This window comes from Xyrauchen texanus, chromosome 26 (genome assembly GCF_025860055.1).
Source record: "Xyrauchen texanus isolate HMW12.3.18 chromosome 26, RBS_HiC_50CHRs, whole genome shotgun sequence".
In the NCBI taxonomy this organism is placed as follows: Eukaryota; Metazoa; Chordata; class Actinopteri; order Cypriniformes; family Catostomidae; genus Xyrauchen; species Xyrauchen texanus.
Genome location: NC_068301.1, coordinates 11,027,478 through 11,171,656, shown reverse-complemented (window position 1 = coordinate 11,171,656; position 144,179 = coordinate 11,027,478). Strand labels below are relative to the sequence as shown.

The following is a 144,179-nucleotide window of genomic DNA, read 5'->3' as shown; positions in this document are numbered from 1 at the left end:
TTGAGTGTCTTAAAGGTGAAGAGGGAAATTTAGCGCCACTAGAGTCAGCAAAAAGAACTGTAAAAATAATGACAAAAAGTTTAGAATGGCACACTACCATACTACTCTTTCTGTTTCTGACATATCTCTATACTTCAAAAAAGAATAGGATGTTAATATGCTATTTCAAACAAACAGTATAGGCTGTAGCCAGTGTTGGGGAGTAACGAAATACATATAACGGGATTACATATTTAAAATACAAAATATAAGTAACTGTATCAGAATACAGTTACATTCAAAAAGTATTTTGATTACTGAAGAGATTACTTTGCAAATTATTGTCATTTGTTTAATTTAATATTTAGTCCTTTCAGATGGAAAACATTAATACATATAAATGATGCGATCCAAAGTGCATTTGAACAAAGGTGAAAGACTTTCTTATGATGTGTTCATACGAGCAGACAGAGAAGTTCGAAGTATGTTTGGAGCAGAAGAAATATAAATAAACCTTGTGTAAATTGTCAGCTTTACTCTAAGCTAAAATGCTATTTCTAGCCTTTTGCATGCACATGTTACCTGGTACGATCATATTTCATAATCAAGAAAATTCGCCCCAAACTCATGTCATTGGTTGAGCCAATATGGCTGCATTAGGCTTTTTGGGATACTCAAACAAACAAAGAAATGTTTTGAAAGTATCGCAGAGCCACATTGTTTACACTTTTTGGGGAAACTAACCTATGAATGCCTTATTGTTAAGTTGTCTTTGCATATTAAGATGAGCTAGGTGAATGTACAATATTTCAACATATTCAATATTACTGTCACGATTCCCTTGTTGTCTGCCCCGTGTTTTCTGTTTCACTCGTCACTGATCACATTCCATGTCACGTTTTCCTTGTTGTCTGCCCCGTGTTTCACTTGTCTGTCAAAAAATTACACTTCCCACAATTCCCTGATCTCATCACTGCCTCTCAAGTCTCTCGAGCCTCCCAGGGCTCTGCCTCTCGAGCCTCCCAGGGCTCTGCCTCCCGAGCCTCCCAGGGCTCTGCCTCCCGAGCCTCCCAGGGCTCCGCCTCTCAAGTCTCTCGAGCCTCCCAGGGCTCCACCTCTCGAGCCTCTCGAGCTTCTCAGGGCTCCTCCTCTCGAGCCTCCCCGGGCTCCACCTCTCCAGCCTCTCGAGCCTCCCAGGGCTCCTCCTCTCGAGCCTCCCAGAGCTCCACCTCTCAAGTCTCTCGAGCCTCCCAGGGCTCCGCCTCCGAGTCTTCCAGGGCTCCATCTCTCAAGTCTCTCGAGCCTCCCAGGGCTCCGCCTCTCGAGCCTCCTACGGCTCCGCCTCGAGAGCCTCCTACGGCTCCGCCTCCAGAGCCTTCCAGGTCTTCACTTCTAGAGCCTCCTATGGCACCATCTCCCTTGGCTCCACCTCCAGAGCCTCCTACGGCTCCACCTCCCTCGGCTCCACCTCCAGAACCTTCCAGGTCTCCGCCTCCTGAGCCTCCCATGGCTCCGCCTCCTGAGCCTCCCATGGCTCCACCCCATGAGCCTTCCAGGGATCCACCTCTAAAGCCTCCTACGGTGCCGCCTTTCTCGGCTCCGCCTCCAGAGCCTTCCAGGTCTCCGCCTCCTGAGCCTCCCTCTGCTCTGCCTCCTGAGCCTCCCATGGCTCCGCCCCCTGAGCCTTCCAGGGCTCCGCCTCTAAAGCCTCCTACGGTGCCGCCTTCCTCGGCTCCGCCTCCTGAGCCCTCCTCGGCCCAGCCTCCAGAGCCTCCCACGGCTCCACCTCCTGAGCCCCCAGGGCTTTCCATGGCTCCGCCTCCCATGGCTCTGCCTCCCACGGCTCCGCCTCCAGAACCTTCCTCAGTGCGGCCTCCTGAGCCTCCAGAGCCTCCCACAGCTCCACCTCCTGAGCCTCCCTCAGCTCCGCCTCCAGTGGCTCCCTCAACTCTGCCTTCTGAGCCTTCCAAGTCATCGCCTCCCTCAGCTCCGCTTCCGGAGCCTTCTACGACGTGGTCTCCAGAGCAGTCCATGGCTCCGCCTACCTCGGCTCCGCCCTCGGAGTTCCCCATGGCTGCAGTCCTGAGGCCGCCTCCCAGGCCTCCTGAACCTATCTTTGCTCTGTGGCCAGCTCCCAGGCCACCTGATCCAGTCCTCTTGTGGCCACCTTGGACTGCCTGTCTGCCCCCTGTGCCTCCTTGGACTGCCTGTCTGCCCCCTGTGCCCCCTTGGACTGCCTGTCTGCCCCCTGTGCCCCCTTGGACTGCCTGTCTGCCCCCTGTGCCTCCTTGGACTGCCTGTCTGCCCCCTGTTTCCCCTTGGACCGCCTTCTTGCCCCTGTGCCTCCTTGGACTGCCTGTCTGCCTCCCGTGCCTCCTTGGACTGCCTGTCTGCTCTCTGTGCCCCTTTGGACTGTCTGTTTGCCCCTTGTGCTCCCTTGGTCTGTCTGTTTGCCCCTTGTGCTCCCTTGGTCTGTCTGTTTGCTCCCCCCCACCCCCCTCACTCCTTGGACGATTTTTTTTTTTTTTTTTTGAGTATTCCCTTTTTCTTTTTGTCTCTGAGGAGCGTCTGGAAGCCGCTCCTTTGACGGGGGGGTTATGTCACGATTCCCTTGTTGTCTGCCCCGTGTTTTCTGTTTCACTCATCACTGATCACATTCCATGTCACGTTTTCCTTGTTGTCTGCCCCGTGTTTCACTTGTCTGTCAAAAACCTACACTTCCCACAATTCCCTGATCTCATCACTGCCATCATTGCATCATTGTTCTCACCTGTGTCTCGTTTGGTCATCATCATGTCTCCTGTGTATTTAAACCCTGCTGTTTCTTCATTCCCCTGTTGATTGTTGATGTTTGTGGACGCCTGTTTTCCGTGCTCGTTGTATGTTTATCCTGCTTGTTATACCTTTGAATGTTTTCCGTGTTTTTGTTTTATTTTCCCCATTGCGGGTATTTCCTTTGTTCCTGTTTTGTCTGTTTTCACGTTTCTTCAATAAACCTGTAAATAGATCCTTACTCCACGTCTGCCTGTCATCTACACTCATAACAATTACATCACCATTTTTGATGTTGCTCCTGCAATGGACATAGTGGGGGAAAAAGACAAGACAAGATAAAAAGAACGATTTTCTGTACGATGAGTACTTTCATACACTGTCAGATAGACTGAGCTCTTCATGTCTTTGTTATAATCCATCATACAGGACTATCAAGTGATATATGACTTCCATTTAATTCAAAACATAAGTGCTGTTGGTCACACAAGGTTCATATCCCATCATCAGCGTTACTTTTAATTATCGAAACCTCTCCTGATCCCGCTGTTCACAACTCCCTAAATATTGATTTGTCTGTGGAGCACATCTAAATCAGCCAGCACATTCAAAGCATTGATTGTGGGTGCTAAAAAATGGGACCAAAAAGAAAAGGAAAACATTTTTTTAAGATTTGTTTCCATCATCATACTTCCCTCCTCAGGTCAAGTTTGGATAAGGGTTCGAACAACTCATGGGGAACAGGTTGATTTAGCATCAAACATCATTCAAACATTCACAGCGCAGGTTGGAATAAGTATGTGAACCCTTAGGCTAATTATACCAACAAAGGCTAATTAGAGTCAGGAGTTGACAAATCTGGCATCCAATTATAGAAAACAAGATTAAAGGTGTAGTTTTGAGCTACTTAGACTTATAAAAAGCACTTAAACATTTTGAGTGTGCTATATAACAAGCATTTGCTGATTTGGGCTATGCCTTGCAAAAAAGAGATCTCAGAAGACCTACTATCAATAATTGTTGCTTTGTATAAAGCTGGAGAAGGTTACTAATTATCTCAAAGAGCTTAGATATGCATCTGTCCAAAGTAAGGCAAATTGTCTATAAATGAAGATGAATTAGTACTGTGGCTACTCTCTCTAGAAGTGGCCGTCCAGGCAAAATGACTTAAAAAGTACACGAAGAATGCTCAATGAGGTAAAAAAGAACCTTAGAGTGACAGCTAAAGACTCGAAGGAATCATTAGAACTGATTAACATCTCTGTTCATGAGTCTACTATGAGGAAACGTTAAACATGCATTGTGTCCATGGCAGGACACCACGAAGGAAGCTGCTGCTTTCCAACAGAAACATTGCTGCATGCCTGAAGTTTGCCAACTTCAAAAAAAAGCTTAAATTGTTTGGGAAGAACATGCAGCACTACGTATTGTGTAAAAAGTGCACCTCAGGCCAACATGAAAATATCATCCCAACGGTACGATGGAGGGAGCACCATGATTTGGGGCTGCTTCGGTGCCTGGACTGCTTGCCATCATCGAGGAAATAATTCAATGAATTGTATCAAGAATAATGTCAAGATACTGATCTTTATTTTTGATACATGTTTAAATAATTATATGTTTATACATTTTTCAAAATGTTTAAATATTAGGCTAAAGTTTAGTCTGTTACACAGTTTGATAAGTTTATGAATTTTATTGGCAGCTAAAAAAAATTAATTTTGTGGGCTTAATATTATATGCCATTGTAGTCAGTGTAAAATTGACTCAAATTAATGAATCTGACATGATGAAATACTGACTAAAATAAAGACAAAATTATGACATTTTTTTATTAAAAGTGACCCTGCATTGTGACATGCTCCATCTACAACTATATTAAACAGCAAAGTGCGTTTATTAAAGTGAATTTCAAATTGCAAAAGGGTGCTTAAAATTGTGAATTTTAATTGACGCATTCTAAAAAACTTTCCTGGTCTTGTTCTCAATGTATTAATGCATTTTATTAGTTAAAAAATCTAATATTAATAAAACAAAATGTTCATAACCTTTCATTGAAATGCTCCATTTCTTTACCTCTGAAACAACTTTAATTTTCGGCTGACATCATCTAGACTGCAACTACTATATTTAGTCATGGTTTTGGGCCTGGGTAAGTACTGCAGCCCAAAGTCTAGCCAATTGTTAATGTAGTAAATTAATGTGTGTTAATAATGGTTATGACAAGAATAGTAAAAAATGATAGAAAAAGCATTACCACTGGAATAAGTTGAGATGCTCTTGAGGATGAACTTGACCTCCAGCCTACACATCCTAGTCAAAAGGCCTCCTCATGAGTGGGTGCCATAGGTCCTCTGCTGCAACTGACTACAAACTTACATTCAGGTCTTGCTCCGTTGTGGTACAAAACTCCCACTTCCAACGATGAAGTCAATTCCTGGTGAATTAAATCAAGTCCTGTCCTATATTTTTGGTTGAATACCCTGTTTTACTCACGTTACGGAAATAAAATGGGTTGCGAATGCCTTTTTTATGTTGACAAAGGAATGGTGACCAGTTTCAGCATCGAAAACTATACTCTTTTATTTATACATTAATATAAAAGTCCTTATGTTGAGTTCATGTTCATGTTTTTTGTCAACTATCTATTACATTCAGTGCTTCAAGGCTTTTACTATTATCAAATAATTATTTTAAAGTCTTCTTCTCTGCGTTTATTTCATTGTGTAAAACATTTTTTATTTTTTTATTTTTATTTTTATTTTTTTTAATTTTTTTATTTTTTTTGTAAATAAAAAGCATTTTGGACTTAAATAGCAAGAGTTCACAGCCAGTATGTAGCTGATTTTATTAAACCCTTAATATGGTGACTCTAGACCATTGATACCTCAGCATTGCTAGCGTCTGTCTGAGTGCTGTCATGGCAACCAGGGCCAGGGAATACCTCTGACTGCTCCTGACTGCCACCTGATGGCTGGGCCAGACACCTTAACACTCATTTAGTAAATTAATCCTTCTGTATTTAACAAAGGAAACACAGTTCAGTAGTGTTACTGCTGTGAAGCAACTGTAGTTCAAGAGCAAGACAGGTCCACAAAGAGGCCCTTTGTTAGAGAGCCTGTTGGTTTGGTTTGTTGGTTCAAGCATCCAAAAAAAAGAACAGATTGACTAAACTCTTTGAGCCTTGGGCAATGAACACGTCCCATTAAGCTTTGTCCCTCTATCATACACAGACAAAAAAACATTGCAGCTGCTCTACACTCCAGGACTCTATGTCATATCATATTCTCTCTCTCTCTCTCTCTCTCTCTCTCTCTCTCTCTCTCTCTCTCTCTCTCTCTCTCTCTCTTTATGCCTTCTAGATGTAACTCTCTCACTATCTCTCTCCACAGAGTGCCTGGCAGGAGAATCTTTCATGTGGTCCTTGATGGCTGTACACTAATTGCTGACCCTAACAGGTCCAATTAGAAGCTACATGCGCCCTGTGCGGGCCCACGGGACTACACATCCCAGCATGCCAAGCACTGACACACTCAGAATGACATGAATGAGACAGGGACCAGACGTGGCCTCTTTCTTCTTTCTACCCTCAATGCTTTTCTCTCTTTTATTGGATACAGGCTATTTTGCGAGGCCTGATCGGCACATACATCTGATTTCATGGCCTTGTTGGTTTGTGTTGCCCACAGATGTTGCATTAGGGACACAGCTGAGTTTTTGGCCCTCTAGTAATTAAGCTGAAGTGTGTAATTTCTGCACCACTAGCGTCACCAAATGGAATAGCAAAAAAAGGGACTGTTTCCAAGCAGGTTTCTTGAACACTCCCCCATCTGTCACTGATCAGCAAAGCAGAAAATAATTTCAACTGAAATCGCAGTTTGTATTTTACATTGTGTATTTTAATATTCATGGACTGGCCCCATTCACTTCTATTGTAAGAAATATAATTTTTTATATAAACAAGGTACAAGTCTTAATTATTTTTTGTGTTAATTGACATTATGCCACAAATGCTGTCGTTTGGTTGGTGCTGTGGATGCATGACCTTGTTAAAAGAATAGATTACCCAAAAGGAACATTTGAATTATGAATATATCACTTAAGAAGACTTCAATGTATGTTTCTATGTGTGAGTGCAAATCATTGTTCAATCTAGATTCGCACTCCAAACATTTGAACCCACTTAAAATTATTATCTAAAAAAGCAACACAGTATCATTGAAATGTAGGAGGTTACAGCATTTCACCAGAATTTGTAATGATGAACATTGTATAACTATAAAATACAGATACTGCAATGTTCCATCACAATAAATGCTCCAGATCAAGGGGAAGTATATACGACAGAAATATATTACTAACGTATAAAATAATCCTCAAAATAATAATAAAAAAGTATCATATTATAATAATATGATTGATTAAACAATAATAAATAATATTCATCTTGGTTCCAAAAGACAAGTTAGTGAAAAAAAATGTCACACTCTTATTCATTTACGAAAAAATAATAATAATCTATGTAGTTAAGTAATGCTTGTTTATTATCACATTCTGGTATGATACAGTATATGGGCTGCATCTTTCCATCAATGTAAGTTTATGAGATTTCTTTCTTTATTTTGCCTGTTTTATTGTCCTCCAATGTGAATATCTCTCTAACAGGCCTTGTGATTTGAGTTATCATTAATAGGGTGCAGGACAAGTTACACGCTAAAGTTTAATACTTGGATTAGGGATTTTACCAAACCCCTAAACCTTAGCATGCTCCTCTAAATAGTTATATTGGAATAATTCTGGAACTATTCAGTTTGTGGTTGCACCTTTGCCTTGAACAACAATGCTAGCTTTATGAACAAGCTTGCTTCTGTTTGATTTTCACATGTTAATGCATCAAAACATAAACTTTCTTTTGTCCCGTCTGTCTGTGGCGCTGATCTAGCGAGCTCTAGCAGCCCCATATGGATCCCATTACATCTCAGGTCGGCATTACAGTGCATCAGGCATGAGGACATGATGACCGTATCAAAACATTGTCATGTTCTCTCTACAGAGCTCTGATGTGGTACGCACACATGTTCAGATGTTGCCCCAGATTGCAGCATGGTTGCTGTCCACACGATTCACAAGCAAATCAATAGCAATATGTCTCATGGCCCTTACAATCTTTACATCACAGACAAGTCCCCAAGGTCTGGAAATAAACAACAGTTGTTCTGTAGAAAAAGCGGGCTAAAATGTTGAAAGAAAATGATTTTAGAATATAGACCAAGTATTATGTGTACTTAATACATTGGCGGCCAAAAGTTTGGAATAATGTACAGCTTTTGCACTTATGGAAAGAAATTGATACATTTATTCACCAAAGTGGCATTCAACTGATCACAATGTATAGTCAGGACCATAATAACGTGAAAAATTATTATTACAATCTAAAAAGAAATTGTTTTTAATTCAGAACTTCTTAAACTACTTCACACCTGAGTCTTCTCTTTACTGTTGTACATGAAACTGGTGTTGAGCAGGTAGAATTCAATGAAGCTGTCAGCTGAGGACATGCGAGGCATCTATTTCTCAAACTAGAGACTCTAATGTACTTATCCTCTTGTTTAGTTGTACATCTGGCCTTCCACGTCTCTTGCTGTCCTTTTTAGAGCCTGTTGTCCTTTGTCCATCCGGACCAACACATGCTTGCCCTGGATAGTTGGCAAAAGCCTCTGCAGGGCAAGTATACCACCAGCAACTCGAGGCAGTTGATGTGCCAATGCAGGCGCGGGCCAGTCCATGGACCAGCGGTTGCATCCCCATTGCACACGGTGCCCCAGCCGCGCTTGGAGGCGTTCGTCGAAACCACGACATGCCTGGAGACCTGGCTTAGGGGAACTTCTGCCAGCAGGAATGCTAGGTCAGTAAAAGGGCTGAAAAGATGGCAACAAGCCTGCATGACGAGCATGCGCTTTGTGCCGTGGTGCCATGCCCATCTCGTTACTTGGACCCGAAGCCAGAGATGAAATGCATGCTATAATTAGCCAGTCGTCAAGGTAATTGAGTATGTGAATGCCCACTTCCCTTAATGGGGCAAGGGCTGCCTCTGCGACCTTCGTGAAGTCGCGAGGGGACAGGGACAAGCCGAAGGGGAGGATATTGTACTGATACGCATGACCGTCGAACGCGAACTGTAGGAAGAGTCTATGTCGAGGTTAAATCGAGACATGAAAGTACGCATCATTCAGGTCTACTGCCGGGAACAGATCTTGATGCTGAGCGCTCACTAAAATGCACCTTTGCGTCAGCATATTGAATGGAAGTCTGTGCAAAGCCCGCTTCAGAACTCGCAGGTGCAAGATTGGCCGCAACCCGCTGCCTTTTTTGGGTACGATGACGTAGGGGCTGTAAACCCTATTCTTCATCTCAGCTGGAGGGGTTGGTAGAAGCTTGGTGATCTCCTTACGCAAGGCAGTGGCGTTCTCACCCTTTACCGCCATGAAGTGAATGCCGTTGAACCTGGGCGGGTGCCTGGTGAACTGAATCGCATTGCCTAGTCGGACAGTCCTGATCAACCATCGGGATGGGTTGGAGAGCGCAAGTCATGTCTCCAAGTTCCACGCGAGAGGAACCAAGAGAATAATCGTGTCAGACATACTGTTGGGCGTGGCCTTGCGATGGGACGGAGCCTGAGGTGCCACTTGTGGTTGTGCTGAGTCCAGGGACATCGAAGCACTTACCTGGCTCCTTGTGACCACTCCCGGAACAGCCTGGGATGGGAGAGGAAGATTCTCGTGCTCTTCCCCCTGTGGAGCCAACTACATCAGGGATGGATTTGTGCTACAGCTGGGTGCGTGGGGGCAGCAGGGGATCCATGCACGGGCAACAAACCCACCAAAAAGAAACAGTGCCCGGCTGTCGTGATAACAACTGCCGTGCGCACCGAGTGTAGTGCTCAGAAAGTGCGGAAACTGCTCTTTTATTAAGAAGGTGGGTACCGCAGCCCATCGGGCATGCAGCAAAACCTTCCACAGGTTGAGATGGGTTGTGGTGGAGCCGGTATAGTCTCCGCAGGAAGACACCCTTGGCGACAAGCAGATGGGGTGTGGGATCTAGAGCCGCACCGGGGCAGGATGTGTTGTGTAGCCTCCGTCTGCTTCCTCAACATTGAAAACTGCTGGGCTTATCTGGGAGATGGGGGTGTCAAGGAAACAAACCTTGTCAGCCACTCTCGACTCAACCAGGTTCCCGAACCACCAAGGTGGACATCGCCTGGCCAAGAGAACGCGCCATGACCTTCATCACCCGGAGGGCGAGATCGGTCACAGAGCGCAGATCCTGCATCAATCCCGTGTCAGGACTACCCTCATGCAGCTCTTTAAGTGCCTTGGCCTTGTGCACTTGCAGGAGTCCCATGGCATGCAGGGCAGAGGCAGCCCGTCCAGCAGCAACATAGTCCTTATCTACCAGTGACGACGTAAGCCTACAGGCCCTGGACGGAAGTGTTGGACGGTTCCACCTGGTGGCAGCGCTCTGCGGGCACAAGTGCACCGTGACCGCCTGATCCACCTGAGGAATCGCCACATACCCCATTGCCGCCCCACCGTCGAGGGTAGTGAGTGCGGAGGAGTTTGCGAATCGGGTCCTCTGCATCAGACATGACGAGCCTGCTCTCCAATGCAGCAATCGATAGTTCATCATCTTCACAAGCTCCGAAGGCCATGAGACGAGCCTGCAACTTCATCCTAGAATTCGGGCAGGGCTTTCAAGTGTACTGGGTAATGGGAGGTCCATGGGGGGTTTCCCGATGGAGAAGTTCCCATTGAAGTCCTCAGATCGGCCCTAGTGCTAACCGATTCCGGCTCTGACCCATAGGTAGAGCCACTGGGGTGACATTCCCTCTTACGAAGGAAAGTCAAGACCGCAATGTAGCCTTACATTCTCGCAATGAGAACCATCCATGAACGCATTCTCTGTGTGGCTATCAGAAGCGGATAGATAACGACCGCAACCAGGAATAACACACAAACTAAAAGGCATCTTGAAAAAGACACTTTCGTGAGTGCCACTCTTTTAGTAAGGAAATATGCTCTTTTAGGAGAATAAGCAGGAAAATCAGCTCTTTTACTGTTGAAGTGCCCAGCGGCAGGGCCGGGATGTCATGTCCAAGTCAGCCAAAACCCAAAAGGGGGGTTGGAGGTGAAGATGATAACAATAAAACAAGATCACAGCAAAAATATGCAATATATGCAATTACTTTAAAATTATTTAAGCTCTCCATGTCATTATACGATATGAGATTTTCACTTTGTCATAAGACTTCATTGTATGTGTTTTAAAAATAAGTGAATGTTAAAGGGATATTTGATCATTTCCTCACCCTCATGCCATCCCAGATGTGTATGACTTTCTTCTGCAGAACATGAATGAAGATGTTTAGAAGAATATCTCAGCTCTGTTGGTCCATTCAATGCAAGTAAATTAGAAGCGGTGAGAAACAGATCAATAATTAAGTAATTAACTATAAGTATCTACTTTCACTTTCATAAGTGCTCTTCTCTCTTTATAGATGATCTTCTGTTTTTGGTGATTTACATAAGCATATCACCCCCTACTGGGCAAGGAGGAGAATTCATAGTAAAAAAAAAAATCAATATTATCTGTTTTTCACCCACACCTATCATATAGGTGTGGGTGAGGTATACAAACCTCTGGATTGTAGTGATGTATGGATTATTTTAATGCTGCATTTTTGTGATTTTTATACCTTCTGAGTTCTGATCACCATTCACTTGCATTGAAAGGAGAACTGATAAATTATTTCAAAAAAGCTTAATTTATGTTCAGCAGAAGAAAGAAAGGCATACACATTTGAGGTGGTATGAGAGTGAGTAATTTATGTGACAAATTTCATTTTTGGGTAAACTGTTTATTTTAAAGACGATCTAGGCACATAATAACACTGCACAACTGTAAATGTATAAAATTATTTCAAAATGTACAGGCTTACACTTTAAATTGTAAATTGTATTTTTTTTTTACATACCATTTTATAGTGATAAGACATTTGTACTTTTCTTTTACTTGGAATGTAAATGTTTAGGTCAAAGGCAAACTGTTTACCGCCACATCGACACAATGTCCAGTGAGTGACAGAAGTGGAACTAAAATAATAGGATAATCATATTTTGCTGTAGCACTTGCATTAACAAGCAAACACACTAAAACCACACTAGGATACAATCTTTGCAAAGTTTGCTATACAATGAAGGTACATCTTAACCAAAATGCTTAATGTGTTCTAAGGACAAGGATATTTTTTCATAAATGTCATTTCAGGGCAATTTGTCACATGTGTTTTGTTAAGTTTTTGAAAAATGTTGTTTAAATGTTGTTAAGTTGCATTGTTACTATAACTCTTTTATATTCGGCCTTTTAAATTTGTCTGTCGCTCACACTTTCTCTCCCGCTCTTGAGTCCCATATGCCAAGACTCTTAAAAATTAATTTAATGGACATTATTTGTTGATTGATTCTGAATCTAGAATGTTAATCCAAAATCATATAGATATTTTATTAGATGTGAGCACTAAGTATTTAATAGTTTAATCTTGAAATAACATAACAGATTGGGCCATTGAAGCTCATGGTATTACATTATGGATAGATGATAAATCACAGCGGCTGTATATTTCCTCAGCAGAAAGAGACACGGAGAGAGAGAGAGAGAAGACAGCGATGTTAGCACACAAAAGTGGTAGAGTTGAGAGATCAACCCCATTTTCTGCCATTTACAAAAACCTTGTTTAGTTTCCCGTGTTTACCAAACGTTCTGTACGTTGATTGTCCTGACATTGACACATCGCCCTGGAAAAAAGCGGAATAGATAAATAACACAACAGCGACAGTGCTCCATAATCCCTTTTGTTTCACTGGATTTGTTCTTCTCATACGCTAAAGCAAACCCCCCTTTACGCTCATGTGTGAGAGAAAAAGATATTTAGCGACTTTGATATGTAAAGCTACAAAATCTTACCTAAGGCTATACAATCATCTCTCTTCCACAATCCAGTCAAATCAGGAGGGAGAGAGAGACAGAGAGAGAGAGAGAACAAAAGGGATAGGATAGGACACCGAAGAGCAATTCAAATCTCGTTTTTGAGGAGAACAACAAAGAGGGGGGAAAGGGAGTGAAAGGATGGATGAGGAGATTAAAAGAAAGACAAAACCCACATTTGGCTGGCAAAAAGCAGGCGCCGTATCATGATTCAAAAAACTGCTCTCTCTCTCTCTCTCTCGCTCTCTCTCTCTCTCTCTCTCTCTCTCTCTCTCTCTCTCTCTCTCTCTCTCTCTCTCTCTCTCTCTCTCTCGCTCAGCTCAGTCTTCCTGTTATACTGTACCTTATTTACTCTGTAACTTTTAAAGATGTTTATGCATGTGTGTAATTTAAGGAAGAGTTTTTATAAAATGGTATACCTAATTTAAGCTTGGTCACTTAAACTTTATTATTTATAATTTGATTATTTACATATTGGCAAGAAAATTATCTGGATAACAGGATGGAACTTAACAGTAAAATAAAGAGTTAAAGTTTGCTTAGTGAGGGATTTACAGATAACTTACAGAAGGACGTCAACTTTAAGTTTATTTGAATATTTTTTATCAATCTTTTGAAATTATTATAGCATCATACTGATTTATCATTTTATTTAACATGATGGAAGCTTTTAAAGTGAAACTAATACCACCATTCATGAAATCCATTGCTACTTTGTGCTGTTGTTTTTCCACCAAAAAAATATATCTATTCCTGGATGATGATGTAATAAAGGACTTTTAAAGGAATATTCCAAGTTCAATTACCTCAATCGCCATTTGTGGCATAATAATTTTAATTACCACAAACACAAAATTGACACGTTCCTCCTTTTCTTTAAAGAAAGCAAACAATCTGGGTTACAGTGAGGCACTTACAATGGAAGTGAATAGGGCCAATTATTGGAGGGTTTAAAGGCAGAAATATGAATGGTATAATGTTATAAAAGCACTTACATTAATTTCTTTTTTCTTTCTTTTTTCTCCTCTTTTCTTCCAATTTGGAATGCCCAATTCCCACTGCTTAGGTCTTCATGGTGGCGCGGTTACTCACCTCAATCTGGGTGGCGGAGGACAAGCCTCAGTTGCCTCCACTTCTGAGACCGTCAATCCGCTTATCTTATCACGTGGCTCGTTGTGCATGACACCACGGAGACTCCACATGTGAAGGCTTATGCTACTCACTGCAATCCATGCACAACTTACCACGTGCCCCATTTAGAGCAAGAACCACTTATCGTGTCCAAGAGGCAGTTACCCCATGTGACTCCACCATGTGACAGCAACTGGGCCAATTTGGTTGCTTAGGAGACTTGGCTGGAGTCACTCAGAACACCCTGGATTTGAACTTGTGACTCCAGGTGTGGTAGTCAGTGTCAATACTCACTGAGCTACCCAGGCCCCCACTTACATGAATTCTTACATAAAAAATTTTTGTGTATTATTTGAGTTATTACATTTTGTGTATTATATGTGTTACGTCGCTATGACAATAAAGTTGAAAAACTGGATTTAACTTTACACAGAAAGGCTAGAAAGTGATTTTATCACACTAAAATCATGTTAACACACGTATTGTTAACTCCTTGCTGCTAAAGTTTTGAAATAGTGAATATGTTAACGTTTTCGGATTGGCCCCATTCAGTTCCATTGTAAGTGCCTCACTGTAACCCAGATTTTTTGCTTTCTTTAAAGAAAAGGAGGAACGGGCCGACATTTTTGTGGTAATTAAAATTATAATGCCACAAATCCTGTCAACTAAATTTATTGAACCTGGAATATTCCTTTAAGGTCTTGTGTTAGTCAAAGGGATTTTTAAGAAGACCAACAGGATAGAAGTGATACTGAGGACACAAGAAACAACATTACAATGTTATACAATGATTACAACAGTATTCCCAAGAAAACATACAAAGTAAAAAATGAATAAACAACTGTAATATTTCTCAATACGTTTTTCATGTAAGAAGTGTTTAGCACCAGGGGACAAACCACTCCATATTCATTTAATTGTGATCTTATGATAAAAGTAAACTAATGTGACTTCCATCAAAATTGTGAGTTTTTTATTTGTTCCAATGTGTTAAGACTTGTAAGACGGGAGAATGACCCAGAGCGTCATTCATAAATGTAGATTTCCATTAGGCTGGCGTTATTTACAGCAAAGGGTTAAATGTGAGAGCTGCGAGGTGAAAGTGGACAATAGACTAAATGCTACAAGCGCTCACGGCAACACATCAGACTAATTTAACAGAGCATGCCTCTATGATGTAGAGGTCAGATCCAGAGAGTTCTGCTTCTTGAAGCCCACAATGCTTTTTAATGAAACAGACAAAGGAAAGAATGCCCGGCAATTTAAAACACCTGACCCCAGACTTTAACACACCACTTGTAAATTAGCCACAGAGACAGCCTTAGCCGAAAGGTCACAAGCGTGTTTTTCTACAGATCTTCCTTTACCATAATCTAAAACGGAGGGTCTAAAATTAGCTTTAACCTCCCAAATGACACGTTTATTTACATAAGAGCTATGGACAGAGAGAGCAGATCTACACAAGATCAAAATCAACACATTGTTTTGCCACGTCGCGAGCAGTCGCCCAGTGACCATCTCCAACTAGCCTGGGGATATTTGTTGTCAAAACGGGAGCTCTGCAAAGGGCCTCAAATAATCTAATCTGGTCCATCTCAGTGTGTTCTGTACTAACGCGCTTCTGACCCCATTCTGTTCTTGCGGATCCTGGTGGTGGTGGTAGGGGTGGGGGGTGGGCTTTATGTGTCGGTTGGCTCATATGTGCAAATCTTAATCCACCAAGTCAATAGCGGCAGTGAGTGCTCGTGAATAAACTGGTGCTGTGGTGGTGTGCCAGTGTCTCCTCAGGGGAAGGACTTTATTTCAGCGTCATTAAGGGAGGCTTCGGAAAAACATTAGCATCAAACCATATGAGCTGTTATAGAATAGCACCGAGGAAGAGTGCGAGGAGAAAACCTGTCACAGCAAGTTGTGCTCTCTGTGATCGCATGAGGGTGACCTGTGGTTTTAACTCTGTCACGGCAAGAGTCTTGAGGTTTTCCACATCTTTCAGCCTTTTGATAGAGCATTTGAAATGCAAGAATAAATGCTTCAGCTTGGCACACGATGCGTGTCCACTGGCCCTTTATCTCGCCCTGTGCAAGATGCCCTTTGGCTGGTGTCCATCTGATTCAGTTTATAAGCATTATATACATTATGATGATGCATATTAGCATATGTGCACAGTGGTTTGACTGTTATTATTTGGTTCCTTGGGGATGTCAAAGACCTTTTTGTTGGGCAGTGGCATCATGCACCTATTTTTTTAAGGCATTCCTGGCTCTCTTAAAAGTGCATAAGTGTAAGACCCATTAGTCTTGTGGTACAGTTATGGAACTTATTTCACCCAAATTAATGTTGTTCCAAACCACCACCACAGTCACCATTTACTTTCATTTTATAATTTTTTCATACAAAGAAAGTAATGGTTACTGAGTCTTACATCTCCTTTTGTGTTAAACAGAGATAAGGATGTCATACAGGTTTGGAAGAAAATGAGGGCGAGTAAATGATAATGTAATTTTTATTTTCGGATGAACTGTGCCTTTATTTCTCCCAAATATACTTTTGGAAGATACATTCAAAATCCACTTGGCTCAAAAATCTGAGATAGCATGGACGTATCGCTACTATTGGTGGGTATTACTTTTGCAATTGTGTGTGTGCAGCCATGTGCACATTTTCTTGCACATGCATGTAAAATCCTTGCATGTTGTATGTTTGAATGATTGATCAGATGAGTGAGTAATGTGTGTGTGAGTGTGTTTAACAGTTTACACAACAGGGAGTGGACAGGCCAAGTGTGACAAGTGGACAAGCATGATAAGGAGAGAGCCGAGCATCCCAGCTCTCAGCAGAAGCAGAGCCCAGGAGAATATCCAGCCGAGAGCAGCTAATAGTTGATACTCATCAGAGAGATACAGCCACTGAAGACTTCCTGTCTCTGTGGAATAATGCATTCAGCTTCAGCCCAAATTCTCCTCCCTAAAAATTTATTTTTACAATAGTTACAAGACATTGTTAATCGCATTTTAAATAAAGGACAATTAATGTACAACAGTGACTGCAAGAGCGTACGCAGTTCAGTATAGCTCAAGCTTGTGATTTGTGCATTGTATTTAAGGGTAGTTGAGGCTAAAGCAAACAAACCCCCTTAAAATGCATTTCTATATATATCAAGAGGCTAAAATTTAAATAAATATTTAAGGGAAAGTGAATAATTTAGGTGCTGTGACAATTTATTTAGTTTTTCACAATTTTTTACTTTTTGCCTTCACAAATCATAAAAGGTCAAAAAATCTGCATGCATAAATATTCAATATAAATAATATTTAATGTACTGTATATAAGTATAATATACGATAGATAGATAGACAGACAGATGAAGATAGATAGACCAGACAGACAGACAGATAAAGATAGACAGACAGACAGACAGACAGACATAGATAGATAGATAGATAGATAGATAGATAGATAGATAGATAGATAGATAGATAGATAGATAGATAGATAGATAGATAGATAGATACACAGCAGTACAATGCATAAAATCATGCAGATACAGGTCAGGAGATTCAGTTAATGTTCACATCAACCATCTGAATGGGGAAATTTTTTTATCTCAGTGACTTCGACCGTGGCATGATTTTTGATGGCAGATGGGCTGGTTTGAGAATTTCTGAAACAGCTTTGTACTCTGCAAGACCCCTGAAGGTGTCCTGTGTTATCTGGCACCAAGACATTAGCAGCAGGTCCTTCAAGTCCTGTAAGCTACGAGGTTGATCCGCTGACATTTCACCCCACACTTCTTGTAGCACTTGCCATAGATGTGGCTGCCTTGTCTTGTTGGGCACTTCTCATACACCTTCTAGTCTAGCTGATTCCACAACATCTCAATGGGGTTAAGATCCATAACACTCTTTTCCAATTATCTGTTGTCCAATGTCTGTGTTTTTTTTGCCCACTCTAACCTTTTGGCTTTTTCTTTGCAATTCTTCCAACAAGACCTGCACCCCTGAGTTTTCTCTTTACTTTTGTACATGAAACTGGTGTTGAGCGGGTAAAATTCAATGAAGCTGTCAGATGAGGACATCTGAGGCATCTATTTCTCACACTAAAAACTCTGATGTACTTATCCTCTTGTTTAGCTGTTGTGGCAGGGCGGAGGGCTTTGTGATTATACACACCCGGTCCCTTATCAGGCTAATTAAGCCTCCAAGAGGGATGGAGGCTTAATTGGCAGACAGTGGTGCGAGGAGAGAGAGACAGTTTACACACATGTCCGTCGTGTGTGTATGTGGTTGTCTTTTGTTTCAGTTTTATATTAAACTATTATTTATATTATCAAGCCGGTTCTCACCTCCTCCTCTCGTTTAAATTACGTTACATTGATGCCGAAGCCCAGGAAGGAGGAGGGATGCCCATCGCGGAGTCCTCGACACTGCCATCCACCCAGGGGAGCACTGCTGCCATCCACCGAGTGGGAGTAGACCGACCGCCGAGTGGGAGTAGACCGACCGGAACGGGGCAGTGAACGGCCGCTGTCCGCGAGGCGAGTGGGGACTGGACTCCCCTACCACCTGGAGTGATGGAGCCGCTGCCAGGGGCGGAAGAGACCCCTGCCATCCCCCAGAAACACGGAGGGGTCGAAGGAAGACCGCCATCCGCGAGGGGAGGAGGGAAGTGTCTCCCCGAACGCCTGGAGCAATAGGGCCGCTGCCAGGGGTGGAGGAGTGTCCCCACGATTTGCCGAGAACGCGGAGGGGTGTTCTGACCACCGGGGGTCGTGAGTCTGACTCCGGTCCGCCCGGGGAGAAGCGGCTGTCGTCCGCCTGAATGGGTGGAGAAGTGATCGAGGACCATGCGAAGGTGTATCAGAGAACCGGCGAGTAGGTTTTTTTTTCATCTCTCTCTCCTCTCTCTCTCTCACTGCCGCTCTGCGTTGGCCTTTTCCCTCTCGTTTAAATTTTACAGTGATGTTTGGGGGGTACAACACTGTTAGAGGAAGTACCCCCCCATTTTTATTATTTCTGTTTCCCTCCACTTGTCCCCTCCCTCATCCAGGTAGATGGGGCAGACCGCGCTTAAAGCACGCCCTCCCCCAGGGAAAGGGGGGGGCTCCCCAGCCTGTGAGAACGAGGGAGGAATGTGGCAGGGTGGAGGGCGGAGTCGGGTTGTGATTATACACACCCGGGCCTCCGAGAGGGATAAAGGTTGATGGCAGATGGTGGTGCGAGGAGAGAGAGATCGTTTACGGACATGTCCGTCATGTGTGTGTGGTTGTCTTTTGTTTCAGTTTTATATTAAACTATTATTTATATTATCTAGCCGGTTTTCGCCTCCTCCTCTCGTTTAAATTATGTTACAGCTGTACATCTGTCCTTTTTAGAGCCAGATGTCCTTTGTCTTTGAAGACTGTAGTGTACACCTTTGTATGAAATCTTCAGTTTTTTTTTGGAAGTTTCAAGCATTGTATAGCCTTCATTCCAGAAAACAATGATTGACTGATGAGTTTCTAGAGAAAGCTGTTTCTTTTTTGCCATTTTTGACCTAATATTGACCTTAAGACATGCCAGTCTATTGCATACAGTGGCAACTCAAAAACAAACACAAAGACAATGTTAAGCTTCATTTAACGAACCAAATAGCTTTCAACTCTGTTTGATATAATGGCAAATGATTGTCTAGTATCAAATTAGCAATTTAGCATGATTACTCACGGATAAGGTGTTGGAGTGATGGCTGCTGGAAATGGTGTCTGTCTAGATTTGATCAAAAATAACTTTTTTCAAATAGTGATGGTGCTGTTTTTTTTACATCAGTAATGTCCTGACTATACTTATGATCAGTTGAATTCCACTTTGGTGAATAAAAGTACCAATTTCCTTCTGAAAAAACTAAATCTGTACGTTATTCCAAACTTTTGCCATATATACTGTATATTACCCAAATGTTGTTTGAAATTGTTACGTTGGAGCATATCATGTCATGCCGCAGGAAGTTATTTCAGGTAATTACAGTCAACTATGCTGACTAAATCCTGTGATCCAGGTTAAATATATATATTTTTTATTCACATATATGAGCTTGTATGTTTGTAAATGTGGATAGGAAAGACAAATCACTTTAATGTCTAAAATCTGAAAAAACAACACAGTAATCTCACGTGTCTCTTCTCCAAAGTCTGCAACCAAAAGGTAAGTTCCTCATCAATTTCGTCAAAGACTAACTCATCTGAGCTTTTTCATTAATTTTATAGCTCTATACTCTGTGTGTAAACACATTACTGTGACTATTTTACACAGCATATTATTTTAGCCAAATTTACGTTGCATTCAAGTTATGTATTTTTCAGAATGTATATTTCCTGGGAATTAAACTTTTGGCCTTGGTATTTCCAGATGAGCTAGAAACTATTTATTTCACTTTTAGTTTCTAGCTAAGATTTCCATTACATCTTCTGAGCTGTAGGAGCAACCTCTGAGCAATAACATTTTCCACTGAGTGAGACAGACAAATGTAACTATGAGAATTTCAGGTGTGGAAAGACAACACTGTTGAGTTTCTTGTCAACTATTTTGATTGATATGTAGTATTTACTTCCATGATCAAACGGACTGAATGAAGGATCAAATCCGAGTTAGTTTGTGTCAAGCTGCAGGATGTTTGTGGTAAAGTATAATTTGAGTGATTTATCACAAATGTGGCAAACAGTGAGTCAGTCAGCAGTGTGGGTGGCAATGTGTCACCAACAAACAGCGCCATCTGCTAGGAGTTTGTTCAACAAAGATCGATTGTGCTTTGAGACACTCCCTCTCTCTCTCTCTCTTCTCTCTCGTTTTCTCTCCTATGTTCGTTCTCTCACCTCCTCTCTTTCCTCTACTCCTCACAGAGGATGTGCGATGCCAAAATAAGAATGAGATTGGAAGGCACAGAAGAGGAAAAATGATACGTTTGTCCTGTTGTTGGGAGCTATCCAAGTCTAAAAAGTTTGTCCAGTTTTTTTTTTCTTCAGTTGACGTAACATCACATTTTCACTTTCTCTTCATAAAAAGAATAATGTGTTTGTTTTGAATAATTATATTCCACATCTATGGCTTTCTCAATATATCTCATTTTCAGTTTTAAGTGGAATTTTGAAATATAGCCATCCATATTACTGTAGTATGTCCCCTGTGCTGAATAGCAAAAATGTAATAATTATGAATTACTGTGGTCTTCTGATGTTGTAGCACATCCACCTCAAGGTTCAACACGTTGTGCATTCTGAGATGCTATTCTGCTCGCTACAATTGTACAGAGTGATTATCTGAGTTACCGTAGCCTTTGTGTCAGCTGCAACCAGTCTAGCTATTCTCCGTTGACCTCTCTCATCAACAAGGTGTTTCCATCCACAGAACTGCTGCTCACTGGTGGTGTTTTGTTTTTGGCATCATTTTGAATAAATTCTAGAGACTATTTTGTGTGAAAATCCCAGGAGATCAGCAGTTGCAGAAATACTCAAACCAGCCTGTCTGGCACTAACAATCATGCCATGGTCAAATCACTGAGATCACATTTTTCCCATTCTGATGGTTGATGTGAACATTAACTGAATCTCCTGACCCATATCTGCATGATTTTATGCATTGCGCTGATGCCACATGATTGGCTGATTAGATAATAAAAGTAGGTGTACAGGTGAGTGTGATTCATGGTAAAAAAATTGTAATATATATATAGTAATTGTTTCCAGTTTTCTTGAGTAAAATGTCTGCAAAAATGGATTTGTAGACTGGCAATTTTTGGGCACACCAACTGAATTTGACTTTGCGCCTTATTCATGATGTCCAGGACAATCTTAAGATAAAATGTCTTTAAGATGTTATGTTTTTGCCTCTTATACCGTTTTATAAAAATAATAGTTTTAACTTGAAAATTATTTTGTTGATTCAAACTTGTTTGCATTATTTTTATTTGTGTTTTGTATTTATGTAGTAAACACAAATTACATGAAGGGACTTGAAGGCCAAGTGCTAATTGTTGACTTTAAAGCTATAAAATGCCTGCTCAGTTAAAACAATTCTGTGGTTTTACATGCTAAAATCCATCTAAAACTACTTTAAACAGAATTTTCAAAAGTGTATTATAACTATTGAGCATTTTAATTACCTTGTATTAATTGAAGGACTACCTGGAAATTTTGTACTTTTAATAATTAATTTGAAGAGCCCAATGATTTCCGCAATGCAGAAAACAGGAAATTAATCACAGAGTCATGATTACAGAATTATATATAAAATGCAGAATGTCACGGAATTTGACATATTTGGGATAAAATTAATGCAGAATTATTCAAGCTAAAATCAGATTTGTCCTAGTTTGATGTTTAAAACACAAAAGGCTGAGATTTAATAAAATAAAATACACAGTCTGCCTGTGCTGCATGATTCAAAATGAATGTGAGAAGCCAGCTGCTCATACACTGAACACACCTCATTATTAGCATAATGCTAAACTGTTCATTTTACTCAAACACACAATTGTAAATAGTAAATCCAGATATACTGATAAGTTTGCAGTGGTCTCTTAATTACAGAGTGCTCATTAACCTTAAAGCGTGCAGCACATGCAGACTTTATATACTGTATGTATATAGTTAAATTGCAGGCTTATGCAGTTTAAAAAGCACATCAAGCCATATAGCAAACTGCTTATGCAGAGAATAGAAGCTAAAACATACGTCAAAAACATACAAAAAGTGCTTCACTTGGTTGTTTGGCAAAATCAAAAGCTGTACTTAACTTGCCATTGAAGAAATTGCGACAAAAATATGTCACTCACTACCATATAGTAAAATGTAATATTCAATGTAGTAATAAATTATAATAAGAATTAAATAATAAAACTGTGATGATCTGCTGCGCAGCACTGTATTTGACAAAGATAATTCTTTGGATTGTGCTGTAAGGATCTGTATTGAAGCACTTAATTTGATAAAAATAATCCAATGGTATGTTGAAAAGTAATTGTTCTGATTAAAGTTCAATCAATTGAATTTATGATAACACAATTCAGAAATTAATAAAACAGAAAACACAGAAAAACATTTTTTTCACGGAAACCACGGAATTTGGGAACAAAGTAAAACAGATTTATAGGGCCCTACATTAGTCAAATTTTTTAATTAACTAATGAAATCAAAAGGTTCAATAAAAGTGGTGAAAAAAGAGATTATTACCAGTTACAGCATGTAAAACATACTCTCCCTTTTTTTAAAAAAACCTAATATCTTGATGTAAATAGTTGATGTCCGTGTCCATTTGTCAACTACACAAATGCAGTTATAACACCTGTTCACAGTTGTCCCCGGGGCCATTGAGGTCAGTGAAGGCAAATGTCAATGTGTGACTTTCAAAAAGTATGAGCACTCTTTAACATTCAATAATACATCACGCCACCCATAAAAGGGTCAAGTACAAATGGTTGAATCTCAAGAGACTAAGCTTAGCTCATAAGGTACTCTAAATGCTTCCTATAGAAATCAAGATCTACAATACGTGTCCTCCATTATGTGAGATCTACGAGGTAAAATTGCTAATGTAAAATTGGTAATGTGATTAGAACGGTCCCTGGCAGGCGAGACCAGGGCAGTGGTAAACAAGCCACCACTCCTTATGTGTAAGTGAAGATGGTGGATGAGACACAGGCTCGACATGAATAACTTCAACCCGGCCTGTTTGCCCTGAAGCTAGAGGTCAGGATCCGTTTGGGAACAGCATGTTACGCCATTTGGACAGACTCGTGTGGTCGCCGAACCAGTCTTCTGTGCACCCTGTTCTGGTGTTTTATGCCCTTTAGCTTCTAACATGCCAGTTAAAGTCACCAAGGACAGCAGCCCACATCTCCTATAGTGTAGAGACGGGGAATCCGTTTGCTGACAGAGGCGTCCATACAGAAGATACGCCAGATTGGAATTGGTGGCCTTTGTAAAGGCAAGGGTCCTACCCCCATCAGAATCACAGTATTGACCCTTGTTTTGGTGTTTACGCTCAGGCAGGTGGGCCGTAATTGTGGGGTGCATGAACTGGCATCCATCAGGGCATCCATTCCCCTAGCGTGAATGTAAAAGAGCCAACAGTCTGTGGGTGAGGCCCTTGTCTGTACACCTGCCAAAGCAGGGCAGAGAGGGGGCTATAGGCACAGACGGCCTCTCTGGCCCTGGTGTTCCTGATGGCTCCCAGGGTCAATGTCCTTAAAAGGACCGTTTGGATGTTTTCTTATGTGTACACTTGTTTTTTTAATTATTATTACATCAATAATAGGCATTTAGTTGTAAACTTACAATAAAATTAAAAAAGGGATAGTTCACCTACAATGTAATTCTATCATTATTTACTCATTCTCATGACATTCCAAACCTTCCATACCAAATAACTTTACCATCCCTGAAACACAAAAGGAGATGTTGTCAGAATTTTAGGGATTGACAGCCTCAGTTACCATTCAGTTTCATGTTTTCCACGGATGAAAGAAAGTCATACTGGTTTGGAACAATTTTTTTTTAAAATTTGGGTGAACTATCTCTTTAACCATTATGTTATATTCTGGTCATTTTGATGCGGACAACTTTTTTTTATGAATTTGTTTTTTACACATTTTCCAATTGAAAATTATTTTTTTTTAAATGGGACTATGTTGAAGTGGTTAAAAAATGACTGGTTATTGTAAATGAATGGATTAGATAAAAAAATACAGAAATATGTTGTTCAGGAGCATACGAATCCTTGAGCACATACATGGGTGTGTGTTTGCACACACAAAGTCTTCAGACATGTGCACACACACACACACACACACACACACACACACGTGTGTTAGGCGCCCTTTTGAGCATCGTCTTTCCATATACACTTTTTGAGGACTATTTCAAGATCTACTTATCATATTATGTTATGTTTAGGCTCATTTAAATCTGGATAGTCTGTTGTGCGTTACGGTATGTCATTGTCTATGTTATATGTAAGTTTCAGGATGTAATAAGGAAAAATGTGACAAAATGACACTACTGATTATTACATGTATGTGTGTCAGTGGGAATTTCATACACTAACACTCACTGCAGTTTTGCCTCTGAGTGAAACAAACTTTAAAATGACACCTATTTTGTTTAGATCAAGCAAGTGTTTATTGATTTATTACATAGTAAGAAAACTAAATTCCCTGCAGTTTCCCCAGCGCTACATGAGTGATAGTTGATGTATAGGTTAGCGTGTTTGATTACTGCTTCGGCTGTCACATAGTATTGTGTTTGCGATGCAATGTGACAAATGCAGCATTTTGTGATGCTACAGCGCCACTCATTGGAAAATGTAGCTCATTACTGGAAAAGCTCCACTTTTGTGAAAATGGAAAACTACTATTATGCTAAGTTAGCAATATCACTACATTTAGTGAAATACTCCCAAACCAGTCTCAAAGCTATGCACAGACTAATTGCCTTATAGAAAAGCCTTCACAAACAGTGAAGGGACTCAGTGCTGTTTTATAAAATATCATCACTTTTGGAAAGCCTCTCGTCCAATCAGATTAGAGGAATGTAACTGCTGTATAAAGTGTAATATCCTGCATATTGTAGTCATTTGAGCTGTTTTTTTCTGGTTATTTCCTCAGGGAGAGAATAGCAAGATACAGAGAAAACAAGAATAATACATGCAAATGATGAATCTGTTACCAAACACCATAAGAGCATCTCTCTCTTTTTTTTAACACTCAAAACCTCACCACTTCCTGCCTGTCCTTGGGGAAATGGCCACACTTCTCCAGTCCGACTATGAACAAACATCTGCCGTGAAACACGGAAGAGTTCCCCTGACAATTCTTTTCCAACAGATTCCTTATTCCTCGGTGCTGTTTAATCACGTGTTAAAACGGGTGACAATAGAGCAAGTCCCAGCAATCTGATGAACAGACAAAAAGTACAAAAACAAATTTACAGATTTTTAATGAACTTTGTGGGTTTTTTCCCCTCTTTCATGCTGATGCATCTCTCATTCTCCCCTGATATGCTCTCAGCAGCTTGTGGTTCCTCCTCCGTTAATTCAGTTCCTAAACACCTGCTTTTGTACCTTTGATAATTATGGCTGGAACGTTTGTTAATCCGCTCTAATAGTGCTCAAGCTGAGGCCGTTTGCAGCTAATAATTACGGCAGTCGGCATGGGGCTTGGCTCGTCTCTGGTGGAGCCTGTGTGATACAATACTGATCACAGCTCGACTAAGCTAACATTTCGACTGGGAGAACTCAACATCACGTCCCTGCTTCTCAAAGCTTCCTCCTACAGCTGTCTCTTAAAACTCAGTGCTTTATGAATGCAATATTCATCCCTTTTGGGACATTTATTTTGGAGATATTAGTGGAAACTTGACCTTAAAAAGAGATGAATTATTAGGATGGAAGTATATCAGGAAAAATTCTCGAAGCCCTGAAGGAAGAGCAAACAAACTATTGGCACAGATCTCACCTTTGGGAGTTGTCATACTTTGCCCCCTGTTGGTTTTAAACTCCAGAGGGTTTGCCCCGAGGCATTAAAAACATAGGGGTGTCAATCTGTGCATGTCAGAAGCACTCTCGCAGGCTGCTAGATAAAAAAAATGGCTATAATTTAAATGGTAAATAGTCTAAATGTTTGCCGTTTGAAGAGTGAAGGAATGCTGATACAGGCACTGCATGGTTCACAGGGAGGAAAACGAGGGGAGAAGAGGCTTCTGACTATTGTTTCGTACACTATGGCTAATCGTGCTTGTATGAGTGTCTTCATTAGTGATGAATTAAAAGGAGAGTTCTATGGTAGGCTTTTCAGTCTTAGATCTTTCGGTATTGACACTTTCAAGCAGTACATACATTAGAAGGCAGTCTAGTCTACGGTGAAGAGGAGATTCTCTAGTTTGACTCATATACAAAAAGCTTTAATATCTGAAAAAGATGGTGCAGTAAGTGAATTAAGAATATTCTTTTAAACGTATTTAGTTTAAAACACCGAAAGACTGAGAAAAGTGATATGACAAACGTTTAGAAAGAAAGAAAATGCACAAATAAGATATCTTAAATATCTTGATTATTTCTCCGAGATAGTAATCCGATTGAAAAAAAATTTTGATTTTTGCTGGAATATCTAGAAAAAAGATACCATTAACAGCAAGTGTCTCCTCTAGAAATTCAGAAGAGATCTCAATAGTGACTCACACTGTTCAGATTTGCCAAGATACAAAAGGCTGCAGTTAAAATTGAGGGATTTCAATATTAACTCTGATGTTCCTTCTTCAGCCAAACCGAAGTCAAGATTTTCAGAAGCACATTTCAGCTCTTTTTGTCCATACAATGCAAGTAAACAGGTGCCATCAGGCTGCTGGCTATTTGATGGTCCAAAAGGCATATTTAGTCAGCATAAAATTAATCCACACGACAAATTCTCCAGTAGATCAAATAATGTCTTCTGAAGCAAACCGATAAGATGTAAGAAACAAATCAATATATAACACGTTTTTAACTTTAAATCGTTGATTCAAGCCAGCACTGGATGGCTGTTTGAAATAACCTAACTCCAGAGGTGGGTAGTAAAGCACTACATTTTCTCAGTTACATTTACTTGAGTAACTTTTCTGGAATTAAAATATTTTTATGAGTATATTTAAAGGTGGGTACTTTTCACTCTAACTCAGTAAATTTCTGATGAAAAAAAGTTAACTTTTACTTTGTTACAATGGGCGACCTTCCTGTCGTTACATTACAGGTAGTAATGTAATTAGTGTAAATAAATGCGGAATTTATTAAGAGATTTTTGAAAGATAATTTTACAACAGTGGAACTTTACAGCTGCGCTCTGTCACTGGACTTGAGTCCACCATTGCAGCAGCAGCAAGCGCGCCAAATAAACCCTTTCTTCGCTCCATACCATGAAAAAGAGGAGTTTTATCATTTCATGACTTCATTTTACACCATGACAAGAGGATATTTCAAGATTTCAATTTTTTAAGAATTATGATAATGTGGGCTTGTCTGTGTTCAGGTTGATTCAGTAACTATGGGCTCTTTTGACCTCAGTTTATAAGTATACATTTTAAATCAGTGCTGCAATATATCAGTTCCTAATGTAAACATCTGCGTTAAGTGTAAATGTCTTATGCTTTGCAGAGCACATGCTTGACTTCTGGAGCATGAGCTGACAGTATGTCTGCACTTGCACAGCATTTCTGCATTTGAAAAATGTGGCAAGTTTTTCTCATGGACAACAGAAAACAAGCTCTGAACTTAAATAAGCCCAACACACTTCCAAATACAGAGATAAGTTGCAGTTTAACCATAGTGTATAGAACTAATGATCTAAATTATGAACACTGAAAATACTGTAACTATACTAATCTAAGAATCCATACGGGACTTTAAAAAGCGACAGGACTTTGAAATACTGACAGTAGGCATTAATAAAGCATGATCTTGTTTCGTTTTATTCAGCATTGCATATAATTGGGCCTGTGGGACATTTTTCACTATAATTACTAGAAACTGGTTTCCAAACTTAACTTCTAATTGACAGATTCGTCCAAATCCGACAAGCGTGCTTAAAGTGATAGTTCAACCATAAATTAATGTTCTGTCATAATTTCCCACCCTCATGTTGTTCCAAACCTGTGTGACTTTGTGTATTTTATGGAACCCAAAAGGAAAAAACATGCAGTGACAGTTAATGGTGACAATAAGGCTAACATTCTGTCTGACATCTCTTTAATTGTGTTGCATTGAAGAAAGTCATATGATCTGAAACAACATGAGGTATGACAATTTCCATTTATAATAAAATTATTATTATTATTGGTATAATATATGTTAAATATGCATTATGTTATGGAATTTTGGAGAGTAATCTTCCATTAAGTTTTATGTGGAAGTAACTAGTTACTCGCTACTTGAGTATTCTTTTCTTTAGATACTGTAAGGGGTTTAGATGGGCAAGGAGGAGGCGAGAACCGCTTAACAATATAAATAATATTTAATTAAATAAAAAGACACACACAAACACACACTGGGCAGCTGCCAGTAATTTTCCTTTCTCTCGAACTGTCGTCCACAGCCGCCTTTACCCCTCGCGCACCCCCATCAGGCTGACTGGGGACCGGGCGTGCGCTGTTCCAGCCCGGCCACGGCCTCCTCCGCTCTACAGATACATTTTTACTCTTATAAGTAGTTTTTTACATTACTACTTTCAACTCTACTTGAGTAATCATTTATTTAAAGTAATTGTACTTTTACTTGAGTAAAAATTTTGGGTACTCTACCCACCCAACTCTCGCATGACGCTCATTCCTCTGTTGTATACAAAGCGTGCGCTTCCAACTTCTCGTGTGAATGCGTCATTGCGCTTACATCACGCGACAGCAACGTGATGCATCGACTGCTGTGATCTTTTTAAATTCAATAAGGTTTTAATTATTGATTTATTTTTTATACAAACCTATCGATTTGCTTCTGATGACATTAATTGACCGACTGGAGTCATGTGAATTACTTTTATGCTGCCTAAATATGCCTTTTGGACTGTCAAACAGCCAGCAGCCTGATGGCACCTATATACTTGAATTGTATGGACAAACAGAGATTAAATGTGCTTATAAAAATCTTCACTTCTGTTCTGCTGATGAAGGAAAGTCATACACATCTGGGATGGCTTAAAGGTAAGTAAATCATGCGAGGAGTTTCATTTTTGGGTTAATAAACCCTTTAAAGCTCTATAATCATACTGAATGTCAACAATTTGTTCTGTTTTTATGCTAACATTCTGCCACACATGTTCCACAGAAAGAGAGGAACACAACAACACAAGGGTGAGGAAATCATGACAGAATTTTCATTTTGGGTTTTTAGTCTCCTGAGTAGTGTTGGGTAAATTTCTCAAAAATAGTAATCCACTGCGAATTACTAGTTACTTATCTAAAAGTTGTGATCATATTACTTTACAGATTACCTCAGCAAAGAAGTAATCTAATTACTTTACTTCTAAGTTTTAAGTACATTCTAAAACAATTTTCACAGAAAAGTTAGATTATATATTACTTCATTGAAAAGTAATCACATTAGTAATTACTGTATTTTAAAGTTACTTTCTAAAGCAATTTTCACAGAAATGTATGTTTCTCCTCCCAACAAATTCTAAAGAATTTCTAAATGTCCTCCTTGATCATTTGTGTTGTCCCTTCAGCAGAAACACAAACAGCCATACATATGAACATAAATAATATTTTAAAAGTATATAATATTCTAAATAAATTATATTTTAGAAATATGTGTAACTGAAAAGTAATTAAATTAACTGAAAGTCAGTAACTGTGATCTGATTACAATAATTTAAATTGTTATTTATTACATTGTTAATTTACTTTAAAAGTAAGTAGTTTACAGTAACTAACTACTTTAAAATCAGATTACACTCAACACTGCTTCCTAGCTATGAAAAAGCAACCTCTGAGAAAATGCAACATATGCAATATACACAAATTTGTGTAAATTAAGTAAAAGAAGCATCTTTAAAAATAAAAGGCAAAAAGGACAAAAAAATGAAGAGTAATAGAAAGGTATCAACATAGCTGTCGTACGACTCAGGCCTGCTGTCCTCTCCATGTCCTTTCTCCCAGCGCCTCAGAGTCACGCATCACTCATCGTGTCACAGTGAACTCCAGATGCTCTCACCCAGGAGAACCATCCCACCCCTCTCATCCCTCTTCATTCCCTCCAACAATTTAGTAATGAAATATTGATTTTTAGTTAGATTCATATTGATGCTATTAGCTTTGCATTGATAAATCACAGCTCTGTGCCCATCGGTGGCAGAGCAAGTGTTTGCGGTGCAGTGCCGGGGAGATTACAATCAAGCCATTGATGTGTTAATTTGATGGATATCTTTGATTTCTGTTTAGTTTTTTCCCCTCGCTTTTTTTCCTACCGTGTCCTCTATTTCCACAAACTGAGTTTCATAACAATGCTTTGGCACAAATCACACATGGCCGGATTTATGAGACTTGCTGTCCATAGGAGTGCCTGCAGCCTGCTACATGCTCTCTTTCTTCCTTTCTGCTTCTTAGTGTGTTTGCATTAAGGTAATATCATGCACTTCTCCTTTCATCACCCACACAGCATTTGAGTGTCAGCCTCCACACATCCCAATTAAAACCCAGAGAGAGAGAGAGAGAGAGAGGGGTGAAGCTAAAACTCGAACCCTTTTTAGTGTCCACCCACATAGAGATTCCATAAACAAAGCTGAGCAATAGATGATCGTCAACATTTCATTTAACATGATTAAATTCACAGTATTTTAATTAAAGCCAATATCAACAGATGTTTCCTTTCTAAAACAAATAAGTACATATTTTAAGTTGACTGTTACTTAAGGGAATAGTTGACACAAAAATGGAAAATGTTGTCATTATATGCTGACCCTCATGACATTCCAAACCTGCATGCTGTTACTTTATTGTAGAACACAGTGGAAAAGGAGGCATTTTGAACAAACTTTAAAAAAAAAAAAATCTATACAAGGACATTTCATAGTGACCACATGTGTCACACTCCAAAAAGGCTGGTAATATTATATGGGTCATTGACTAATAAGATTGTCTGAGATGATACAAATTAGAAATATATTTTTAAATATAGTTTAAAACACACATTTCAATTTTGTATAAATGTAAGCTTTGTGTCCAACTTAGTTCCATAAAGTTTTGAAAATCCTTTATACCATTTTCCTGTCTTTAAAAATGCCATGTAGTGTAACCATTAAGTACAAGTTATTAAAATCCTTGATCACATGAGAGAAAAAACATAATTATTAATTAAAAAAAAGGTTTTGTTATTTTTCAAAGTAAAAATGATTTTTTACTAATATATTTTTTGAGTCGAGGATATCAAGATGTTTTCTCAGGGGTACACTATGTGGCCTGATTAAAATGTGCCTTCACATGAAAATGTCAAAATATTGGGGGGGGGGGTCACATGACAGCAAAAAGCCAATTTATCAAAAGCCAAATTACTTTGTTTTGGTAGACAAATGTTTTTATTTTTAATATTAATAATATTTTAAAATTTCACTGCTTATTTTTAAGAAATAATATTAATAGTATTATGTTATTCAGCACTACTTATGCCAAAATGTCTCTTTTTTTTTTTTTATCTTAGATTTGCATTGTATTTCAAGGCTTCTAAAGACTTTTGATACATTTATGTTAGGAACAGATACAAATGTATTTTAAGTTGTTATTCACTGATAATCGTCACTTTGATTTTTATCTTTACTTCGTTGGAGAGTACTTATAAGAAATCTATAACCCTCAAAGACCCAGTGAAGCAGAATTGCAACTTTTGTTTAAAGCAATTAAATTATACCTATTTTGTATGAACAAATAAAAATAAAAACATATATATATATATATATATATATATATATATATATATATATATATATATATATATATATATATATATACACACATAACAGTAGCTGACACTCTGAACAGTATCACAACAACAGTTTTTGTGGGGCAAAATCCCATGGAATATCACTGCTTGCTAAAGTAACATTTTAGGATTTTTATAATTGTTGGCTTCCTAAAAACACTTTCAAGGAGGAAAAAAAGAAAATACATCAGTGTCAATGCTTGGGTCTCTGAGGATAAATATTACATTCTATGAAGAGAGTAATACCAACACGAACATCCAATATCAGGTTCTACAGACCTATCTTCAAAACCTTGTGACCAGTTCTCACCAAATATCACATCAAACATTTTCCACTAGCCAATGGAGAGAAATTGCATTTCACCCATCAATGCCATAATGACATTTGCTTTGAACTAAGATTAATTGGAAATTATTATGTCTACATACAATAACAGTGCTCTATTGTAAGTTTATGTAAAATGTACTGAGGGTAAATAAATGCAGGTTCAAAAAGCTAATGCTTACTATTGCTTATATCTTCCCCTTTGACCCATAAAGGCAAGAGGAAGTTCACAGTCTCCAAGGCACCAGATTATGCGATTGATCTGAACCCAAAATGGCTCCATGTCTGGCATTTTCAGAGGCTGTTTCCAAGTCAAAGTCATTCTATTGGCCCCAAACTAAAAGAGACAAATAAGACTGGAATAAATTATCTGCCTCATTATGAGGCACCACAGCTCAGACCTTAAATGATTTAAACTAATTCAGTGACCAACAAAATGGCATTCAAGGCTTTCATTCAATAAACAGCAGCCTGTTACCTTACAAAATTGTGCTTTCTAAGTTTTGACAAATGTTAAAAGTATAGTTCACCCAAAAATTTTGAAAATTGTGTTATTGTGTTGTTCTAAACCAGGTTGACTTTCTTTCTTTTTCAGTAAATAAAAGGGAAAACATTTGAAAAATCTTCTGCTCAGCGATGTCATACAATGGCAGTGGATGGTGACGACCTCTTCAAGTTTCAAAAGGACGCAAAAGTATAACTCAGAAGTCTAATAAATTATTCAGTGTGACACATGCCTTGTACTGGAGGCATACAGTAAGGTTTGGTGAGAAACAAACTAAATCTAATTGATTATTTAGTGAAAATCTTGACAGACCGTTGCTCTCCTGTCTGTGTTCATGAGAGTGCACGAGAGCAGCAGTTCCCCCACTTAAGTGCTCGTTTTGTTTCGCTTCAACCGGACAACCACAGAGATATTAACAACAAAAAATACAGCTGCACACAAACTAATCTTACAAAAACATGTCTGAAAGTTTGAACAAAAAAATAGATGCATTTCTATGCCCAGCCTTCAAGTTGTTTTAGCTGGATAGTAAGATGCTGGCTTTAATATACTTTTATGACCAATGCCAGTTAACAGCAGACAGGGCGGCATGGCGCAACGCAGCAAATAGAAACCAAGCGTTTGTAGGAAACGGTGTTATTGTAGCTGCCTCCACCTCCTGCACTCTCTCATTTGATTTCTAAGTATTCCGGTTCATATAAATCTGGGCACAGAAATGCATCTCCTCTTCAACTTCAAACTCTTCAGACATGTTTTAAAAGTTCAGTTCTCTGGTTTGTGTGAAGCTATGTTTTTGTTGTTGTTGTTGTTAATATCTCTGTGATGGTAAAATTGTACCAAACAAGAGTTTACACTTGAACACCCCATCTTACGAGCGGGGGCTGTGTATTCTTCTGCTCTCATGCAATGGCACATGAGGCTAATGGTTGGTAAAGATTTTTACTAAATAATAAATTCGATTTCAGATTGTTTCTTACCAAACCTTATTGTAAGCCTTCAAAACAAGGCATGACTCACACTAATATTTTATTGGACTTCTAAGTTACAGTTTTGCTTAATTTTGAAGCTTGAAGAAGTGGTCACCATCCACTGACATTTTATGACATCATTGAGTAGAATATTTTTTCGAAATTTCTCCCTTTGTGTCCCAAAAAAAGAAAGAAAGTCATATTGCTTTGGAAAAACATGAGGGTGAGTAAATAACAAATTAAGTTTAATTTTTGTGTTAACTATGCCTTTAAGTAGTCTAAAACATGCAGTTGGAACCTCTTGACCATGTGAAATTCTGATACCTGTATATAATCCTTGATTCCCTCTGTTTACACTTTCAAAAAAGTACTGACTTGTGACATGGTAAAGTAAGGGTACAGAAGGTAATTCCATGGTACGTTGACAGATAGTATGGTACTTAAATACCATATGTATGCACCCAAGGTATTTAAATGATACTACAAGGTGCTTCAAAGAATACTATCTTTGCAGATGTCAAAAAAAAAAAGTATTACCATGGTACTTTTTACTGCAAAAACAAAATTACATTTTTAACAAAATGTGCAAATACTGGCCTCAAAATGCTGTTTTTTGTTGTCAGATATAGTGCTTGGGAACAAAATGCTAAATTTTAGCTTATTGATTAGCATAAGTTTGAAATGCCTAAAATGTATATTCATATGTTAGAAATGTTGTTTTAACCACAGAAAAGTACTTTAGCAGGGCAAACAGAGCACTCTCCCAGGAAAAGATGGAGTGTTTGCCTTGCTGTTGTGCTGGTATCAGACATAGGCTCTTCATCAGATGACTAATGGAGTTGTGCAGCTAACCAGGAGGCCCAAGGCTGTTTGTTAGCTCCTAACAAGGTGAACCAGCACCTACGGAACAGCACACCAGCGCTGAAGGATTTATTATAGATATGCGTGTCCGTAGGCCATTGTAGTGGGTCCACCACACTAGCAGAGGGTTTAGATCATTATTGCTCATTGTTTTTATACAATTTTGGAGAGCGAATGATGGATGGATGGATAATCGGATGAGTAAAGGATTTTCAGTGACCTACTGCTTGAGGGTAGAGGATGAACTTGTAAATGTGTTGAAAAATAAAAATGTGGAAAAGATAAAGGAACTTTAGTTTTAAAAATATATTTTGATATATTAAAAAAACTTAAAATTTTGAACAAATTTGTAAGGGTTAGATTAAATACTTTTGGGAAGTTGACTTGTCCTGCATTGAGACATGCTACACTACAGTACTATTTTAAACATAATTGTGCTGATTTATAATTAGGGCTGTCGTTTTTAAAAAACGCATCCATCTGACACATACACTGGCAGCCAAAAGTTTGAAATAAGGTACAGATTTTGCTGTTTGAGAAGGAAATTGGTACTTTAATTCACCGAAGTGGCATTCAACTTATCACAAAGTATAGTCAGGGCATTATTGATGTAAAAAACAGCAACATCACTATTTGAAAAAAGTAATTTTTGTTCAAATCTAGACAGACCCCATTTACAGCAGCCATCACTCCAACACCTTATCCTTGAGTAGTCATGCTAAATTGCTAATTTGGAACTAGAAAATCACTTTATAGTAGTCTATACTATCCATTATATCAAACACAGTTGAAAGCTATTTGGTTTGTTAAATGAAGCTTAACATTGTTTTTGTGTTTGTTTTTGAGTTGCCATAGTGTGCAATAGACTGGCATGTCTTAAGGTCAATATTAGGTCAAAAATGGCAAAAAAGAAACAGCTTTCTCTAGAAACTCATCTGTCAATCATTGTTTTGATGAATGAAGGCTATACAATTCTTGAAATTGTCAAAAAACTTAAGATTTCATACAAAGGTGTAGACTATAGTCTTCAAAGACAAAGGACATCTGGCTCTAACAATGGACAGAAAGAGATGTGGAAGAATCAGATATACAACTAAACAAGAGGATAAGTACATCAGAGTCTCTAGTTTGAGAAATAGATGCCTCACATGTCCTCAGCTGACAGCTTCATTGAATTCTACCTACTCAACACCAGTTTCATGTACAACTGTAAAGAGAAGACTCAGGGGTGCAGGCCTTATGGGAAGAATTGCAAAGAAAAAGACACTTTTGAAACAGAAAAACAAAATTAAAATGTTAGAGTGGACAAAGAAACAAAGAGACATTGAAAGATAATTGGAAGAGTGTAATGGATCTTAACCCCATTGAGCTTTCTTGGGATCAGCTAGACTGTAAGGTGCATGAGAAGTGCCCGACAAGCCAGACACATCTATGCTACAGGAAGTGTGGGGTGAAATGTCATCTGAGTATCTGGACAAACTGACAGCTAGAATGCCAAGGATCTGCAAAACTGTCATTGCTGCACGTGTAGAATTCTTTGAAGTAGTTTAAGAAGTTCTGAAAAATTGTAATAGTAATTTTTCATGTTATTAATTTCCTGACTGTATTGTATATGACACATTGTGATCAGTTGAATTCCACTTTGGAGAATAAAAGTACCAATTTCTTTCCTTAAGAGCTAAATCTGTACATTATTCCAATCTTTTAGCCACCTGTGTATGTACATAGTCCGACAATTAAAAATAGCATATATCTAAGAACACACATATATATATATATATATATATATATATATATATATATATATATATATATATATATATATATATATATATAGCATATATATAAGAACACATTTGTAATGTCTAATCAAAGTTTTAATGTATTTCAATATGAATATCTGAATTGTTATATTTCTAATTATTTGAATTGTTTTGTATCATTTTTATTGAAGTATCGTTATTTGTTGGCCTTTCTCAGTAAATATTTATTTGATTAATTAATCACCATGTCATAAAATGTAGCCCTATTTATAATTATTATGCATGCAGTTTTTATATCATCATTAATTGAGAGTCTACATTAAATATTTGCACTTTTAAAATAAATCTTCATTGTCACACCACAGGACCATTTAAAATGAACTTGCAGGCAAAAGTGAATATAACAGTGGGAAACAAAATCGTGACTAGGAACAGGACATAAAGGGACCCTTTCCCTCATACATTTATGTACATTTTAATCTAAACTGCAAAAAAAAAAAACCGAATGGATTTATTTGCTTTAGCTACCCTTGTATTTGTGGATTTGTTCATAAAATGTTTTCACATGAACATATCCAGAGACTGTATTTCTATTTATACATAAAATCACAATTTAAAAACTATGTTGCATGAAAACCAGTAAACATTTTCCCAGTGAAAACTTCCCTTCTGCCCTTTTGTCCCTCAGTCAATACAATCAGCCGGTGTCATCCAGCGGTCAGTCTCCATGCAAGGAGGGGCACCTCTGTAATAGAGGTGAAGGAGGCTTTAAGCAATGCTTATCACCGTGCTTGCTGTCAATCGCCTGCCAATATTAGCCGCTCCATCCCCATCTGTCAGAACCGTGCCTGATGGCTCCCTTGTTAGTGCCGATCACATGCCCTGAGCCAGAGCGGCTGTGCTAACATCCATCACTCACCCGCGACAATTTTTTCTGCTGCTGCTGTCTAATGGCCTTCGTTCAATTGTCTCCTTTAGCTCACACACTACAAAGTTAGTCGAGCACAGGGGCAATGGGTTAGTGGGGGAGGGATGTGGAGGGAGGGGTGCGACAGAAGCAGCTCAAACATTTCAGGCATGGTGCAGTGGTGTAATGAGCCATGGCAGCTGGATATACCTGTGCATGCTTTGATAAAGGTGAGCTGACACACCAGGGCCAGATAGGCACTTTAGTGCCACAGACATATGTCTATCTATCACCACAGAGCGCTGGAGGGGAGAGAGAAAGTGTGAGAGAGAGGGAAAAAAGCCAATAGGAAGGAAATGGTGTGAGAACAGCTGCTAGTATTTTGTAGTCATCAGTAGGTACAAGCAGTGGCCTCCAAATTGGACATTCATTGCTCGAAGGCTCCTGATCTCAGTTTCCCCTCAAACAATCCTCTGAAAGAAAGCAAGGTGATAAACTATGAAGAGCATCTCCATGCCATTCCTCTGTTATGGCCCTCTGTGTCTTTCTTTTTGACCAAAAAGGAAAGGAGGAAAGCAAACGTTTAGGGGTGCAGTGTACCATGCTGGACTGATGCAATACATTCTCTATGTGGGACTAAAGCAGTAAAGCTGCTGAACTGTGGCTGTGCTTGCCAGCCATGAGATGATTAATTTAAACTTAACACCAGACAAGACACAAATATTCATCACCCCTGCTGCATTCCTCTAGAACACCAGCCTACAGCTATCCTAATTCATCAGCACAGACTACACCCCAGCAAAGCTGGAAAACAACAATGTATGCTGATAGAAAACAATGGAGAAAAATCCAAGCTGGTGCATTTGAGTATCTTAAAGGAACAGTTCCCCCAAAATGAAAATTCTGTCATAATTGCTCACCCTCATGTCATACTAATCTTATATGACTTTTATTCTTCCCTGGAACACAAAATGGAACATTTTGAAGAATGTACTGCTCACTATTTTCCAAGTATTTACAATGAATGGCAACTGGAGCTTTCAAGTATTTAAAAGGATTCAGAAGCACCATTAAAACCTGTTTCGGGTTGAGCAAGAAACAGGCATATAGTGGGTGTGGCGTCAAGCCTTGCAGAGGTATTTATTGAAAACAATAATAAACATAAAATGTTCAAAATGGGACAAAAATAAAGTGTCCATGGGGTGAAGTGTCCAAACTAAATGGGAATCTGGCATCATCACAGTGAAACGGCTCAATGAAGGTTGCGGGACATGTCCAAGGATGGTCCAGGGCATAAGTGGGGTCTGACAGCCCACACGTGCTCCCCTCCTATTTCATGAGTTTGAGAGATGACATCTTCATTGGTTGCCTGCCTTCCCAGGCTGTAGCAGGTGTGAGCGAAAGGTGGCCCGGCCTCCTAGCCCATCGGCCACAACAAGTGCTGTTCTCCCCAGCACCAAGTGTAACTTGGGCCGGGTGTCCGGGGAGCAAGTCCGGCAATGCATCTAACTCGGACCCTCCCCGCTCTGCATCTGGGCCTAGGAGAATGCCAGTGTGTGCACACATGGAGAATAGAAGCCAACTCCTTGAGATGAGGTGCGCTCTGCATTTTTATGGCAGAGTTGATGAGGCTCCATCCAATCCATCCAATTCATCCAAACGAGGCTTATTAATAATTTTCCCCTTCTCCTGCCCAACTCCCATCATGTGCCTGGCTGAAGGATGGCTCTAAGAGGTGGGGCAACAATGATGAGATGGAGGGGTATGTCGTTCCGTCACCTGCCCCAAGATCACCCTGTCGGCACCGCTTTCCATGTTTAGAATACTCGAATCATAGTCGTAAAAGTCTTAAAATTACTTGGATGACACTTTTATGGAGCTTTTGCATCCTATATGAAGCTTGGAACAGGGCAGTCTCATGACAAACACGTCCCTGTTGTGACGTTTTGCCTGCATAATGAAAACGTCCTTGTCTTGCTGTTCCCCTCTCAGTTCGGGTGATTCCATCATAGCCTTAGCAATCTTTCGATTTGTTGTTTAACCACATGTTTAACCACAATGCTTTTCATTTTACTTATAAATATATTTGTTTAGTTACATTATGCTATCGTGTTGGGATTTTAGTTCCCATAACTTTGCACTTAAGCACTTATAAACAATATAAAACATGAATCAGGCAGGGAAATTTTGTCACAATAAATTTATTTACATTACCCTATAAAATATATATTAAATAGGTGTAACCCTATGCCTAAACCTAACTAATAATATAACAATAATATAACCATCTAACAATATCAAAGCCTTAATATGCAGATACACATGATAAGTCACAATAATGTATTACAAAAAACACTATAAAAGGTGAAATGTTCCTGTAAATTTATGTACACGTTTATGAATATAGAATTTCAGGAATGGCTGATTTCATGGTTTTGGTTGGTCCCTTTTCCTTATTTGCATAAATGACGGTGTACTGAAATGAGTGACCCTGTTCTTTTGAAATAAATCCCATTAGTCAATGCAACATCATACACTATTGTACTGCTCTTTGTTTCCCTGTCTCATTCACATGCCTCGTTAGAATCAGATGTAGATCATCTGAATTGCAATTGTTGTATGGAAGGATTGTTAGTGTGTAAATTCATCTCTTAATTTAGCACCTTTCATTGTGTAATCAAGTTCTGGCGTACGCTTGAAAGACTTTAAGGTTCTGAATCCTGCGTTGCTATAGAAATCTTTTCTCGCATTACAATCCCTCTCCTCATCAGACGCTGAAAATACCGCACTTTGTTTGTTGTGCTTTGCATTGTTGTTAGCCTTCTATTCAGACAAAGGACACATTTTATGGTGCAAATTATCTATTCAGCGTTGCCTCCTCTCATAACTCCTCGCAGAAACAGCCTTTTATGCAGGAGAAACACCCTCATATGTTAAACAGACAAAAACCAAATCCCTTTTTCCAAGAGGAAAAAAAGAAATGTGCATTTTGCCAAGAGATATTTTTCTAATTTTGTCACAGGGGACCGAGATTTAACACGTGCCTCAACATGGCGGCCTTGACCGTGTATGAAAAAGAACAAAAGTGCTGACTTCATCTCCACTTTCCTTTCCTCTCAGTAGCCAGACAATCTCATCAGCAATGTTTCTCTTCAGCATCTGTTTCAGTTATGATGGCCACCTGTCCTGTTGTCCCCTGAGACTGCGAGATAGGACAGACAATTCACACATGTAGAATTCCAAAATATAGTGTTGGTGTTCACACCAAAATGTTTCTTGTTTATTGTTCTCAAGACACGTATATTCACCTATGGTCTGTAGACAGGGTGTTTTATTGTTTGCAATGTGCCTTGCTCACTTTTCAGATTTAAGTGTTATTTGTTATATGTTATTTGGTTATTTTAAATCATGACTGAACGAGTTGTTAGTCTTTTTATTTGTCTTGCAAATTAAAAAGAAACAACCAGTGAGTCAGATCTTCAGAATTACTTTGGGGTCCAAATGTCTGAGACCATCTGGGATTCAGAATCTAATATAAACCTGGAAATAAAACTATTGTTTTAAGCAAAAATATTCAGACAAAAAAATTATTAGAAATAGATTTTTCAGATTGACATTAAATTATATTCTTGATAAAATTGTTAACTCCTGTGTATAAAAAGATTTGGACCACCCAAAGGGAGTGAGTCAGATCTTTTGATCTGAATGCTCAACATGATCACAAGAGAAGTCGGCATGTTGCTTCCATATGTTCCAATATTCTGATATCGGCCCCATTATGCCGAGATACGTACAAGTGCCATCTCCCATTAGAAATGTTTGCATCCATTCCAGTGTGTTTACCTTCTCCTGTTATGCTACTGATGCATGGGAGACCCGGGTTCTCTTCCCGCATTGAAACCAGGAAGTGATCACGTTTGAAAAAGCCATGGCAAGTGCGATTTTGAGGTTCCATTTTCCTTCTAAAATTACGTTATTACTCCACTAACTGTTAGGTTTAGGGTTGGGGTTAGGGGTAGAGTTAAAAAAATTATGCGTTCCTCACAGCATTACATAATTCAGGAGATAAACAACTACAGAGCTAAAAACAACCCACTTTACAACTCGTTTTTGGTACCCTCTGTGGGCATTTCAGAGACTGAGAAACTAGAGCTCACGCGTACCCATATATGTTAAAAATCACTTCCCGCTTCAGCCACTGGGAGCAGTGCTTTGAATTTCTGTAAGCACAGTTTGAATTTAGCTCAAGAAATGTCAACCTACTGTTTTTAATTCACTGTGGGATCAGTCTGCAATGCTACAATTGTAGATGTTAAACATGTCATTGTTGTACACATGTCATTGTTGATGAGTTTGAATGTGTCATTTCATAAGCACATTTTAGGAGTGGTTAAAAATACCTGTAAAATGTCTGAGTTAAAGTGTTCCCCTGAGCCAAAGAGGAGATCAGTTCCTGTCTGTCTGTCATATTTCTCCCTTACACCCGGTTTATTTGGTCATTTGTTTTATTGATGTCAGTCCTGAAAAGCTCAAGTAGGTGAAAAGCGCAAACGGTGATTGAAGGCAAACTGAAATATTTAAAAAAGGCCTTTATGATTTCATGTATTTTATTTATCTTAAATTAATATACTGTGTTCAATATAAGTTCAGCTCATTCCATAATATTTGAGGCATAATATTAAATAATGTTTGTGGCATAATGTTAAATGACCTAAAAATGCATTTCGACTCATCCATCCTTTTCTTTAAAAAAGAAAAAAAGAGTTACAGTGAGGCACTTACAATGGAAGTGAATGGGGCCAAGTTTTTAGGGTTTAAAGGCAGAAATGTGAACCTTATACTTTTATAAAAACAGTAACATTAATAAAAAGCTCATAAAGGAGCTGTAATGTTTAAATTGTAATTTTTTTAGAAATTATAGGGTTTGTTGACGTTACATTGACAAGGCAATGAAGGCTTTAACTTTACACAGAAAAGGTTTGTAAGGGATTTAATCAAAATTAAATCGTGCTTAGGCGCATATTGTTTATATTTTGTTTTGCGGCTATACTTTTGACAAAGTGAGTATTTTACCATTCAAAAATTGGCCACATTCACTTCCATTGTAAGTGCCTCACTGTAACCCAGATTCTTTCTTTTTTTTTTTTTAAGGAAAAAAAAAAAGAAAATTAGGGGCAAGTGAAAATAAATGTTTGTGTTAATCAATATTATGCCACAAATGCTGCCGATTGAGCTTAACTTGTATTGAACCCAGAATATTCCTTTAAGAACATTTTAAATGATTCTGCTGTTTGAGACCTATTGATTCTTTGTGGCTTCAGTAATTAAAAGATTATTGGATAATGACCCAGCAATCTTCATCTTATTTATAAATAATTCTAATAATTCTAATATAATTTCAATATGAACTATCATTAAAAAAAAATTAGCATTGTACAATAACTGACCTTCACCCTTATAAATACTTATTATGTGACTCTCTGAAATGCTTGATTCTGATTGGTCAGTCATTTTTTATATAATAACTACTAGACTGTATAAATTACCATTTCCTGCATAGCTGTGCTATTTTCATGTCTCTCATATCATTTCACAGTCTCTTTCTTCTCTCAATTCCTCTAAAATAACAGCAACTCAAAATCAATATTTCATGCCTATCTCTTTGTTAATTTGGAACTAGCCATGTAAGTGCCTATGTAGGGGTGTAACGATTCATCGATCCAATAACCAACGATCCAATGTTATTGATACAACACGTAAATATTAATATATATATTATTTTTTTCATATGTACAATTAATTCAGGCTTCCATCAATATCGTTGCACATGCGACCCATTTGAATTTGACATGATCATTTAAATATCAGAATATTGATCAGAGGGCCGTGAATCGAATCAAATCGAAACGCGGCAGACTTTGATCAGAAATTATTAGATCGCAAGCCAAGATAATCGATATAAGATCGTATTGTAATGAAACGTCTGATTTACACCACTAGTAAAAAGATGGATACTGTATACTCATGTGGTCATTATCACAAAATAAGCCTATCTGCTCCTTGACCAACTGACTGTACATTGTCCCTTACATACTGTAGATTACAACTGACCATCAAGAGTGCTACTTTGGAGCCCTAAGTTGATCACTTTGCCTTTCAAAACACAGTTTTAATACAGTAAATGAAGTAATTATCTTTTATTTCTACATTTAACTAGTTTTGTTAGTCTATCATAGCAAGTCCTCTTACACCTGCTCTTCTCCATTGCCACAGATGGTTCGTGTGCTATCATTCTGCACAATAGCTGCCTTTTAACTCACAGAAATAGCTTGGGAGTGACACATTAACACAGGTGTTCTTCTCAAAGCTAAGTGCTCCACGAGGTGAAAGGCCCTTAAGTACCTGTTGATAGGTGACAGGGAGGGACATGTTAATAAATACTGTTAGGCTGCGGAGAGAGGCCTGGTATAATCGTGTGCAGTAAGTCAGATTGCTGTCTGGCTCTCCAGCAGCAGTAAAGAGTTAATGACATGCTGCGCCAGCCGCACGCCTCCTCTGCCGCGCCTCTCTATTGTAAAGGCCCGCGCTACACAAAGCTGAGAAGAGGGATGAGCGGAGAGAGGCGGCATGCCTGCCGATGAACAGGAAATGAAACAAAGAGAGAGAGGACGGCCTGATAGCAGCGATTATTACCCGAAATATCATATAAAGATGGCAGAGAGCTCAAGGGGGAGGACTAGCGTGCCGCCCACTTAGCCTAGCATAATGAAAACGTGCAAGGTGTGAATGTAGGCCTGAAGTGTGTGTGTGTGTGTGTGTGTGTGTGTGTGTGTGTGTGTGGGCAGGTTTATGTGGTTTACGAGGAAAATGTTTTAGGTTACAAACTGGTAATTACAAGGGTATTATGCAATAAATGTGGTTTATGGGGACATTTCTAGTGTCCCCTAATTTAAATACCTTAAAAATACATATTAAACCTTTTATTGAAAATGTAAAAATGCAGAAAGTTTTTTGTGAGGGTTAGGTTTAGGGGTAGGGTTAGGGGATAGAATCTATAGTTTGTACAGAGTAAAAATCATTATGTCTATGGAAAGTCCTCATAATGATAGACCAACGTGTGTGTGTGTGTGTGTGTGTGTGTGTGTGTGTGTGTGTGTGTGTGTGTGTGTGTGTGTGTGTGTGTGTGTGTGTGTGTGTGTGTGTGTGTGTGCGCGCGTTTTTGTGATATACCAGGACAATTTTGTAAGTTATAAACTGGTAATCACAAGGTTATTATGCTATAAATGTGCTTTATGAGGACATAGACTAGTGTCCCCATATTTCAAATCACTTAAAAATCATACTAAACAATGTTTTATTGAAAATGTAAAAATGCAGAAAGTTTCCTGTGATGATTAGGGTTAGGGGTTATGTTAGGTTTAGGGGATAGAATCTATAGTTTGCACGGTATAAAAATCATTATGTCTATGGAAAGTCCTCATAAGGAGAGGAAAACAAACATGTGTGTGTGTGTGTGTGTGTGTGTGTGTGTGTGTGTGTGTGTGTGTGTGTGTGTGTGTGTGAGCGTGTATTTATCACTTTGTGGGGACCAAATGTCCCCATAAGGATAGTAAAACCCGGAATTTTTGACCTTGTGGGGACATTTTGTCGGTCCCCATGAGGAAAACAGCTTATAAATCATACTAAATTATGTTTTTTGAAAATGTAAAAATGCAGAAAGTTTTCTGTGAGGGTTAGGTTTAGGGGTAGGGTTAGGTTTAGGGGATAGAATATAAAGTTTGTACAGTATAAAAACCATTATGTCTATGGAAAGTCCCCATAAAACATGGAAACACAACATGTGTGTGTGTGTGTGTGTGTGTGTGTGTGTGTGTGTGTGCGTGAGAGAGAGAAATTTTTCAGAATTGCTACTCTGTAAATGTATTTTCAAAATCAAATCACTTCTATCAGGAAGACTTGCAGACTTGAGTGAGATTTAAGACAACATTTATTTGATGAATATAAAACAGAACATTTATGTCACTCTTTGGAGTAAGCCCCGTCTGGCGGTCCGAAGAAATTGTAATCGGAACCGTCATATCCTGCCAGAAATAGGAGGCAGGGGCGAGGAGCCTACCCCCATACAGGACAGGACTCAACTGGTGGTGGTGGGGTGGAGGAGGTTGCTGTGTTAGCACACTGCAACGGCTTACATGTGATTGGCTGGGAATTACCCAGATAATGGCGCGATGATGTACAGCTGCTAGTCTTCCCGCTAGAACTACGCTGCACTTACATTTATTGCTACATCACCATATATTGTGCATAAGTGTAGTAGCGGATGAATATGAAGATAAATCAGTAGCAAAACTCGAGAGATTGCATAATTGGATTTGAGAACTTGTACAAAAAAAATGTGTACTCGTAAGTTAAAACTTATACTCACAGCACCATTGTGAAAACTGTTAAAAATACATCAAAATCAGCAGCAAAGCTACAAATGCATCCTGTCTTAACTGAATTTGAACTCGGGCCACTGAATGTACTGCCAATAGGATTTACCACTCAACCAGCATCCCAGCTCTATTTGAATTGTCACTTTGTTGATTTTCACATTAATTAAGTCATTATTCATTATAAAGAAATAAAGGCAATTAAAAGTATATTATTGACACATATCAGCCAATATGTTGCAAATAAAACAATTCCACTTGCGATTTAATCATCAGTTCCCACTCAAACCAATGTCCTATGTTAACATAGGTAACCAATTTACTCTGTGAAACCGTTAAAATCACTCTTAAACTGTGTCAAATTCATTAGAACAGACATCAATTAAACAAAGCGGGTTTATAATAATACCAGCATTGTTTTTAAAATGTCTTTTCTTTTCTCCTTGGCTCACATTGATCTAATCTGCTGAAAAAGCAAGTGAAATTATCCAAATGCATGCGCACCTCCCCAGTTAACATGATCCACACCGGTGGCATTCATTGGCTAGGCATCAACCAATAAAATTACTTCATTGCCGGTGGTAATGTAGAGTGAAGTTGAGTGTGAGATTTTTCTTGTGGTTTATTTGTGTACTCTCTAAAAATCCAACAAAATATCAAGGTTCCAGAATTAATTACTCTTTTGGCCATTCTTGGGTATTACGCTGGAGAGATGGACTGAGGTTCCACCTTTTCAAAAGGTAGTTAATCTGGGAGTAAAACTTATACAGACTTCCTGTGCCCTTGTAATATGTTGCTCGAATGAAGGAACCGATCAGTCTGCTTTTGAATCATGGACATATTTTTCAGATTAACTCTCTGATGCCATTAATGTCCCTGGAAAAGTAGTGAAACAAGGTTACAACATGCACAGATAGGTAGCATTTCCTGTTTATGGCGATATTACCATGCATTAGTGGCCCTCGCTCTTCTAAACAAATGAAATCCACAGTAAGCTGACTTTAAATCAATAGTTTTCATTTGAAAGCCACAGAAGTTGAGGCGAGCTCAAACAACGCCCCAGTCAATGATGAGGGCGAATAAATCTTTGGATTACGAGTCGGACATGGGCGAAGCTTGTGTTGAGTTGTGACCTTACTCAAGCTGGGGTAAACACTTAGTCTGTTACAAAGTCTATTACATATTATAAAACAGATCAGACTCTATATTCTGAGTTGCATTTAAAGGGTTTGTTCACTCAGAAATGAAAACTATCTCATCATTTACTCCATCCCAGATGTGTATGACTTTCCTTTGCAAAACACAATGAAGATTTTTAGAAGAATATCTCAGCTCTGTATATCCATACAAAGCAAGTGAATGGGGATCAGACATGCAAAGCTCCAAAAAGCAGACAAAGTCAGCATAAACTAAATCCATCAGACTGCAGTGATGTAATCAAAATCTTTTAAAGCGATCTAGTTTGTGTGAGAACAAACCAAAATGTTACTCTTTTTTCACTATACATCTCCTTGGCGATCAAGATTTCAAGCTCGATTGCATTTCCTATAGCGCAATCCAGCAGTCTGTGCATGCGTCAAGCATTAGGATGGGTAATCGAGTTTGATCACGATCTTGCCGAGAGACTGCAATGGCAAGATGTACAGTGAAAAAGGAGTTATATTTTGTTCTGTTCTAACCAAGTGGATCGCTTCAGAAGACCACTGGAGTTGTATAGATTACTTTTTATGCTGACTTTATCTCCTTTTAGGAGCTTCAAATGCCTGATCACCATTCACTTGCATTGTATGGATCTACATAACTGAGATATTCTTCTAAAAATATTCATTTGTGAAGATCATACACATCTTATATGGCATTAGAGAATTTTTATTTTTGGGTGAACTATCCCTTTTAAACTGTTGTAAAATGCAGATTACATGTGACTGCACATTCTCTATTAATGCACCTTATTATGATGTTTTTTGAGTTACCTTATACAGCCTAATGTCAGGATAATGAACTATAATATTTGCTGTAAAAATGTTATTAATAAATGTAATGATTTCTATATTTCTATAAGGGCCAATACAGGCAAAACAGGACACTTTCTGATCATTTGTCATACTTGTTGTTTTAAAATAATATGCCAAATTGCTGATTTCCTCATACAATGCCATAAATAACGTAAGATATCCACAACACTATACAGAGAAAAAAGGTATGAATGTAGAGGTAAGTTTTTGTATTAAATACAAAACTTATTTTAGAACTATTTTTTTTTATCAGCCACTCAAGTCTGTGCATTACAGTGATTTCACCATGGACAGATCACTTTACATAGTGACTAATAACACTGCTTTGAGTTATTGAGAATTCAACAGATTGAAAAGAAAACACGATGATTAATTAGCACAAAATGCGATATTAGATCTCTGCATGCAGTTTGAACCCTCAATCTTGACAATTTGCACTGCTAAGAAGTTTTTGCTTGACAGTTTAGGAATGACAGGCATAAAAATTATTTCATTTCCATTTTAACCATGACATTTCTAAAACTGAAACATAAAACATCAATTTCAGTGCGAGTTTGAACTCCCTCTTTTTACCTGCCATCTGTTCCAGCAGTCTGACCTCCATGTGTAAGGTGTTCTATTATCTTTTAAAATGATGGGCAGATTCTATTTCCTGTCCATCAATCAGCCACTTAAAATGTACTATGCTTGAGATTATGACGAGCAAATTACACATACTAGAGCTCTTAGTTTCAAAATGGTTATGAGAGTCATTAAGAGTGTAATTAACCTTGTGTTAAGTGGTATTTACTAATGATTAATGTGCAGTATTATAAAGGCAGATTGTTTCCTAAAATGAATACCTCAAACACATCCAGTTTAAGGCTAATTGATCCAGACATCAATAACCCGATGCGGGATCGATTACAGTGCCTATTTTCAGAGTGACGAGAGAACAGGCAAGCTTTTAATTGACACAAATGGCTTATTAGAGATAGAAATCCATGGTTTGATATTTGCTGACAATACTTTGCTGGAAATTTAGGCTTTGTTGTCTGTTGTACGGAATGATCCTTGCATTTATTTAGTTCAATATATGTGATATTGTTTATAGGAATTTTCTGGGTTCAATACAAGTTAAGTGCAATTGACATAATTTGATGCATAATGTTGATTACCACAAAAATGAATGTCAACTCGTCCCTCTTTTCTTAAAAAAAAAAGTACAAATCTATCTTAAAGTAAGGCAATTATAATGGAAGTGAATGGGGCCGATTTTTGGAGGGTCACTCCAAAAAGTGAGGGCCTTGCTGTAACACCGTTGAAAAAAAAGAAAAGATGGATAAATCTAAATTAATTGTTGTTGTAATCAACAGTATGACACAAATGCTGTTGCTTGAGCTAAACTTTTATCAATCCCAGAATATTCCTTTAAGTTACACAGACTGTTCACTGATAATTCACTCACCTTCAGGTTGTTCCAAACACAACAGATGATGTTAGGAAGAATGTTAGGGGCTGACACACTAAGTCACTATTTAATTTCATTGTATCTTTTTCCATACAATAATAGTGAATGGTGACTGAGGCTGGCAGTGCTTAAAATCTCCTTTGTGTGTTCCACAGAAAACAAAAGGGTGTGGAACAAGTTATTTAAAAAAGTAGCACACTTCCAAGTACCATCTACACCTCCAAAATTGTAATCAGATTACTTTACTAATTAATTCATCAAAAATGTACCAAACTACTCATTACATTACATTAAAGTTACATTCTAGAAAACTTTCCACAAAAGTTTTTTATTTTCCACCCAATAAATAATGTTTTGAATGTTTCTCATTATGGGGCACACAGCCCACAGCTGTCACAGAAATGCAAACAGATGTACATATTAAAATAATTCATGTTTATCATGTATTTTACTTAAATAATATTATTTGAGAAACATGTGTAACCCAAGTAAGTAATATAGTTAAAATTAGTTAATTTTATAGACCAGAAGTAACCTTAATCTGATTACAAGAATTTTAAATCTAATGTGTTACACTACTTTTTGACTTTAAAAGTAATTCGATTACAGTAATTAATAACTTTGTAATATGATTAGACCCTACACTGGTTTGGAACACCACGAGGGGGATTAAATCATGGCAAATTTTCATTTTTGGGTGAATTGTCCGTTTAATACCAAATAGAGGAATACATAAGGAAATGTTGGTGTCTTTAAGAGCTGTCATATCCAATCTGCATAGAAAGGACCATGTGAGGACTCTCCTCTCTCTGTCTGTCTGCGTCTGTCTCTCCATTTCTTCTTTGCCTGGTCTGCTGACCCGCTGTTAGGCTCTGTATTTGTGTAGCTTCTGCTATGTGTGGGGCCTCTGCCCCTTCTGTCCCTTTCTTTCTCTCATCCTCTCTGTCTCCCCCTTTTGCTCACTCTGGGTTACATGAGTACGTGTCTGCGCGTTTGTGTGTGTGTGTGAGGCTCTGGCCCCATAGTCTGCCTTTCACAGAGGGAGACGCCTGTCTTTCTAATCACCCGGCTGCCCATCTCTTCCACTACCAGCTGGCTGAGACAACAAGAAAGAAAGAGAGCGAGAGTGACTGACTTGACTGGGCTGCCAAAGAACATATGCCCCTGTAACGGTATTTACTCCCTGAGCCCTGTAGCTGGGTGAGTGGTGGAACTCGTGCTCTGTAACTGGCAGGGCCGTCTATGATCCGTGTCTGTTAAACCCGTGTTTGACTGACGCTGCCAGTGAGCTGGGTCCTGATACATCTGATGCTCAGCTGATCTGACACGCTGGTGCTCACTCTGGATTCTTCTGTACACCGCAGTGCAGGAGCACAGTTAGAGAGGAAAAGTGGAGTGGACTTGCAGAGCAGGAAAAAGAGAGTGATATCGCAGGCAAATAGGAGGAATGAGACAGGGATGGATACCTAAAAGGATGTTAGACCAATGCATTTTCATGACTTTTACATGCCCTTTTTATAACTAGTTACAGATTTTTTTAAATAATTTTGATTCAGTGAATTTGTGAACCTGTTCATTCAAAAGAACTGACTTATATAACAATTTGCTCAAAAATTAGACATCGTGATTTGCGAACAAGTTTTATTGCACACAAGAGGAATATACACTCACTTAGCACTGTAATAGGAATATAGGGCCTAATAAAGTGGCCAATGTGGTCTTCTGCTGTTGTAGCCTACCCACCACAAGGTTCGACATGTTGTGCATTCTGAGATGCTATTCTGCTCACTACAGTTGTACAGAGTGATTATCTGAGTTACCGTAGTCTTTCTGTCAGCTCGAATCAGTCTGGCCATTCTCTGTTGACCTCTCTCATCAACAAGGCATTTCCGTCCCAGAACTGCTGCTCACTAGATGTTTTTTTGTTATTGGCACCATTCTGAGTAAACTCTAGAGACTGTTGTGAGTGAAAATACCAGGAGATGTACCTGCATCTGCCTGATTTTATGCATTGCACTTCTGCCAAATGATTGGCTGATTAGATTATTGAACGAATATGTAGTTGTAAGGTTCCTAATAAAGTGCTCAGTGTGTGTATATCCAATTAAATATTTCTGAGCAGAACATAACTCGAAACACGCATATTCACCATAGAAATTATTTAGGACTTGTCCATGACCTTTCCAGTCGTTTGTGATTAATAAATGAGGATTTTTTTTTTTTTTTTTTAATCAAATTAACTATTCAGACCAATCTGTGAACCAATTTGATTATTACTGAAAAGAACTGACTCAAAAAAAATAAAAATAAAATACATAAAATATATATATATATATATATATATATATATATATTTCACTCTCTAATCGAACATCATTATGGCTTGCGGTCAAGTTTTCCTGTACACTAGAGTAATACATAACCGATTAAATATTTACGGAACGTAACTAGAAATATTTACAGTATGGTAACACTTTAAAATAAGGTTTAATTTGTAAATATTAGTTAACAACTATAGTTAACAGGAACTTACAATGAAAAATTATTTTACAGCATTTATTAATCTTAATGTTAATTTCAACATTAAGTAACCAAGTTTTACTCTACACAAGAGCAATACTGATTATATTTTTTTTTAGCAGAATATAATTTTAAACATGTACATGAACTATGGCAATTACATTAAACACAAATGAATAACTCCTTGATATTTCCAGGTTTGTTTTATTAACCTTGGAACCCTGAATGTGAAAGAATCCTGAGTGGCCCAAAACAGACATACATGTACAAGAACACTCTTAGACCATTTGCTTGAAACATCTCAATAATCAATAGAGTCAATTTCATATCGAACTCAAATAATTGTCCAAGTGGGACTTTAGGGCAAGACACAATTAAAACCAAAAATACTCGCTGGTGCTCTTCCCAGCAAAATGCTCTGCGATTTCCTGACCTCTGAGAAAAAATTCCTGGAGGCATTGTTGTTTGAACTCACCTCCCAGCCCTCATAGAAACAAGCTGATCCAGGTCTCTCTGCTTACCATAGTGCGCCATCTCCTGGTTGCCTTGCTTACTTTAAATAAGATGACATTGGGGCTTTTGGCTCAATTTAATTGAATGCCACATTTTATGTGATATTTACAAAAAATACTGAGTGCACTAAAATATTTCAATACAGCTTGACTTGTAGATTAATTTCATCCAGTTTCTATGTCTAAAAGAATATATGTACTTCACTTAGCTGTGTTGTCACTAGTCCCTTTACAAGCACTTCAAAAGGAGCACTATTAAATGGAAAAGTTTTGCATTAAGTCTAACCCAAAGTTCCTATGACAGTTTTTCCATTTATATGTTTCATATCCCTTTACTTAAGTTAGCACCAACTGGGACAGAATATGTTTTTAAGAGGGTCTTGTTTGTTTCATAAACTTTAACTTTGTAATTTAACGTACGTCATTTAGGGAGCATTTAATCCGCAGAAGACAAGCGTGTAAAAACTCAAGTGCAATGATGGTCATTATTGCGTACGTTAAGGCCTGTGCGCAATTCACCTTCATAAAGTCACTCTTGGCTCATTAAAGGTTCTCCCATTAACAATAATCCTTCAGCATTTGGCTTAAGATATTTCGGAGAGGTAGGCAAATGCTCTGCTTTGTCAACTTTACGGCAACACTGGAATACATTAAACTCCTGCATCCTTCTCCATAGCTGTTTCCCGCTGTGAGTAATTAGCATTTCTGGGGTGAAAGATTCCAGCATGATTGTCAAGTGTATTACAAAAGACTCAAATTACTCCCCTTCTTTTTTGCGGGTATTTATCTAAGGACTGACAAAGTCTACTCCAGTTAACCTGTGAAGTGAATGAGGGTGGGAATAACTCTAGTACCTACTCATAGCCGTGTTAAGAGAATAGTTTAAACTGGGTGTTCATTTGTGTATTGCCGAGTCTACGGCATATCTCGTTGTGTAGGTGTGATGTTTAATGCACAGCCTAAATCCTTCTCCCCTTGGATGTTCTGTTGTGAATGAGCATTTCTTTCATCTTCTTTTTTGAGAGAATAGTTTCCAAATGAAAATAACTAATAGTTTTGAGGTTTAAAATGCTAAATTTAAAGGTGATGCGTGTAATTTTTTTCAAGGTCAAAAGATTTTGTCGTATCCCAGCTTAATATGTATAGTCAACTGAACACTGAAGTAAGCCATTTGTTGGTTGATTTCCTCCAAACGTTTTACCATTGTAGCTCTGTGACACTTTCAAAACCTTTCTGTTTGTTTGAGCATCCCAACTAAACCGACAATGCAATAGTGGCTTCACCGATGGTGTGTATTTGTAGCAGGGCTATCTTTTTGTCCAACCAATGACAGATGATGGGAGTGTCTGGGAAACTGTTTGAAAACAGTCATAATTTTGGCTTGACAAAGTCAACATGCTGTTATTCTAGTGACTTTTTCCAAAATCCCTAAACCAAGACCAAAATTGTCAATTGGACCTCCTTGGATTTTCAAGCTAAATCCACCAAACTTGGCAGAGAACTTAAGACTGTTCTAACTCGGGATGCACTGTTTATTCTAATTGATCAGAGTTATGGTGTTCTCATAACAAACAATCAACTATTCCCAAAATCACATAGACTTACATTGCGAAATGTTCAAACAAGCCACGACTCTTCAAATCTATCAGCGCAGAAATTAAACACTTCACCTTTAACTAAGATGATTACTAAGAACATTCCTAGTATTGCTTCAACATGATATTCATTATTTGTCTAATACACATCCAGTCAAACAAGTAGCCAATCGCAATACATCAGTACTTGTTTGTTGAGGGAGTCTTCCTTCTCTTCTCCTTCATTACAAACTCAATGCATGGGAAGATGCCTAATCACAAATTCCACTCCACTTGGTCAGGGAGAGTCGACTCTTCCTATCTCAGTTGCCAATATTGCAGGCTGTGCCTATAAAGAAGTCCCTAAAGAAAATTACACAAGAGTTTAAACCTTCAGGCTAATAGCTTTGGCACAGACACTTTGCCAATATACATTTATCACCTTCAGCTCCGACTGGGCCAAAAGTAGTGGGCCAGAGTCATGTCCTTTTTAAAGGTGTCTGGTTGGAAGATTGGACTGTCCATCATAATTGGCTCTGCCCATTTCCCATGAGTGTACAGAGGGTTGAGGAGTTGTTTGTGTTGAAGGCAAAGTGATTGAACCATTCTCCTTACACCTCTCTGACTTTGAGAACATCAGTTCTAGGGCATTGTTAGAAGAAGCCCATTGTGAAACCTGTGCCACCAGCATAAAGACTACCATTGACATGAGAGGAAAAGAGAGTTGTCACAAAAGTCATTTATAGATTATTACTCTCTGAAATATTAGGTTCTGATTGGTCAGTCGTGACATGCTATGCTCAGATATTTTGTATAATGACTGCTAAACTGTCTAACTGACCATTGTCCCAATTAATGTATCTTTTATGTATCTTTGTATCTTTTTATACCAGTTATTCTAACAAAATAAACCCCCTTCAGGGTAAAAGAAGTCCTGATCACCTTGCCAGGCTTATTTGTCGATAATTACTGGCCGACTCATTTATGTTTACTAAATAAAACAAGCAATAATACTTAATGCCTTTAATTTGACATTTCTTTGCTTTTCCAGTTAACATATTCAAGTAATTCACCAATTATCCACAGAATGGCCACAGTCACCATTCTCTTTCATTGTATGTGAAAAAAAGATGCGATAAAAGTGAATGTTGATTTCTGCCTAACATCTCCTTGTGTTTTTCACAGAGGAAAGAAGGTCATATGAGTAAATGGTAACAGAAATGTCATTTTTGGGTGAACTTCGATTGGTCAAGATGAACAAATGATACATGAGTCTGCTGGGCAGACAAGAAAAGCTGTAGAATTAGCTGTTTTGACTAATCCTTCGTTAGTCTCTTTAGTTGAACACTGTACGGTTTGTTAAGCAAGTCTGACTGATATCCGGGGCCCCGTATTACAGGATTTACTTTAAACGCTTCCTTAAAATGTTCTGTTTCTCTTTGGTATTTTTTCTTTTGTCAAAAAATAGAATATACTGGTACTCTTGCTGTATGCTACTTCTGAAGGATTTCTGCCAAAAGCAGAGCATTAGTTTAAGCTGTAGAATCCAGCTACATGCATCAACTGTTAAGTATCAGTAAAAAAAAAAAAAAAGAAAATTAATGGGAAGGGGGTTGTATGAAATGTCTTTAACTTTAATGCTAATCACTTTTTGCCTATTAAGCACAAATTAGTGAAGGCGATGTTAAATGTCACTGGATGTCCTGGGAACCATTTGCACTTTTGAGAGTGGAGACCTACTGAATAGCTTCTGATTAGCATACTTTAGATATGGTTTAATTTTCTCCTCTGCTGATATGAGTCACGAATCACTGGGAGCTATAAAGCTTTGACCATGATGCTAAAAGACAAAAGCTGCTGGCTGTCTAAAAATATACCAGACAGGTTAATATATAAGATTGGGGTTGTTCTGTAAAGTATACTGTATGTGCCTGACTCAAGTTTAAGTTTGTTAGGCAAAATAAAGTGGTTATATATGGACCACTATATATCCACTAAATCAGTTTATCCAGATTCCCAGAGGAACATTTGCACTTGTATTATTTTGATGGAAAAATTAAACATAATATTGAGGAAACATTTTGGGCTACCTTACAAAAAAGTACTATGGGATGTATCAGAGGATATATGTCCCAAAACATGGTACTTCCATGGTACAGGTCCAAAACATGTTATTTCTATGGTATCATGTCCAAATACATCATACTACCATTGGAGGCTACTTTTGTGTTTGAGCATTTTACAACTGAGGGTTATAAAACTAATTTTAAAAGTTGAACACAGCAAATTAGATTTCTTTAAGTTAAAACGTATTAGTATTGGTAATTTAACCCACTTATCTTATATTTGGAAAACTTCAATCCATCCACAACTGTATTATCGAGAGTCTTCCCAAACAAAACTTCATTTTCTTGGCATCCGGCCTCATTTGACAACGACGATGCAAGGCGAACAGAAGTCTTTGTCTGCATCCCTGATGACTGGCGTTCGCTCTCTCAGCTGTTTGGTTGTAAATAATCGTTGATATGCATAAACAGCTCTCTCCATTCATTACTGTCAGCATAGTGAGGGGCCTGCAGGCAGAGGTCGTCCGCCAGGGGTCCGCTCTCCGCACTCAACCCCGTGGTACCCGTCACTCCAACCTGCTCCGCCGGTGCCCTAAACCCTCCATTAGCAAGGCTCCGGGTCGTGACCTCGCTGTGGCATTTGCAATTCCAGATCGTTTGATTAGCAGCATATTTACATATTTCCTGCCGCAGACACTGTTGGGGTGTCGAAAACACTTGAAGTGTTGTAATTTTCCCTGGCCTTTTTGTCGCGTGGCGATCAGGGCCCGCACACACAAACATGCACACACATTTTTCTCTTCCACTCACCTCTGACGACAGTGACAGCAGCCTTCGCTTTCCTGCGACAACTCTACAGTTCTGCTCTGACCCCTCAGAGAAATGCCTAGTGAAGTGGATCACAATCCCATCTGAATGCCCCAAAGACGGGTGGTGTCCCGCCCTTTCAATGTAGTCTGATTAAAAGCACTGAGGTTTTTTTTATGCATTAATCAGACTTAACCTCTGATTGGTCTGCATTCTGAAACTTAGAGAGGACTTTAACTGTACCAGTCAAATCAATTTTATCCAGCAGCAGCAGTATAATATCTTTAGAGTAGCCTATAACTCAGGAAAAGTGATTGATTTCAAGACATCATTAAATGGTTTAACAAGCAGTTTCCTTTCCTGTGTTTGATGAAACAGAAAGTTTGGGCAGGATATACCTGGTTTAAAATAGCTAGTAGGCTTTGTGTTATATCACAGCCATGAATCATGCTTTGCTAATTGTTCTTCCAAATAAGAGAAAAGTGGTATTTGGGTGTATTTACTGTATAATGTTTAATTTCAACCGACTGCAATTTTAATAAGCTTGTTTAAAAGAATAAAGAATACACTGATGTGGGCCTGAAAGTCCAAAATTAAATCACTGAAATTATAAAAAGAAATTGAACTAGTGTCATTTCTATATATTCCCAGCACTGTACATCAACATGTTTGACAAAAATAAATGCTAAGTTATCAGATTCATTTTTTATTATAAATAAATACAAATTTCCCATACAGACCCAAGTGTTTAGTATTACATTCTCTCACTAACATAATCATTTGTGGTAAATATTTCGTTTTAACACTACTAGTGGAGTTTTCTGTGTTTCTTCTGATTTATTGTCATCCCTGTTAAGATGTGACACTATGACCATTAATTCAAGATATATGTCCTAAAAGGACATCACTAGGGTTGCCACCTGTCTAGGAATTTGCTGGATAGTCCCGTTTTTATTTTTTAATTTTGTCATTTTTTTGCCAACTGCCCAGGAAAAATTTTATTCCAGGAATTGCAATGTTTTTCCAATGTATTCACACATATGAACCCTTATTTTGAGGCACACTATACAAGGGAGAGAGTTAAACACATTCTTATATGAATTATAAGAAAGTCTGATTCATTTTAGTGAACTGGTTTGTTCAAGAGTGGCATAGTGGCTCAGTGGATTGCACTGCTGCCTCACAAGAAGGTCCCTGGATCGAGTCCTGGCTCACCCAGGGCCTTTCTGTGTGCAGATTGCATGTTCTCCCTGTGTTTGTATGGGTTTCCTCCAGGTACTCCTCACAGTCCAAAAAAAATGAACTGGAAATTCTACTATGCCCATATGTGAGATCTGAAATAGAGAGTGAAATCTGTGTGTGTTCGTCCTGTGATGTACTGGCCACCTGTCCAGGGGGGTTCCCAACCTTCTGCCTGAGACAGCTAGGATAGGCTAGGTCACTAGCTGTGACCCTGCATAGGACAAGTGGCTTTAGAAGATGGAAGGATGGTTTGTTCAAATGAATGAGATTTTTCTCTTTTGTGTGTGCAATTCTTTAAACTTCAGTCTATTTACTATAATGTTTTAATGTTCTGAAAAACATGTCCTTCCTTTTACTTTACAATCTCTTAGGTTCATAATGCTGTTCTCATTAAATTGTTAAATTGTTCAGCACTTAAGAAAAAGAAGATGAAGAGATTTCTGCATTTCAGTTTCATAACAAATTTCCATCAAATTGAATTTTGTGATCATTAAAGATTACTCAATTCAATTTGATGGAAATTTGTTATGAAATTGAAATGCATAAATCTTGAAATGCTTACTGTAAATCTTAATAATATTTTTTGAGTAAATGTTTATGTACATTAATTTGATTTACTTTGGATTAAATGTATGATTTTTTTTTTTTTACTTTATACATAACATTACATATTTACACATTTTAAAACATTTAAATGTTCAGTGTGAACCATTACACAAGAGAAGAACTGCTTAGGGACAAAATGTGTTAAACAAGTACATACAAAAAAATAAAATAATGAAAATTATATATATATATATATATATATATATACAGTATCATATTTTTTTTTACATATTTCATATTCATAACAAAGTTCCATCAAATTGAATTGACTAATCTTTTACATAATAATAATAATTATTATTATTATAATTATAATAATTATAATAAACATAATATTTTAATTTTATTATAATTTTGTTAAAAATTGCACAATTCATTTTGATGGAACTTTGTTATGAAATTTAAATAAGTATCTTAAAAATAGGCTAAAACATTTATTTTGGGTGTATTGATGTTATTGTTTGATTTAATTATATGCTATGTATGCATTCATTTCTATATCAAACATGAGGTTGCCTAAACAATCATAAATAATATGTTTTATTTCTTGTATGATGACCAGCAATATGTTTTTCAGTCATTAAACATGTGTCCAGGTCATTTTAAGGTTTATTTATGTTTTTCTTTATTTTGTGATGTTCGTAATTTGTGGTCAAGTATAACTTGCCCACTCTGTTAAGGGTAGACATAGGGGAAATTAATTTAATCTTAAAACTTCAAAATATTTACCAGAGATAAAATCATCACTGCAAGTTTCCAAATATGTTAGCTAGATATCATGGTGGTCGTCGTGTTAGGAAAACCTGATTGGGAAAATTTTCCCAAAGTAAATTATGTTTTTTTTTACCTAGAACACAACCTCCAATAAGCTTTATATTATGTCACTACTGAAGTGAAATGCCTCCATACATTTCCCTAAGCTTCACTGTGTACAAACAAGAATAACACCCCTCAGAGGTTCATTTTTGATACAAGTTCTATTGTGCAGCTAATAGATCAGACAGATTTCTGCAGTTGGTTAGCAATATAATCCCAAGTCATTTGTCACAGCACAGAACAGCAGCAGTAGCTATGCATCCACAAGAGGAGATCAATGCAATTAGCAGCCATTTTAATGCAATGGAATTCAATGCTAATGTAAGTGAACACACATGACAAAGAGAGGTCAGAAAGAATGAGGCAGAAAACGAGATATGTCTGTTAAAGTAAATACAATTTAAAGCATATTTAAATTTTGGCTAGTGTGAATAATGTGTGTGTTAGATATTAAACATCTAAAAAAAAAAATGTAAATGGCTGTTAGAAGCTTAGTTTAAATTAAATATATGGGCATGTGAGATATACGTAACATTAAGATTTTAGCTTAAAATTTACATAAACGTATATGTGGTGTGGTGTCTCTTCATTTGCAGTATCTTGAATGACGTGTGTGAACAACAGAATACACAAACATGTATATCAACATGAACACCATTCAGACCAGAGTCAGGGGTAAACTTTAATTTAGGCGCTTCAAAACTTCAACAATGGACAATGTACGTGAGATGGAGATGATGAACAATTTGACAGTTTTGAGTACATCATTTTTGAGCATTGAGCTCTGAAACAAAATATATATGTGGAGGGAAAAAACTCTTTTAACCACACAAAATAAATTCCATACATTAATTGACTAGTTCTACTCAAACCACAAAATTAATAGTGTTACATAAAGAAAAGAAAAAACAATGCAATTGCAAATTAATTCATAACACAATCTTCTTAGGTCTTCTGCTCTAGTATACTTAGGGGGTTTCATTTAGTATAAAGCTATTAGGGGAAAAAAAACTATTCACTTTTCTTGTGTCCTAGGACACATTTTTAAAGGTTTCCAAGATTCACTGTTAGTAAATTTCTATTAAGAAGTCACATTGCATTCAGCATAACTTGCAAGTCACATTGCAGGAACATTTAGTCCGTATAGAGCTACCAAGGGTTAAGTGCCTTTCGCAAGGGCAACGGTGATAGAACTGTGTATCTTCATATCTCTCAGTTCCTGCTCCCCCCTTAGAACCTGCAACATGTATCAGGTCAGTTCAATTCAGTTTGCCTGCTGTACATCAACACAGATTCACACTGGAGGTTCTTTTATATGAGAACCAATTTCATAATGTAGGATCAGATTTCTTGGCTTTGTTTCCAGCACATTGATTTAGGCAATAGAAATGCTCTAGATTAATGTTAATTTTTGACTTGAACATATATGAATGTATTTAAATGTACACAGATGTGCATAACTATATCTGTAAATAATCTTAATTACCATATACAACATCCATAGAAATATATGGCTAAGAATGTATTTGATTTACGTAATCAAGCTCTAAAAATATGGCATTCTAAAGCTTTATAAGTAACATTATAAAACACACTATCCTCCAATCTAGATTTACACAAATTACTAGTCTCTCTATGACGTAATAATTTAAACGATTATACAGACAACATGCAATTCTGCACGTTAAGATTCAAACAGATCCTTCATCAAAAACGTGAGCATTGTAACATGGCTTTAAGACCTTATGCGCCATTAAATTAACTTATTTTGGGATACAATAATTCAGAATCTACTAATTGAGGCAAACATGTTAAATCGAAAAAACAAGAAAAAAAAACGAAAACTTAAGCCACATAAAAACATTTAATGCAGAGACACATAATATTGCTGATGTTGTTGGACCAAACAGATGACCTTAATGCAAAATATAGCACGTGTCTTCACTTCAAACTGAAACAATGTCACTTATGTAACAGAACATGACGATACTCAATGCAAGTGGAAACCCACATGTAACATTACATCTGCGCTTACATAAATACTTAAAATTACAGATACAAAATGCTTGAGACATTTTTTGATAGTGCCAAGTGTTTGTCTAACCTGTGACAAAACACAGTCCTCTATATGTATTTAGCAAACTCAAATCTAAGTGCATGTCACACTGCATGTCTCATTGTGCAGTTACGCACTGGTTGGGAAAGAATGCAGGCTTTGGAATTGTTTAACTGAAGTCCTGAGAAGTAAAATGTGGAAAACAATCACACACACACACACACACACACTCACAAACTACACACACTGCACACTAAGGCTACTTCATTAAAGGAATAGCTCACCCAAAAATGAAAATTCTGTCAAAATTTACTCACCTCATGTTGTTCCAAACCCATATATCTTTCATTTTGTGGCACACAAAAGGAGGAATTTGAGGAAGATGTCCCATTTGCTGATTTCAGTACAAATGACAGCTGTAGTGACTCACTTCAAAGCTTAATAATTGGCCCAAAAGTATCATAATAGTCCACGTGTCGTGTGTCAAGGCACTAATATACATATTGTGAAAGCCAAGAAAGAACCTGTGTGACGTAAAAGTTTAGAAGTTTGTTGCGGTGGTTGAAACACCATGCCAGAGCAAACTTTCAGCTGTTAAACATATCAGCTGTTAAACACCTTCTTACTGCAATTGGTCTGCCTAATCGGTGGGTGTAAATACAATGACAGATGGTAACCATTACATATTTTGCACAAAGTAGCATGTTAGCATTAGTGCCATGAATGCAGAATGTAAACATGACAAATAACACTATATCTACAGCCCATATATACTTTTAAATCATCGTTGAGTGGTTAAATCAGTTTCTTTTACTGATATAATGTGCATTGTGTTCATTAAATGAGGCATGTTATAATTAATAACACATTAAAGTCACATTTTATGGTCACATTTGTTAATGTTTTACATGTAGTCTGTTGACAGGACAGCATGCGTGTCTTATTTAAATACTCCTTTAAACACCGGCAGCAGCGGTGTGGGTGATGTCCAAGATTTCTGAAGGCATATATTAGGTTTAGCTGAGAAACAAGCAGAAATCGAAGTTATTTTACCTTGAAAATCTTGACTTCTGCCGTAGATCAACTTTGCACACTCTGTGAGTTAAAAGTGAAAGTAATAACAGTGCTTTTACTACAGAGTTTTACTAATTTTATGAGACTTTTGTGTCAATTTCTTAGGCTTTAAATTGAGTCACTTTCAACTGACACTGTATTGAAATCAGGTACATCCTTTTGTGTTCTGCAGAAGACAGACAGGTTTGTAACAGCATATGTAAATTATGACAGAATTTTCAATATTCATTCAGGGTATTCGGAGGCAGCATTTTAAGTTTAGGGGATCAGCAGAAGACCTTGGGTTTGAGAAAGCAGGTGTCTATCAAATCAGCTCTGACCTTGTGTTGCTGAGGCTTTAGCCCTCAAGTATTTCCTAAATCCTCAATTAGGGAGGTGTAAACATGTTGCATGCATGTTTGTTGATGGAGTTTAGTCTGTTCAGCGTCATTTGTGCTCCTCTCTGAATCATCTAGAATTTCGTGTCGGATTAAAATATAAAAGGATACACAGAAATGTCCAACTAACTGAAAACACAAATGAACAAATCCAGAGCCAAAGTCTTTTAATTCCTTAGGGCATTCCTTGAAGGTCTAACCTGAACACACATGTTTCTTGGAGCACATCTGAATGTATTCAGCATCATACTGTTAGAGACATTTCTTGATGGATCTAAGGGAACCTTTGATGACCCAAACAGTAGTTTTCAACCTTTAGTTTAGCTGTTTGGGAATGATTGCTCAATGAGACGGTCCTTGGCTGGTGGGGTCCATGGGTTCATTGGCAGGGGCTTGGCGGAGTCTCCTATGATGGTACTGCGCGTTGTCAAAGGCTAGACGGTGCACAGTCTGGACATGGGTCTTCAGGTTGCCTTTCTGTGAGGCGCTGTAAGGACAATATCGGCACTGAAAGGGTCGCTCACCTGAAACCGACACAGACACAAACAACATGAGGTCAATGTCTTGGCCCAAAGGTGAGATGGGTGAGCTGAGGTTCAAACCAGAAAGGAGAAAGGTGACATGGTGGTGATGTTGGTGGGCTGACTTTGAAAATGCTGCTTTCCTTTCATAGGAAACAACAGAGGCAGGTTGGGAAGGAGGGGAGGGGCCGAGACATGATTGATGGGCTGATGACATGCCATATGGAGATAGTTGACTGTTCCCCCCGAGGGGACATCTCTTTTGTTTCGTGTTTCTGTCAGCTGTTCATACAAACATGCAAACTCACAGACACAGGGATCTCTGCCTGCCTTCCCTTGAGCAATAAGACGTCACACAGACAGTAGATGTAGAAAATCTGGGCACATCAAGTTTGCGGGGAGTGGCGAACTTGACAACCACACACAGACCTTGTGTTTCCTCCTGCCCATGTCTGTTTGGGCCTCAACAGTGGAATAATTGTCAGAGCCCCAGTTTCACTGTTTAATTAGACTGATGTACAACTTTGTCCTCGCACAATTGCATAAAAATATCCCCCGTCACCTGAGCGAAACAAATGAGTCTGCCATTCAATTTCTCCGTATTATTATTTTTGAAAAATGAATGAATTATCCACTAGGAAATAATTGTCATTCCGAGAGGCTGAAAAAGGGGTATTATCATAAATCATGCCTTGTAAAAAAACGAAGACAGACACAATTAATCAGGACTATCTGAAGCCAAGTTTCCGCCTGATAAGGTCTGCGGCACAGTAACAGCTCATATGCAATGGCACCCTGGATCCCAAGAGGAGAACAAAGTGAAACCCCAATCCAAAACAGAACCCGCCAAATTACATTAAAGGTTATTGTCAGAGCATCACAAAGACTGCAGCACAAATTTAATTTGACCTTTCCACTCTGCCTGCTTTTGCCATTTGTAATGTGCAATACATGCAAAGGGGGTAATTCATTAAGCTCGGGCCTCCCCACTGGAGCAAAGTGCATATCTGATTGTTAAGGTAGGATTCAATCCATTGATCCTAGTGTATGGAGCAAGGCGTTTCTAGAACTTTCTGTGGCGCTTACGTGGTCACGCCAATGGCAGGTAGAAACTGCACATCACAGAATGAAGAAATGTAGAAATGATGGACAGGAGAAAAAAAGTGAGAGAACAACACAATATACACAAAAAAGCAACCGAACTAAAAGTAAAACATACTTGTTTGGGGGCTTCTGCAGAGGTTGGACTCCAGTTCCCATGAGTCCATTGGACTCAAACATCACTGTGGGAGCAAGGTGGTCGGTTAAAAAGAAATCAAATTTAAAATTGAATTTTTTAAACTTGATTGTTACCCTGCAATAAAAAAAATCAAACCTAATGAAACCAAAAAAGTCCATATGAAATCAAAATGGCCCCCCATTTACTTCCTTAATATACGTTGTTGGTTTTATTGGGAATTGTTCAGTGATGAATGTTATTCTAAAGAGAAAAACTTTACTTTTGCCTAAAAAATTACTTTTCTTTTCAGCTGATGACACCAAGCCTCTTATTTTTTTAACCCCTCCACCAGCTATACAGAGACCACTTTTTACAATCTAATCTATAGAGCGCAACACTGCCCGCCCACTTTTTCAGCTGCCTTGGTTTCGGAAGCATTTTTATCATAAATTACTTACATAGGGATTTCACATACTTCATTGTAAGCCATGAACCCTACCAACCAAGTCAGGAATGACAACTTTACAAATGTTGACTTGAAGCAAAAGGGAAAATCAGGCAAAAAGACAAAGTTACAAGACAGTCTTTCATGAGGGAATGAACTACTATCCCATGAAGCACTGCGAATGACGTAATCACCAAAAAAAAAATAGAGCTGACAAAGTTAATGTGCTAACGCATGTGATTAATTAAAAATGTTTAACGTGTTCATTTTTCTCGATTGTGATTAACACATTTACCTTTAATAAAGCATAGGGCAGAACCATTGTGTTGTGATCACAAACTGAGGCACACACCACAAACACACACAAAACAGCAATTCCTTGTCAATGATCAAGTGATGGACCTCTTAATGCTATTTGTTGTACAAGACAAGCCCAGATGGGAATTGTGATAGAAATCAAGTACTTTGCAGCCTCTGTAAGGTGCAACTGAGTTACCACAGAAGCACGTCAAGTCTTAACGATCATGAAAATGAAGAATGAGACGTTGTTTACAAGTGCTTTTCATGTTGAGATCAAAGTGGCACTTGATGCTGGCATTGACACCTGATGCAAATCCTGATTGCGGCCTCACAAAGGCTGATTAATATTGTGGATGATGAGAGTTTAAGAGATTTAATGCACATTGCAATGATTATGCAACCTATGGGGAGACAAGTTCTTTCAATTAGTCAACCTCCCACTTTGTGTTTGCAAACATTTTAATGTAAATATGTTTATTATTTTAGTGCATTTCTACCTTTACTGTGGAAGGCTTTAATTGGAAAATGTTAATAAAGCATTGTTGTTACATATTGTATTGTTATCTTTCCAAAGAAGGAAATAAATGCAATTTATTATCTATTTTAGATAATAAATATAATAATAATTATAATAATTATAATTATAATAATTATAATTTATTATATATTAGAAATCACGATTTACTATGGAAAATTATGCAATTCATTGCAATAAAAAAAAATTATCAAATGACAGCACTAAAAAACATAACTAAAAATACAACTATTGATATAATATAGAAACAAAATATTCATGTGTAGTGTAGTTCTTCACAAGGAATTCTGCTATTAAATACTATTCTTATATAATTTCTAAATGAGTTTGAAATAACATAAACTGATGGCTTTAACTTAAGAATATACCAGGAATTAACAATTGTGAAGCTCAAGGTTGGTCTGTCTTTTAGGTTTATTAGTTATCATTTAAATTAATTCGTAGACGGAAAAAAAAAATATGGAAATTTTACTTCCGGAACAAAACTGTTGCACCCTATTTCCGATGGATAAAAACAAGTACCGCTCTAAATTTTTATTTCATTTTCTCAGAAATATGTCACAATACGGAAGTAAAATGGCTTGCAAGTGGTGCTTCATGTTGACTTAAATTATTTTTCTGCTTTTCCAGGTTGCCTTCATGGCAAATATTCAGCCTTCTCAAAGCAGAAATTAATTTTAAAAGTGCTAAGGTGCAGTTCAGGATCCATCCGCTCATGCAGCATTAGCTTTTAAGGCCTTGAATTAGCATCACCAGTTAGCATTGCCGTGGCAGACAGTGAACTGAAACTACCAATTTAAAGTGACACTCAGAGTTAGTGTGCATACTAATGTAGGCCGGGGGCCCCTGCCCTGCTTCATTTGGAAGCTCATGCTGAAGAGAGCAATCACTGATGACGTTGATTGTAAGTCTATGTGTAGAGAGAGAGCTCTCTCTGAGAAAAGTAGCATTTGGCCTCTGTCACTGGGGATCAGTCTGGCTAGCATACACAACCATCACACACTAGTCAAAAAAACCTCAATCCTCTTATGAACACAGAGGCTAAGTGCAAATAAGTGAAGAAAACCTTATTAATTTGGACTTTGAGAGAAGGATATGACCTCTTTATATTGCACATAACAAAACCTACAACAGTGCATTCTAAAGGCGTGCAATGATTAAAAAAGGATTTATAACTGTATTATCAATATTATCAATTTGCAGAAAAGTAAATTGATATGTACAGTATAACAGTGGCATTATGAACCATTATAAGCCCCCAGTTTCTTTGATAAATGAATGATTTTATCGTAAAAGAAAATTCAAAACAAAAAGATACTTATTCAGAAGCTTGTTCTTTTTGGTATTTTTAGAGAATTACATATCAGTCCACTGCAAAAGAATTCTGAAATATTTCAAGGAATTTAAGCTACTGTATCACCACTTTCGTCAATCATCCTGAATTTGACATATACTGTATAAAAATGTACAATGAGGGCCTGGGTAGCTCAGCGAGCACTGACGCTGACTACCGCACCTGGACTCGCGAGTTCGAATCCAGGGTGTGCTCCAGCCAGGTCTCCTAAGCAACCAAATTGGCCCGGTGGCAAGGGAGGGTCGAGTCACATGGGGTAACCTCCTCATGGTCACGATTAGTGGTACTCGCTCTCAATGGGGCACGTGCTAAGTTTTGGGTGGATCGCAGAGAGTAGCATGAGCATCCACATGCTGTGAGTCTCTGCGGTGTCATGCACAATGAGCCATGTGATAAGATGCTTGGATTGACGGAGGAAACTGAGACTTGTCCTCCGCCACCCGGATTGAGATAGGTAACTGCACCACCACAAGGACCTAATAAGTAGTGCGAATTTGGCATTCCAAATTGGGAGAAAAGGGGATTAAAATAAACAATTTTACAATGACATATAAAGAGGACAGTCGTATAGAAATGTGGATTTGGGTAATGGTGACCTGCATGTAATATAACACACCCTGAATGGTTAAAAATGTCATTTAAAGATTGGTCCATTGTCGTGGATGTCATGCATCAGAGGCTTAATATTAAAAATAATGCACACAAAAATATTGCACAAATATTTTTTTAGCATATGGAAGTTGGTTGTTGAATGTGAATGATGGATCTGTGATGATATGAAAAAGGATTTTGATTGAGGTAAGTGTGTGTGTGTGTGTGTGTGTGTGTGTGTGTGTGTGTGTGTGTGTGTGTGTGTGTGTGTGTGTGTGTGTGTGTGTGTGTGTGTGAGAAGACAAGGGCAAATTGTCATTTTCTCAGTGAGCATTTGATGCTCATCACACTGGACTGGTGACTGCTCAGCTTATTAGCATGCACAATTACAGCTCCATAAGTGACATCTGATTAATAATGTATACAATTTTCACAGGTCAGAGTCACACGCAAATATGTTTGCGGGGGAAAAAAGAAAGACTCTCTTCCAAGGACAGAGAGATCACTCGTTATACACACACACACACACACACACACACACACACACACACACACACACACACACACATATAGACGCATGCACATTAAAATATATATATATACATGTATGTGAAATATTTATGCGTATATATAAATCATTAAGCTGTGTCTTCTTTTACAACATGACTATATAAATGTTTTATTGTTATTTAAAATTACATTAAAAATAGATATGATAAATTTGAACTAGATTTGCATTTCCAGAAGGAAATACCAGAAAAAACTAATATGTTTTAGATAGGCTACAGGTTTGTTGTCTGTACATGAGAATCATCCCATTATACTTTGTCTTGTCATTGTGAAGACAGCTATAATTGGCTAAATACTGTATATGCCTATATAAAACAAGACCAGTCTCAGTTCAGTAGAAAATTAAAGGTTCTTTAAGCTATTGTTATTGTTGACCCACAGAGAATGTCCCTATTCCCTAAAAGATGTCATTGACTTAGATGTAATTTTTTCTTTATATATATATATATATATACAGTATATATACAGTATATATACAGTATATATATATTAGCTTTATAAATTGAGAAGGTCTTCTAACTGAGAAGGTCAACTTAGGACCATTGCTGTGTTCCCCATCTCCCCTTCCTTGTGTGTAGAACCCTATGTACCCTATTGTCTTGTATTTTTGTATTGCCATAAAAGTAATTGCCCTATTGATCTGTATTTGTAATTGCAGAAGTGTTATACTAAAGAGGAATACTTTTCAGGATTATATGATAATCCTAGGAGTTAATTGGGAGTAATTTACATGTAAAATGTTATACATAAAATGATGTTTATTTATGGGTTTAACAGCATTAGCATTGACCACATTATTAATTAAACACGATTTATCTATGCCTATACTGAATTATGAAACCAAAATTAAAGAGCTTATGACAAATACTATAACTGTCCATCCATACATGATGGAGGGCATTCATTTTTCGAGAAAATCAAACACAAACTGCACATTCCCACAATCACTTCTGCTGGGCACACGATATAAAATATATGAAGCAGAGTTGGGAATAAACTATACTTTGAAGAAATACACCGATCAGACACAACATTAAAACCACCTGCCAAGTATTGTGTAGATCCCCATCGTGCCACCGAAACAGCGCCAACCCGCATCTCAATGCTTCTCACCACAATTGTAAGAATGGTTATCTAACTTATCAAAGACTTTGTCTGTTTGAAGCAGTCTGGCCATTCTCTGTTGACCTCTCTCATCAACAAGGCATTTCCATCCACAGATCTGCCACTCACTGGATGTTTTTTTGTTTTTGGCACCATTCATAAATTCTAGAGACTGTTGTGTGTGAAACTCAAACCAGCCCGTCTGGCACCAACAATCATGCCACGGTCCAAATCACTGTGATCACATTTTTTCCCCATTCTGATGGTTGATGTGAACATTAACTGACTCCTAACCAATATCTGCATAATGTTATGCACTACACTGCTGCCACACAATTGGCTGATTAGATAATTGCATGGATGATTGATGGTGCCAGATTTGCTTATTTGAGTATTTCTGTAACTGTTGATCTCCTGGGATTTTCATGCACAACAGTCTCTAGAGTTTACTCAGAATGGTGCCAAAAACAAAAAACATCCAGTGAGTGGCAGTTCTGCAGATGGAAATGCCTTGTTGATGAGAGAGGTCAACAGAAAATGGCCAGACTGGTTAGAACTAATAAAGGCTACAGTAACTCAGATAACCGTTCTGTACAATTGTGGTGAGAAGAATAGCAGCTCAGAATGGCGGCATGAGGGGTATTTACACAATATTAGGCAAGTGGTTTTAATGTTGTGGCTGATCAGTGTAAATGCAAGCCTCAAGGAAGCATTTTAGATATATAGGCCTATATATGGATTGTTAGATAGATACGCATTTTCAAAAGAAAAAATTACTTCTATTTTAACTCATTTATGTTATTTATTAAGTTTAATTTCACCCATTCAATTATAGTGTGATTTTTCAATACTTATTTCATATCACTTATCAAACTGTAGTCATAGCAGGTTGCCTGAAAGAACACACAACATTTGGATGTCTTACACACAATTTACACCTGGTAGGGAGCTGGTGTAAATTTTAATCATACCAACCAATATTTTTATAATATGAAAATTTCATTCGAGTGAAACAAACGATTCAAACAAAAAAGTGTTCTGCTCGTATTTCATAAATGAGGCAAAATGAGTGTATGTATGTTTTTAAGTGTGTGTATCTCACCTGTATGTGATCTCATGTGTGTGCGGTAATGGCTAGGCTGGCTGAAGGTCTTCCTACAGACAGGACACAGAAACTCCCCTTGCTGAGACCCTGACCTCACCATCCCTACATGTCACACAAAAACACAGAAGGAGAGAAAACAAAAATCTAATTTAAAGGGATAATTCACCCCAAAATGAAAATACTGTAATTATTTACTCACCCAACCCATATGACTTACTTTTTTCCACGGAACACAAGGTAGAAAGACAGTCATACGGGTTTGGACCAATATGAGGGTCAGTAAATGACAACTGAATTTTCATTGTTCAGGTGAAATAACCCTTAAAGAGGAAAATCATGTACCACAATTCACATGTATGAGAAAAAGAAGGTACCAGATAAAGAGAGATAGAGTGAAGCAAAAAGAAGGGCAAGCATCGTTATCATGTTTTATGTGTCATTATGGAAGTCTTTCTTCAGGGCTTGGAAGGGGAGCTGTCACGCCGCATCATGCGAGCATCTCTGACAGTCTGACATGAACATAGGTCCATGTGACCACATATATTACTGTGAATTAAAAGCCTTGCCCTATGATGTGCCCTCATCTGCACTACCATGTCACATGCCAGGTGTGCTGCTTTCTCCCTTCCTCTCTCTCTCCTCTTCTAGTTGCTCTTTTCCTGCCCGTCGCTCTGGCTATGTCAGCCCTCGTCTGTACGAGGGGAATCGCTCAGACACATGTGTGTCGGAGAAGGACTCGCTGAAGGAACAGGAACGGAAGTGGAACCTGAAGCAACCAGCTTCTCGTTTCCCCCAGGACACTTTAAGAGAGAACGCACAAAGTGTGAGTTGAAATACTGTCCCCTTGGCTCCTGTCCGTCACCTGGCACCTGCTCCATCCCCACAGGATGAGCTTTGTTGTTGCAATGAGTGTGACTGAGAGTGTTGGTGGCAGCAGTATGTAAGGCTACATTTAGTAAACATGAGTCGGTGAGTTATTACCATGCAAGAGAGATGCAACGGTGGACAGCACAAACAAGAGGAGAGCCTAATATTGGAAAGGTCACTTTATTGTTTGTGACTCAAAGGGCTAGAGAGAGCACTGATGATATCAGGCCAGACAGCTGACAGAGAATTCTACTGTCTTTTTCATAGAATTACACTGAAGCCAGCCAAGTGGGCCACCGCCTTGCAAAATGTCCTCAAATGAAGTGGAACAGGGGAAAAAGTGAATATTTTTAATTCCTCACGGTTTTGCAAACCAGCTGGTGGCTTAAAGGGATAGTCCTCTCAAATTGAAAATTCTGTCATCATCTATCACTCTCGTGTTGTTCCAGTCTAAACCGTAAGACTATTTTCTTTTTCAGTGTAACACAAAAGAGGTGTAGGACAGAATGAAAGCCTCAGTTACCATTCACTTTCATGACAGTGAAAACATCTCCACAGTGTTGGGGGAGCTATTTTGAAACTGCACCTTCCCAAGCTACAAGTTATTCATAGCTTTAAGCTACTCGTTAGGAAAAAGTAGATAGCTACACTACAAGCTACAAACCCCAAAAATAGCTTCAAGTTCTATAAGGATGAAAATTAACAATCAATAAACGATCAATAAATTCTATAAAGTTATATAGTTTAGTTCAAATAAATATTCAAAAAAGAAAATCAGGTCAGTTAGGATCACTACTTTAAGTGAATGTGAAATGTCAGAATAATAGTAGAGAGAATTATTTATTTCAGCTTTTATTCCTTTCATCACATTTCCAGGGGGTCAGAAGTTTACATACACTTTGTTAGTATTTGGTAGCATAGCCTTTAAATTGATTAATTGGGTCAAACATTTTGGCCCATTCTTCCAGACAGAACTGGTGTAATGGAGTCAGGTTTGTTGGCCTCGTTGCTTGCACACCCTTTTTCATCCAAACATAACAATGGTCGTTATGGCCAAACAGTAACATTTTTGTTTCACTAGACCAGAGGACATTTCTCCAAAAAGTAAGATATTTGTCCCCATGTGCTCTTGCAAGCTGTAGTCTGGCTCTTTTTTATAGAAGTTTTGGAGCAGTGGCTTCTTCCTTGCTGAGCAGCCTTTCGGGTTATGTCGCTAAAGGATTGTTTTACTGTAGATATAGATACTTGTCTACCTGTTTCCTTCACAAGGTCCTTTGCTGTTGTTCTAGGATTGATTTGCATTTTTCGCAACAAACTACATTCATCTCTAGGAGACAGAATGCATCTCCTTCCTGAGCGATGTGATGGCTGCATTGTCCCATGGTGTTTATACTTGCGTACTTGTTTGTACAGGTGAAAATGTTACCTTCAGGTGTTTGGAAATTGCTCACAAGGATGGACCAGACTTGTGGAGGTCCACAATGTTTTCTCAGGTCTTGGCTGATTTATTTTGATTTTCCCTTGATGTCAAGCAAAGAGTCACTGAGTTTGAAGGTATGACTTAAAATACATCCACAGGTACACCTCCAATTCAGTACACCTCCTATCAGAAGCTAATTGGCTAATTGTCTAAAGGCTTGACATCATTTTCTGGAAGTTTCCAAGCTGCTTAAAGGCACAGTTAACTACGTATATGTAAATTTCTGATCCACTGGAATTTTGATATAGTCAATTAAAAGTGAAACAATCTGTCAGTAAACAATTGTTGGAAAAATTACTTGTGTCATGCACATAGATTTCCTAAACAACAAAGTTATAGTTTGCTAATATTAAATATGTGGAGTGTTTTTTTGTGAGTTTTAATGACTTCAACCTCAGTGTATATATATATATATATATATATATATATATATATATATATAGTTGCAGTCACAATTATTCATTCAGCTTCTGCTCATGAGAAATGTGTAAAGTTTCTAATAGAGAGGTGTCCAAAGCCTGAAAATGCTTATCTGAAACTTTTTTGATGTTATTAAGGGTACAGGATGTTCCACAAATGATTGACTTTGGAGGTTGAATATTTTTGACATGACATTTGTGTAGAGAATGTTATTTTTCATTTTAAAATTTGGGTAAACTGAACTCTTTGTTCTCAAAATCACTCAATGTGAACTTTGACTGTTTACTGAGTTTTTAGTTGATGTGTTTTAATTCACATCACCAGAACATATTAATGGACAGGGGGGTTGAATATGTTTGATTGTAACGTATATATAGTTCAGATTATATTATCATCTTAAACGTTGTTGTATTTTCTATATTTAAAAGATAATTATTGCTTTTGTGCCACAAAAATACAGTATTATGTTGCACTAAAACAAGTATATCTCATTTAGGGTGAAAACATTAAACTGAACATAAACATTTATACTAAATACAACAAATTAAACTAAGAAACTGCACTATTTTATATAACTAGTTTGAAAACATAATGATAACATTTATCTTAAAATTTCGATCTTTCAATCCAGTCTACCATGTTTGGATGCATTTGAATGGGAGAAAATGGAGTGTGTAGTGTAGTGTGACTACCCCATTATCACTGCGTTTTGTGACACTACACCACTTCTCATTTAAAAATGGAGCTTGTTACATTTTAAGCTACATTGTTGTGAAAATAGTAGAGCTAATGTCATGCTACTGAAAAATGTAGTTAAATTAGTAGCATCGCTAATTTAATAAGTTACTCCCCAACACTGAATCTCTATTTGTGTTCTAAAAAGAAAGAGAAAGTCATACGGGTTGAAAACAATATGAGCGTGAGTAACTGATGACAGAATTTTCCCTTTTGAATTAACTATCCCTCTAATGTGACTCCTCTTGCTCTTTCGTTCATTCATTCGTTAAGTTCACTACTTTGCATATTTGTGGAGTTGAGGCGCTCTAACCCCTCGGAGACCGGCTGGCATGCCGTTACGAGCATGATGTTTAAAGCTATGCCTCTCAGCGATAGCTGTCTGAAATGTTTTTACACACCTTCGTAGGTTTGCCTACATGATGATGAAGAGATTACTCAATAGTTCCATTAACCTTTGCATATGCACACGCTGGCATGACAGTATGTGTGTGTGTGTGTGTGTGTGTGTGTGTGTGTGTGTGTGTGTGTGTGTGTGTGGTGTGCCACTTTAGTCTTTACCAGTCTCATTTGTCATTTTAGCTCAGAAGTAAAATAAAGGCGCTAATGTGCCTTCCCTGAACATTTCAGTTAGTCTGACATGACAATCATTTTTCAGCATGTCAATCTTTACCTGTTTGGGGACATTACATTATTATTATTATTATTTTAATTGGCCATTGTCAGTTTTTTAATGTATACTTAATAAATGTGTCCAATTGAGTTCCCTAATTTCACTCACCCTCATCCTGTATGCATTTCTTTCCTCTGAGGATCACAAAAGGAGATGTTAGGAGGATTAGTCACCATTCACATTCATTGTATGGAAGAAAAAAATGCAATGAAAGTGAATAGTGACAAAAGACTTCTGTCTAAGATTTTCTTTTGTGTTCCACTGAAGAAAAAAAGTCATGCAAGTTTGAAACAACATAATGGTGATTAAAAAATCAAATAATTGTAATTTTTGTGTGAACCATCCCTTTAAGTTTGTTGTGTTTATTGTTATAATGTCTTATTCTGCCATTTTAAAAAAGGTCCCTCTAAACAATATATTTTTATTCTTAAGGGACTGGTTTAATAATAATATGTTTGAAAATAAAATAGAAACCACAGTAATAATTATTTAGGTCCGTTTGCATAAGACAAACATTTTATTAATATTAAAAGTGACTAAACATTTTTAAAATTGTATGATGAGCTTCCTGCTCAATATATGGGTGTCATTGCATTAAGCCCTACTTCAATTTTGACGCGAACACTCAGCGTCTGCATCCAGTCGACACAAGCCTTGCAAAGTATACTCCAGATTACATTAGCCGTTGACGCATTCGCGCTATGACTGCTATGAGACACCAGACTTTCTCTTCAGGAGTTTAGACCCATAAATAGGGTGGCAAGATGTCCCGTTGTCCCGGGACAGTCCCGTATTAAAGCACTGTTTGTAGTGTCCTGACTTATTCTGAAAAAAATCAAGTTTTTGTCCCATATGTCCCCTCTCGTAAAAAATCGCCTATGCAGTTTTCTCAGTCTCGTGAGTATTCTAATCAAAGGTAGCCAAGGATACGGCTTGCAATACCAATAAAATCACACCGTGTTATTTGAAGTACATGATTGGATTAAACTATACAATCACAATCCACTATCAATAGACATCCCGTTAGTGAACTGATTGAAACTGCGTCTGCACACAGATGAAAATGCGTCTGGACAAATATCAAGGAAGTGTGTGTGTGTGTGTGTGTGTACATTTAATGAGGATCTTCAAAAAGAGTTTTTAAAGAGTACATTTCTAAAACAGGAGTCACAGACAGAGCCTAGTTAAGTGAGGTGTGAGATTTGTCGAGCTCACTTTTCCATCGCCCATGGAGGCTGCACCGACATTGTGCAGCATGTTCATACAACAAAACATGTGGATGCTGCTAAAAGTAAATGTGCCACACCAAGTGTTAGCGATTTTTTTGTGAAGCAAAGTACAGAACCTGACATGTCATATGCAACGTACTCGATTTTGTGCAGCTGAACTATCAGAAATTACTGCAGTATAGCAACATATTGGTCCAGATCTTGAAAGAATACTACACATTTTCAATGGTCTGCATGCATACTATCTATCTCAAGAAAAATGACTAAACTTTGGATTGGCTTTGCACTCAAGCAAACAGACACTTTTAACCGTGCACTGGAGGCCGTAGAGCAAGACCACATATCAGCCATAGAAGAGGCCTTGAACATTCATGACCTGAGAAATGTCTTGCAGGCCAGGCTGGAGGAATCATTCATACCTTCTGACGTTAAAAAGCAGTTGAATGCCCTGGTTGAAGCTGGTTACATGCGAGCGAATTATTTCTTTTGTGCAGTATGAAACTTTTAATCAGCATGAGTGGATAACCTCCAAAATTGGAGCCACTCATTGAAGAACACAGAAAAACTTGAGTGGGCCCTACTGAGAGACATCCCAGAGTGGAAAGACATTCAAATCAGCCTCGAACACTTCTACTCCAGAATCCCCACTCTCAGTTTGATTGGCGAAACCATGCTCTTTGATGAGTGGACTTGCGTGAAAAACGTTGTCACTCGTCACATCACTGAGTGGAACATGAACAAGATGGCCATGTCTTAGATATGGACAGATGTTTTTCATGAGCTGGAGTGCAAGACCATCAACTTCAGAGTCTTAGCCAAGGTCATGGTGTTTGTTTTATGCCTGCCTGGGACATCTGCATCTGTGGAGCGTGTGTTCTCATTAATGAACGCAGCATGGACGCAGGATAAATCTTGACTTAGTGTAACAGTCATGCAGGCAATGCTTTTCGTACATCTTAATTTTGGACTGGACTGCTCTGCATTTTATGATGAACTCTTGAAAGTGAGAAAAATTGCTGCCAACAAAAAGTACAAGGTGACAACCATTACAGATGCAGATGCACCCTCTCCACTTCGCATTGATCGTTAAGGATACATCAATTTCATTTTTGCTAGGAGGGGGCTGTCCCGTTTTCCACAAACAGGAATCTGGTCACCCTACTCATAAAGATATCTTTATATTCCTTCAGACTCGAGTTATTCAAATACAGGTCTCCTCACACACATACTCATGACTTGCACATCCACTTATGTTGTTTTTACTTTCATCTACTGATGTTACGCAGCAATTATATATTCTTCTAGAGCTTCTCTGTGACAGCAATGGCTCAAATGTAAGTGTTGCTACCTTGTGGACCCACTAATTAGTGCAAATAACTCCAGGCGTGTTCAAAGACGCCCGGTTAGAAAAATCTGACTGCACGCGTTCAGTGCTCGTGCACTCTGCTGATGACGATATTTGCGTCACGCATCCTGTACACCTATGGTTACTTTGCTATGACACCTGTGTGAACTGACTTCATACATCCATTACATATTACAGTTGGTTAGAAAGAATAAGTGAAAAGTGTAGTGTGTTCTTCATATCAAAAACTTAGCAAAAATTTGCAAAAAGTTAAATGTGTTCTAAACAAAAGCAAAAATAGTTTGCAGAAGCAAAAAAAAATTGGTTTGATATTTTGTATATAAAGCCATCACATTCAATAATTTTTATAGTGATTTTAGTGTCAAAATATAGTTGGGGCCAATTTAAATAATAATAAAAAACAAATATCCCTCTAATCTGCATTGCAAATAAGCGCCAGCTAGGGGTAACGTGGTACAAATATTAATGTGAATATAAAAGTCTTTCACATAGCACTTAAATGAACTAATCAAACAAGAAATGAAAGGTATGTGACTACATAATTTATTTGTTGCCCTAGTACCACAATTCTAAAAAATGTCAAAATAAAATTAAAATAGATTTCTGTATGACATCAAATGCAAACATATTTTTTATGCACTGATCAATGCAGCTGCAAGCCCCAAGTAGAAAAACTTTATATCTGCTCATACCTTAGGCATATTTCTACCAAATTAGCTATTTTTTACATGTCTGTGAATAATCCAATGTTATATCTAAGATATGACTTATGCAGTCCAACAGAAAAGCATGCTAAATAAATCATATGAAAAATATGTTATCAAGTATTGCTGATAAAATGTTTATATAATTGCAAAGGGGAGAATCTCAGATTTCTAATGACACCTAGAGTGAGCATGTAGTCCACTCAGAGGCCGAGATATTCAATGAAACAATGGGGGTGGTGCACAAACTGAAAATTAGACTTAATGTCTATGGACGAGCAAATCTGTGAGTGCTAAAATGCATTATTGCACAACCAACATTTCAGATCTGCATTTTGGATGGAAGGTGATGGAGGAAAAAATATATTTTCTAGTACTTGCTGCCATATAGTGGAATAAAATAATACTTTGCTGTTCATCATAATATTGTAAACATCTACAATATTTTTTATTGTTTACTAGAGCCTTTTTTATTTGTGTTGTGAAAAATAAAGACCAGTTTTTTGCAATTATTCCACAGTTTGTGTGAATGGTGAGGTTTTTAATTTGAGGGTGAAAAATTGTCAAAAAATTTTAACAGTTTAAGGGGTTAAACATTTGCTTGCTTGGAATAAAATAAACAGTAAAAATAGGCACCCTATTCTGGGTATGATTGACAAAGATGACCATCTGTTACCTGCTTGCTCTGCCATGGCGTTGCTAAAGCCCCAGTGGTGGTAAAGCGCAGCTAGGTCCTGAGGGCTGCAGTTTTTCAAGAAACTCATGATGTCAGTCACAGCTTCTGGACTGTCAGATGACAACTGCCTCTTGGACTGAGAGTGAGATGATGGTCCACTCAAACCAAGTCTGCTCCAAGGGTCGTACCCTGCCAAGGACTGTGTATCCTGAGCTTGAGAATCAGATCTCCCAGGGGTTTGAGGAGCGTGGGGTTTGAAGCTTCTCTGATCACTGAGGTTGTGTTTGCTAGAGAGCATAAAATGAAGTCCTTCTTGAGGTAGCAGACTACTCTCCATCACTCTGCTCCCTGTTTTTGGGTTTCCAGTCTTCTGTGGACTTGCATAAATGGGTCGAGTGGAACTGGTTTGATGGACGTCTAATTTGTTTTTGCTACCCACCAATCCATCTGTCCTGGATTTGTTGGTCTTCTGTTTGGACAAGTTAGACGACGTCCCTGGATCTGTGGCTGTGTGCCAGCTCTTGTTTTGTGAGGAACTGGACTCTGCACCACTTGTCAGAGATTTTGATTTCTTTGTACATCCAGGACTGGAATCAGGTGGAGTTGTTCGGGAGGTTCTCGTCTGCGGCAGAGAGGGGCAGTCCTTACCTTCTAAAAACGGAGGCGGACCAGTACGTCTCTTGAAATCAAGAAGTGATTTGGGCCTCTTGAGGCCATTTCTTGGGACCCACTTAGGCACCAGTGTAGTGCTGTCAACTTTGTGTGCAATTCGTTGGTGGATCCAGAGAACCTCTGGATAGAGTGTTGCATAGGAGCAATAAGGGCATTGGTGCTTCACCAAATTGTTCAAAATTGCAGATGAAACCCCTTCCTTCTCATTATCCACGTCCATGGTGAGGTTAAGCAGATTAGCATCCACTTTATCAGCGGAGCTACTATCTTTCAGCCCCTTGCTCTTTCCAGCCTCACTCTTGGAAGCAAATGAAGAAGCATCACTAAGTGCTGCCCTCTCTAGGTGAGTTGAGGTGGTGTAGGGCAAGTAGGGCTGCTGCAGCAGGGCATTTCTCAGCCTGGGGAAACCTGTGTTGTTGGTTTGGTGAGTTTGGCTTTGGCTGAGTGAGCTGGTTAAGGCATCACTCCTCTGGCCCAAATCTCTGATCACCAAACGATGGGTTTGGATGTGGGCAGTGATGGCTGTGGGCTCTGAGGTGCAAAAGTCACAGTGGTCACAGGTGTATGGCTTTTTATCTGTGGAGAAAACAATGGATGAATATTTATTATTACAAAACAACAACATAATGTCTCCGAATGTTTTGAATAAACAAGAAACCATTTGCAACCCCTTTTATTTCCATATTGTGACATATTTCAACAAAAAAGTATATTCGAGAAGAAGAAAATTTGCACTCAATTTATTTTTATTTTTGCTCCTTGTTGAAATTATGTAAATAAAAGAATATCATGTAACAATTTTAATTGTGTGTAATCAAATTTAAATTTGTAAAAGGGAAAGTCACTTATTACATTTGCATTGGGACAAAAATGTGCCATAACTAGATGTACATACATGTGTCCGGATCACAGCATAAAAATGCAAATTAACGTTTAATAGTTATTTTATATTGTGGTATTTGCCCTGGTGGTATGTGTTATGTGGGGTTAGCTTAGAGTGCATCTTTCTTCGTAAAAATGCAGCTACCAAGTTTCAACGCCATTGAGGTTTGTGCGTTGGATTTTAAGGATCCTGCATGCCTGACTGAAATTCTCATCTCAAAGCTGCAAGATGTCATCTCTTATTTATGAGACTATGAGCTTGTTACACTTGCAATAACAATTGTATAGAAAAGGCCAAAAAATTGTACAAATTAAATTTCCTCAACATACCGGTAATTAAAATAATATTATCATTTTAATTTGACATTTTATATAGTTAATATGACAAAAATGAAAATGTTTATTCAACAAAACTTTATCAACTCTAATTCTAAACAAATAATTTTTTGTTGAAAAATCTTTAAATGCATGGATAGGTTTTCTCGAAGTTAACTGAATGAGTGTGGAACTTAATTTTATCCATCATGGATCATGAAAGAAATATTTCTACAAGATCAGGAATGTGTATAAGATACATAGGGTTAATGTTGATGTCATGTTGACGCTATTACATGGAATTCAGGGACAGAAATTCATCTAAACCAATTTTAGAGTTTCACCACAAGATGGCACCACATCACCAAGGACTTTGAAACAAGGTGTGAGATTTATTTTAGAAATTCAGTATAGACTGAAGTTTGTACATGGTTTCATGGAGATATTTGTGAATGTCAATATGTCAAAAACCAAAATCAATTAAATTCTCTCCCTTTATATTCTATCCAATAGGAATGTTAAAATTTTAGGTTTTGCTAAAGCCTAGGGGTGGGTGATATGAGGGGCGTAGCACCAAATTTTGGGCCCTGGGTTCAAACCATCTTGCTGGGCCCCTGTACCAAATATGTATGTATAGAAAACTGACTTCTAAGGGGCCCCCCCTGCCTCGGGCCCTGGGTACTCGGTACCCTTTACCCCCCCAGTCCGACGCCCCTGGATATGACCAACATTGTATATCATGATATGTATAATTTTTCTGGAAAATCAATAAAAATGGTTTGTATATGAAATAATCATATTGTAAGGTTTATTGTTGAATATACAGTCAGTGAACTTTATAAAACGTTACAAATTAAAACTACTTCCTCTTTTATAATGTTCTTTTTACACTGAAATATATTATTTTGTGGTGAAGTAAATATAGCAGAAAAGTACTTCCTACATTTGAATTCAATTTAAACATGTACAAATTAATTTTTTCCTTTAAATAAAAATAAATACATTTGACTTTACATAGCTGGTGTTCACAGCATGCACTGGACTTAAGTAATTAATGAGTTTGCATGGTTTCACTGTTTACAAGTTTATTTACACTGCTAATGTTAATTTTGTTGTTATGTTTGTTAGCATTGTTTTGTGAAGTCTGAAGTTAATTTTCGACTCATAATTACCATAAATAAAACATTTGTTGATTGTTGAAGTTTAGAAGTCTGTATTCGCAGCTATGTTTCTTGATCTTCTCTGTGGAAAGCTTCCGTATGTTATGTGCTACATGACATTGGTACAAGGAAATTCAGTATGTGAAATGTTCAAGTAGAATATTCATTTAAATTTTACTAAGATTATTTAAGGACCACATACATCAGATTTGTTAGTAAAAGTTGCTGTACAACTAAAATAAACTCTAATAGGCTCTCAATTATTTAAGTAATCTCTATAGAGAATATATCTGAAGGCAAACATGGTACAGTTATTTCCTAATATCTAACATCACCTGAAGAGAATTTCAGTAAGGGGTTAAAGTATTATTATATGGGTTTAAAAACTCTATATTTCAGTGCATGTCACTGTTTTGTAGCTGTTAGAATGTTGGGCTGTCTAGCCTTTTGAAAATCTCTATAGGTTTACATTTAATATCGTCACCACAATATATATCGTCATATCGCTCTGTTCATTTTCTATCATTCACCATAAATAATCACCATTCACTTTCATTCAGTCTTTTTTCCATACAGTGAAAGTAAATGGTGACTGAGGCTAACATTCTGCCTAACCTAATATACTAACATTCTGCCTCTCCCTTTGTGTTTCATGGAAGAAAGAAAAGCATACTGGTTTTGAACAAAATGAGGGTGAATAAATAATGACATATTTTTCATTTTGGGGTGAACTACCACTTTAAAAGTGGTAGCACAATTGGTAACACACGGTTTGTTTAATAACCGTACAGTAGCCACATGACGGAGCAACAGAGAAGGCCTGGGAACTTTGTCTGGTACTACCTCCTCTCATCTGTCAGCAAGATGTTTGTTTACATTGAACATGTCTGCAGTCTTTCTGTAGCTCTCTCCCTCTCTCTTTCTCTCTCTCTTAAGCCATCTGGTTTGCATTTGGTAGCTTACACTAGCTGCTGTGCAGCTCTCATTCCACCCTTTCTAATGTTATTTTTGAGCCAATTCAGAGAAGGATGTCCTCTGAGATGAACTTTACACCAACATAATGACCATGACTACTTCCCATTCTCTCTGCCTTCCGGTAGAACCACTACCCTACTGAACAAAACAACAACATCTTAAATCAGTCTATGATGGTTTACTGGACTTAAGATGCTGGTCTCCCAGACTGGCCAAACTGGTCTTCAGCTGGCAGAGCTGGTGCTCAGCTGGTTTAGATGGGGAGCCAGCTGGTCTCCCAGTCTGATCAGCTGAAAAGTGTACAAAACAATAGGTTACTATCGTAACCCCAGTTCTCTGAAACATCGAGTGGAGAGATCCACCTATGGGAAGGGCATCCGCACCTGACCTCTGCAGAAGCATCCAATTGCACCAAGTCTGGCCTGACAGACAGAAGCGCGTGTCCAATGCTCGGTAAGGGACCGCCCTTACCAAGTGCATAAAACACTAGTACGCGCTATCTTACCTCAGTGAGCATATTCGCTTCGTGCAGCAAGCGGGTAAGCTAGTGGATCTCTCCACTCGATGTTTCAGAGAACCGGGTTACGATAGTAACCTATTGTTCTCTTTCATCATCTCGTTCGAGATCCACCTATGGGAGATATGGACAGCTCCCCGATTGCCCAATACACTACAATGAGGCCCTGAAAGCCAGAGGATCGGTCACCTCGAAGGCGGTGCATGACACGTCACACGGAAACCACCCCACAAAGTGAGGAAGCCACTTTAGCAACAAAGAATAGCATATGGTAACATGCATTCGTGAATAAACCTGACCGCACTATCATGGTGAATATATGGTGCCAGGTGCAGAGTAGAAACATGCTTAGTGACTTTAAAGTGCTGGACTAGGCAGCCCAGACTTAAAGAGGGGTGGAGGGCCTAAGAGCACAAAGCTACAAAGAGCCGACACCCAGGACAGAATGAGCTACCGGGTTCTGGTAACATCTAGCCGGTAGTATCTGGCAAACGTATGGGGAGAGGCCCAGCTTGCAGCAGCACATATGTCCTGCAAAGAGACTCCCTTAAATAGAGCCCAAGAGGCAGCCATACCTCTAGTGGAGTGAGCTCTGATGCCCTCTGGGGGCTGCACTCCCTTTGATTCATATGCCAAAGATATAGCTTCCACAAGCCAATGAGAAAGGCGTTGCTTGGAAATGGGGTTCCCTGAGTCGGGGGCCCCAAGAGATGAAAAGCTGGTCGCCTTTTCTAAACGAGCTGGTCCTGTCTAAGTACGCCACGAGGGCACGTACAGGACACAAAGCGCTCAACCTCTGATCCTCTGTGGAGGAGAAAGGAGCTGGGTGGAACGCGAAAGCTCAATCACCTCACACGTGAATGCCGGGAAGCATTTTGGCATAAAGGCCGGGTTGGGCCTGAGAAAAACCTTATCTCCACTGAGAGAGAATTTAGTGCACGAGGGATGAACAGAGAGTGCATGCATATCACTGACCCGCTTGGCAGATGCCAAGGCCAAGAGCAAAGCTGTCTTGAAAGACAAATTCTTAAGGGAAATACTCCCCAGGGGCTCAAACGGCTGTTGAGACATTAGCGTCCAGCACCATGGAGAGGTCCCATTCAGGAACGACTCTCCTGGGGACTGGAAGAGAGCGGCGTATGCCCTTCATAAACCTACTGAATAAGGGGTGTTGCCCCACCGTAGCGCTGTCGAACCCCACATGACATGCAGCGATAGCCGCTAAATAGACCTTAATAGTGGAAAAGGATCTTCCCTTGTCCATAAGGTCCTGCAAAAGCATAAGATGTCGGTGATTGAGCACTGATATGACGCTACCCGTCGCCCTTCACACCACTCTTCGAACACCCGCCACTTACAGTCGTAAAGAGACCGTGTTGAAGAGGCTCTGGCACACTGAATGGTGGCCACAACACGTGGGGAGCCCCAATGTGTTTAAGTTGGCCCTCTCACGGGCCAGGCCCAGAGGGCCACCCTGTCCGGGTGCGGTGATAAATTTCCCCGCTCAGCTTGAGACAAAAGGTCTGTGCGAAGTGGGAGGGGCCATGGCTGGGCATACAGCAGAGGGATAATCTCTGAGAGCCACGGGCCTTGGGCCACCTGGGAGCTATCAAAATCATGGTCAAGCTCTGTTCCCTCACCCTGGCCAGAGACGGTGCTATGAGGCAAAGGGGAGGAAATGCATAGAGCAGCACGCTGGGCCACGGGTGGGCCAGTGCGCCCACGCCGAGGGGGCGTCCTCGTCCCGTGAGCAGAAGAACATAGGACAATGGGCGCTTAGCGAGGCTGAAGAGATCTACGGTTGGCTGGCCGAACCTCCTCCACAGTAGACACACTATCTGAGGATGGAGGCGCCAGTCTCCGTGAGAGCGGGTTTCCCTTGACAAGAGGTCTGCGCCCCTGTTCAGTATGCCCGGGACATGGGTCGCCCGTAACGACAGGAAATGCCACCTGCTCCATACTAACAGCCTGTGAGCGAGAGCATGCAGCTTGGAGGAGCGCATCCCCCCCTGGCGGTTGATATATGCTACAGCTGTCGTGTTGTCGCAGCGCACCAGCACATGATGCCCTTGCAAGCGGGCAGAAAGTGATTCAGAGCCTTCCACACAGTGAGGAGCTCTAAATAATTTATATGGGCTGAGTGAAGTGTGCTTGGCCACACACCATTCACTGTTCTGCCCTCTTGCGTGGCTCCCCATCCTGTTAAGGACGCCGCCTGTCGTCACTACTTTCCGCAGCATAATCGCCCGAGAGGGGTCCCATGCGCGAGAACTCTGGCGCTCCTCCAGTGGCGCAGTGCTGCTGTGCACGCAGCGCCACTGTGACAGAGCGGCGGAGATCGCTAAAGGGCTGAGATGAAGAGTTAAAACCCACTTCATGAACGCCCTCATTCTCAGAAGGCCCAAAGGCAGGACATGTATAGCCGCAGCCATAAGACCCTGTAGCCTGAGACATGCCTGAAAATGTATTCTCGCCCTTCTTTGAATTGTGAGAGGCAATTCATTAAGGAGAGAACGCTCTTGTGAGAGACGCGCACGATTGTAACTGAATTCAGCTCCAAACCCAGAAAAGTAACTCTCTGCGCTGGAGTGAAATTGCTCTTGCTCACGCTCACTCTGAAGCCGAGGCTGTGATGTGAGCGAGCACACGGGCAGTGTTTTGCATGACGATCTCTCTGAATCGGCTATAATCAGCCAATCGCCTATGTAAGTCAGGATTTTGAGCTCCGCTATTCTCAGCGGGCTAACCCTGCTTCCAAGACACGCATACAAAACACTCTTGGACTGAGTGCTAGGCCAAATGGAAGTACTGTGAATTCGTAACATATGCCTTGGAAGGCTAAACGAAGAAACTTCCTGTGTGGCGGTAAACGCTGATGTGAAAAACGCATCTTTCAGATCGATCGACGTGAACCAATCGCTCTGTTTTATTGCACGAGAGAACGCTGTGGGTTAACATTCTAAAATTGTATTTCCTTAAATGTTTGTTCAACACTCTGAGATCCAGAATAGGACGAAGTGAACCGCCCTTTTTGGAATCAGGAAATAACGGGAGTAAAAACCCTGTTGACATTGATGCGGAGGTACCACTCGCACCGCCTCTTCTCGAGAAGAGAAGAGATCTCGTCTTTCAGAATGTGCGCGGAGCTCTCTTCTGTGTGAGAAAAGATAACTCCGCTGAAACGCGGGCGGTTTTCTGGCAAACTGAAGTCTGTAGCCCTTCGTAATGGTGCGAATCACCCATTCTGGGGCAGACACAGACTGCCAGGCTGTCACGCGTGACGTGAGAGAGCCCACACTCACCGGCGAGTTGCCTAGGGCAGGCAATACAACCGGATCGTTCATTTGTGATACAATGGCGCCATCTAGTGGACAACTTAGGGGCTGACATGTAGAATTTCAGGGAACAACAGCACTTGGCAGAGCTTTCAGCTCTCAGTGTTTGATATTTTTGTTGTTCTTGTTTTTTGTTGTTTTTATTTTTGAAACACACACAGGGAATTGAACCTTTATTGAATGTGTGTGAAGTGGTTTGTGCAAACTGTGAAGAGACTGTGGTTGAGCACTTTTCAACAGTGGAGGGGCACACCTGGACAGTGAATTTCCCCAGTTCTGGAACTGGAAGCTGGGAGGGGAATTTTTTATGGACCACACCTGAACTTGTGACATGTCCATATTGAACTGGGGTTGGGCACCGAACTAGGGAAAAGGGGCCCTCGAGCTGAGAACTTCCTCCTTTTGGGTAAAGGGGAAAAAACTCAAGCTTGTGTCCACTGGGCTGGTCGCCTGAAAACCTGGACCGAGAAGCCCCTGGAGCTGAGCATCAGGTAGGCCTCTTCCTCTTCCCGTCCGGACGGGGTAGAGTGGGTGGGCTTTTTCGCTGCAGCCGCCATGAGGATGTCTTACCCCAGGGCTTAGGAGGATGGTTGGGCTGCTGGCTAGGCTGCTGGCTGGGTGGCCTGCTGCGAGCCTTAGGCCTGGCTGTGACTACGGCACGGCCGCCCTGTGGCTGGGGCCTGAGGGGGCCGTAGTGGGGGCTGGTGTGGAGTGGCCTTTCTAGGCAGGCACAGTTTAAACGCCTCATCCTCCTTCTTCTTATCATCGCTGTTGCATAAGTGCAACAGCAGGGCCAAAAAGAGCCTGGCCTGGTTCCACTGGGGCTCCTGCTATGTGTCTTTTCTCGCTGTCGGGCAGACCAGAGAGATTGAGCCAGAGGGCCCGTTCCCCACAACACATAGGGCCATGGAGCGTCCGCCCGGCTTGGACGGCCTGGCGGGCGCTACGAAGCGACCAGGTCCTTCACGGTAACGATCTCCTTCCACAGCGTCGGCGATGGCACGCCTTTCTCCAAATGAGTGCTCATGTCCTCCAACAGCTCGGCCTGGTAGGCCGAGAGGAGGAGGAAACATTTAGAGCCCGCATCACGAGAGCCGAGGCCTTGTCACGAGGCCTGGAAGACAGATGCTGAGAAGCGGTCCATCTTATTAGGGAGAACTGGCTTAGGAGGGGCCAGTAACCCTCCCTGCGAGGGGTTAAGGTGTCTGGCGATCGAGGGCTCAATGGTGGGAGGGTCGCCCATGCCACACGCTGCCATATCCTTAACCTCCAGACCCGCTAAGCCGTGCTTAAGATCTAGCGGGTCCTTCTAATAGAGTCGCATGTGCTTAGCACACGCAGGGAGTACAGGCAATGAGTGAACCGCAGGCGGCAGGGCATGCACACGACTGCACGTCCAGTGGGTTACCGGAGAGCTTGTGATCCATTGGAGAGGTGAAAGTTGATAAACAGGCGGGCAGCCTGAGCAAATCCAGGTAGCGAGCGTGGGTGGCTCGCAACCAGAAATAATCGCAACTAAACGCAACCGTCTGACAATCACGCCTGGCGGAGGCTGATCAAATGGATATTTCCTCCTGTTGACTGTGGTGAAGTCAGCGAAAACCGTAGAGCTGCGAAGCAAAGAGGTCGCGAGAAGCGAATAACAACTGAGGTAAGATAGCACATACTAGTGTTTTATGCACTTGGTAAGGGGCGGGTCCCTTACCGAGCATTGGACACGCGCTTCTGTCTGTCAGGCCAGACTTGGTGCAATTGGATGCTTCTGCAGAGGTCAGGTGCGGATGCCCTTCCCATAGGTGGATCTCGAACACGAGATGATGAAAGAAAACCTCTCTAAAACCAGCCAACAGAGCAGCCTGACCATTCTGGAGACCAGCTAAGACCAGAAAACCTTCTTAGGCTGTCCAAGCTATTTACAAGAGGAGATGGCTTGTTCTAACTAAGCATAATATGGTGTAATTATGAATCTTTTAGGGTAGATAAAGAGCATGCAAGAGCACTCTACAATCTTTTGACACCTACAACATGAAAATATCAGCATTGAGTGGACATTTGTTTCAGCTCTGACACAATGAAACCTCTGTTCTGGAAAATTCCAGCCATTTCAATCCCTAAGAGGCCACCTTTTGTTTTAGGCCATTTTATTTCTAAACGGTGTCGTTATACAGGGCAAAACTATCAGCTTCATGCAGGCTTCAAATATTGTGTCTTACCTGACCCATTTATAGACAATTAAAATAACAGCTCACTTTTTCTTTAAATATGTTGGAATTATTAGCCAAAGACCAACAGATCCAGTGCTCTATAGGCTTTGTTGACCCTGCAGAAACAGTTTAAACCAGCCTAAACTGTTTAGCCGGACTTGGCTGGTCTTTTGGCTGTTTTTAAAGGGGTTTTAGCCACTTTTTAGCTGGACAGGCTGGGACACCAGCTTAAACCATCTAAGACCAGCTTAAACCAGCTAAGACAAGCCATCTCAGGCTGGTTTAAGGTTTATTTTTTTATTATTATTATTATTATTATGGGAAATACCTGCCATCTGCAGTATTTTCCATTTACATTAGTGGTGTGATTTGACCAAAGAGCTGCACCGAGATGGGGAAAGTGGAAAAATTACAAAGAAATCTTTAGAGCTTGTCTTCCTGAGACAGAAAGTCTAGAAATAGCATTATGCAATGAGGCTAGACAGCTCCAGCCACATACACAAGATTTAACAATTCAGACTATGATTTTGCACCTTGATAACTACAAAACATGCCAAACAGCTTCAAAAGTCCAATATTGGTTTGATGGAGAGGAAGGTAATCAGAGGACAAAAAAAAAGATTTGAAGAGGGATGTACAAGTGATACTGAGAAATAAAAGGAAAAAAATGCATTAATGACACTGAATAAAATGTCTAGTGGTTCTTTTTTTAAATGTACCTTTTTAGCTTTAATACAGAAAGTAAAACAAACTGGAGGTAATACACATTTAAATATTTCTATGCAAAATGGGGATATGGTTCACAAAGCTCAAAATATGATCATTATGTTTATAATAAAAATCTAAACTAAAAAATATTTTCTGCAATCTCATTATTTAGATAATATTATTATCGCATCATTAAACACATAAAATAACTAACGTGTAGCTTCAATTAAAATCAAATAACTATTGGAAATTTTAAAGAATGCACAAATGCACAAACTAACAGTACAAAACAACTGAATGTTCTGAAATATATGTCCACAGGGTGTCTCTGTCCTCCTTCATTTCAGGTTCAGAGACAGTATCTCAGCACTAAAGAACTGTATAGACAGTATACGTTAAGCCAGTCGTGCACAAGATCTGACTGACATCATCCCATAGTTCCAAACCTGCTTTAACACCTGCCAGTAATGTTCAAAAGAATACTAAAATCTTGATTTGCTGGTTCAAATGTGTTTAATTAGTTATCTGCAGGAAGATGGTTCTCCAACAGCAGGATTAATCATTATGATAATTAATAATAAAGGCACATAATGTCATTTCTAATGTGACTGCAGCATATAAGCCTGCTTCATAAAATTAATAACAATCAGTAATCCCTCATTTAATTACTCCAGTGTTCTGATCAGTTAGAGGACGAATTCTATAACTGTAAAAAAAAATTCTACACATTTTTCATTTTCTCTCCTAATCTAGCCTCTCTGTAGACATGTAGCATTGTCACGTTTTTAGTTGAGCAAATTCAGCATGTGTAAAATTGCAGGCATTCCTAAGAGTATTGGTTCTCACACTGAATTAAACTAACTTTAACACTTGAGTTTAATTCAGTCTCTAATCAAACACACCTGAAGCAGCTTATAAAGGTTTTTAGGTTCACTCAAAACTTATAAACATTGCAAAACAGCTGTGTTAACAGAATTGGATCTAATGCTTCCTTCAAGTTCTCTAGGGAAGCTCCTATGGGATCTGAAGTCGCAATTATTTTGTGATGTGCATCAACGTGATTTTGGTTGGAATATAGACATATTGGACAATTTAATGTTTGTCTATCACTTTCTGATGAACACAAGAAGCTTTTTTAGTGCTACTGAAACAAAATGAAGAGCTAAGGATTTTCATTAGGTGTGTAATTGATGTTTTATCTGTATATTACTTGTGCTGCAACAGAGAAAGAATGAAGGGTAATATTGTTGTCACACAAGCCTGTTAGCTCAGGCACTATCCTTCATCAACAGTACACAAAATGTATATTAACTAAACTGTACGGTCAGCATTCACAATCTCATCTTATTACGATCAATACCAATTTGTTTAGAAAGTCTGGGATTATGATTTACGACATTGTGGTAGTCCATAAGCATTAGTGAGCACGTCTGATGTACGACTGACATGAATAGATCAAGCATCAATAGATTCAAGTGCTGAAAGTCTCATTTTCAGTGATTAACCATTTGCTATTCAATTCATGGAAGTGTATAAGCTTTTGTACAGAATTGTATAAATATTTCTGTTTATTTCTACACTTGTAGGCAGTGTAGTAAGCAGAATGGAGGTTGTGATCCATGCCCAAGGGATGCTTACATTTTTGAAAATGCAGTCTATGACTCTACAAGCAAAGAGCACACTTTTGAGATTAAAATACAAATTAAACTTTAAACATTGCACTGACTTTACATGTCTCAGTTCCGAAATTTAAGGACATAATTCACCAGAAAGGTACAAATTGTGTCAACATTTATTGTGTCATCATTTAACAAATATGTACGTTTTCCTTTTTCCTTGGAACACAAAAGAAGATGTGGTAACACTTTGTAAGTTTTCCATTCGATAACATTAGTTATCATGAACATCATGAAAATTTTTCATTTTTGGGAGAACTAGTCCTTTAAACATTAAAAAGGTGTCCTCACCTGTGTCCCCAGAGGACCCTGTTTGTCTTTGATCCCTGAAGTGTCCTGTAGATTCCCCTGCTTTACATGGGCTGGATCCTTGTTTACGGAACAGTCCATTTCCACCAATGGTTTCACCCAAGCCACCATGTCTAATGAGCATGTGGATGACCATCTGTTGCTGTGTGCGGAAACCCTTGCCACACTCCAAGCACTCTGAGGTTTTTTGGGAATGCTTCCGGCTGGGCCGAGACGTTGGGCGGTACTCAGAATCACTCAGATTCTCTGGGCTTCGCTCATTCGTTGAGGCCTGACCATTCCTTTCTCCATTGCTGTGGTGTTCATTGTTAGAGCCATGCATTCCAGCTCCTCTCCTTTTCTTGGTTGGTATACTCAAAGAGGGCTCCAGCTGTTTCTTCCGCTTGTCCTGTCTTATCATGACATACTCACCCTTTTCCCTGTTGAACGCTACATCTGCATCTGCTAACCTCTCCTCCCAGCCCTGGCTTTTCTCTGATACCTCCAACACTTTGCCTCTGGTGGCTAGTTGCCAAGTTTGGTAGCTACTTACTGGATCCAACTCGGAGATTCTTTTCCCTAGAGTGCCCTCAATAGGGTTCTCCTCTTTTCCTGCTGGTTTCAAATTTAAACATTCCAAGAAGCTTGTCTTGGAGACCGATGCAAAGTCTTTATCAATGCACATAGTATTTTTAGGAGCCTTCTCAACATTTCTGTGAACCTGATCATGCAATTGCAGGCTCGCTCGGTTATGGAAGAAGTTACCACACTTGGCACAGAGTTCATACAGACACACTTCGTTTACCAAGTTTGACTCATCCTGTGCTACCTCATTGACTGTAGCAGGACGGTAGAAGTCACTCTTTGGTTTTAACTTGGTGTTGTGGGACTTCATGTGGCTACGTAGGAACCGAGGCTCACGAAAACGGCGTCCACAGATCCGGCACCCATAATCCAGGCTGTTCTGATGCTTCTTCATATGAGCTTTTAGAAACCAGGCTTCAGTGAACACCTGGTCACATTGTTCACATGGAAACTCCCCTTTACCAAGTCCACTCTCTGACTCCTCACTGGTTGGGGCTTCTTTGGTGATGGAGTTTTCTTCAATAGGGTGCACCATTTCAAAATGAGTTTGCAGTGTGTCCTCCTGCAAAGCCTCATATGGGCACAGTTCACATCGGAAGACCTTGTGAAACTCTTGCATATGCTGTTCAAGATCTGGCTGGCTGGGAAGTCTCTTCCTACACAAAGAGCATTGCATGGACTGTTTACAATTCTCGCTAGAGTTCCTTTCCTTCTTCATGCCTTTCTTCCTAGTTTTGGTTGCATTCTCACCACTTACAACATTGTTGCAGGCCGAGGTGCTCTCAGTTGGACTGGAACAACCACCTTGATCTTCAGGTACCCCTCCTTCCTTCTCCCCACCCTCATCCATGTCTTGTTCTTCACCGCCGGCGCTCTGGCCTATGCTGTCAAGTTTGTGGCTGCGAATATGGGCCTTTAAGCTACCCTTCTGTGCAGAGCGGTGCTCACAGTGGGGGCACTTATATGGTTTCTCCCCAGTGTGCTTTCTCATGTGCTGGGACAAGGAGCTGAGGAATGGAAAGCTTCTTCCACAGAGTTCACAAGTGTGACCCGGGCTCTTCTTGTCTTCAGATTTGTCCTGGCCAGCCTCGGAGAAGGTCTCTTCTTCTGTAACTTCTTGTCGTCCCACCTCCATCTCAAGGCTTGAATATTCCACAATGCTGCTATCTGTTTTCCAATTGATTAGATCCTATTAAACCTGTCTCAGCTGTAGTCATTCAGTCTGAATATAAGTTTTTTTTGTCAAACGTGTCATTGTTGGTAGTTTTATGTTGACAGTGTTGCTTTTGTCTGGAATATTTCTGGAGTTTTTTCTCTTATGAATCATCTTACCAGGAGAGGGTATGCTTCATTCTGTCACCTGAGAGGAAATAGACACAAAACAAAGACAAATTTGAGACTAAATCAGCTTTGCAAATGAGCAAATAAAGGTTCTTAATAAATTAGTCCATGGTAAGCAGTTATAAGTAAAGGCAAGACACATGTAACTGCAATTACTTTATTCTTATGATTCTTACTATACAATAGCAATAGTTATGAAATGCACATAAAGGTAATAACCGGAATTCAAGTGATGAGTCTATAACAGCAGTAGAGATACAGAAATGTTACATGGAAATAAATTTGGCACAGTGTTGGAGACCACCCCCAGCTAACAGAGTACTTTTATATAATGTCATTTGAAAGTCTTTTGTTCAGTCAAAATTACAAATTTAAGGCAGGAATCATACTGCATAACTGAATTTAGAGGAAAAAATACATTAGATTTAATGCAGCACCATTTACAAGTGAGTGGGAGAGAGACAGAGAGAGAGAGAGAGAGAGAGAGAGAGACAGACTGCTGATGTCCTCATTTAAGAGTCATAGGGAATAGCACGTCTTTATGTTAAGTCAGTCTGCTTATGCAACACTTATCCGACATGCTCTCTGATTATTTGAACAAGAACATAAAGACAGATTGAGTAAATACAGTGCTCAGTTTTCCAACAAGGTACAACTGTTAAAATTCACAAAGTACACACATCCTGGCCCAGAATCAGGATATCCTGCCATTCATTTTTGTTTTCTATCAATACTAAACATAGCAAACCTTTTTTGCATTCTTCAAAATGGTTATGCTGACTGATGTACTATAGTATATTGCAGTTCCCTTCCATTGTGTTTTGTGTTTAAATGAATCTCTGACTGTCTTGTTTGTGCAATTGCCAGTGCCAGGTGTGTGTGTGTGTGTGTGTGTGGGTGTGAATCTTTGTATGAAGGACAACAGTACAAATCTCAGTTAGTCCCCTCCTGTAGTCAGTATGAGTAGCGGCTGTCTGCTCACAGACAAAAATTCATTTTGTGTATGTGTGTGGGTGCGTGTGTGTGCTGAGGCGTAAAGAGACTATTCAGTGTTGGGAAAGAGAGGGGCCAGTTGGGATAAACCCTGAGGGCCATCCTCCCTCTCCCTCTCTCTCTCTCTCTCTCTCTCTCTCTCTCTCTCTCTCTCTCTCTCTCTTTCTCTCTCAACAATCAATAATCCATTATAAACTAACTACATTTCACCACTGGCCCCGTATCCCCCTCACACAAACACAAACAAAGCACTCACCTTCACACAGTTCATCTTTTGCGTTAGGTTAACTTGCCAGTCTATAAAATGCCAGATAGGAAATTTAAACAGGAGACATTTAGGGAATTGGAAGTTTTCCTAGAGGCCCAATAATGCATTTATCCTGACTTAAATCCCATATATACCTACTTATCTCCAAATCGACAGTATTTCCTTTTATTTATTTTTTTATTCAGTATGTTGGGTAGTATATACATTGTAGTATACGCACAATGACAATGGAATGGATAGGGTGCTTAACTACATAATAACGGAACTGAACATGCTGAGTTGGTAATGAACAGTCTTTTGCTGTTTGGCAAACTAATGAGCTGAGCATTAAATGGTCGTAACTATGATACTGGGAGGTTTGGGAGAGGTGTAAGAACAAACTAAACACACACACACGCACGCACACACGCACACACACACACACACACACACACACACACACACACATACTGTATACACACGTCAGCAGTGGGGTTATTATTGAAACATGGCAGTTCCCGGAGGGCTTACCTCAGCTCTGCTGACCTACTTATCCCCAGACAGTTCAGCTCATCTTGTAGCTCCATCAATGCTGGATCAGTGCATTTTTCAAATTGAGTGGTGTGTGTGTGTGTATGAGTGTGCATGCACTCAAATCCTAAACCAATTTGTGCATTTTGTCCAAATACACAAATGTACAGAGACAGTTACCAAACCACTAACGGGCATCAATGCCAACAAGGGAAGATACCAAAGATCTCGACTGTCTTTTGTTCTTATTGTGATGTGATGGACAGCAGATTAATCACTTATTATTACAAGCATAATGAAACAAAACAAAACTCTTTAAACTAACTTGTAAACATAATGAAACAAAGGAAAATGCTTTGTATTGTATCATTATCAGTTCATGTTTTGTTTTTAACTCATGAAACATCTTTCCTAAAACAAACCAGCAAACTAACATAATAAAACAAAACAAAACCTATTTTAAATAACTTACCAACATCAACTCGTGTTTTGTTTTTAACACATCAAACATCTGTCCTAAAACAAACAATCACACATGAAAAATGAAACAAAACAAAACTCTACTAAATTCCACATTACAGTCCAACTGACACTCGAAATTCATGTTTAGTTTTTAGTGCAACAAAGATCTGTCCTAAAACAAACAAGTGAACAAACATAAAATAAAGTGTTTTTAATAAATTAATTTACAAATTAAATGCATCCAACATCTGTCCTAAAACAAACAACCCCCAAAAAACATAATGAAACAAAGCTAAACATATTGTCCCCATGGCCACAGTCATTGGGGGATTGGACCCCAATCCCCCCCCCCCCCACACACACTCCTTCTCACAACAGAACTGCCACAATAGCTCATGTCTATACCTCCTCCGAACAGCGGGGTGTCCAGCATGACCATTGTTGGATACAGGTTTCATCCTAGCTAGAGGCCTGTCTGAACCATATCTGGATGGGGAAGACAAAGGGAAGTCCCTCCCGGTCCCATTTCAGAGTAGGTTTTCCCTGGTTCCCCTCAACTACTGACTAGAGCTGCAATGGCGCCTCAAGAGTTGTGTTTGTGAGCATGATAGCAGGTGTTAAAACCAATGCTGTCATGTTAAATTACAGATACTGCCGTGGGAGTGAATCCCACAGGTTTGAAGCTAAGGAACCAAGAGAAGCCAATAAGACACAAGCTTGGTTGGACATGGTACACAAAATGTCAAGTCCAGCAAAGTTCAAGTCTGTGTAATAAGGAATGCGCATACAGATGTGGTTATTCGATAAAACTAAATGGAGAATGGGCACAAATGTTCCCATTTAGCTGTAATGTAAAGCTTAGTGATATGGCTTACCCAGGGTGAAGGGCTCCTTTGTTCTGCAGTTTCAGAAATGAAGACACAATGAAAACTACTTAACTGTGGCCTGCAATGAGAGCGGTTATGACTAAATGTTTATGATTCTAGCTGTTTCCACAGTTGCGGTTACTATGGGATACAGTTAAGATCGCAGGATCCCATGCAATCTTAACTTCTCTCTGAGATGCCTGTGACAGTTACCCCTGCCTCAACTCTAATCTGTCATTCCCACATTTCTGACACTTTACAAAAAGAAAATGTAAAAAAACATTCTGTCATTATTTGTCATTAGGACAAGAAATGTCAGAAAAGAACCATAAAAGTAGTCCATGTGACTTTATGCACTATATTCCAAGTCTTCTGAAGCCATACTATAGCTTTGTGTGAGGAATAGACTGAAATTTAAGATGATATTCTCTGATAATCTTCCCCTCAGCCACAGCTATTTTTCTTTTTGTATGGTCAAAAATCACAGCATACAATTTTTAAATGCCAACATAAATGATAAAGAGAAAATAATAAAATAATCTTAATTTCTATTAATTTAAACAATAGTTTTCACTTAAACAAGTACATTTATATTTATATTTAAATGTTTATGTTACTTGACAAAAGATTTTTAAAGCATTTGCCCAATATGCTTAGCAAAAAATTGCAAACATTCTAATTGGAACGACACTTCTTTTGTGACATACTACTGCTGGACTAATTAAATCATAATTAAATGATTAATGATTAATTAGTAGCCATATGCTTGAGGAAATCCTTTGCGCACTTAAAGACAGGAAAAACAGACATCTTTATGAGTGTATTTAAAAGCAGCATTTGCTGTTAACACACTATTAACACACAACAACAACACATGCCCACAACAACATGCATAAGCGCAAAAACACACAAACACACAAAGACGGCCAGATTTTACTGCAAAGAAAAAGCAGCACATATATCTGAGATCCACAGAGCCCTGAGCGAGAGCTCCATTCTTTCTTTGCTCTCTTTTCTCTGGCTGATGAATGGCTATGGCGAATCAACTGTCTGCTCGCTTATTTAACCTGACGGCTAGACCAGCTCAGCACAAACACCCCATGCTCTGGACACTGCTCCTCTGCTCTGAGTGTGAATGTGTGGTTGAGAGAGAGTGTATCTGCATGTGAAAAACAGAGCTTAAGCAGTACATCACACACAGTTTTCCTAACACACCCTGATCAAACCCAGTGTTTCCCCACCCATCCTTTTTTCTTTTGTCTTTTATACCCCCACAGCCTCATGTAAGGCTCAAGTACCCCTTAACTGACAACAAGCCAGAAACATGTACCTTTTAACTCTTGCTATAATGGGCATTTATATGTATATATGAAATAATAACAATAATAAGAATACAAATTATATTCATGAACACGCAACAGACATCAAGATTTTCTACTGTAAAATAACTGAAATTTCAGGATAATTCTCTTCAAAACCTAAAAAATAAAAAATTTGACATGTAAAAAAAAAGACTTGTAATAAGATTCATAGATGGTATTGAGTACTTTTATGATATTGTAGGTCCTTTTTTAAACTATTACATTGTTCGACCCCGTGTCCACATGCATGGACATTGTATTTTGGCTTTGCTATATGCAACACATAATTTAAATTCACTTAAACTGACTGATCTACCTTGTGCTGCCAGGTAAAGGGTTAAACATTTGTAACTAAAAAACATGGCACCAATCACAGCGTAGTTTATCTTTGGGATATACAATGACAAAAGTACATCTGGTAAGAAACCAAATTATGTTTTTACATTAAAACCTGTTTGTGTCAAAAGATTAGAGCACATCTTTTTCTTAGAAATCCTATATTAACTGTGCATTATCACAATGAGAATCGTTTGGTTACGTATGTAACCTCCGTTCCCCGAGGGAGGAAACGATACGTTGTGTCGGAGAAGCGACACTAGGGGTCTCTCTTGAGCACCGATATTCACCTCTGATCTTTTTGAAAAGGGCCAATGGGAGTTGGCAGTCAGTATTTGCATACCCCGCCCCCGGACATACGGGTATTTAAGCGGGGCAAATACGGGAGTTCATTCAGGATTTTTCTGAGGAGCCGGAAATGGTCCGGCCACAACAGTGGCTCGGTTCAGCGACATGGCGGAGGAAAGACACAATGTGTCGTTCCCTCCCTCGGGGAACGGAGGTTACATACGTAACCAAACGTTCCCCTTCTGTCGCTCTCTCCACGTTGTGTCGGAGAAGCGACACTAGGGGACCCATTCCAATCTTGCCATGCGCTGAACCTTGTACGAGGACCGCCGATACAGAGGCGGGCAGGGATTTCATCCAGTGCCACGCATCATCTGTACCTGGCTGCACGTACCCTTCCCCAATGCCCCATAAGAACATTGGAGTCCTTCTAGTTACCCTGGGAGGGGAACAAGGCGATGTTTGCCAACATGGGAACGGGCCAGCCTGGCTGAGCCTCTTTTCTCTCTATATTTCTCGCACAGAGCAATCACGGCCGGGGCCCTTACACGCATATAGGGAAGGGGGTCTTACCCAGACCCTGCGGAGACCACACCTGCCCTTTTTCTTGGGGAGGAAAAGTGGTAGACACGTCACACGGCCGTCTTAGGGCTCGTGTGGAAAGTAAGGTGCGGTGGTAGATCCAGCCTCGAAAGGGGAGTTGCTACAGCACGGCGACCGGGCAGCTGTAACTGCCTAAGGGAGACACGGGGTCCGCTCGTGAAGGGACAGAACCGTGGAATTACACACAGGGGGAGTCCGAACAGGAGGCCTTCTTATTTTACCTGTGGAGCCCCTATACCAGTACGGGGTGGCCACCAGGGTACCCGCAGTGGCTTGGGTCGGCGAGTTCCTCCGCTGAACCGCAGACCCGGAGGGCTGGGGAGGAATCGACCAGGGTCCCGACTCGGAGTGGGGCGCCCTGGGAAGAAGGCGCATTACTTTACCTTGACGTCAGGAAAAGGGCGCTGGGCGCAAGCGATCCACCCGGCCAGTCGGTCTACGTGTTAACGAGTTCTACGGGCTCGGACCTTAGAAAACACGAGACGCAACTGACTCAACGCGGAGGTTGTAAAACCTCGCGAAGGTGTTGGGTGTTGCCCATCCCACGGCTCTACAGATGTCTGCTAGGGAGATGCCCTTGGCCAGTGCCCACGAGGACGCAACACCCCTTGTTGAGTGAGCTCGGACCCGCAAGGGTAGGGGCACGGCCTGGGTGTGATAAGCCAGTGTGATGCCGTCGACAACCCAGTGGGCGAGCCTCTGTTTGGAGACGGCATTCCCTTTCTGCCGTCCCCCAAAGCAGACAAAGAGCTGCTCAGAGTGTCTGGTGCTCTGTGTGCGGTCCAGGTAAATACGCAGGGCGCGCACTGGACACAGCAACGAAAGGGCTGGGTCTGCCTCCTCCCGGGGCAGCGCTTGCAGGTTCACTACCTGATCTCGGAATGGTGTGGTAGGAACCTTGGGCACATAGCCCGGTCACGGTCTTAGGATCACAGATGTATCTGCCGGACCGAACTCCAGGCAAGTGTCGCTGACAGAGAACGCTTGCAGGTCCCCGACCCTCTTAATGGAGGCGAGCGCGATCAGCAGGGCCGCTCTTAAGAGAGAGGGCCCTGAGTCCAACTGATTCGAGCTGCTCAAGAGAGGTCTCTGGAGTCCTGCCAAGACTACCGAGAGATCCCAGGAGGGAACTAGGCCTGGCCGGGAGGGATTCAACCTCCGGGCGCCTCTCAGGAACCTGAGGATCAGGTCGTGCTTACCCAAAGACTTGCCGTCTACAGGATCGTGGTGGGCGGCGATAGCGGCAACATACACCTTGAGGGTGGACGAGGACCGCCTCCTGTTCAGCCTCTCCTGTAGGAACAGAAGCACTGACCTAATCGCGCATCTCTGCGGGTCTTCGGCTCGGGAAGAACACCAATCTGCGAACAAGCGCCACTTTAGGGCGTAAAGGTGCCTGGTAGAGGGGGCTCTGGCTTGGTTGATGGTATTCACAACGGTGGCCGGTAAGCCGGCTAGCTCTTCCGCATCCCGTCCAGGGACCAGACGTGGAGGTTCCAGAGGTCTGGGCGTGGGTGCCAGAACGTGCCCCGTCCCTGAGAGAGGAGGTCCTTTCTCAGTGGAATTCGCCAGGGAGGAGCTGTCGCGAGGAGCCTGAGTTCCGAGAACCAAGTCCGAGTGGGCCAGTAGGGGGCCACCAATGTGACTTGCTCCTCGTCCTCCCTGACCTTGCACAGCACCGGTGCAAGAAGGCTCGCTGGGGGAAATGCGTACTTGCGCAGCACCGAGGGCCAGCTGTGTGCCAGCGCGTCTGTCCCGAGGGTAGCCTCTGTTAGGGCGTACCAGAGCGGGCAGTGAGAGGTTTCCTGGGTGGCGAACAGGTCTACCTGGGCCTTGCCAAACCATTCCCAAATCAGCTGGACCGACTGGGGGTGAAGCCTCCACTCCCCACCGGGCAGGCGTTGTCGTGATAGCACGTCCGCTACGACGTTGAGCTTGCCGGGGATGTGAGTGGCACGCAGCGACTTGAGTCGCTGCTGGCTCCATAGGAGGAGACGGTGGGCGAGTTGTGACATGTGGCGGAGCGTACGCGCCTTGGCGATTTATGTACACCACCACCGTGGTGCTGTCCGATCTCACGAGGACATGTTTGTCCCGAACTAACGGGAGGAACTTCCTGAGAGCAAGAAGGACGGTCAGCAACTCCAGGCAATTGATGTGCCAACGCAGCGGGGCCCCTTTCCAACGGCCCGCTGCTGCGTGCCCGCTGCACACGGCACCCCACCCGGACCGGAGGCGTCGGTTGTGACCAGGACACGTCGGGACACCTGCTGCAGGGGCACTCCTGCCCGTAAAAAGCAGAGGTCTGTCCAGGGTCGGAGTGTTTTGAGGCAGGCGGGGTGATCCTTACCCGATGCGTGCCGCGGTGCCATGCTTGTCTCGGGACTCGAGTCTGGAGCCAGTGCTGGAGTGGTCTCATATGCATCAACCCCAGCGGCGCGACCGCCGCAGAGGACGCCATATGCCCCAGGAGCCTCTGGAAAAGTTTTAGAGGGACCACTGTGCCTGGCTTGAAGGAAGCGAGGCAGTCCAGCACCGACTGAGCACGCTCGCTTGTGAAACGTGCTGTCATTGAGACTGAGTCTAACTCCAACCCGAGAAAAGAGATGCTCTGAACCAGAGTGAGCTTGCTCTTTTCCCAGTTGACCTGAAGCCCCAAGCGGCTGAGATGCCGGAGCACCTGGTCTCTGTGTGTGCATAGTAACTCTCGAGAGTGTGCTAGGATGAGCCAGTCGTCGAGGTAGTTGAGAATGCGGATGCCGGCTACTCGTAGCAGGGCAAGGGCGCCTCTGCGACTTTCGTGAAGACGCGAGGGGACAGAGACAGGCCGAAGGGGAGGACTTTGTACTGAAACGCCTGGCCGTCGAACGCGAACCGTAGGAAGGGTCGGTGTCGTGGCAAATTTGAGACGTGGAAGTACGCGTCCTTCAGGTCCACCGCTGCGAACCAATCTAGATGTTGAACGCCAGCCAGAATATTTCTCTGCGTAAGCATTTTGAACGGGAGTTTTAACAAGGCCCGATTGAAAACTCGCAAGTCCAGGATTGGTCGTAAGCCGCCGCCTTTCTTGGGTACAATGAAGTAAGGGCTGTAGAAACCCTTCCTCATTTCGGTTGGAGGGACGGGCTCTACCGCGCCCTTGGCTAAGAGGGTCGCAATTTCTGTGTGCAGGGAACTGCCGTGCTCACCGTGTACTGCGGAAAAGCGGATGCCCCTGAAGGGGGGTGGGAGCCGGGCAAACTGAATTGCGTAACCGAGTCGAATGGTCCGGTGCAGCCAGCGTGATGCATTGGGAAGCGAAAGCCATGCTTCCCAGCTCTGCGCTAGGGGCACCAAAGGGACGAGTATTTTGGACGTACCCGGAGGGGCCTCACAGCGGGGCGGAACAGGTAATGCAGCGTCGGGCGGCTTCGTTGCAGCCTGAGGCTGAGGTGCTGAGAATAGACTCAAAGCACTTACCTTGCTCGCGCCCGGCAGGGGCGGGTTCTTGACTGAGGAGGAGGTCTGATGTTGGCGTCCTCTGGACTCGTCTGAACCGGCCAGCCGGGGGACAGTCATGGGCAGGCGGAAGGCGGGATCGCCGCGTCCGGTGTACTGGGACTGTTGTGATCTGAAAGCACATTGCTGTGAGAACGGCATTTGCGGGCCAGGTGACCCAGTGGCAAAGGAAATAGCTCTTTTATTGAGAATGTGGGTACCACAGCCCCCGTCAGGGGGTGTGGCAAATGAAAAACAAAGGATTCTCCTCCCGGCCCTCCACCGGGGGACGGAGCGGTCTTACCACCTCCGGAGCTAACGTCTACGGCTCTGGGTCGGCTGTCTCAGGAACGCTTGGGAGCCTTCCGGGTCCTGGAGGGGGTTCGTGAGACAGGGGGCGTGCGCCGCCTGCGGAGTGCTCGACGCTGGGGCTGAGAGCTGGGCCCAGGTTGAGGTTGTTTCCTCGCAGGGGGACGCCCTCGGCGGGCAGACGGGGCAGGGCCCGTAGCGGCAGGTCTGCGGCGGGGCATGGTGTGCGAAATGGCCTCCGTCTGCTTCTTCACCGCGGAGAACTGTTGGGCGAAGTCCTCGACGGTGTCACCGAAAAGGCCAATCTGGGAGACAGGTGCGTCCAGGAAGCGGTTTTTGTCAGCCTCACGCATCTCGACCAGGTTGAGCCAAAGATGGCGTTCCTGGACCACTAGGGTGGCCATCGTCTGTCCGAGTGCCTGCGCTGTGGCCTTCGTCGCTCTCAGGGCGAGGACGGTCGCTGAGCGCAGTTCCTGATGTGTTCCTGCAGCACATCAGGATCAGGTCCACCCCGTGCATGTTTCTGAGAGCTTTGGCCTGGTGGACTTGCAGGAGGGCCATCGCATGCAGGGCGGAGGCAGCGCGTCCAGCAGTAGTGTAGGCCTTCGCGTTAAGCGAGGATGTTGTCCTACAGGGCTTGGATGGGAGTACGGGGCGACCCCGCCAGGAGGTAGGGCTACCGGGGCATAGATTGTGCGCAACTGCCCTATCAACCTGGGGAATCGCGTCATACCCGTGGCGCTCTCCGCCGATGAGGATGGAGAGAGTGGAGCGGGTGGCACCTAGACGAGCGGAGAGCGGGCTCTCCACGTAGACGCCAGCTCATCATGCACCTCCGGAAGAAAGGGACCGGGGATGCGAGGCCGCGAACGGCGGCTACCCCCAGGAACCAATCATCCAACCGAGAAGGCTGTGGGGAGGATGGAGGGTTCCAGTCCAACCCCACGCTCAAGGCGGCCCGGCAAGCATGTCGGACATCTGAGCGCCGGCCTCAGCCTGGGCCTACTGGCCCAAAGGCGGCAGTCCAGGGAGTCCTCGGCATCAGACACCGCACTCTCCGATGCAGCGGTGAGCTCATCTGCTTCGGACTCGGGAGGATAGACAGCCGGGCCGTGAGGCGAAGCCGCTATCGCCGCTGAGCGTGGACGGAGACCAGCGAGCGTGTCGGGAACGGGAGGTTCGCGGGGGCTACCCGGCGAAACTGCACCCGCTGCTGCCCCAAATCGCCCTCAGCGCTAACCGCACCGTCCTTAATCCCGTGGGAAGAAGGAGCAATGCGGGTGCAGCTGGGGTGGCTTGCTTTCTGTTGAAAGCGAGCCGCGATCGCTAACGTGGTCATGGTCATGTTCTCACAGTGAGAACATGAACCATCCACAAACGCCGCCTCGGTGTGATCGCGGCCCAAACACACGAGACAGCGCCTGTGGCCGTCTGAAGCAGAGAGCACTCTACCGCATCCAGGAACGACACAGGGGCGGAAAGGCATCTTGAAAAGACGCGTCCTTAAAAGGACGTTCAACGGCGCTGTGTTTGCTCTTTTAGAGAAAATTACTCTTTTACTAAAAACTCTTTTAATACACAGTGTGTGTGTATGCGTGTCTGCGCTGTCGAGGCTCAGGGGCAACAATGCACGCCGTGCACTGAGAAGGAGAAAGCCGCTGTTGTCGCCGTCAAGATCCAACAGCATGCAGATCGTCAGAGGAAAACAGGAACGTTTAAGTGGCGTGTAACTCGCAGCAAACTGCAGACAGACCATTGGCTCCGAAGAAATTTTCTGAATGAACTCCCGTATTTGCCCCGCTTAAATACTCGTATGTCCGGGGGCGGAGTATGCAAATACTGACTGCCAACTCCCATTGGCCCTTTTCAATAAGATCAGAGGTGAATATCGGCGCTCAAGAGAGACCCCTAGTGTCGCTTCTCCGACACAACGTGGAGAGAGCGACAGAAGGGGAACAATGGGTTCATCTAAAAGCTGAACATTTTTACTTTAAGAGGCTTTATATGGAGTTAGGATGAAAATAAGTTGCATTTCAAACTGTTCTGAGACCAGTGCACACAGACAGTACACTGGAGGTTAAGCCATTTACTAATTAGGGAGCAAGGGAGCATCCTATGGCATCCTTCAATACAAACTTCCTATCAAAAGTTCAGATTCAGGCTGCAGATGATGTTTGGACAACTCAACATGTTTTGCAGGAATGGGACAATGGTAATTAATACATAGATTCAGAATTTATAATGTATAATTTTGATGATGCTGGCCATTACTTTGAATCAGAATTAATTATGCTAATTTCTGATGTAATGTCTGTAACGTCTCAAAAACATAAATTCCTATCACTCCTGGAAACATAAACAATATGATAAAAAAAAAAATCTTTCTATGGTTTGGTATTATTTAAAATTTTATAACTTCATGCCATGCCATACATTTTCGGGAAAACTATTCGCTCTAGAATATTATATTTATTTATTTTTTGCTTGTTTATTAGTTGCTACTAGTTACAAATCAAAAAGGGAAATGGAAAATGCACACAGCAGTCACGCTCCGGTCTCAAAAGGTTAAAGCCAGGTACTATTTTGTGCAATTGTACTGAAAAGACGGACAGATAAAACATCTCCTTTTTGTGTTCTGCATAAGTCATACTGGTTTGGAATTACATGATGGTGAGTAAATGATGACAGAATGTTCATTTTTAGATCAAGTATTACTGACAGCCCTAATATTTTTAGTTTAAAATTATAATTTATGTTTTATACACTACTCCTGGTTGGGAATCACTGGTCTAAAGCATAAACCATGAGGCAAAATCCGATGTGTGTGTGCTGGTATGTGTGTGCACTGTGCGCATATGTTAGTTGTAGCATCAGTGCCAAACAAACATGTTGCATGTCAGTGTGTGTGTTTGATCAATCCTAAAATACCACAGGAGACCAGGCATTTCAAGAGGAGCTGTGGGTCTTTGAAACGTACACAATCAGCACAGTTCAGGCCTGCACTGGCACAACAGCAATGCTGATGTCAATCTTACACCCCAGAGAACAACAGCACTGCAATCACTGCAATACAATGTGCATGTGTTATTGATGGCCGCTGCTCATCTGGTAATAAGATTACACTGCTGTAGTAAGTTCCTCACAAAACAGTACTGTTTTGAGCTCAGTCAAAATTAATTGCTTATAAATTATGACTATGGAATGATAATAGCCACAGTCTGGTTCTAAATCAGTGTAATCAGACCACTGTTTCTCCAGTAAAGATGAAGGAGTGCTCCCCGACCTCCCTGTTCCGTCACTACAGAACACCACTCCCTAATGCCATAACGCGGTTACACAACCAATGAGCTGGGATTATTTTCCAGCCTCTGTGCACATGAAGTCTGACCAAAGATTGAAGATCTGGACATCTTGAGAGTTAAAATAATTTAGATTCCTGTTTGATAAATGACTGTGAAACTGATCAGTAGCCACCTTAGTCTCAATTGTAATTGCATTATGTTCCTTGGTACAAACCTTTTGCACAACAGATGTACACTACACAGATGATTATTTATATTGTCAAGCTGGTTCTTGCCTCCTCCTTTCCATTTTAACACGTTACAATGAAGCCGAAGCCCGGGAAGGAGGAGGGGGGCGCAGGAGGGGCTCCTTACCGGCCGCCTGCAGCGGTTGGGCCGCTGCCAGGGGTGGAGGAAACCCCTACCAGCCGCTAAAATGCAACAGGATCGAAGGGAAGATTGCCGTCCGTGAGCGGGGAGAGACTCACTACCGACCGCCTGGAGCGTGAGAACCGCTGCGAGGGGCAGAGGAGACCCCTACCATCCACCAAAACGCAGCAGGCGTTCCGTCCTCTAGAGGCCGGAAGGACTGCCTCCGATCCACCTGGGGAGGAGTGGCTGTCATCCACTACAGGGTGGAGGCAGGGCTGGACTGATAATCGGGCATATCGGGCATTTTCTCGGTGGGCCGACGCACTTTGGGGCTGATCAGGTGCAGACTGGCCATCAGGAGAATCGAGCGGGCCGGTGGGTTGGCCGCGAAAGGGACGAATGGGCCATGAAAACTAAAAATGTGCCGGCGCGTTATGCAGAACGGACCACAAAACGGCGCCACGATATGTAGAAAAGGACAGCGAACACCCCCCAACATCTTTAGGGCCAGTTGCTATGTAAAATGTCAGGCCGATTTCTCTTCCCAGTCCAGCCCTGGGTGGAGGAATGACCAAGGACCAGGCTACGGCGTATCAGAGGACTGGCGAGCACGTTTTTTTTTCTTTTCTCTCTCTCCTGCTGTCACTCTGTGTTGGCCTTTTCCTCTCTTTTATTTTTCACAAAAAAATATTGCCCCCATGGCCACAGTTTTCCAATCTTTCAAACAATTCGGAAATATATCACTTTTACAAGGGAAAGTATTTGGTAAAAACTGTTGTATAAATGTTTTTGGTTGTTTTGTCCAAGACATTTTGTCGTCAAGTTAACAGCTTACAAGTTCTCTTACATGCACTGCTGATGATACAAGTGGCGCACTATAATGCGCATACTGGAGAAAATTGGGGGTTAAAAAGGGTAATTGTAAATAAACAAATGCTGCTCCTTGCTGTTGAATACTTTTTAATGTTAAATATTTACAGACATTATTCTGAATATATAAAGAATATTATATGTATACAATATTATTCTGAGTTAATTATAAACTATTATAATGATCATGGTGGCTGGGGGGCCAATGGGGTGGCCAGTTTTTTACTGTCTCCCCTGGACCCCTCTTGGAGGCGCCACTGCTGAGAAAATGATGTAACATTCTATGAATCGATTTAAAAAAACTATCGGCCAATTCATTGGTTATTGGCCTTTTGCACCACCTTATCAGTATCGGTAAAATCCACTATCAGTCGACCTCTATTCTTTATGACTTTTATTCTTCAGTTGAACACAAATGGAGGCAAATGTTAGTTACAGTCGCCATTCAATTTCTTCGATTAAAGATTCAATGAGAGTAAATGGTGACTGAGGCTTACATTCTGTCCCACATCTTCTCTTTTATATTATAATAAAAATTATTAATATTATTAATAATAATTATCATCATTACCATAATAATAATAATTATTATAATATAAAATAATAATAATGATCGTACAGTAAAATAACTGAAATTTTGGGTAACCTCAAAAAAAAAAAGATGCCATCAGAATATTTGTAATATTACGTATAAATTGCATTATGTAGTTTAATGATACTTTTGTGTGCTTTTTTCAGTTTTATAGCAAGGCAATATCCACTGCTATCGTATTAAAAAGATGGACAGTAACATTCATCATTCCTTTTGTGTTCCAAATATGAAATAATTTTTGGGAGGACTTTCCTTTTAAAACTTTTTGTGTGAGAAAAAATCTTGGACATTATATATTATGAACACAATTTGCCTTATTTTAGAGGCAGAATTTTGTAATTGTTTAGGCTTAAACCAACAACAAAGCTTACAACAGAGAAAATAATCTGCTGAATAGTTGTCAAAGAATCCTGTAAGAATTTCTAATATTATTTTAAACCTATTGTACTGTAATAAAACAAAAATAATGTAAGAATCAAACTAGGGAACCAAATAAGATCCTACTGGATACATTTCCTAAACTTTCAGCTTGTACATTAGGATCTTATTTCTTTCTCACAGGTTTGGCCCCATTATGACTTAGTTCAAATTCTATTAGAAATACTTTGTAGTTTGTTTTATATAGTGACACTTAAGACAGACAGCTGGCGGTCACTCTAGTGTGTATAATTAGCATATTATTACATGATGGTGCATACTATTAAACAACTAAATGTGTTAGGGATAGAGGGGAAATACTTCTAAAGGTGTCCACAGGTGGTTTTGCAATGCATGTTTTTGGACGCAAGCCATACCATACAAGTGTGCATGTAAGTCTCTATTTGTGTGTGTGTGTGTGTGTGTGTGTGTGTGTGTGTGTGTGTGTGTGTGTGTGTGTGTGTGTGTGTGTGTGTGTGTGTGTGTGACAGCAGTATAGAGAGATAAGAGAGGAGAACCAGCACTAAGGCTTCTGTAATATCTGCCTGAGCCTCTGCCGTATTTCTGATAGCAGTATGACACAACACAATGTCCAAAAAACACACACACGTGTACACACTCACATAGGCATGCATACAAAGGACTTTAATCTTTTCAGTCGTTATGACCATCTTAACTCAATACATTCACACTAATTGTTTTGCACACAATCCATTTTGATGCCATAATGATAAAAACAAGCAACAAAATGCACAGAAAATCATTAAAATAAGACAAATAAGAAAACCCTTTTTGCTCTGCTTACTCATAAAATGACGGATCCACAATTAGAGGGATAGTTCACCCAAAATGTAAATCTTGCATGGAATGCAAAAAATATGGAATGGAATGCTTTTTTTTCCATATAATGAAAGTGAATTGCAACATTCTGCTTAATATCCCCTTTTTTCATGGAATAAATAAAGTAATACAGTTTTAGAATGGTGTGAGTGTGATAAAATAATGACAGAATTTCTGAATTCAATCACACTAGATCATCTCTGTCTTTGCACTTCAGTTGCTATCTTAGATGTCCCCTATTTTCTGTGGGTGACTGTTGAATTGATACAGTGAGCGTAAGTGGCTTGCAGATATGCTGGTGTGGTTGACGTGGTCTAGAGCCGAACTATAATCTGGAGGCATTAACTTGCTCTCTAAAAAAAGCTCTCTGAACAGGGATTAGATTATCATGGTAAGGCCTGCTCAGACTATCGCTCTCTCTCTCTCTCTCTCTCTCTCTCTCTCTCCATCTTTTTGTCTCTCTCCCCTCTTTTTGCATACACCTTCACAGATGGTGATAAAAACGAATGAACGTGCAACAAGAAGAGGAAAGATTTAAAATATGGGCAATTCTTTGAACTCAAACTTCAAAACTTCTTAACCATATCAGTCTCTCATCTATACATCTAGCATATGTTATGGCAAAGAGCAACCTAAACCTTCTCACTGGGTTTTAGCTGGAGAATGAGCGAATGCTGATTGGAGGGGATGCTTTTATCCCCCCCTGGGGCAGCTCGGGGTTAAGTGCCTGGCTCTGGGTTGCCAGATCTGCACAAAGAAAGTTGCTTCTGCTCTTAGATTTGACCCATATTTGGCAGGCTGCTGCTAACAATGCACAGATCATACATACACTCATTGGCTCCAACTGAACTCTTCCACTGTGCATTATCTTCATATCTAATAGAGGTGAGGGTGGGGATGGGGGGGGGGGTAATTACAAAATATTGCAATATGCCAAGAATCAATATTATTAGTTACATTTGTCTTAAATCAGAGACCACCACTCAGGGCAAGATTGTGATCAAAAGAAATGCACTCCTACATTTGTTCAATGAACAAACTTTGTATGTTTATTCAACCAAAATGCAAACTCAGAATGAGCTATGAGTCTATAACTATATTATAGTCAATATGTTTTCTGTACAGATCTAGAGGTGGAAGAGAATTGTTCATTCGAAGTATTTTGAAATTTAAAAGAAAATATCGTAAAAGATCATAATTAATCACAGTTTTGATTATATATAATACTGTATGGTGATGAGATGAGAAAATGCCATCTTTTACTCACCCTCATGTCAATCCAAACTCATATGACTTACTTTCTTCCATGGAACACAAAAGGAGGTGATGCAGAATGACAGCCTGAGTCTTCAATCACTTTCAAAATATGGAAAAAAGATGCAATGAAAGTGAATGGTGACTGAGGCTAACATTTTGCCTTACATCTCCTTTTGTGTTTCACAGAAGCAAGTCATACTGGTTGGAAAAACATGGGGGTTAATAAATGGCCATATCGGGCATTCATTTTGAGGTGAACTATCCCTTTAAAGTACAATGTTGCGATCAATTCTTGTGTTATACAGGTGTGTCAGGGGGGGTGTGGTGAAGCGCCCGTCCAGAGAGAGAGATTTACGGACAGCTGTCCGACACCTGTTTGTGTGTGTTTGTCTTTTTGGAAGTTTTATATTACACTATAATTTATATTATCAAGCCGGTTCTCGCCTCCTCCTTTCCATTAACCCCTTTACACTGGTGCCGATATCCGGAAAGGAGGAGGCGAGAACCGGCTTGATAATATAAATAATACTTTAATATAAAACTTAACCAAAAAGACAACCACACACACAGGTGTCAGACAGCTGTCCGTAAATCTCTCTCTCTGGATGGGCGCTTGACCACGCCCCCGCTGCCACAATAGACTTTCTCACAATACAGCACATCTCTCCAGTGCCTGTTTGGTTTATTGACCTAGATGGCAGCCCAAGTGGGACACTCTTCCTCTGAACCATCTGGCCTTCATAAGTATATCTGCGTCCTTGACGAGAGACATGATCACAGTCATTCGGTTAAAGCGCACAGGGCAGCCAGATGTCTTTCTCATGGCCTTCAAAGTATTGTTTCTCTGACTATTTATTTATTAATGTTCGTTTCACACTGCGATGACTCTCACATGGCAAATACTGTTTATAATACCAGAGCAATGAGTGGCAAGTATAAAAAGAGTACTACTAAGATAGATTTAAGAATGTTCTCATGAAAATATGAGTGGTGCTTCCTCGTGCAAAAGTCGCCACCAAAATGCTAGGGTGTTCTGTGTGGTTGCTAGGTGGTTACTTAGTGGCCAAAGTTGAAAGAGTTCACCCCCAAGTCTCTTTGCTTGAAAGCCCTTAGATATGGCTATATGCATGTCTATGAGATTTTTTCACCAGTTTTTTTGTCTGCCAAGTGCCAGACTGATCTCTAAGAAAAGTAAGAACATCTTTCCTAAACAAGCTACAAGATCTGACTTATTATTCATGTGTGTAGGACAAGTTGTGTTCCAAAATTTAGGGTTAGGGTTTTGCAGAAATCCCAAAACTTAAAGGGATAGTTCACCCATAAATGAAAATTCTCTCATCATTTACTCACCCTCATGCCATCCCAGATGTGTTTGACTTTCTTCTGCTGATCACTAAAAAAGATTTTTAGAAGAATATTTCAGCTCTGTACTGTAGCTCCATACAATGCAAGTGAATGGTGGCCAGAACTTTGAAGGTCCAAAAATCATATAAAAGCAGCATAAAAGTAATCCATATGACTTCAGAGGTTAAATCCATATCTTCAGGAGCAATTGGATAGGTTTGGGTGAGAAACAGATCAATATTTATGTCCTTTTTTTTATATTAATCTCCACTTTCACATTCGTCTTCTTTTGTTTTTGGCATTTCACATTATTTGTGTATATCGCCACCTACTGGGCAGGGAGTAGAACTTATGGTAAAATGAAAATAAATATTGATATATTTTTCACCCAGACCATTCATATCCTTTCTCAAGATATTAATTTAACCACTGGAGTCATATGGGTTACTTTTGTGCTGTCTTTATATAGTTTTTGGATCTTCACATTCCTGGCCACCATTCACTTGCATTGTAGGGACCTACAGATCTGAGATATTCTTCCAAAAATTGATGTTTGTGTTCAGCAGAAGAAAGAAAATTATATATGTCCCGGATGGCCCTATCCCTTTAAGTATGAGCAATAGTGATGCCTGCCTTAGCAATGAGAATGCCTGGCTCATATTTTGGAACATATTTCATAATTAAGGTTTAGCTTTCTCCTAAAAAGTGTATTAAGCTATATTGTATTATTGTGCCATTATTGTATTATTGTCAAAAAATGTGAATCTAGGCTTTAGGGTCATCGCAACAGTCTCCGCTGAGCGAATGAGCTCAGGTTTCTTTCGGTCTGTTTAGTTCAGAGAAGGACAGGTAACCTTACACCCTGGAAGCTCGCTCTTTCCTCTTTTCTGTTCTTATATTGCATGTTCTTGTTCTGGTAAGGGAAGATCTGTGTCTTTCTAATGAAACTCTGCTGTCACACCCATCTCCCATCTGGTATGTACGTATAGTGTGTGGGTGTGTAATGGTGGGTCGGAGCATACATGCAACTAGGGGAATAAGAATATCTGTGTGCATGTTGTCATTTTAACAGGAAGCCTTTGCTCTGATGAGATGTCTCACTTCCTGTTTATAAAGCAACCACTGAAGTGCAACAATAGATGGAATTTTGATGGAGCGACAGAGAGGACACCCCACTCACACCCTCCAGAGGAAAACTTCAGTTTGTCACTCTTACTGACAACAATAATACAAACATAACAACACACTGTGAAATAAGAGATGTATCAACATACTTCCTTTTGTTAATCAGACTTAAATAAAGAATTTAGTAGCACCTTCTCTATACCTTCTACTGTTATCAAACTCTGCCCAAAACAATAACTTTTGTTGTTGTTGTTGTTGTTAAACATATTAAGTTAATAACATGGGAATCTCATGAAGGAATGTACTGATCATTTCGGAAACAAAACAAAAAATAAATATAAATTTGATTTAGCATGAAGAAAATTAGCCCTATTTTGAAACCATTATAAGATGTTTGGCATTATGACAATTTTTATAAATATTAATTAAGCAATTAATTAAATGAATCCTCCACACTTACCAAATTGTTGTTTCTGTAATGCAAAAAAAAAAAAAAACATCCTGTCCAGACACAATGTTTTTTAAAGTCCTATTAGTATAAATTAGTGTGATATGATATTAAATTACAATTGTAGCCAATTTAAAAAAAAAAAAAATATTTGCAATTAATTTAATATATCATTATTTTTATTTTTTATTTATTTTATATATTTCTTGCATTAAAGTAGGCTACTGACAATTGTGGCAAGGATGTTTTAATGTTTATCATGAAAATAATATTACAATGCAAAATACCTTAATGGTCTTTAAATGGGTTTTCTTTCCTAAATGCAAAATATAATTTAAAGAAATTGTACGTATTTTGTGACCAGGGCATTTCTTGGCGGTTTTTGTGTGATTCATGCTATTTACTACATATTAAGTTTCACTACTTCACTATATTAGCTCAAACACTACAAATCAGCTTAGGTTTGACAATAGTCTCTCTCTGTTACTGTAAAAACTGCTACTTTGGCTCATGGCTGGTCAAAAAATGGTGGTGTCGAGCATTCCCGTCTCTGAGGGATATGTCATGTCAAGCACTCGGGGATTTGAAGACAGTCCAGCTGGACGTCTGGTGCCAAAATGAGGTGGATTACGCCCTTTAATCCCAGTCACCCCAAGGAAGTGAACTAAAGCTGCCCACGTCCTTCTCCAGACCACAGACCTCATTTAGCTCATCTTCCTGAACCTCTTTAAACAGGCTTGGAGTGGCAGCAGTGCTACTATCACTTGTTAAAAAAAAAAACAGATGTACTGTAAAAGACCCCACCCCTCAGGGGACCAGCAACAGTCTGCCAAGATGAATATTTACACAATATCATGTGACGACTGTTAAGACAGGTTGTCAGACATTTGCATGTTTAACACTTCCTTAGAATGCCTTAGAATTGACAAAATATATACGTTTTTTTCTGTTAACATTGAGATACTGGAATTTGTTTTGGTAGAACTTGTGTTCAATGTTCCTTCAAAAGCAATTGTCATTCAGAGAGCTGTGTTTTGATTCCACTTTTTGTAGCTCAACAATTTCAAGTAGAACATGATATAATAGCCCTACTGCCAATACAATTCTGTATAAAAAAAAAAGAAAAGAAAAAATGTTGAGGTCTTCTTGAGTTATGTGAGTACAATGTATGTACTGTATTTGAAAGATTTACAGGGCACACACTACAAAACAGATTTCTACAATGGGGGTAATTGAACAGAAGGTTCGCCTGTGCCTTTAAAAGCAATGTTTTGGATATAAGAGATTTGGCATTGAATGTTAGCTTTATTTTTCTCAATAAGTGAATTCCCTAGAGCTTGGGCTATTAATAAACGCAGAGCTCTTTCTCAGAGGAACAGCTGTTGGAGAAGCTGAAATTTGTTCATATTACACATCAAGGTTGTTGTTTTTTTTTCACATTGCAGAATGCATTCAGCTTGGTGGGCACTTACTGTATGTGTCCCAGACTTGCACTTCCTATTCACTTTATGGGAAAAAAATAAATTCACTTTAAAAAAAAAAATGAAGCACATATAACTTTTAAAGCACTAATATTTTAACTGCTTTACATTATTTGACTCTGTGCCACAGAGGAAACAAATGAAGAAATAAGCTGTTGTGTTTTTCGACATATTGTTTTACAGTCAAACCAGACCCTGAATAATTTACAGCAGTAAGGCCTTGACATCCACAGGATCCAATTAGTCGAAATCCACATGCAATCAGTCCACAGGAGAAAGGCACAACAGGGACATCTCCAGAGACAGGAGACATTATTAGCAAGTTTAAAATACAGAGAGGTGCACTGCATAAAGAGAATGACAAATGTAATGGAGATTGCACTGGTACACTGACAGAACACAGAATTCTTGAAATCAGATCAGTGAACACAGAACGTGCTACTCATATACAAATGCCTCAGTCACTCGAACAAGCCCCTGATAAGCTTTGACTGGCTGTGTAACAGCAGTGCTTTAAAAAAGCAACATCTATGGTTTGCTAGGTATAGTGTATGATATTACAGTATAAGATATCCATAGTATAATGAAGTGTTTCTCAACTCTGTTCCTGAAAGCCACACAACACAATATATTTTGAATAACTCCCTTATCTGACACAACTATTACAGGTTTTTTAGAACTCTACTAATCAATGATGAGCTGAATCAGGTGTTAAATTAGGGGTAATTCAAAATATGTAGTGCTGGGGAGCCTTCAGGAACAAGGTTGGGAAACACTGGTGTAACATTTAGTATAGTATAGTATAGTATAGTATAGTAAAGTATAGGTCCAATGGGGTTGGGAAACACTGGTGTAAATTTTACAATAGTCTAGTTGCATCAAGTCTACTATATCCATGTATCTCCATGCATATGTCTCATCATCATATCTCTCCATGCAGCGTAGACTGTTTAACATGCATGTGCTCTCGTAAAGGGACAGAGCGCTAGTTTTATTCCCACTGTAAAAAACAAAGCACATTTTCTCTCATTAATTCATCTTTAGAGATGAAGTGCCGAATGAAACGTAATAAACTTTGTTAAACCCCAGTTATGTGCCAGGAAAACACAAGCTGCTCAGTATCCAAAATGTAAGTATATATTTAATTAGGTTAGTTTCAAAATGTAATCATTAATTCGGCATGTTAATGGCATTTGATATGAAATGAAGCAGGATCACTATGGCTAATAGGATATTATTATCAGAGCTGTTCAAGCTGCAGGGTGAAGATGAATATTCATAACAGTCTACTTCATATTATCCTCATTAAACACCAGTTACATTTCTCATTTCTGGACCGTACAGGTATTTTTGTTTTTGTGCTTTGTGAATCAGGCTGTGTTGGTCTTTAGGTTGTCTGATTTCATGTTATATATATACACATTCTTAATTCATTAAATGTGATTCAGTTTGGGGGGACATTGTCTTAAAAACATAATATATGTAGAAAATAATTATCTTCAGACACATTTTTAAAGGGGTGGCTGTGGCTCATGTGGTAGAGCAGGTTGTCCACTAATCGTAGGGTTGGTGGTTCAATTCCTGGCCCACATGACATTGCTCCCAATGGCAGGCTAGCACCTTGCATGGCAGCTCTGCCGTCATTTATGTGTGAATGTGTGTGTGAATGGGTGAATGAGTCACAGAATAAAGCGCTTTGAACACCGCTAAGTTTAAAAAGGCTTTTAGCAGTCTCTTTATCTTGTTTAGAGAAAAGTGTTCATTGGTTTTCATTGTCATGTGTTCTCCCTAGTCCAGGTATTTAACCCTCATGAGTGGTGGTGGTTTAGTGGGCTAAAGCACATAACTGTTAATCAGAAGGTCCCTGGTTCGATCCCCACAGCCACCACCATTGAGTCCTTGAGCAAGGCACTTAACTCCAGGTTGCTCCGGGGGGGATTGTCCCTGTAATAAATGCACTGTAAGTCGCTTTGGATAAAAGCATCTGCCAAATGCATAAATATAAATATAAATGTTTGCCATTGTCGAGTATTGTTGGTGTAATGTTGGTTCTATAGTCAAGTCATGTTTACATTTTGTTTCATAGTCAAGCCAAGTCATGTCAAGTTTATTTAAGTCAAGTTCATGTATTGTTCACATTTAAAGTCAGGGTTCTTTGATATCACTTTTGTAAATAAACTGCACTTGGGATCATCACACTTCATTGTCATCATCTCTGCATCTACCTTGTTACAGCCAACGTTACAATAGTATAGTATACTAGTATAGTATAGTATTGTTAAGTAAGGTTGGGAAACACTTGTATTACATGTAGCATCACACAGCATAGTATAGTATTAGTACAATAGGGTTGGGAAACACTGGTATCACATGTAGCATTGTATCATATAGTATAGTATAATAACGGGTGCAAACCAATCTTTCATGTTGTTTTTTGATGTGTTATCATGAATAAACTCTCCTGTTGCTATGTGCAGGATTTTGTGAATTAGTTTCAGGATCTTCATTTTTATCTGTCCTAAAGTTTAAAAACAACTTTATACCATTTATGTAAATACATAATAAGTATTATTTTTCCTCTTATCAAGAAAGGAACCACATATTCATGATTTGAGGGACAGAAGATAACAATTTAAGCATGAACCACTGAAAAACCTATATCGGTTGACCAGTAATCTAATTATTACTTACTATCTTTAGTGGTTAAAGCCCAGCCTCTGACACAAGAGAGCAAACAAAAGCAGCAAAACAGGCAAGGTGAGTTTAGATAAAAGAATCTGTCCTTACCAGTTTACAAAGGTGTAACACTTAATAAAGCCCTGCAGCATATAAACTACCTATCTGTGAAATTTTTATCACATTTATTTGCGACTTCATCAGTCAGTCTGGGTGGTTTATATAACAAGCACAAGAGAAAAGGGGCTGTTTCAGTTATGCCTAAGTGTGGAGTTGCCAGGGGTATCAATGGCTTGCTCCTATAATCTCAAATGGAATATTTGTTAGACTTATTTAAATTTTTGTTTAATGGGGTATGGATTGGTATGGCCTAATCTTAATTACTGTATCATATGATCAGACTTTGCTATAATACATTCTTTCTGGAATAGTCTGATCTTGGTCTGATCCGATATGGCCGATTGAGTGTTAAAGTGACATAGTCACAATTAAAGGCATGGTTCATCCAAAAATGAAAAGTCTGTCATCATTCACTCATCTTCATGATGTTCCAAACCCATTTTGAGGTGAACTGACTTTTTAAAGGATGAAAGTCATGGCAATGAAAGTTGAGGAGGATTCTGGCTACTACGTGCTGGACACAACGACAGTGAGGTCATGGTCGAAACAGGGATGTGTGCAGTATACAGTACCAACCTGTTCCTGTTGGAACACTGGGCAGGAAGATACACACTGCCATCACTTGTTGTGTTACTGCCAAAGCTGTGCCCTGCTTAGCTCTCTCTGTCTGTCTGTCTGTCTCTCTCTCACTCTCTCTCTGCCCAATGCTGCCAGCTCACCCATGTGCCAAGCCCACCACTAAACACTGGGCATTACGCACACCCAACACAGCTGAGTCTGGACAAACCCTCTAAAGATATTTATATGTTGAGTGAGCCCATTTGTTTATATTACACACTGTTAGCAATTTAAAATAATGAAATCATCAAGCTATGTATTACTATTGGTGGATGACTATTAGTCAGTATTGAAAAATTTTAGGAATCCAATATAAATCATGATTTGAATAAGTGCTGGTTTAGTCAGAAGAGATAGTGTTAATTTGTGTAAATACACAACAAAAAGTGTGCATATTAAAAGATCAACACTCTGGAAAAATATGTACAGTTTACCAGTCCTATACTGAGTGAGGGTGTAATAGCTGAAAACTGAAACACAAGTAATATATCAGTGACTTTAATAGGATATTTGGTGATATATTTGTGGAATATTTGTGGTGTATAACATAATATAGCTCATCCTACACATACATTTTTATGTAGCATATACAGTAACCCCAAAAAGTAGGCCTATTGAAACTTAAAGGAATATTAAGGGTTCAATACAAGTTAAACTCAATTGACAGCATTTGCTGCATAATATTGATTACAAACAAAAAAATGGACTCATCTGTCTTTTCTTTAAAAAAAAGTAAAAATGGAGGTTACAGTATGACACTTACAATGGAAGGGAATGTGGTCAAATTTAAGAGGGTTTAAAGGCAGAAATGTGAATATCATAATTTCATAAAAGAACTTCATGTATTTTCATGTATTCATGTATCATGTATTTTTTTAACTGTAAAGTGTTTAAATCATCATTTTTACAGTCATTTTAAGTTGAAAAATTGGCTATAACTTAACATAGAAAAGATTAGTAAGCATACACAATAAAATCATGTTAAGAAGCATATTGTTTATGTCTTGTGGCAACACTTTTGAAATAGTGAATATTTTAATGTTTACGGATTGGCCCCATTCACTTCCATTGTAAACTGCTCACTGGAACACAGATTATTGCTTTTTTTTTTTTTTAAGAAAAGGAGAGACGAGTCAAAATACATTTTTGTTGTAGCCAATATTATGCCACAAATGCTGTCGGTTGAGCTTAACTTGTACTGAACCCAGAATATTCCTTTAAGCCACACTTAAAAATGTATGGATTTCAGATAACACCATATAAAAACAAGTGGCATCTGCAAACAATTAATTTTTCAGAACTAACAGAAATATCCTTTCTGAGCCATTTTTGCAATTACTTCTAACTAACTGGTATAAATGTGATTTTTAGTGGAAGTGTGCAGTCAGGTCCCCCCAGTGTAGTTCAGCACAATAACTATGGACATGTTCCACTAACATTTGTTTGAAAAAACAAAAATACAGTTTCTTAACGTTGAACACTTGTATCTATTAATATAAAATTGTAATCCTATCAAACTTATTTTTTTTAATGTTTTGTTCAGAAAGTGTGCTTGTGTTTTCTTTTAAATAAATGCCACTCGGTTTGACATATCTGTCTTAACTGTCCAAATACACTTTGCCGGGACACTGTATGTATACAACACCGCATTTATTATTAAACACCAGCCTTTTACTGCCTAATCAAAATCAAACAAGCATAAATAGGTATATAATTAAATAAATACCAACCAATTTAGGAAGACATCTGTTCTCTCCTAACCTGGACATCTTAACTCTGAAATTAAATTCTTCATGCCGAGTCTCTCCTCCCCCTCAGCTGCACCTAATCCCAGTGTTTAAATCATTTTTCTTCAGCCCTAATTTAGCCTGTTACAGGGCTCTGATGGAGGCTGGGTGTTCTTTCTATTGATTGGTGGGCTGAGCAGATTACCGTAATAGCGGATTAAGGCCCACATGTTGACCACGCGTGCCAGAGCTGCTCGGCTGTGGTGCCAACTCCCCATCAGATGGCCAGGGAAGAAGTAAAGACACATCGCTCAAGGACAATCTGTGTGTGTATTTGACATCTTGTTAAGTTACTTTATTTGCCAACTCACTGTCTTGCTAAATTATCACAAGTCATTTTAGAAATGTTGTCATGTATGATGTGGTCAGAATCACCACTGCTATCATATTTAACACGTGTTTACTTGCCTCAACACAACTCTTTGGGTGGAGACGCGCTGTGAGAGCCCGGAGTGATAATATAAATGTCATATGCTAGTGTGTAAACAGGTGTTACAGAACAGTAATTAGTAAAATATTTTTGACAGGTAACGACCAAATCACCTAACTTCATTAGGTGTGGTACATAAATGTTAAGGGTTCAATCAGGTAGGAATAGCTCCTTAAGATAACAATTGTACGTTTTCAAATTATACATTGCAGAGTTAACATTGTCACAATAATTCAAACCATCATGGTGGAGAAGATTGAAAAAAAGTGTAGATATTTCCTTTCGGAATTATTGTTCAAATGAAATTAGATGGCGATTGATTCTCAAATTGTTTGTGGATCCTTAAAAACTGAGGTAGCTAAATGTCCTTGAAGCTATTTTATATTAAACTGTAGTCAACTGTTTATCAACCAGACAGTTATTGAAATGATTACAAAACAGGTAAAACTGCACTTCAGTTGATGCCATAATCATGACTAGCATGTTTGATTTTATAAGTAACGAGTGGTATGATAAAGTAATTAAATATTGAATGGTTTCGTAAACAGCTTTGTGACATAATATAATACACTTTATGCCAACTCTGTAATTTATACTTTTAATAAACCACCTAAATGAGTGCACAAACTTCACCAACCCTCATCTTTCACTTGCTATGCCTGTTCTGTTTGAATCCTGAGTCCAAATGACACTAATGGTTAAGCAGCCTAAAATTGCTCTGGTATAACAAAGGTATTAAAATATTAAAGTTGCAAATGTAATCTTTTTTGGTGTGTCCAGATGGAGGAACTAGAAGCTTATTCAGGCCATGAGAAAAAAGAATTCCAGTAATCTACTGCTGATCCTTCACAATGGCACCCTTGTGCCTTTTGTTTTAGCCTTCCAACTGCACGTACTCAAAGCCACTGATAATGTTAATGGTCCCTTCCTCCAGCATTGGGGATCTTGAGATAGAAATGATTGCAAGAAGACTGTAAATGCTTGTTATGGTCATAGTAGAATGTCAAGGGGACATATAGGTTCAACTTCACAAGGTCGAAAAAAGTTCAAACTGTAAACTTTAAAAAGTACTAATGAACTGATTGAAAATGGTCCAGCCACAAAGGGATATGTCAAATTAAGACCAGATTCCTGAAAGATATTCTGTAAATTGTGGAATGATATTTAATCCTCTGTACATAAGCGGAAGCAGTAAAAAAACATCCATGTTCTTCGTTCTAGGTAGACTACAATAGGAGTTCAGCATATGACCCAGATATTTGGCATAAACAGCAAGGCTTCTGTTTTAACTGGCCAAGGAGAATTTTGCTTTCAATGCCTCAAACGTCTTTCAATTTCAAAAGCAACTGGTGAGCATTCCATTCTCATTCACAGAACGAGATTGCAGAAGAGCTGACTTCCTCTTAAAATCCAAAAATCTCACACCTTTCAGCATTTAAATGGTTGAACCCAAGCCCCCTGGCTTTTCTCAGATGATGAACAAAAAAGCACTGAACATCTTACCACTTTCCTTTCATCTAAAAACAGTCACCTCAGGGATTTCATAGGTTGCTGAGGTCTCTTCACAACTCAAACAAGTAGTAAAACACCCACTCACACATTCCCGAGTGAACACGCTGAGTTTGTCTGATTTGCCCTGTCAAAAGGTGTGTAGTGCGTGAATCGAAGCCAAGTAAACAACTTGCTTCATTGAGGCTTTGCAAAGTAACCAGCTGCACATGAAAAGGAAGTGACTTTAGCAAAGGCTCATGCTAATTTCTCCCACCACTACTGCAAGGCATGTGCTTTGTCTATAAGCATATAATACAAGAACTGTGTCAACAGTGCAGTGTCATCTGTTTTGTTTTTAACCAATGCCTGACACTTGGAATAACCGATAAGTTATGTTTACACCATAAAAACAGAATTTCAACCTGATCTAGCAGGAAATGTTTCTACCTGATCTACTTAAAACAAATAACCTTTGTTGATTTAACCTAATGTAGGTTGATTTAGTCATATTGAAGCAATACCAAATGAGCAAAAGGACTATTGTTCTATATCCGCAAGGCTGTGATTTGGTCAAAGATTGGCTTGTCTGTGCATTTTTTCTCAATCAGTGAAAATAGTTCCAAAAGAAGCCAAAGCACCAAAAACTCCAGTTGTTGCACTGCTCTAAAATGCTGGTTTTGAACCAGTGATGTTTAGTTTGTTAACAAATTCTTTCTTTTTTTTGAATGAATCTTAAAGGAATAGTTCACCCAAATATAAAATTTCACTCATTATTTATTTTATTTACACCTTCATGCCACGGATTACTTTTATGCTGCCTTTATGTGCTTTTTTAGCTCAAAGTTTGGTCACCATTCACTTGCATTTTATGGACCAACAGATTTTGAAATATATTTCTAAAAATCTTTGTTTGTGTTCAGCAGAAGGCAAAAAGTCATCTGGGATGGCATAAGATAATTTTCATTGGCTGATCTATCCCTTTAAGTGAACAAATCGTTGTAAGTTGTCGCCACCTACTGGCATAAATATACAATCTTCCGAAATGGTCACTAAACGACTCTGTGAATTGAATCAAAATAAACGAAGAATCAAAATCCCCACCACTATTTGGAAAGATATGAACACTGTGAACCGAAGTGGAAGAAATAGTGAAGCTTCCCAGTGCTGTTTGAATCTGTCCAATCAGATTCAAGGACCGTAACTAACTCTTGAATAATATATGTATTTTTAAATACCATTTAGCATAATTTAGTTGTTACAGGAGCTCATTTCAAGGTTACCAAACAAAATTATTTTACAGTGTAGCCTTTGTGTTGGCTAATAATTGCAAAATTGTTGCACCTAAAGAAACTAGAAGGAATATCACCCTTGTAATATGTATAATATAAGCAAACAAAGCCAATAAAAACACAAAAGAATGAAGTATCCCGTTTAAAGTCATGTTGGTCATAAACAGACCCTTCATAACAAAGGGGGGTGCTGACGCCATCCCAGTAATCGCCCCCCGCTCGCGCACCCCCCAAAGCCCTTAAGCCAGCAAATTCACCTCATAATGCAGCCCAAAGAGAGCCGTGTAGATGGTGTTGTGTCATTTGCCACGATCCTTCCCTCAAGTTATTCGACTGTTACATGAACTTTCAGCGTCACACAAGCGCGAGCCAGAGCAGATGTTTCTTGGCACTATGACAACTATGATAATGCATTTGCATATCGCCCTCCTTCTCGTCATAATCTTTGTCAAGACACCATAACCAGTTTGACAGTTTGTTTCTAAACAAATAAGCACAGTATACTTCCTTATATGGAAAAGTCCATGCAAACTTAATGTAAACCTAATATTGAGTAAATCAAACATAAGCGTGGCCACTAATCAAACTATGCAAATACGAATTAGCGTATGCAGTCTTACCAAATATTTTATTTACAAGTATCCTCATGAGAAAGATCAGTCATGCACATTCTTTAGGAAGCACGGACATCCTTCGCTTGCTTTTCAAACGCTTCATTCACATATTCCAATTCAACAGGACCGTTATCCCAAAATTCCCTGTAAATCGCGCTCCGTCCTTCTCTACGAAAGGCTTTGAGCCTTGATAATGGTAAGCTATATGAGAACTGACAAGCATCCGACAAGCTTTCAGAGAGAGGGAGGAAAAAACTGAACAAAACAAAAAAGTAATGCACAAAAGCCCCGCCCTAGAACTGTTATAGCTCTCAAAATAACATTGGGTTTGGATTTAACACCATACGAATCTATTGATCGCTATTGAATTGTAGAAAAAAAAGGCAAAAGTGTCTATAAAATATATGTTTTTGAAAATGTAAGTAGGCCTAGTCATGTCGATATGTAGGACTATGCTATATGCTGATGAAAGATAACTTATAACCAACTTTAATGCTGGCAATTGCATGTTTGCATGGCATGTTTACACCATCTAAAATAAATGTTTTTCAGTGATGGATCATGTGTTTGTGTGCATCAACACGTTATTTTGTTAAATAGCCTACAACAGATGTGTTTAGCTATTCCTGGCACGGCCATGACTTCACAGCTCAAACAATAACAATTACAACAAAAAGCATACATTTGTATGCATATATGATTAACTTGGCTGCTGTCGGGTTATAAGTAGGAAGGGTGAGTCAACCGTGCTGTGCATCTGATTCAGCCTTGAAAATGCAAATCAAATCAAATTCTGAAGTCATGTAGATTATTCAAGGAAGTGCATTTGGTCTCAAACTCGTCTAAAAGTAAAGTGCAAATGTACAAACTTCACATCACATCTCTACATCCATACAAGTCTTATTAATAGTGCATTTAGATAACATTTCTGAACGATCACATATCACAAATAATAATAATAATAATAAACGGTTCATGGTTATTGCTAAGAGAAACTTCATCAAAATAGCTCATGGACAAGCAGAATAGGTTATGGCAGGGATTATCTGCCCAGCATTCCGGATAAACCCGTTATGTAGGCTATGCTACTAGAAAGACATCATGTGCGATTTTATCATTTCAAGTGAGTTGCCAATAGACTGATCTCTAATCTTAATCTCATCTCAATTATACTGGCGCTGAATCAATCCCTATTCTTCACATCGCGGCAGCAAGCCAATGCGAAATCAGATTCAGCCCGTCCGATTATTCCTTCGAAGTACGCGAACTGCTATCAAGACGAGCGATACATCGATTTTAAGATTTAGAATCGATTCTTCCTCAGTAACAGATTCGTTATTTGATCATCAAACTTACCTCGATCCACACAAATGACGTAATGAAGTTGTGGGGCAACGGCACAAACGCAAGGTGACACTCCGAGGTGATAATTATGACAAACTGAGTGGCATCCGCAATTTCCAAATGACTTTGGCGTTGAAATCGCTAATCAGAACGATTAACATCGTCTGGGTTTGGGTTTGGATAAACGATGTGATGACACCGACCGACGTTGATCCAGATCGAGATAGATCGACAGCGAAGTGCCCCGTGTGTTTGGTGCGACACCTGGAGCGGCGATGTTTCCTCCCTCTTCCATTGACTATTGTTTGTTCAGCATAAAGTTGACTGCTGCGGAAACTCTGGAGCTGGGTGGACATATAATGGTAGAATCGCAAATCTTCCGTCATACAGTAGCTAGCTAATATAAAATATATGCTGATAGTTTAAGATCTAATGATTTAGAAAGAGATAAAACATCTATGCATAACATATCTTTTATTTGAAACTGCATTGCTCCAAGATTTTGGCAAATAAAAAGCAGCAATAGTTTTATAATAGTTGTAACACACACACACACACTGTAACATTGAAATAATGTACAGATTTTGCTCTTATGGAAAGAAATTGGTACTTTTATAAACCAAAGTGGCATTCAACTGATCACAATATATATTCAGGACATTAATACTTTAAATTAAATGTAAAAAAAAAAAATACATGTAAAATTACTATTACAATTAGATTTTTTTTTTTTTTTTTTGAACTTCTTAAACTACTTCAAAGAGTTCTCATTAAAAGCAAAAAATCTGCCACGTGCAGCAATAACAGCTTAGCAGATCCTTGGCATTCTAGCTGTCAGTTTGTCCAGATGCTCAGGTGATATTTCACACCACACTTCCTGTAGCACTTGCCATAGATGTGGCTGTCCTGTCTTGGGCACTTCTTTCCTACAGTCTAGCTGATCCCACAAAATCTCAATGGGGTTAAGATCCATAACACTCTTTTCCATTGATCTGTTGTCCAATGACTGTGTTTCTTTGCCCACTCTGACCTTAATCTTTTTGTTTTTCTGTTTCAAAAGTGTCTTTTCTCTTCAATTCTTCCCATAAGGCCTGCACCCCTGAGTCTTCTCTTTACTGTTGTACATGAAACTGGTGTTGAGCGGGTAGAATTCAATGAAGCTGTCAGCTGAGGACATGTGAGGCATCTATTTCTCAAACTAGAGACTCTGATGTACTTATCCTCTTGTTTAGTTTTACATCTGGGTACATTTAGTCCACATCTCTTTCTGTCCTTGTTAGAGTCAGATGTCCTTTGTCTTTGAAGACTATAGTGTACACCTTTGTAAGAAATCTTCAGTTATTTTTGTCAATTTCAAGCATTGTATAGCCTTTATTCCTCAAAACAATGATTGACTCATGAGTTTCAAGATAAATTTGTTTATTTTTTGCCATTTTTGACCTAATATTGACCATAAGACATGCCAGTCTATTGAACAATGTGGCAACTCAAAAACAAACACAAAGACAATGTTAAGATTAATTTAACGAACCAGATAGCTTTCAGCTGTGTTTGATATAATGGCAAGTGATTTTCTAGTTTCAAATTAGCAATTTAGCATGATTACTCACGGATAAGGTGTTGGAGTGATGGCTGCTGGAAATGGGGTCTGTCTAGGTTTGATCAAAAATTACTTTTTTCAAATAGTGATGGTGCTGTTTTTTCATATCAGTAATGTCCTGACTATACTTTGTGATTCCACAATTTTGGCCACCAGTGTATATATATATCTAAGCAATATCACACTTAAAATATGTGTAATATGAAAAATAAAAAAGATTATTTTATTTATTTGTTTATTTTTATTTTATTTTTAAAGACACCATTTTCTGTAAAGCTGCTTTGAATTTGTGTACTGTATTAAATAAAATTACTATTTTATTTATTTATTTATTTCAAAGACATAATTTTCTGTAAAGCTGCTTTTGAAATGATGTGTTTATGTGAAAAGCATTATACAAATAAAAATGACGACTTAATTTGATTATATTTTACTGAGTAACAGGTCGTCTTGACTTTAATTAAATAATTTGTTTGGTTATTTCATCGAGTGTCTGCTTTGTTTAAATGCCTTCTACAGTATATATTCACCCAACTTTCCAATAAAAAAAAAAACAATCAATCAGAGCAATCTAAAGTCAGTAGTCAAAGTTAATCACCATTGTATAATTTCAAGTCTTCATTGCATAACATTCAAGCCTGACATGCTGGAGTGGATAATGCAGTATCTGTTTGGCTGGAGCTGTTGAAGGACACCTATGTGAAGAGTGGTCATTAGTGGCTCTCACCAGAGGCTGTGACAGCTGTCGCTTATGGCTGCCGCTGGGCCGCAGTGCCTCCCCCTTGCATGCTCACAATGCTCCAATATGAACAGTGGGTCTGAAAAGACATGCAACCTGACTCCCTCATCTCCATTTACCCATCTCATATTTAATCCCAGACTCACCCTGTCATTAACCACCAACCACACTACCTCTGGCCTACAGCTTTGATCATTAATCAACGCATTTGCACAATTATCGAACGGCACAGCTGCGTGGTTAAGAATGGTTGTTTTGCTAACTTTGATTTCTCTTTCCCTCCCTTTTTCTATAATAGTATATTCTCCAATTCATCCTTTATGCTGTAATTATCTTAAGAGAATACCTGACAATTTGTGTGGTTAAATGAGGTCTGGTACAGGGTATCTGGGACTACCACCCTATAAAGGGCTTGTTTTTTAAATGGAGGACCATGAGCGGGAGTAGATGGATTTTTTTAGTCGTGGGGGGAAGGGAGATTCTGAACTCTTTCACTCTCCAGTTCCTCTCAGGCACACACAAAACCTCACACACAGGAGTCTGGACACAAGAGGGAAAGGATGAGTATAAATTATCACATGTGGAATACAATAAAGCTCTGCTGCATAAATGAAACACTCAGTTTCAAACAGAAGCACATAAAAGGGAGGTTGCCCTTGAGTCTGGTTTATGTGTGTGGCAGTGTAGATGTTTGTATTGTGCTGAACTGTTCTCTAGATTCAAATGCAATTTTCATTAAACAAATGTAGTCTGTTTGCAACTTATTTCATTCATCCAGTGTATTTGTCTTGCAGACACAATCCGCCCTTCCAAAGAACATTTGTTTCTTGTATTGCTTTTACAGTAAAAGTTGCAGAAGTGTTGGCATTCTTTTCCACACTATGGATCAGAAAATGCATTTTCCTACCTAAAATGTTGCCTCACATCTTCATAGAATGCAACAACCTGTTGTTTTCCACAGCAGTGTGGAGTGGAACAACTTTGGCTCTGAGAATGAGTTAGAAAAGAAGTGGGGGAGGATGCATGGGAATATTCTTCTAGCAGGTCAGAGTTCACAGGCTCCATCATGAAGTGTAGAATGCTTTTCCTGTTCACCTCCAAAGGTGCAGTTTAAAGATGCATCAAAAGAACATCTTTAATCAAAAATGACCTCACTTGTTTACCATTTTGTGTACTTGGAATTAGACATTTCATTAGTACATTTTACATTTCTTACTGATGCATTCCTCTTTAGTGAAATTTGGGATGTAGACGTATATCTCTCCAACATCAATTTCTCTGATCATACATTGTAGTTCAAGGCTGAATATGATGAAGTGGGATGTTTAGAAAGCTGCAGGAGAAACTCCAAAAATAGGTCACCCCAGCATATGCATTTTAGTTTCTTCTTATACTTAACCCCTCTGCTTCAGTCCCTTGTTTTCTGATTTGCAGTGTCAGGCCTGTTGCTTTGACAACAGCAGAATGTAGAGAATATTTCATGAAAGGGGGAGGGGAAGGGTGAGCTGCGATACTTTGACCTGGGGACTAGTCTATTCAGACAAAAGAGGCAGACTGGAGTTGAGTCCTGAGACAATTAATGTGTACCATGGTCAGCTCTTCATCAGTTCTCACATTTAAGTATTATGTTTTCAAATCACTTCTGCTACTCTTCCAGCTTTAAAGCATTGTTCAGTATGCTTTTCTGTAGACTTCTGCATTCTTTATGTAAATTGTTTTTTTCTTAGACTTCCACCTTAGACATAACCAAAACTCCAAAGAAAGGTTTTAATGATAAATAAATGAAACACTTGAAGTAATTATGCTCCAAAAATGTATTTAAAGGTTTACTCAGTAATTTTATCCTCAATAAAAAAAAAAGTTGAACTTCTAAAATCATGAATTGCAATTTTGCAATATATGTAGGAAATCATGACCACTCAGATGAAAATTAAGACTCCAGTCATATCAGTAGTCTTATAAAAGCTGATTGATTCTTCATGGAGGCGGTCTGCACATGCACATGCAAAATAAAGGTTCTTCAATGGTTCTTAACAGCATCTTAGGTTCTGCAAAGAACTATCTTATTATGAAGAACCATTTTCACTGAATAAGGTTCTTGAATTGGTTCTAGGGTTCTTTGGAGATTAAAAAAGTCCTTATTGTTATTTTAAAGGTTCTTTAGATGCGAATAGGCCTATTGGTTCATGGAAAAGCGTTCTTAAAACCATCCACATCTAAAATGTAAATCTCCACATTGTTTTGGATAGTTAAAACAACATTTAATTTGAGTTAAAAATGTTACTGTAATAACGTAAGGAACCATGATCGTATGGAATTTCTGTAAAATATGCCATGTATTTAGATTTTATAATGACTCAGTATAAACACCATCAAAAGGGACAAACATTGTGTGTGTTCTTACATACAACTTCAAAGGCTCGAAAAGTAATAATTAAAAAAGTGAGGGTACAAAATGTAGGCTACTTTAAGTGCTACTATTAAATAATTAATACTGTCAACATAGGCTATGAGATAGGGTGTTCCTTCTTTATATGAATAATTCGGTCTAAAATAATCATAACATCTGGTCCTGGATAATAATAATCTTAATGTACTACAGTATTGTACATTATTGACTTTTCCCAGTAAACCTTTACCTACTGTTGAAATTGGTATCCAAAAAGCTCAGTGTGATACACAATAGCATTCAGCTAGACAAAACAGACATTCTTGTATAGTACAGTAAGAAGTAAGTGTCAACCAAAAATTTGGAACAAAATAAATAAATGGGTATATAACAAACATTTCCAGGATTGACTGCTATGGTGGAAAATCATCTAAACATTTTGACCAGTACAGCTCACACGATGAAAATAAAAATGGTGGCATTGGCCAATTTACTGACACAATAACAAGGTTTTGAAGCATGAATTCAATGTTTTGGGTGAGTTCCTACATTTAGCAGACATGCAAAAGAGGTGTTATGTCCCATAAAGTAGTTACAGTTTAGAGAATGTTAAGGCTATTTCAAAAGCGATTGAGAAAAACTGTAAAATCATACAGAGCAACCAGTGCCATGTATGTTAGTGGCATATTTGGACCCACTAATTGTATTCTAGCCCATCCCCCATTCAAGGACTTCAACTGAAGATGTTTCCACTGCGCACTTGTAATGCATTACTGGGAGGATGTCCAGCAAGTTCAATAAATAAACTTCAGTTGGTTCAAAATGCAGCAGCCAGAGTGCTGACTAGAACCAAATAATATGATCATATTAGCCCAATTTTATCATCGTTACATTGCTAACTCTTAAATTTCATATTAATACAAAACCAAAAATGTAACTATATGCAAAGCTTTGAATGGTCTAACTTCACAGTACTTAAGTGACATTATACCACGCAATATTACATCACGTTCATTACGATCGCAGAATTCTGGCGATCCTAGAATATCAAAATGCACAAAAGGAGGTAGATCCTTTTTCTATTTGGCTCCTTAACTATGGAATAGTCTCCCTAACACAGTTTGTGATGCAGACACACTATATCAGTTTAAGTCTAGACTAAAAACTAATTTATTTAGCCAGGCATACAGGCATTTATCCATCAACTCACAATTAGCCTGTTTTAGTTAGGTCTGCCAGAACCAGAAACATTTATCATGATCTATAACTCTGCAAAAAAATGGAATGGCATCTATGCTAAAATTATTATATTTGTTTCCCTGTCTAAACCAAAATTCATACACTCACTTAATCTCAGTAACTGTCCTGTTATTTTACACTTTCACTCATTGGTTAAAGTAATCATGACTCATCTGAAACTATATAATATTGATTTTAAATTATGGTGCATCAAAGGCGATAAGTATCAGTGTAAATCCAAGATGACAGAAGGACAAAAGTAACTGAATGCACCTTCAATGTATACATTTTCACCAAGAGATTTACAAATGAAGTTCTATCTCATCCAAAGTAAAAGAACAATTGTGAGTTCCTTGAAATTCATTGGCTTACAAATTCATAAAATTATGATTTTAAGTACTACTAACTCAAACTATCAAGTGCAGAACTAAGGTTGTGGGGAATATCCACAAGCCCTTGCGCTTGAATAATTTAAGCAGGTTTGTTTGGTCAAAAGGAACTTCTTTTGGCATATAATATGTTGTTTTTAGGAATTCATAGAGATTTAAGCTGTTTTTAGTATTATTAATGTTTTAGTGTAATTAGTTGTTTTGTGTGAAGTCGCCATTAGGGTCTTTAGTGTTCCCTTGGTGAAGTTCGATCTTGTTCAATCAATGTAATTTTTCCTTGCGCATGTGAATGTGTGTAGCTGAAGTTCAGCTTTGTCTGTTAGGGCATCAATAGTTTAATGACTGACCTCGGTTATGAATTTCTTTTGAGACAATTTAATTAGGTTGAAACAATAATTTTAAATTAAATTTGAAACAAAGTGCTATTAGTTAAATCTTATTCATGTGACATACCTTTTTAAGTAAATTTAACTGTAATGAACTGACACATTTGTGTATATCTACCAAAGGTTTTCTAGTTATGCTGACATAAAATTAACATAAGTTGAATTTACTTGAAAAGAGTAATGAAAAAAATGCTACATATATTTTAAATAAATCCAACAATTATTTTTCAGTGTCCCCGTGACCTTACATAGGATAAGCAGCTATAAAAAAAATATATGGATGGATGGATGTTCAGGAAAATGTGTTTTAGAACATTAAATATTTACAAATGAACATTGAAACTTTCTGGACACCTTTGAGATATTACTTTATTTCCTTTTATATTACACTTTCCATCCAAAGTAATTTAACTTAAGGTTAAGGGCCTTGCTCAAGGGCACAGAGCAAGATGGTGATCCCACTAGCTCTCTGGGGCCATTCCCACTTGCAAAAGAACCTGCAACCTTTGAGATTGTTCAATCACTGACACTCCTCGACAGAACTTACAGATGCTGCAGAAACTTGTTTGTTGTCTATTGCTGTGCAAATCACATTAATGTTGCCTCTCATCGTCAATCAAAGCATAGGTGCTTTCATCTGGCTGTGTCTCTTTGTAGCTTTAATTAGTTTTGGGACAGGAGATCGAGTCTATTAAAACAGCATAAAAAGAGAATAAAGAGATTTGTGTTTCCTTGTCATGATTACTCAGGAGCTCTGCCTAATAATAATGGCTGATTGATATGTTCTGTGAGGCTGTACAGAAAACGCTAGTATATGAGCAGAAGGGATACTCAGAGGGTTCAGTTAAGCACTAGTAGAAATGGTGGTGGGAGGTTCCAGTTAGAGAAACAGGAGAAAGAGAGAGTGTCCCAGCTGAATGGTTTTATTTAGATTATTTCTGCATAGGGTATTAGAGGTATTAGAGACATTTTCACATCGGTGCGTGGTCTACAATGAACAGAGAAAACATAATACAATATAAAATGTGCTACTGTTAACGTAATTATGGATAGCATAAAGAGAATGGGCATTATACAAAACGAAAATAACAGCAAATCAGGTAATTAAATGTAAACATGAGGTAGTATCTGTAAACCATAGCTTAACATTACTTTGGTAAAATGTATTCAAGTTGCATTTAAATAGTTGCATTCAAGTATATAACATTTAAATATATAACATGAATAGGTGTGCAAATTTAGCTTAAATATCTAAATTATACTGCAGAATATACACATCTAAACAGTGTCAACCCAGCTTTAACATTCGCCTTGACATGGAATTGGTCAGCATGCAATCTATGTGAAAATATAATTATTTAAATTATTTAACCTAATACAGTTCATCCATGACATTAACAGAATATACAGAATATTTAAGTTTGAACAGCATAGAATGTAAAACAGATAACTTACTTCTTAATCAATCACTCACAGGAACAACAAACATGCAGCAGTCCAGATTGAGCAATGAAAATAAGTCAGTCTCTCCACCTATATATATATATATATATAGACTGCCCCACTGATACTTGTTCAGGCATGTGTTTACTATTCTAGGCTTCTTCAAAATTAATAAAGTTCTATACATAAAGATAACTCTAGAGGGCGTAGTTGGGCTTTCGTACAGCTAGTCTGGCATGTTTATGGACTGGGATAGGAGTGAGACACACACTGCCGATGGGGGACTTCATTATGTGTCCAGAAGTAGCTTTGACAGCTTTGTTCCTCTGTCTTTCCAACAGTTGTAAGGCCTCCTGATGTGACTTGTGATAGACAAGGTGTAGGCAGAGACTTTCAAACACAACATCACCCACCAGTGACTGACAATCACAATAGAAAGACAATAGAAAGTAGCTGTCCAACAGCAGCAAACACAGTCTTTGTTCATCTGCAAACTGATATTAGAAAAAATAAGCCCCTCCCAGCTACATTGCAAAAACATAACATTACAGTACATGCTTGTGACATTTCAAACACTCAAACCCTGTGAGAAATGAAAGTGTGAGTTCCAACAATCATTTAGTTTTGATTCCAAAACCTCTATTTGCGTGCATTTGTGATGCATTCATAGTACACTACATTGGCCTTATAATCAGCAAGTCTAATCTCTCAGACACGGACGTGCAAGCAGGAGGGAGAGCAGTCCAAGATGAATGAGAGAGGAAGGGAGGGAGAGATATAAAGGGATAGGAGGGGTGTAGGCAGATGGTCGGGGCTGGTGTGGAGTCTTGCTTTGGTGAAAATCCCTGAGTGCTTAACCCCTCCTCCACTATGCAGAGATGTGTCATGACAACAGTTCTTCCCCCTCCCTGTGGCAGATCCTCACCGCTATCACCAATCCAGGCCCCCAGAGGAGAGAAGTGCTCTGTCAGTCTACCTCTGCAATGCTGTTCACATCTGCCTCCTTTCATGCAGGTTGAAGGAGTGGATAGATTGATAGATAGATAGATAGATAGATAGAGAGAGAGAGAGAGAGAGAGAGAGAGAGAGAGAGAGAGAGAGAGAGAGAGAGAGAGAGAGAGCAGACTGACTGACTGACTGACTGACTGACTGACTGACCTGTACTTGTCTCTTTCTCTCAGACTCTCTAACACCCTCTACTGGCTCATGACAGCCACGACACCACACCTGATGAACAACTGCAGGAGAGGTTAGAATTGTGTGCTCTTGTTAAATAAAATAAAATACATAATTTCAACATATTGCCATTAAAAATATCTCTGTATGACACGTCCATCTTTTCGTGTCATTCACCCATCGTGTTATTGTTAAGGTAATAAGGTGTGTTTGTGTGTGTGTGTGTGTGTGTGTGTGTGTGAGCGTGTATTTATCACTTTGTGGGGACCAAATGTCCCCATAAGGATAGTAAAACCCAAAATTTTTGACCTTGTGGGGACATTTTGTTGGTCCCCATGAGGAAAACAGCTTATAAATCATACTAAATTATGTTTTTTGAAAATGTAAAAATGCAGAAAGTTTTCTGTGAGGGTTAGGTTTAGGGGTAGGGTTAGGTTTAAGGGATAGAATATAAAGTTTGTACAGTATAAAAACCATTATGTCTATGGAAAGTCCCCATAAAACATGGAAACACAACATGTGTGTGTGTGTGTGTGTGTGTGTGTGTGTGTGTGTGTGTGTGTGTGTGTGTGTGTGTGTGTGTGTGTGTGTGTGTGAGCGTGTATTTATCACTTTGTGGGGACCAAATGTCCCCATAAGGATAGTAAAACCCGAAATGTTTGACCTTGTGGGGACATTTTGTCGGTCCCCATGAGAAAAACAGCTTATAAATCATACTAAATTATGTTTTTTGAAAATGTAAAAATGCAGAAAGTTTTCTGTGAGGGTTAGGTTTAGGGGTAGGGTTAGGTTTAGGGGATAGAATATAAAGTTTGTACAGTATAAAAACCATTATGTCTATGGAAAGTCCCCATAAAACATGGAAACACAACATGAGTGTGTGTGTGTGTGTGTGTGTGTGTGTGTGTGTGTGTGTGTGTGTGTGTGTGTGTGTGTGTGTGTGTGTGTGTGTGTGTGTGTGTGTGTGTGTGTGTGAGAGAGATTTTATTTTCTCCCAAAATATAGAAGAGTTTGATCTAATGTTTAATCATTTTTAAAGTAATGCTGCAAATGTATGTAGCTAACAAGAATCCCTGAAATTATCACATTTATTTGTTAGACAAAATACTTATCTGTCATTTTTAGTTTTGTTCAAGGGTAAAGCTAAAGGCCCCAATAATGTTTTTCTTAAGTTGGGTGATTAGATTTGTTACGAAGAATGTTCAATGTTGGCTAAACAATGTAGATTAATTTGTTAATAGCATGCTTGAGATGCCAAATGTGATTGAAATAAACACAAAATGGGGAAAAAAATCTTCTGAATGTGTTATTTTTAATTATCATTATCTTAATCTGTTACTCAACAAAAAAAAACTAATAATAATAGTTAAAGTTAAAATTGTTTGTCCTAAAACTATCGTCCCTATATGATATCCCTATAACCCCTCTGGCCCAAGCCCCTTGCTATTAATAAAGAGATACATTTTCAGAATTACATACATTTTCTTTCTTTATAATTTAATTTGAATTGAACTTGTTTGATTGTTTATTTTTACTGTAAAAATGCTGTAATGCTCTATGCCAACTCTCTCTTTGACAGTGCCCTTCACTATTAAACCAAAGGAGGGCAGTGTTTTTACATTCTGATCAAACACCTGTTGCCTTTCTTGTTGCTTTCCACAGAATACACGGAATAATGGATTTATGTGTGCATCTAGGGACAGAGATATTTTAAAAACAGATCAAATACGTTTTCTTCAAAGCACACAGTGAGACACTCTCCTCTTCTTCTGTGTAGCGTGTGCAAGTGTTTCTGTTTATTTGGCCTCGGTTCTGTCAAAAGAAAATGTGTAAAAGCGTGTAACAGGTCTTCGGGTAGAGGTCCATTATAAAACCTCTAGGTTTCAAGCACGTTTTTGAAGTCATGGAGTATAATGTGCGTGTCTAGTGTAGGTCTAGAGAATAGAAAATGGCCACATGACCATACCAAATGGGCAGTCATTTCCACAACAGCTGTTGTTCTTGTGTTTTGTTACTTCATGTTGAATGCAATTATAAAAAAAAATTTTGTTAGCCTTATGTTTAGGTCACAGACATGCTGCGTAATACTGGATTGTGCGTGTGAGTGAGATTCAGTTGGTCTCGTCAAACAATTTACTGTTCCTCTCGCATTTGTACAGTACGGCCAGATCACCTTATGCGCCAGAGAAACTAGCGCGTATAGTCATCTTGAATATTTTTGTCACGGAACTTCCGTTATATTGGTGGCTGTCAAATTGTAATTAGCTAGCGAAGTGGATTAACGGGTTATAGAGTTATCAAAGGTTATCGTGAGTATCTAAAAGTGTTCCGGGGTGTCATCTGGAAGCAGAGCAAGGAGATTTTAAAACAAGAATAAATACACAACCTTTAAACTGTGGATTGCTGTGCCTCAGTGCTCATGAAACTCCAAAAGACAACATAAAGTCATTAAAAATATTCCGTGTCATTCACCCATCGTGTTATTGTTAAGGTGAGTAGATTTTTTGAGCATTAAACCGGGATGAGGGAAGGGTGAACTATATTTTTACACACACACACACACACACACACATACACATGAAACGGTATGTTTTATTTTATAGTACTTTTACAACTATTTTAATCACATTTAAGCCTCTAAAAATGTAGGGTGAAATTTTATTTTAAAAAGTACAATTGTAATTTTCTTTAATGTCACAATGAACGTTCATGTCAATAACACATTTTAACACAAATAATTAAGTTGAAACCTAAAAATTAAGCAGAATTACACGTGTAACAATTAAATGCTTGTATTGAAAATGCACCTGCATTTTCACGTAGTAAAGGGGTGATGTAGACTCCCACTATCAACCATCAAAATACTTTCTGTGCTCCCACACATAATCCATTTTGATCGACTCTTCTCAGTAGCTTCAATGCAAACAGGAAGTCAGATGACAAAATTCGGAAGAGCTGAGCTCAGAAAAGGGGCAGGGCTGAATAAAGTTCACATCAAGAGAGACCTGCTCACCACACTTAGATTTCAGAGAAAAAAAGTGTTGTGTCCCACCTTACATTGATTTTATTCAGTGTACTTACTGTGGACATTGTACTCCATTGTGTTACATTTTTCAATGAGTAAGTCAATTCATGCATACTGGAAAATAAAATAGGTAGCATTCATGCTAAAGCATGTCTTGGTATAATCTTATGGGTAATAATATGTACAGTATGCATGAATAATATGTTTGTAATATGTTTTTTCCTCAATTAAATGTAAGTGAGAAGTTTCAAACATGAATGTGGCGGGGCGGAGGGCGGGGCCGGGTCGTGATCCTACACACCCGGTCCCGTATTAGGCTAATCAAGCCTTCGAGAGGGATAAAGGTCGACTGCAGAGGATCGTGCGGGAGAGAGAGATTGTTAACGGACATGTCCGTCATATGTGTGTGTTTGTATTTTGTTTAAGTTTTATATTAAACTATTATTTATATTGACAAGCCGGTTCTTGCCTCCTCCTTTCCGTTGAACCCTTTACACTGGTGCCGAAGCCCGGGAAGGAGGAGGGATACACCGTAGTAGAGTTCTCGCCACTACCGCCCACCCCAACGGACCGCGAGGGGAGAAGGGGCTCCTAACCGACCGCCTGGAGCAGTCAGGGCCGCTGCCAGGGGCGGGGGAGACCCCTTCTGTTCCCAGAGAAAGCGGTGGGGCATTCCGTCCGCCAGGGGCTGGAGGTCTGCTTCTGATCCACCCGGAGAGGCGCGGCTGTCGTCCGATAGAGGGTGGAGGAGTGGCCGATGAACAAGCTGCGGCGTATCGGAGAACTAGCGAGTACGTTTTTTTTCATCTCTCTCTCTCCTCCCTCTCTATCACTGCCGCTCTCATTGGCCTTTTCCCTCTCTTTTACATTTTACAGTGTTTTTTTGGGTGGTACACTGTTACAGGAAGTTACCCCCCCCCCCCAGTTTAATTATTTCTGTTTCCCTCCCTTTGTCCCCTCCCTTGTCCAGGTAGACGGGGATGACCCCCCAGGGAAAGAGGGGTACGTCATGCTGGGGGCTCCCCAGCCTGAGAGAATACGGAATACCTACACACCCGGTCCCGTATTAGGGTAATCAAGCCTTCGAGAGGGATAAAGGTCAACTGCAACGGGGCCGGGTCGTGATCCTACACACCCGGTCCCGTATTAGGCTAATCAAGCCTTCGAGAGGGATAAAGGTCAACTGCAGCGGGGCCGGGTCGTGATCCTACACACCCGGTCCCGTATTAGGCTAATCAAGCCTTCGAGAGGGATATAGGTCGACTGCAGAGGATCGTGCGGGAGAGAGAGATCGTTAACGGACATGTCCGTCATATGTGTGTGTTTGTCTTTTGTTTAAGTTTTATATTTAACTATTATTTATATTGACAAGCCAGTTCTCGCCTCCTCCTTTCCATTGATCCCTTTACAATGAATAAATATGAAACATTTAAAAGGCCTTTCAGTGACCTTTCAAGAGACACACTGAGCGGCATTAAATAGAAAGAACCAAATGCCTATTGAAAATGGAAAAGATGTAGCACACCATTCAGAGGCCACAGCCATTTTTGTTTACTAAATTGCATTCACTTTAAAATGGAATCTCTGAATTTCCCTTTCAAAGTTTTTGAAGCAGTTCAATTGCAAGCAAATGGACAATTGGCACAACGTTATTTTATTGTCATAAAAGAAAATGTTAAAATTGTCCTGTGGTGTGACTGTACTCATCATGCACTGTGAAAAACGTATCGGTTAACGTAACCTCGGTTCTCTCTAGATGAGGGAACGAGTATTGCGTAAGCTAGCTTACGCTACGGGAAAGATTCATCTTTTCTGAGATATTGAAGCCAAAAAATTATCCTTAATTTTTGTATCCTTTGTCAACGCAGTGCGGCAGCTGCAGACCTTGAGCGGGCTAGCTAGCGAGCTCATAGGTTGCTCTGTGGCAACTGCTGCAGCCTATAGACGAGCTTGGGCGAACTCGCATCCAATGAAAGGCGTCCGCGCGCTCACTGCATCAAAGCCCGCCAAAATGGGCGTGACTAGAGTGCATATAAGCGTAGTTCGTAGGCTGGAACCCTGGTTTTCATTGACTGAAGCGAAAAGTCGCCGTGGCGCGAAGCACGGCCGGCTACGCAATACTCGTTCCCTCATCTAGAGAGAACCGAGGTTACGTTAGGTAACCGATACGTTCTCTTCACGAGAGGTTCTCTCGTATTGCGTAAGCTAGCTTACGCTACGGGAACCCATTGTCAACGCTGTCGCGCCAAGCATCCACTGTATGAGCCCCAGGGAATTAAGGGGGAACCGGGGAGCCCTTATGAGTGGGGAAATAATATTTGGCCGGCAAGAATGCGGGTCATTGATTGTGTAATACATAAGCACATAGTGGGAAGGGAACAACAGAGCGGCGGTGCCGGTCTGTGTGGAATGTGTCCCATCAGTGCAGCTCACCAGGGGAGCTGTAGCGTATTAAACCGCTAGTAGTTTTGCCTGCAGAGCGGGCACTTCCATATTGTAAAATCTGACAAAGGTGGAGGGGGAAGTCCATCCCGCTGCCACACATATGTCGTGAATGGAAATCCCGCTGGACCATGCCCACGAGGATGCCATGCCTCTAGTGGAGTGAGCCCCTAATGCCCAACGGGCATGGCAGGTCTTTTGACGCGTATGCAGCAGCAATAGCGTCCACTATCCATCTAGATAGTGTCTGTTTCGAGGCGGCGAGACCTTTGGTGCACCCTCCGAAGGAAACGAAAAGCTGCTCAGAGCGTCTGAAAGCGGCGGAGCGCGCAGTATACAATCTCAGTGCTCTGACCGGGCAAAGGAGATTGGCGTTGCGTTCGCTATCGGGTGCTGGCAGCGCCGATAGGGAAATGACCTGTGCTCTGAAAGGAGTACCGATCACCTTGGGAACATAGCTGTGTCTAGGCTTTAAAATGACCTTGGAGTCACTTGGTCCAAACTCAAGACACGCAGCGCTGACAGACAGCGTGTGAAGGTCTCCCACACGTTTGACTGATGACAGGGCAGTCAGAAAAACGGTTTTGAGTGAAAGGTATTTCAAATCCACGGATTGAAGTGGTTCGAAAGGGGGCTTTCATAGTTTCGAGAACTATAGAAAGATCCCAGATAGGAACCGATGGGAGCGCGGGGTTCATCCTTCTAGCTCCCCTGAGGAAGCGGATGACCAGCTCATTTTTACCCCATGACTGGCCGTGCAGGGGTTCAGCGAACGCCGCAACGGCCGCCACATACACTTTGAGCGTGGATGGGGATCTGCCCTTATCCAGCAGCTCTTGTAGAAATACGAGCAGCGACGACACCCCACATGTCCGCGGGTCCAGGTCTCGGTCGGTGCACCATTTTGAGAACACAGACCATTTTGACGCATGGAGTCTTCTCGTGGAAGGGGCTCCAGCGTGTATGATGGTGTTTATTACTCCTTCTGGCAGAGCGACGGGTAGTCGTTGATCACCCACGCATGCAGCGCCCAGCGCTCTGGGTGGGGATGCCAGATTGTGCCGCGAGCTTGAGAGAGGAAATCTGCTCTCACTGGGATGGGCCACGGCGCTGTCAGTGACAGCTGCATAAGCTCCGGGAACCATGTCTGATTCTCCCAACGCGGGGCTATGAGGAGCACCGAGTGACGCGTTTCCCTGATCCTCTGCATTACCTGTGGCAATAGCGAGACGGGAGTTAAGACGTAAAGCGGGCGTCTGGGCCATTCCTGGGCCAGCGCGTCCTCGCATTTCGAGAAAAATATTGGGCAGTGAGAGTTCTCTTTGGACGCAAAGAGGTCTATCTCTGCTCTGCCGAATAGGTGCCATAACGTCTGGACTGTTTGAGCGTGCAGGGACCATTCCCCTGGGGGAATATTTCTTCAGAGGTGTGAGGCTGTTCATCTGAAATGACGCGGCTAGTCGCTGCACACGGCGCGCGCACTGTGTAGATAAGCGAGCCGTCATTGCCACTGAGTCTAGTTCTATTCCAAGGAAGGAAATTGCCTGACTGGGCTGTAGTGAGCTCTTGTTCCAATTGACTGCAAGGCCCAAACTGTTCAGATGACTGAGGAGAACTGTCCTGTGAGACAGAAGCTCCGTATGTGATTGTGCCAAAATCAGCCAATTGTCCAAATAGTTCAGAATTCGCAAACCCTGACTCCGCAGGGGTGCGAGCGCCACGTCCATGCACTTCGTGAAAGTACGGGGTGCTAAGGACAGGCCGAACGGAAGGACGGTGTATTGATAAACCTGGTCGTCGAAGGCGAATCTCAAGAATGGCCTGTGACGGGGATTTATCTGAATCTGAAAGTATGCATTTTTCAGATCGAGAGAAATAAACCAGTCCCCCTGGCGCACATGCGCGAGGAGTTTCCTGATTGTAAGCATTTTGAACGGTCTTTTTGCAAGCGCTTTGTTCAAAACCCTGAAATCTAATATTGGTCTGAGGTCACCGTCTTTCTTGGGGACAAGAAAATAACGGCTGTAAAACCCCGACTCGCTCAGGGGAGGCGGCACTCTCTCTATGGCCCTTTTGCACAGAAGGTTTGCTATTTCTGAACGAAGCATGCACGCTGCTTCCGTGTTCACAGTAGTTTCGAGCCGCACTCTGAAGCAAGGAGGACGGCGATCGAACTGTAGCAAATAGCCCTGTTTTATTGTGCTTAACACCCATTCGGATATCCCTGGAATATCTTCTTACATAGAGAGCGGCGCATAGTGCGTTCAGCTTCTCCCATGTCGGCTAGTCAGATCAGTGTGTATATATTTTATGAGTTGAATTTCTTACAAGTTTGTTTGTATAAATTTGTGCGATTTCATCACATGCAAATGGCCAGATGTCTAATGCGGAAGCACAAGTTTAAGGACATGCGTATTAATATTATACCCATACCCCTTATCAAAACCTAACCGATCAGTTGTGTGTAAACATGATAGGAAGCTGTTGTGTGTAACAGAAGCAAGTAATTGTCACTTATTAGATGGAAAGGATGTCATTGGCTGTAGTGAAAGTCGTACGATATCCTATGAATTAGCCAAATTTAGAAAAGTTGTATGAATCCTTACGATTTCTTCATAAGAGTGTGCAGGCCTATGTTAAAAAGCCAAAACAATTTTGTCACCAATTATTGAGTTTTGTGTACTTACAAAGTCTCTTTGTAATATGGCATGGGGATACTTGAAAAGTTTGCTCCCATCATTTACTCACCCTCATGCCATCCCAGATGTGTATAACGTTCTTTCTTCTGCAGAAAACAAAGATTTTGAAAAGAATATTTCCGCTCTGTTGGTCCCTGCAATGTAAGTAAATGGTGACCAGAACTTCAAAAGCTCCAAAATGGAGATAAAGTCAACATACAAGTAATTTATAAGACTCCAGTGGTTTAATCACTGTCTTCTGAAGTGATCCAGTTGGTTTTGGGTGAGAACAGACCAAAATATAGCTTTTTTTACTTTACATCATATCATTGCAGTCTCTTGGCACGATCATGATTTCAAGCTCGACTACACTTCCTAGTGCTTGACTGCATTCGCAGAGTGCTACGTGGCACTATAGGAAGTGTAAACGAGCTTGAAATCATGATCACCAAGGGTACTTCTAGATCAAGATTTACATATTTTATATATTTTGATCTGTTCTCACCCATCTAGGATGGCATAAGAGTGAGTAAATGATGAGAGAATTTAATTTATTTGGGTGAACTATCCCTTTAAGAAGACGTTTTTCAAGCTTGGAAGTTAAGAAGAGGATATACCTACAATTAATGACATCTGTAATGTTTATTTGGAGCTTCTGTTGAAACGAATTAAAACAAATTGGTGGTAAATTTGACAAGAATAGTGACCAGTTACATCATCTAAAATAAACACTTTCCTTTAAATACTTATTAAAAACTTAATGAAACAAAGAAATAGAGTAAACGACATTTTGAGAACCTGAGAGTATGAACGGACACACAATTAGACACAAACATCATACATGTCTGAACCTTTATTCAACGTTACTTTAATCAAGGAAGAGTTAAAGATATTACATCAGACCACCTGGCCACTTCAGAATATCCCATGCCTAATATAAAGTGTAGCACCATATTTGAGACAAATCCAGCGCTGACAGATAGAATATT

At 39.7% G+C, this 144,179-nt stretch overlaps 2 protein-coding genes across 5 annotated transcripts in view; both read right to left on the bottom strand.

Annotated features, from left to right (window-relative positions):
• Nucleotides 1–60,107: 60,107 nt before the first annotated feature.
• LOC127620316 (zinc finger protein 516-like) lies at nucleotides 60,108–125,948 on the bottom strand. Of its 4 annotated transcripts, XM_052093509.1 has the most exons (6): nucleotides 124,347–124,530; nucleotides 91,893–93,834; nucleotides 79,158–80,405; nucleotides 71,005–71,109; nucleotides 65,004–65,067; nucleotides 63,675–63,787 (listed from the first exon to the last, which is right to left on the bottom strand). In XM_052093509.1, exons 2-6 carry the CDS (start codon nucleotides 93,607–93,609, stop codon nucleotides 63,784–63,786), a joined length of 3,138 nt encoding a protein of 1,045 aa, XP_051949469.1. In that variant the 5' UTR covers nucleotides 93,610–93,834; nucleotides 124,347–124,530; the 3' UTR covers nucleotides 63,675–63,783. The 4 variants fall into 4 exon arrangements, with proteins under 4 accessions (XP_051949468.1, XP_051949467.1, XP_051949466.1 ...); XM_052093508.1 differs by lacking the exons at nucleotides 63,675–63,787; nucleotides 65,004–65,067 and adding an exon at nucleotides 60,108–60,993; XM_052093507.1 differs by lacking the exons at nucleotides 65,004–65,067; nucleotides 124,347–124,530 and adding an exon at nucleotides 125,697–125,948 and having other exon boundaries at nucleotides 60,851–63,787.
• Nucleotides 125,949–143,857: 17,909 nt separating this feature from the next.
• LOC127619520 (myelin basic protein-like) overlaps nucleotides 143,858–144,179 on the bottom strand; it is a 17,512-nt gene continuing 17,190 nt past the window's right edge. Inside the window, exon 6 of the mRNA XM_052092359.1 lies at nucleotides 143,858–144,179. This exon is cut by the window's right edge and continues 1,455 nt beyond it. The gene's annotated coding sequence lies outside the window, so the exon portion shown is untranslated.

Coding starts and splice junctions, on each gene's coding strand:
- LOC127620316 (XM_052093507.1), bottom strand. CDS start 93,609: ATGGAGGTGGGACGACAAGAAGTTACAGAAGAAGAGACCTTCTCCGAG. Junction 80,406..91,892: donor AGGGTCCTCTGGGGACACAG/GTGAGGACACCT, acceptor TTTTCTCCACAG/ATAAAAAGCCATACACCTGT. Junction 63,788..71,004: donor ACACATGAGATCACATACAG/GTGAGATACACA, acceptor TGTCGGTTTCAG/GTGAGCGACCCTTTCAGTGC.